Source organism: Pinus tabuliformis, chromosome 9 (assembly GCF_031772625.1).
Source record: "Pinus tabuliformis cultivar Carrire ecotype Pingquan chromosome 9, CPIR1, whole genome shotgun sequence".
Classification (NCBI taxonomy): domain Eukaryota; kingdom Viridiplantae; phylum Streptophyta; class Pinopsida; order Pinales; family Pinaceae; genus Pinus; species Pinus tabuliformis.
In genome coordinates, this window is record NC_142307.1 from 654,102,301 (window position 1) to 654,246,479 (window position 144,179).

General features: G+C 38.0%; 1 protein-coding gene across 1 annotated transcript; it reads right to left on the reverse strand.

Moving 5' to 3' along the window:
- Positions 1-5,621: 5,621 nt before the first annotated feature.
- On the reverse strand, positions 5,622-106,272 carry LOC149150357 (uncharacterized). Its single transcript, XM_089440973.1, has 6 exons — positions 106,049-106,272; positions 105,821-105,928; positions 105,636-105,737; positions 8,548-8,662; positions 7,290-8,150; positions 5,622-7,002 (listed from the first exon to the last, which is right to left on the reverse strand). Exons 1-6 carry the CDS (start codon positions 106,085-106,087, stop codon positions 5,693-5,695), a joined length of 2,535 nt encoding a protein of 844 aa, XP_089297099.1. The 5' UTR covers positions 106,088-106,272; the 3' UTR covers positions 5,622-5,692.
- Between the last annotated feature and the right edge of the window lie 37,907 nt (positions 106,273-144,179).

Sequence of the window (144,179 nt, forward strand, 5' to 3'; positions counted from 1 at the left end):
GCTTTCTTGGTTCCGTGAATTTGAAGTTGGTGTAAGCCTTGGTAGAGAGCCAAAACCTCTGCTCTATTATTTGAAAGATTTCCCAGCCCCCACTCGAAGGTGACTAGGGGGTCTCCTTTGGGAGTATAGATAATTCCCCCTGCTCCCGTAGCTCCCGGATTTGACTTGGAGGCACCATCAAAAAATAGGATATGAGTGTTGCTGTTGCAAAGCCATTCATGAAATTCGTCCTGCTTTAATCTTATTTTCCAATTGTGGCTGAGGGTGTTGATTGATCTACTGAAGGTGATTGCTGATGGGAGGATACTGCACTTGTCTATCAGGGTCCTGATGAAGTCTCTCTCTTCGATACAGAGGCTGGCCATATCGACTTTCTTTATACTTTTGGCAGCAATGGTTTCTATGGCAAGGCTTTTAGCCTTACTACAAAGTTGTCTGGTTAAAGTTCTTTGATCTCTGAAAACCTTACGATTCCTAGCAATCCATATTTTCCATAAGAGAGTATATGGAAGGGCATCCCATACCCTCTTGGCAATGTTATTTTTCTTGTGTTGCCAGGGATAACTTTTCTTCCAGTTGCTTAAGGCTTCACCGATGGAGAGTTGTGGATTCCAGGTGAAGGTGTCAATTGAAGCTATGCCTTTCGAGCAAGAGATGGCAAAGGGACACGAGATGAAAAGGTGTTGCATAGTCTCTTCTGCCTCATGACAGTTAGGGCATTGAGAGGGACCAATAACACCTCTCTTTTGTAGGTTTTCTAAGGTGAGGCTCTTCCCTTTTAAGAGGGTCCACATGAAGAATTTAACTTTAGGGATGGCTTCAACTTTCCAAACTACTTTCCAATACATCCATGGAGAGGTTGGGTGGTCCTTGTTACACAAATAATGGTAGCCTACTTGTATTGAGTCGCTGGATCTCGTAGGATCCCATCAGAGTCCATCAATACCATTTTTTGTTATAGGCACAATGTTGTGGAGATGGATCTGAAAATTGTTGAAGTTCTCTTTGAGATTATCAGGGATGGGAGGGAAGCTCCAGCCCTTTCAGGCCTGGGTAACTATATCCCATTGAGAAATTTGATTTAAGCGATATATTCCTTTGCTTTGAAGAAAGAGGAGAATTGGTTCCATACCTGGACAACTGCTGATTGCTTGGTTTCCCATAATCTTATCGCCTCCAATGCTGATTTTGCTGCCACCTTTGGGGACCTTTGAGACATTTTGTGCCATAAAGGAGATGGATTTTTTGCAGAGTTTCCAAATGCTTGTGCTGCTTCTGACAGGTATTTCACTTGTTAGAAGTTGTTGCCTTGGGCTGTTGAGATATTTGGCCTCAATGACTTTTTTCCACCAAGCTTGCTGATCCTCAAGCAATCTCCAAACTATCTTGCCACCAATAATAATAATTGTTTATTAATTAAATTAAATTTTATTAATGAAATTAAATTAATATATTTTGTTGTATTATTTAATAAACAAGGTATTAATTAGTATTTTTAACAATTGATTCATTTTCCATATATAGACATTTTATATAATTAAATTAGTATGTATACTAGTGCAATGTGTGTGATGCATGTGCATGTAGCTATCATATGCAAGCCTCATAAGCATGCTAATAATCATATTCCATTAGTAACTCAAGATGGGTCATTGCATTAATCCTACACATATAGTGTCTGCTTCTCACAAGCTTACGCTCTCAGATTAATAGATTTAATGTCCATAGTTTAAGCAATTAAATTGCTCAACAAATCTTTTAGTGATGATCCTTCTTTGGTTTAGCTACACTGATTTTGATTAAGCAAATGATAGTGATGATGGAAGGTCTACTTCAACTATGTATATCATTTTCATGCATGTCCTATTTCTTGGTGTAGTGAAAATCAACCTATTATTGTTGTTTCTTCCATTGATGTTGAATACCAAAGTGTTACCTTGGGTACTCGAGAACAAAGTGGCTAAAAATGTTAATAGACAAATTGGACTATCCTCTGAATGATGTTGTTGTAAATTGTAACAAACAAACTTATATTCAATTAGGCCAAAAACAAATACTTTTAGTCACTCTTTTGTTGTCAATGTCTCTTATTCGTAACATCTTACTAAGTCTCATGAATTTGTTCAAACTCAGCAAAATAGTGAAGATGCTAGCAATATTTCCATAAAAAATCCAAGCACATCTTTTACTATTATAATTGGGGAAAGATGCAAAAAGTATTATCAAATTAAAGTATTGTTAAGGGAAAAAACATATTATGATCATTCACGAAACTCAGTAATATATTGGGAATGAGCGATATTGACATAAGAAAAAAGTGACTAAGACTTAAACTACCTAATTCAAATCTTGGTCTAGATTGATATTTAGCTCCATAAGAAGCAATGTTGATAAGAAGTTTTATTTAGAGCTTAATCTACACCGTGGTTCTATATTAATGTATATAATTTATTGTTTATAATGCTATTAATCACCTCAAGTGGAATTTCAATGTGGACTTTCAATGTGGTCCCACTGTAAGCTTGATACTTTAAACAAAAACAAGGGAATGTTGCTGATAAATATTAAGTTTTCAAATCAAATTATCGTGTTCTTTTCTTAATATCAGTACAAGTGTAGCTGCACCTTTTGCATATGTTGGGTTTATTGTTTGTGCCTCTGATATAGTTAGTGATTTATCTTTCTTCCTTCTTTAGTGATTTTATTATTGACAGTTTTCCAGAAAAAGATCATGGCGAGTGCCTTCAACCTCTCCCTACTTTTGACATTTGTGTCAAATTTTAGGACAGGTGAGCTGCGCAAAGTATTTCTTCTACATCATTATTGGCTGAGTCAGTTGCCTTGAACCTCTCCCATTACTTTTGACATTTGTGTCAAATTTTAGGACAGTTGAGCTGCGCAATGTATTTCTTCTACATCATTATTGACTGAGTTTTCCACAAAAGGATCATGGCAATTGCCTTGAACCTCTCCCATTACTTTTGACATTTGTGTCAAATTTCAGGACAGGTGAGCTGTGCAAAGTATTTCTTCTCCATCTTTTTTGCATTGTACCATCAACTTACATTTTGGGTGTTAATATAAATTAGAATTGAAACAAATAACCCTTCCAATCATAAAATTTTAGAAACAACCACCATGTAGAATTCAACTTACACAGAAAGAAGATCGTATGCAACTAATAGGAATTGTTAGCCCAAGAGATTAGCTCAACCAGTTGTCACCAAAGTTATTAGACACTTTAGTATTTTCATTTGAAAGGTGCTCAATGCAAATCCTCAATGAGTGAGTTGTATTAGTCTACACCGATATGTTTACTAGGGATGCCATCTCTGAATATAGGGAACAATCTCTTAGGGTTTCCCATGAGGTTTTCTTTGGAAAAAAATGGGCATTGCTATAAGAAAAAAATGGACATCGCCATAAGCATGCATATCCTTATTATAATAGAACTCAACCTACTACATATGAGTATGGAAAATTAACCTTTTACATATGAATTGAAGAGGTAAAGGCACTCTTGGGCAAGGTATCATTAGCTTCTTCGTGTTTCTAATAGCCAATATTATTTTGCAACCCAAGGCGTGCACTGCTAATTGAAAAAATTGACTTATATTCTATTTCCCAAGAAAATGCAGATAACATAATAAAATGGGTAGATATCCCACAAATGCATATTGCAAAATTTTGAATGGACCATCAAAATATATACCAACAAATTTTTTTAATAGCTGTCAGATAATTCTTAATAAAATAATGTCTATCCCTGACTTTCAAAAGAGTTAATTTAAATCTCTAGCCATGAAAGTTGAATGAACAACAAAAACCATTGAAATTCAAAGCATTTTCCATGACACAAATGTAAATGGACCTGAAATCGTCAAGGGTTGAAACCTTTAAAAAGTGAGGGTTTTATATGTGCTCAGCTGTTTATCTTTGTTCCATAATCATAATTTTTATCAGAAGAATTTCCATTTATTTGCCCATGAAATGGCTGCAGTTTGCCCTGCAATAAAGATGGATGGATGTAGAATACCATAAACACACGTGCCTGTGAGCTGGACCCAACTCTCTACATTCATGAAGGAAGCAGATAATATTAGTTGCAGTAAAAGCCAAATAAAATCGATAAACTGAAAAAGTAACAGCGGTAAAACAGCAAGAAAAAACGCTGTCATAAACTTTTGAGCTCCAAACACACAATCAAAGGTGGCTTCAATGCGTGCATTGTCTCCCAGAATGCATGAACAGACTCCAAATGTCCTGCCTGGGTGCCAAGGCCATGCGCTGAGTTCTCATGGCAGCACAGGAGGGAAGGATTATATATCATCCAACAAACTAATCCAAGCCCTTCGATTATGTAAGTTAATAGGGAGAATCAAGTGTCTGGACTAGGCCATGAAAGTTTGCCAACTAGGCATGCAATGTAGCCTGGATTAGGCCCGTAACCTTTTTCAAGTAATAGCAAAGGCAATTACTTGGCTTAGTTAAACATGAGTTTTATAATAATTCAACCATGCGTCTTTTATCATTGACAATTGTACTGATAAAAATAAATATTATCACACCCTTGCAGATCAATAGCTGGAACCATTTATCAACCATATCAAATGTATGCTAGATAACCATAGAGCATGTAAACTTTCAGAATCATCATTTGAATAGTATCCAAACAAAACAAGATTTTTTCCCATAATGATAGGGATCACATATTAGAAGCATCATAGCATGTATCCATTTAGAGTTGAGACTGCAACGAATACAAACGTATCAAGATGAAAAAAGACCATGGATCCTAAACCATATTCAGAAATAAAAAACATGACCTCCTTTTTTTATTTCAAATGCATGCTCATCAGATGCCTAGTGTAAGAAGGCTCAACATTTTTATGGACCAAGTGAACTGAAACAGAAAATCCTCATCCAATGTTATGGCGCTTTGTAATGCTAAGTACTTAACAACCTTACCTTTAATCTGCAGAATGATGCTTTTTGTAATAGATTCCTAAGGGAAAGGAAACATATGCATTCCAGAGTGATCTGAACTTAGCATTACATCTAGATTCTTTCTAAATCCAAATCTCATGTTCGCAAAAGGCAAGCATACAGTAATCAGAGGCAATTATGCAATCTTTGAGCATTGATTCCAAATTCTCCTCAAGTATTGAACATCATCTGTGTGAAAATCTGAAGGAAGATGGACATGGTTTCTTGAAATAAATCTATGACTAACCCATAAAGCATGTACCAATTGTCCAAGACAAATGCAGATGCATAAAATGAAAAATGACCTTATTATGGTCACGAGCCAAAATACAGTGTTATTAAGTGCTCTAGGTGAATTATTTATGCTTAGCAGTCCCTTCAGAAATGACCAGAAAAAAATCTCAATCATGTAGAATTTGCTGGGATATTGCAACTCAAACAGAATTTAAAACTTACCTAGCCTGTCCTACACACAATCCACTAAAAGAGTAAAATCTGAAAAAGAAAAATGAAAGGAGAGTATCCAATTTTTTATCTCGCCTATGACAAAGACCTCAAGTACAAATATAAAGCTTGTTAGAGGCACTGTGATTCATTGATCAGTTTCATGGAAAATGACATTTTCACAAGTTCAAATGTTGAATCAGTTTTATGCAAAAACAATGTATAAACCCCATGGGCCCATGGTACTTTCATCTTATTTTCATCACATCCAGCCACTCTTATCAAGTGTACAAGGTGGTACATCCCATTTACGTCTCTTTTTACAAGGTGAAGAATACTCTTTATATATCTTTGGACAGGTCTCCAATACAACAACTTCATCTCTAACTTGTGCACAGTCATGATCAGTTCCAAGCTTTGCTTCTTGGGAAAAGTTATTCACATGAAGCAATGGATGTTTGTTATCAGCCTCCATCAAACCCCTCACTTTCTCGGTCTCATTCCTTTGATTATATGTGTACCTATTTTCATATGATCTACTTTCATTATTCTCTGGTTTTCTCTCATAACCTTGCCTCCGTTGGTATTCAGAAAATCTTTCTTTTGTATAAGTATCAGTGGTCTGTTCAACAGGGTTTTGGGCTTTCTCGACCCTACTTTTTATTCTGTGTTCCCTTTTCTGATATTTATCCTTTAAAATGTCAGCTGATGTCTCTTCATGGCAGGCAGAATGCTTGTCCATAGGCTGCTGTGAGTGTTTTCTATCCACTCTGTCATTCCTGTGGCTTGATCTATATCTTTCACGGTCTGATCTGTATCTTTCATGATCTGATCTATATCTTCCATGACCTGATCTGTATCTGTCTTGGTCTGATCTATATCTTTCCCGGTCTGATCTTTCCCAGTCTGATCTATGCCTTTTCCGGTCTGATCTTTCCCTGTCTGATATACGTCTTTCTTGGTCTGATCCTTTCCGGTGTGATCTATGCCTTGCATGGTCTGATCTTTCCCGGTCTAATCCGTGCCTTTCTTGATCTGATCTTTCCTGGCCTGATCTATGCCTTTGTTGGTTTGATCTTTCCCGGTCTGATCTACGCCCTTCTTTGTCAGATCTTTCCTGGTCTTTTCTATATCTTTCCTGATCTGATCTATATCTTTCATGTGGACAAACTGTTTCCTCTGAAAGGTTCTCATATTGTTGAATCAATCTGCCTTCTGGTCTTCTTATGTCTTTCTCATTTTCTGTTTGCATAGAATCATACTCTGTTGAGGTTTTCTCTTGTAATCCCACTTGAATTGAAGACTTAATATTTGTATCATGCTCAGTCTTTCTTCCTGAACCATATCTTTCTGAGAAATCATTTCCTCTGACTGCCATCTCAGAATGGTCACAAAACACTTCATTAGCATGTGTTGAGATAGTCGGTTCACGTGGAGAAAGTTCCTCATCTGATGACAGCCATCCATAGCATGGTTTCCTCCCCAGTGACACAGCTAACCTTCCTTCAGAAAAACTGTTTTTGTTGGAGAAAAAAAGGTGCATTTCTTGCCTTTGAATTTCACTGACTGGAACTGACATATTTTGAAAAGAATTAGCATCGATTCCTGAAAATCAATTTGCAGTCTGTTCATGTACAAACTGAGCCAGTTCTTGCATAACATTTATTTTCAAAGAAGAATTGGCGGCCGAGAAGGAAAAAAAAACACCTTTCCTATGGCAATGTTCTTAAAAGACAATTTGTACATGTTAGACATATTTCTTAATCAATTCCAACATTTTATTTAATCATCACACAAAGCAGAAGCAAAATTGCACTCATGGAAAACTGGTTTAATTTCAAATCCTTTGAATCTCTTACCAGATGTGGCTGGAATTTCGCCTGGTTCTAAATCTTCGGTTAATGTATGTGAATAGGAAGTGGCACTCGCCAGCAAAATAGGACTGAGAAAGCTTCTCTGCCTATTTTCATCACCATCACTCTCTTTCTTAGATTGCTTATCTGTTGTTTCTTTCTGAATTTTCTTTACCTCTAACACAGAAGAGGTATTGAGGACTAAGTTTTTGCAAATGTTGTTTATCTCTTGTAAATCTGTTTGTTTGCCAACCAACATTAAATCATTGGCTTCATCTTCTCCTACTCTTTCCCAGCTATTATGCTTTTCAATTTTGCAGCCCAAAGGATCTTGCAAGGATCTAGTATTTGAATTTTCAACATCTATGGCTTTTTGACCTACCACCTCAGCCTTCACAGAAACTGAACTGTCATCCAAAGGATCCAGCATTGCAGGCAAAACATCCCTATCAACTTCTCCATCTCTGTCTGAGGAACAGCGAAGAACTTCATCTACTTCAGCAGAAGATGTGCCAAGATCATTTTCAAAGGTGAAAATGTTCCTTCTCTCTTGTAAATCTGCTTGTTTTCCAACCAACATTAAATCATCGGCTTCATCTTCTCTTACTCTTTCCCAGCTATTATGTTTTTTAATCTTGCAGCCCAAAGAACCTTGCAAGAATCCAGTATCTGGATTGCCGACATCTATGGCTTTTTGACCTACCTCTGCCTTCACAGAATCTGAACTATCATCCAAAGGATCCAACATTGCAGGCAAAACATCCCTATCAACTTCCCCATCTCTGTCTGAGGAACTTTGAGGAACTTCATCTACTTCAGCAGAAGATGTGCCATGATCATCTTCAAAAGTGAAAGTTCCATCACCATCTGCAAAGACATTACATCAAAGTTTGGTGAGAAGCTCAATCATTTCAATACATGGATGTATCCTGCATAGTTTAAGACCAAATTCATTATGTGATCTGAAAATAAGTTTTGGCTCAAGTATATCCAAAGTTGTAAGTTATGGCTTTGTTCCTAAAACCAAACATTTATTTTTTAAATATAGACTCATATTTTCCAAGTCTCTTGGCAATCAAAAACTTTAAAATAGCTGCAAACTAGTTTCTAAAATGCCCTTTTTATTCTTAAACGGGAAACTGATGTCAGATTATGGTGAATGCTGGAAAATCTTCAGAAACTACTGACATATTGCAGACAGCAGCTTCTTCGTTCTATGTTCTTTATCCTCTACCCATTTTTTGAACCTCAAATTAACTCTTACCTTCATAGAATTCTATATCTGTCCCTGGCTCGTGATCATTCTCACAAAAGTTCGCATCGAAGGAGTGAATTTGAGCTTGTTCGGTACTATTTTCTTTGTCATCCAGATCATCTCTCTAAAGACAAAGCATTTAAACAAATTAGAACAACTATCTAAACACCAAATCTATTCTAATAGCTATAATAAACACAGAATGTAACAGAACAACTATGTATGGTTATGTAATGGGTAGTCTAGAAGAAGAGAGTTATAGAAGTCTATGAACTTGGAAGTATGTAGCAAACAAATTGCTTATGCAAATAATGTCATTAACTACCCTTATGAATAGGTGGGTAATAATGCTCTCCATTCTGCATAATTGGGCAAGATGGCCCAGTCTGAATGAAATCAATTTTATCTCTCCTTTTCATAGTTGGTGGACAGATGGATGGATGAGAGAAACCTTGAAACATGAAAGTAGAACAGATCTGATACCCTTCTTTGATATTAATAGGTGCCACGCCTAAGTTAATCAGGTAAGATTCATACTTCTCGCATAAAAAAATCTCAATTTAGTAATACAAAGCACAACTTGCAATTAGGTATAGGATGCACCCATACACACTATAAACTGATATATATTCTACAACGTTTTACTTTGTTATGACTTAAAGCGAGAGCTGTTCATTGAACTAAAAACAACTGGCTGTGAGTGCCTGGGAGCTACATGAAAATTTAGATATGGATCTGCTAAATATATGGAGCCATGCTTACTAGTGACTTCGGAACTTGGTTGTTGCAAAGGCAAGTTCATTGATGGGGATTTGAATCATTAGGATGAGACTAGGTAACATTTTCCAAGAACATTCATCATAAAATAAGTAGGTGAGAATGTGAATCCATTGAAGAATAGCCAACTGGTGTCAAGTAAAAAAATAGTAAACTTCGTTTAGATCACTCATTTACCAACATTTACATACCACAATAAATATTTTAGAAGCCTTACAAGTTACAACTGATCACTAAGAAAACAAAGCTCAGCAGGGATATATATCAATACTATACATATTATACAATTTCAAAAGCACATGGATAAAGCTATTCAGTTGCTAAAAATGTTTTCTTTTCAAAGAAAAAAAACCGTAAATTTTATTATGTGAAGAGGGAATCAAAATTACATTCTGTAAAAACATTGTGTGTGTATGCAATCCTGTGTTGTAACATGTCTGACACAAAGCAAACATCTGACAAGGAAATGAGTAGGGAAAGAAACCCTAAGATCAACAAATCCTCAGGCCATGAAGCGTAGAGAAACAAAATATTCAAGGCACGCAAGCCTGACAAGAAGTCGCCCTGGCACGTAGGCCACAAAAAAATATAAGAAAACACAAAAAATAAATTCTAGGCCCTCCGAGATCCCAAATAGGGAGCAAAAAAGAAAACTCTACAGCCCATCGACACAATGTGACTGCAAAAATATAAAAGTTGGGCCCGAGATCCACTTCGAGAGGCCACAAAATAGGGCAACACTCATACGCCAGCCACTGGAAGTTGGGCCACAAAACCCAGGAAGAGGCCACAGGAAAGGCCTTGCAAAGAAAAAGACGAAGGCCACTGGAAGAAAGATAGACAGAAATGAGGCAGCAGCATGGTACATCCATGAAAACCATGCCGAAGCAACTGGCTGCACTGGAGGAGAGTAGAAGACCGCCAAATCCAAAACTGTCATAACAAAACCATACCAATAGATGACGCCCAAAAAGTTTGGCATGAAAAGGCACGCAATGTAGGAATGAGCAGACATCCGCCCAAAAAGTCCACCCCCTCAACTTTCCATAGTGGTGGGCGACGCATCAGAGAGGACACCAGGTGGCAATCCTCGGCATTTGTAGACAACATCCGGCAACGAGAGTGACACCATGAACCAGAAAATCCCTGCAAGGAAAAAATTCTGCAGCAGCATAGGACAAAGGAAGGAAGGGCGCACGAAGCAGGGTCAGAGCAACTAGGGCTAGTCGCCCCGGCCCCCAACCCCAATTATGTTTCACTGGGAAATTTGTGCCAAGGTAGTACCATTTTCCAATAGTGACAAGTTAACGGGTTCTTGTGAGTCTGTTAAAAGTCAATCAAATCATTGTTGATCCAAAAAAGTCAAGAAGAATTGCAAACATATTGGTCAACATAATTCAATTCAATATGCATGGATTTCTATGAAAGCACTTCAAATCTCCTGTTTTATCAGGAAGCACAGATTGAATGAAAATAATTTAATCTCTTCCATCAGATCATTGGCATCACTCATAATGATTGTTAAATATCACAAAGACACCAAGTGGCAATCCTCGGCATCTGTAGACAACATCCAGCGACGAGAGTGACACCATGAACCAGAAAATCCCTGCAAGGAAAAAACTCTGCAGCGGCATAGGGACAAAGGAAGGAATGGGGCACGAAGCAGGGTCAGAACAACTAGGGCTAGTCACCCCGACCCCGCTCCCTTGCTAAAAATGATACTTTTGCATAGGCTCAAATTATGTTTTACTGGCAAATCTGTGCCAAGGTAGTAACATTTTCCAATAGTGACGAGTTAACGGGTTCTTGTGAGTCTGTTAAGAGTCAATCAAATCATTGTTGATCCAAAAAAAGTTGAGAAGAATTGCAAACATATTGGTCAACATAATTCAATTCAATATGCATGTATTTCTATGAAAGCACTTCAAATCTCCTGATTTTATCAGGAAGCACAGATAGAATGAAAATAATTTAATCTCTGCCATCTGATCATTGGTATCACTCAGAATGATTGTTAAATAACACAACATATCAATCTCATCACTCTATGAGTCTATAGTCTATGTCCAACATAATTCACAATAAATCTCTGTGGCATGGGGATGTTCCCCTAGGGATGGGTAGGAGACAAAAAGGCATGCCCCCATCTTCTGTGTGGTCAAACTAGAATTGGACATAACCAGGGACACATAAGAAGTCCTCAAAGGTTTGCAACGATGTCCCTTCCCAAATTTAAACTCATGACGAGTCATAAAGGGATGTCCACCATGGATTGTGGGACCTCACTCTCGGGGCAGCCATATATCCCCTAAAAGACAAAAGAAGAGCAAATAAGAAACAAAAAATTTGAAGGATTCTAACTTCGAAATCCTAACAACCCCCAAGAAACCTTATGAAACTATATTTTGCTATGCATATATTTAAGGAAATCTTATATTTTATTAATCATTATCTAAAATGGGATACTTCTTGTGTTACTAGATCCACAGGGTCTTGACCCCCCATCTGTGGATTCGCATTTTGAATACTGCTACAAATTGTTGAAAATTTAGCGAGTGAAGGTCCACTGGATTGTGCCTTAGCTACTAAAGACCACGAATTTGTCTTTCTCTAGCATGAGTGTGAGTTCATGAGATAGACTTCAGTCACAGTGGGTTGATTTCCAATTTACTGGAATGGTCATTGAGATTGCATGCAAAGTGTTGGAGCTTCAGTTACGTGGAGTCTTCTTCATTTTGACCATAGGACGAGGTGGCAGTTACAAGTTCAGTTAACGAGTTGAGACTTTAATCTTGATTGAACGGAGAACGAGTTAAGACTCCAGTGTTGATTGGAGAAAGAACGAGTAGAACTCTCAATTAACTCGCAATCACAACTCCGACTTCTAAATTGAAGTGGGCCTTCTTTCATGCTTGAATTCTATCTATAAAGAGGAGGATGAAGGCACAAGATCTATCATTCTTGTGTGTGTGTGTGTAGAATTGACAAGCTTGTGGGCTAGAAAATAGGGTCTTGACCCCCCATCTGTGGATTCACATTTTGAATACTGCTACAAATTGTTGAAAATTTAGCGAGTGAAGGTCCACTGGATTGTGCCTTAGCCACTAAAGACCACGAATTTGTCTTTCTCTAGCATGAGTGTGAGTTCATGAGATAGACTTCAGTCACAGTGGGTTGATTTCCAATTTACTGGAATGGTCATTGAGATTGCATGCAAAGTGTTGGAGCTTCAGTTACGTGGAGTCTTCTTCATTTTGACCATAGGACGAGGTGGCAGTTACAAGTTCAGTTAACGCGTTGAGACTTTAATCTTGATTGAACGGAGAACGAGTTAAGACTCCAGTGTTGATTGGAGAAAGAACGAGTAGAACTCTCAATTAACTCGCAATCACAACTCCAACTTCTAAATTGAAGTGGGCCTTCTTTCATGCTTGAATTCTATCTATAAAGAGGAGGATGAAGGCACAAGATCTATCATTCTTGTGTGTGTGTGCGTAGAATTGACAAGCTTGTGGGCTAGAAAATAGGTCACAAGTGCACAAGGAAATAAGAGATATGCACAAGGAAATAGGAGCCCAATTGTGAGCTAGGAAATAGAAGGAAGTGTGCAAGGAAATAGGAGCAAGGATCATGGATTCTCAAGGCAAGTCAAGGCTATTTAGCAGGAGAAAAATTGTGTTCTAAAAGACAGATTGTTGGCTGCAAAATGCAGCCTGAATTGCAATAGATCCAATTGCTCATGAACAATCAATAAAATACCACAACAAAGAGAGTGGGTTTTCCCTTTTGGGTTTCATGGGTAAATCAAGCGTGTCAATTTGTGTGCATGTGTGTTTATCTCTAGTGTTTTTCCACTGCTGATAAATTGTTAAGAAACTTTGTATCTTAGTGAAAGTAAATTTGGTTTAAGTTTTCAGTTTCCTTGTTTTCAATAATTCATCTAAGTAGTTGCAGAGTTTCAAAAAAAATAAAATTAACATGGTATCAAAGCAAAGTTCAGCATAAAGACTAGAACCAAATTGTTCAGTAAGTGAAGAGCACAATGTAAGTAGGAGGCTTGTGCTAGAGTTTTGAAGAGCATGTTCTTGGATAGTAGTATGTCGTTCCAAGGACTAAGGCCAGATCACTGTTTAGTGGGAGCCTCTAACTTCTTCTCATGGAAGGAGCAAATCTTAGAGTTGTTGGAAGATAATGGGGTACTAGAATTTGTGGCAAATTAAATAGTTCCACCTCAATATGCCCAACAATTGGTCCAACATAACAAGAATGAAACCAAGGCCAGGAATATCATTTTTGAGGGGGTCAAAGACCATATTGTCCTTCATCTCCATGGGAAGAAGACAACATACAAAATGTGGAAAGTCATCTTGGATCTGTATTAGGATTTCAATGATGCCAGGAAGCTTGCATTGAAGGACAAGCTAAGAAATATCATGATGAGCAAAGGTGAGCCCATCATTATGTACATTTCCAAGTTCACTCAAGTTCGGGATGAGCTAGCTGGAGTGGGTGATACTATAGCAAACAGTGACCTTGTGAGTCTTACACTTATGGGACGTCATAATTCTTGGGAGAATTTCCAGGATGCAGAGAGTGGCTGAGAGAATATTTCCAGTTGGGAAACGTTGTGGTTAGACTGTGTTCAAGAAGAAATTTGAAGAGGAACAAGAGCTGGAAGATCAAAAAGGCAGAGGACAAGGAGAACTTTGCCCTAATATGCAAAGGCAGCAAAGCCAAGGGCAAGAAGGGCCAAGGAAAGGCAGAGTCCAGTCAGAAGGGCAAGACGAAGAAGAAAGATCTGAGCAAGATCAAAAGCTTCCATTGCCACCAATTCGGGCGTTATGCCACTATGTGTCCTAACAGAGAGAAGGGGTCCAGTAAGGACCATGTGCTTGCATCAGTTGAAGTAGATGCGTTTTCTTCTCAGTTTGAGAAAATTTCTCATTGATAGCTTGTCATGGGGTCTAGTAAGGACCATGTGCTTGCATCAGCTGAAGTAGATGTGTTTTCTTCTCAGTTTGAGAAATATTTCTCATTGATAGCTTGCATGACAAGCTTAGTAGGAAACGTGTGGTACATTGATTCTGGAGCATCCTTCCACATGACCGGGATCAAGCAGTGTTTCAGCTAGCTGAAGGAGAAGGACAAGTAGTTTCACATTAAGCTAGGAGATGATGGCAAGTACATGACTAGGGGAGTAGGTGTCGTCAGTTTTGAGAGGGAGTTTGGTAGCTCTCATCATCTCAGGGATGTCCTCTATGTTCCGAGCCTTAAGAAGAATCTTGTTTTAGTGGCTACCCTAGAGGACACGGGTTATGATGTTATCTTCAATAGAGGTAAGGCTTACCTCAAGCACTTGGCTTCTAGTTCAGTGAAGCAGATTGGAGTGAGGATGAAGAATCTCTACAAGTTGTAGGTTGAGACATGTGTAGCCCTGAGTAGCAAGGCAAGAAGCACGCACAATAGAGACGTCGGGAACTTTGGCACAAACGCATGGGACATCTGCATCATGGGGCACTAAATATCCTTTAGCAGATAGCCACAAGACTACAACAATGCACATTTGACCAGTAGGATGTGTGCAAGGGGTACACACTTAGTAAGTATGCCAAGTCATATTTTCAGTCAAGATAGCAAAGCCAAAGGGATTATGGAGTTCGTACATTTAGATGTATGTGGGCCCTTCTCTTCTCCATCACTCATGAGACACAAGTACTATGTCACTTTAATAGATGACTTTTCTTAGAAGACATGGATCTTCTTTATGAAGAAGAAGGAGGAGGTCTTCTCCAAGTTCATGGAGTTTAAGGCCTTGGTAGAAAACCAAATCGAGAAGAAGATCAATGCATTGAGAAGTGATAATGGTGGGGAATATGTCTCCAATGCTTTGAGGGACGTGTGTGCCAAGGAGGACATGAGGAGAGAGATTACAACACCCCATAACCCTTAGCATGATGGGGTGAGAGGAAGAATCATAGCATAGTTGGAGCGGTCAAGGCCATGTTGCATGACCAGGGGCTGCCCATGTTCTTGTGGGTAGAGGCATGCGACACTGTAGCATTTATGCAGAATAGGAGTCCACACAAAGTGCTTGGACGAGTTACACCAAGGGAGGCTTTCACAGGCAAAAACCCTGATGTTTCTCACTTTCACATCTTTGGCACCAAAGTTTAGTGTTCAAAGAGAGCAAGAAGAAGTTGGAGCCCACAACTGAAAAGGGGATTTTTGTGGGCTACAATGAGACATCTTAGGCGCACAGGGTGTATATACCAATGTTGCACGAAGCGGGGATGTTTTTTGGAAGCGGGGACACGGAAGCGTCATTTTCCAAAAATCTAGGAAGCGAAGCGTCTACTCTATATATATATATTTTGTATTTTTTTGCATTTATACTCAAAACAAACATCCCAAATACCAAATTAGTTGGAGAAGACACGAAAACATGCATATTTTTGCATAAATCAAGATAGATATGGCATCCATGATTCCATTGTAGTTACTAGTATGTACATCAACCATCTATATTCTAGCGATTACAAACATACATCAAATTTTTAAGCATATTATAAAACATAAAACATAGATCATATTATGATTTATCTAGCAAGTGAGCAACTGTCAACATTTTTCATGTCCAAAATTCAAATAATAATGTTTACAAAATATGTCACTTGGTCACCGCCAAGACAAAAAAGGTTCAAAATTCAAATTCACAAGCCTATATGTCTAATGAGTAATCTATGACAAAAGTATTAAATTGTGAATATATCTTCTCCTTTCTTCTCCTCTCCTTTCCTCTCTTCTCTTCTCCTCTCCTCTCTTCTCTTCTCCAACTCTCATAAACTCAAAGTGAGCAAATGAGGAATGAATGGGGGCTTTATTCCCTTCATTCCTCACCCTAACCTCACCCTAACCCAAGGTGGACCCACCCCCTTTATGCCAAGTCAGCTAAAATTTAAAAAAAAAAATTGCATTTCTTCCCTTCGCGCGGCGCTTTTTCGGAATCGTACGGAACCGTACGAGAAGCGTACACTTCGCCCTCTGAAGCGTCGTACAAAGCACGCTTCGGAGATTTGGAAGCGCACTTTGGAGGAAAGCTTCGGAAATTTCCAGGAAGCGTCCAAAACAGGCGGAACTGCACTTCCGAATTCTGGAGTCGCACTTCCGAGGATGCTTCCTGTACGAATCCGTACGGGACGCGCTTCGGGCCTTAGAACCGAGGGGAGGGGGACGCTTCTTGCAACATTGGTATATACCATCACTCAAGAAGACAGTTATCAGGCAAGATGTGAGGCTTGAGGAGGACAAAGCTCTGAGGGAATCCTTGCAGCGAGAGCAGGTTGGAGTACTTGGGGAGGAGCTACTCGCTCCCAAGCAAGAGCCTCAACCAGTATCACAAATTGATTCTCAGCCAGGTGGCAAGCAAGTCGTACAACAGGATGACAAGGAGTCATTGTAGGATGAGGAGAGACCGGGACGAGTGGAGGCAACCACTTAGTTAGTGACTCCCAACACAGGGAGGAAGAGAGCCAAGTGGGTTGAGAGGTTAATTCAGGAGGCCCAAGAGCGAGTTGAGACTCCTAGTTCTATGTTTAGGCATAGCATGCAACCACATAGGTACACCAGATATATGGCACTGATGACTGAGTAATTGGACACAGGGACTTCTTGTTATAAGGAGGTAACCTTGTTGTCGCACAAAGTGTCTAAGCACCGCGACAACGATCAAAGTAAGGGCTATCACTCTAATCCTTACTCACTACGTTTAGACTTTCTCCTAGACAAGTCAAGGGGGGTAGTCCTTAAGGTGAATGAATGAGAATAACCTGTGGAACACATGCTTTAGGAGACTTAAAGATGGACAACTTGACGAATGTAAATGAGTCCTGGTTAACTGAGATGAATAGATTAAACACTAATACAACCAAGACACAACCACAAGATAGAAATGATTATAGACCAGTGCCTTAATATTCAATTAACCATAAACTAAATGAGAACAAGTTACCCAAAGTGCCATCATAGGGAGGAAGAGAGCCAAGTGGGTTGAGAGGTTAATTCAGGAGGCCCAAGAGCGAGTTGAGACTCCTAGTTCTATGTTTAGGCATAGCAAGCAGCCACATAGGTACACCAGATATATGGCACTGATGACTGAGTAATTGGACACAGGGACTTCTTGTTATAAGGAGGTAGCCTTGTTGTCGCACAAAGTGTCTAAGCACCGCGACAACGATCAGAGTAAGGGCTATCACTCTAATCCTTACTCACTATGTTTAGACTTTCTCCTAGACAAGTCAAGGGGGGTAGTCCCTAAGGTGAATGAATGAGAATAGCTTGTGGAACACAGGCTCTAGGAGACTTAAAGATGGACAACTTGACGAATGTAAATGAGTCCTGGTTAACTGAGATGAATAGATTAAACACTAATACAACCAAGACACAACCACAAGATAGAAATGATTATAGACCAGTGCCTTAATATTCAATTAACCATAAACTAAATGAGAACAAGTTACCCAAAGTAATTTATAATGTGGCGAAGGTGACGATCATGAACGATTAAATGTAAATGCCCAAAACTACAATATATTCTAGCAATTAAATCCCATGAAGAATTATGAAAATTAAATGCTTAGCAATGATTCTAGATTAAAAATGATTTTCTTCAATAACCCAGATCTAGAATTAATCATCTTTCTCCTATAGTCAATATAATTTTCAAGACATTAATTGCACTTGCCAATAGAGAAATCAATACCACAAAAATCAAAATTTTACACTTAACACTAATGACACCAAGGAACTTTAAATTTGAATGTTAATTATCCCTTAGGCAATCAATTTAATGTGGTAAATGAAGAAATTAGATTTTTAATGTGACAAAAGTAAATCAACAGGGCTAATAAATTGAAATTTTAATGGGCCATAGGCCACATTAAAATTTTTAATGTGAAAGCGCAAATCCTCTTTTAATTTAATTCCTTATCCATTCTAAAGTCACAAAAATGAAGTTTTTTTAAACTTTTTATAATTTTAAAATGTTTTTTCTTTTTTATTTTTAAAATTTTAGATTTTTTTAATGTTTTTCTTTATTTATGGAATCAAAATAATGAAAAATCAAAAAATCAAAACACAAAGGCATAAAAAATAAAATAAAAAAGGTAAGCCAATCGAAATAGTCATAAAATAAATTTTAACTAACGCAAATAATACAAATCAAATTTAAAATAAATAAAAAGAATCAAATCAAAACGAAATCAAAAGGAAAAATAAAATAAATCTAATGCAATACAAATTAAAAATTAAATGAAAAACGCACTAACCTAATGCATATACCAATTAAAAAAAAGTCAAATGCTTTGTTTTTTTTGCTGTGCAGTTAGGCTCAACGGCGGAGAAGAGGGACTCACGAAGACAGCGAGGGCTTGTGAGGAGGATATATTGAACGCAAGGAGGAAAGGAGGCTGCGGATTGAGGGAATGAATGATGCAGGCCGAGGAAGGAGAAGACATAGAGAGGGACGCAGGTTTGACAGAGGGATGGATATGGCTGCGAGGGTTTAGGCAGTAGCGAAAAACACAGGTAGTAAAATTCTTGAAATTTTCCAGAGAAGAGAAAAACGCAGCAATAGAAGAAAGAGGCTCAATACGGCAGCAAGCATGAGAAAAATGGTAGCCAAAAACCTAAGAAAATTCCCAGAAATTTTGATTAAAATGTTGAATCCTTTTGCTTCAGATTCCTTTGAAACCCTTATAAATATTTCCATATTTAAAATTTTCAAACCCTTGGACTGCAAAAAAATTTGAACAATATCCCCGCAAAATTATGTTGATAAACCCCCAGAGATCCAGATCTTACCCTCCAGGGCCTAGATTTGAACTTTACACAAATTTCCACTTCAGATCTGTAGCTGCACAACAACAAAAAAACACCCAAATGATATGTACAATGATAAAAAACTAAAACCCAGAAAAACCCAAATTAAAAAACAAAAAAAATTACAGATCTATGCACAAGAATGGTAAATCCATCAGATCTGAGGAGTATGAGTCCAACTTCACTCCCAGATCTAATAATCTAAGGCTCTCAATAGCCAAATCAATCAGTTTCCCACACAAATTTTTTTAAATTTTGAAAGAGGTGCTTAAATAAAAACCCTTCATATATCACCACTAAAATCTTATGATAAGCCCGGAGCTAATATAGTTGGGCTCTTCAGAAAACACGGATCGGGAGTTGGCTGGTCCAACTGAAAACTTCCCCTAATGCCCAAGGATTCTATATCAAGATTTCCCTGCAAAACTCGATCCAGCCATTAAAAATAGAGCAAAAAAATAATAATAAAACTCAGTCAAATAGAGATACCTGCTATTACGTTCAAAATTTAAATTATTATTTAAACCCTAGCGACTGAGCAAGATACCTGTACCCAAATCACTCTTTAGAAGCTATCATCAATGGATTTAAAAAAATTATGCATGAAAACAACACATCTTACAGTATTCCCATGAAGAGTAACACCAACAAAACTTAACCCCAAAGTCTTTCTTTATTATTCATAAAAATATTACACAAGAGCTTCTTGCTAAGCACATGACTCAAAAGTCGGATCAATCGACTGACAAATGACTTCCTATTTAAAAATAAATCCTCCAACGACTAGTTTGAGTAATCCTCGTTAAAGCAATCTCGACTGTTGATGAAGATTAAAATTTCTTTTAATCTCATTCATCAAAATATTTAAATATTTGGGGAAATTCAAAATTTTTCATTAAATGCATTTTAATTAACTCAAAATTAATTTCCCAAAAAATTTGACTTTGACTTAACCCCCCAGGGATCAAAGGTTTAAAATTTGGCAAAATAATTAATTTACCTTAGTCTTGGGATCTTTTAAAATTTAATTTTTAAGGACCGACGAATTTTGCCTTTGGAGAATTTAAATTTACATAGGACCTAGAATTAATTAAATTTATGGGCCAGAAAATTTAATTAATTAATCTACGAGGGTATAAATTATTTTTCCAACTTTCAAAACACTTTACGTCATGATTTTTATATTTTTTACATCATAAGGGAGAAAACCCATTTGTAATAGACCCTCACAGACTACCCATTTCTGTGACACAAATATAATCTAGCAGACCAAGCAATTTGTAATAAAATAACCTAACCAAATAGTTAGGATTATTCCCAAATTACTTTTACATAGACTCGATCTAGAACACTAGGACTCGCTTAAGATCCTAGCAACAAAATCCATTCTAGCTTTGGGGTAAGACTGGAGGAAAACTCTGTCGATTATTAGAGAATGGATCGGTGAGACAAAAAACCTCAAAGAATGGAGATCGTCACTAGAAAAGTAGGTTTACCTAGGTCATTACATACATGACACAAATCTGCTGAGATTATTTACATTATGTACATGCAGAAAGGGTTTACATAACATCTTGGAAGTCAAGTTGATGATGATAGTTGTATGGCACAAACACATCGATGAGGCACTATCCCTTTTGTGAAAAAAGGGTGTACTGCTATGGGTCGTTGACACATATTGGTCAACAAGCCTCTTAGCAGGTTTGGTGGGATGGCATGGTGGAGGAATATTCCTCCATCGTGAAGAACTATGTCTGGGAGATTGTGCCACAACTAAAGGTAAAAGCAGTAGTAGGCTCACACTAGGTGTACAAGGTGAAGCATGGAGCATATGGGAGTGTGGAGAAGTAGAAGGCCAAGTTTGTGGCCAAGGGCTTCTCGTAGGTTGAGGGCATCGACTATGATGATTTGTTTGCTCCAATGGCTTGTTATTCATCCATTAGGAAATTCTGGCACTTGCAGCTCAAATGGGGTGAAAGATCCACCAAATGGACGTGAAAACAACATTCCTTAACAGAGTGGTTGAGGAGGAGATTTATATGGAGCAGTTGAAGGGGTTTGAGACTTTCAACAGAGACACTCATGTTTGTTTGTTGAAGAGAGCTCTATATGGACTCAAGCAGGGTCAGAGAGCATGGTACAATCACATTGATAGCTACCTTTAGGGATTTTGCCTCACTAAAAGTGAGGCAAATGCTAACTTGTACTACATCATGGTTGGAGGGATTCCACTCATTCTAATGCTCTATGTTGACGATCTTATATTAACTGGAGAAGACTACTTAATCCAGGATTGCAACGTATATCTTGCAAGAGAGTTTGAGATAAAGGATACATGGCTTATGCACTATTTCCTCGGGCTGGAGGTATGGCAAAGTGATGGGAAAATCTTCTTGGGGCAAGGAAAGTACCTCAGGAGGTTTCATATGGATGATTGCAGGTTCATGACCATGCCTCTAGTCACAAATTGGAGAAAGGTGGATGCTAGCAAAGCAGAGCAAGTAGATGCTACATTGTATATGCAACACATCAGGTCGTTGATGTACTTAGTCAACATACAACATGATATTTGTTTTGCAGTGAAACAATTGAGCCAATTTATGATGGACCCTACTAGAGTTCACTGGGTTGCTACAAAGCATGTTTTGAGGTGTCTCAGAGGCACAAAAAACTATGGATTATGGTATAGACAGGTTGATGGAGCGAGGCTTGAAGGCTTCACAAATGCATATTGGGCAGGGAGCTCTACAGATCAAAAGAGTACTCCAGTTTGCGTCTTCAACATTAGGTCAGCAGTTGTTTCTTGGTTTAGCAGGAAGTAGAGATCAGTTGCACTCAGTTCAGCAAAGGCAAAGTAAATGGCTGCCAGTTTGGCAACATGTGAAGCTATCTGGATGAGGAAGTTGTTTATGGGACTTTTTAGACAGGGGATGGAGCCCACTATGATACATTGTGACAGTCAGAGTTGCATTAAGCTCTTTGAGAATCTAGTGTTTCATGATCGCTCCAAGCATATCAAGATCAAGTATCATCATCTTAGAGACTGTGTGCAGTAAGGGATAATAAAGCTACCATACATTCCAACAAATAAGCAGGTTGCGGATATCTTGACAAAGGCCATAGTCAAAGGCAAGTTTGTGTTTTCCAGAGATAAGTTGGGAGTTGTAAAAAATCCCTTCCTTGCTAAGGGGGAGTGTTGAAAATGTAGCGAGTGAAGGTCCTTCGGCGTGTACCTTAGCCAGTGAAGACCGCAAATTTGTCTTTCTCTAGCATGAGTGTGAGTTCATGAGATAGACTTTAGCTATGGTGAGTTAATTTCCAGTTTACTAGAATGGTCATTAAGATTGCATGCATAGTGTGTTGATAGGTGGTTGTCATTGATGTCAACCCAAGAAGCACCAAGAGCTACTGCGATCTTCCATGGAAATTTTCACATGGCAATTCATGGAATCTTGTGTCACGATCCTTCTGGATAGATTCTCCTCGACGAGATGTTTCCATTGATATATGGTACGCCTAGTGGTTCCTCTTGGTTTGAGAGAAAATTGAGGTTGAAGTTGAATACCCAATTTTGTGGGCTAAAACCCCAGGGGATAGACACATGACACCTTATTCACCAATAGTTGTCAATATATGACAAGGATTCTCACCGTAATCTCACCACGTATAAGTTGAATAACTTCAAGATCCACAGGTAGTAAACCAATCATTGACTTCACACTTGGGTAGGACCAAATGCACTAAGGCAATCATTGGTTTGATTGCTATTAACATCAAATTTAATGCTTTTATTAAGAATTATTAAGGATATATCACTAACAAGAAATAATTTAAGTCCATAAATATTAATACAAATGTTAGGAGGAATATTAAAGTGATCCACTTACCTTAAAACAAAAGATAATATTTAACATTCTAAATATATTATGCATTACTCCTCGAACGTACATTAAGAAGCCCCTCCTTAACACCTGACAGTCAAACGATAAATATTGTTACTTAAGTATGTGGTGTCTCCTATAATTAAGGAGCCTTATCCAATGTCTAAGTGAGAATCTTATACTATATATATGTCGTGAAACCTCGGCATAGATGAGACGATGAACTGAACATATAATCTCTGCAATTTCGGGACTGCCCTAAAGAAAAAACAATGCAAATCAAAAATTTTGTTAAGGCTCAGTTTGTTACACGCCTATCAAATGTTAGCGGAGTTTTTGGTAAGGTATATCAAATATTAGCGAAGTATTTGGCAAGGAAGTGAGGTCCCATTTTGCTGCAGGTATATCAAAGGTTAGCAAGGTAGCGAGGTTCTGTTTCGTTGCAGCTCTATCAAAGGTCTAATAACCAAAAGATTAGTGAAGATTTGGGCGAGGTAGCAAAGTCTTATTCCAGACCTATATCATAGAAGTTTCAAGCATCACAAATATTGGTCAAGGAGTTACAAGTCTCGATCTAGAAGTTACAGGTCTTGGTCAAGAGTTTCCAAGCAATCATTATTGTCTCAGACTACAGAACCTTGAGCAAAGAAAGGTTTCGGACCTAAAATTACAAATCTGAGATCTCAGTCCAAGGATTACCATCTCCATTCAAGATCAAGTGAAGGATCAAGGTCTCGAAACGCCACTCCAGTCTACCAGAGACAAGCAAGGAAATATCTTGATGATCTGCAATCTCATTTAAGGATCTCAGCCCTTCTGTTCAGCAACAAGCCTTGGTCTTCATTCCTTTAAAAAACATCACAGACCTGAACAATGTTGAATAACCTTTAGCTTGTTGTGAAAGGGACGAAAGGTAGACCTGTAATCAAGCAAAGATAAAGGTTTGTATAATTCAAATTCCATTCCTGTGTTAATAATGTACTTTAATAAATGTTGATTGCATTGTACCATGTATTAGGCTAGTTTTCAGTCTTGCATAACTGCCTTGTCATAACTGTAACTAGAGTTGTGTCCAGCTAGGGTAAGTTTTGTCCTGATTATGTCTAAGTCAATATTCATCTCTTGTAGAGTCTTGTATAAAATATGGTTTTGTGTCAAGGTTGGGTATGTTTAAGTAGAGTCTAGGCTTGTGTTCAAAGTTTGTCAGCTGCTGCAACAAGTCAACAACAAAAAGGGACGAACTCAAAACACAAACACATTTCAGGTTCACATTGTAATCATTTAATTTGTACATTTACTTTTATGTATTTTTTTGTTTTCTGTTTGGGATTGGGTTTCCTTTGGGAAAATTTGCATGCAGGTAAAAAAAGACTGAAGACATCCAAGAAGACATTCAAGAACTTGAAGAGACAAATCATCATCTCTTGAAGGAAGCATTACAATGAGATAATTCTTGAAGGCAGAGCAGTTATCTTGTCACATCGTCAACAACTATCCATGTATTAAGAAGCATTGTCAAAGTCAAGAGTCAAATCAATCTAATTGGGCCATTATCTCTGGTATGAGAGCCCATATTTATAAAAGAGTCAAATTGCCTAAGAGTTGTAAAAGGCATTGTTGGGAAAGTCAGTTTTATTGTCGAAGTTTGTTGGGACAAGGGTTTAGGTCCTAGTGTTATTGATCAGTCAAAGAAAATCATTGGAATATCATTGTAATGTGGATCATTGTCCCTGGTACAAGAGTCCACACTTTTGTATTGAATTTTTGACTTTATAGGGTGGTAGGGTGGTGCTACGCAGGTGGATGAAGTCACCTACAGGTTGGGGCCTGTAAACACTTCAGGGTAGTAGGGTGGTGCTAGGGCGAGTTGAGGCTCATTGGGGTGTTGGGGCATCCATTCAGCCGACTATTGATTAAACCAGAGCATTGGGGCGTCATTCAAGTGGGATCTGGAGAAGAATTATTTTCTAGAGTTCTAGGAAGTCACAGCGTTATTTTCAGTTGGGGTTGAAGGTTAAAGAACTTATTAGAAATGTGTTCGGTGGTTTTTGACCCGAAGGGGGTTTTCCACCTAAAAATCTTGTGCCTACTGTCTCTATTTTCACATTGTTGTTTACTACTCTTACTGAACAATAATAATAATAATAACTAAAGATTAGCTAATGCTCTGAAAAGATTGATAAAGTGCTAATTGCTAAGAAACACTGATTCACCCCACCCCTCTCAGTATTTCCAATAATTAGTATTAGAGCTTGGTTCCTTCAGTAGCAGTTTAACAACTAGAAGGAGATCATGGAGTACACCAATAATAGAGTTCCTCTATTTAATGGAGATAACTACGCACTTTGGAGCGGAAGGATGCAAGTTCATTTACTTGCGCAAGGATATGAAGTTTAGGAAATTGTCGAGCAGGGCTACACAGCGACAAAATAAGAACAAGGTAAAAAGAATATCGTAGATGATGCTAAAGTAAAGGATCTTATTATAAGTGGACTCACTCAATCTATCTATGTTAAGGTATTGGGTTGTAAAATAGCTAAGGAGGTATGGAACAAGCTTCAGAATATATATGCAGGAGACTCGAAGGTCAAGGAAGCAAAACTTCAAATTTATCGAGCTCAATTTGAACAACTAAGGATGAAAGGAGATGAGAACATCGCAGCTTACTTTCAACGTGTAGATGAAATAACAAATGCCTTGGAAGGATTAGGAGAACTAGTTGATAAGTAGGTCGTTGTTCGAAAAGTCTTCAAAACTCTTCCATCAAGATTTAATCCTAAGGTTCTAGTATTAGAAGATAGATAAGATTTAAGCAACTTGAGTATGGACGAACTACATGGGATACTTACAACTTATGAAATGAGGATTGAAGAAGAAGATGGCTCATCTAATATAGAAACTGCATTCACAACATCCAAGAACACTGGGAAGGGAAAACAGGTATCCAAACCTAGATCTAGTTGTTGCAAAGAGGAATAAGAAGAAGTAGTAGGAATTTCAGATGAAGAATTTGTGTACATTACAAGGAAGATGAAAAGAGGAATAGGTAAGTATAAAGGAAAACTTCCATTAGTATGTTTTGACTGTGGTGAGATAGGTCATTTTGCTGCTAAGTGCCCTCATAAGAATAAAACATTTACAAAAGGAAAGAAAGGTCAAAGAAATTTCAACAACCAAGGTAAGAAGAAAGGGTTTAAGAAAAACTTCCTCTCCAAGGAAGATAGTTCCTCATCTGAAGAAGAAAGTGACAGTGATGAAGAAAACAAAGAAAGAGTATTATTTATGGCTAAGCATAACAAGATGGAAGCACCTGACAAAGAAGAGATGAAGAAAAAGAAATGACTGAAATTGAATTTCAAAACGAAGTTGTCAGAGTTATAAAAGAACTCAAAGCAGAAAGGAAAAATGTTAATTCTCTGGAAACCGAATTGAAGGAGGTAAAGAATCTCAACAAAAGGAATGAAGAAGAAATCATCAACCTCAGAGTAAAGTTAGAAGAAGCCAAAATAATTGAAGAATCACTCAGGGATGAGTTAAAAGAAAGAAACGAGGCAAGGGAAGAACTAGAAGCCCAAATAGTATCTCTTCGAAAGGAAGTAAAAAGGAGAAATGTTCTGCAAAATTTTGCTAACAGTTCTAAAATTTTGGATGAGCTCATCAGCAACCAAAGGTCATATAGTGACAAGACTGGTCTAGGCTACAAAGAAATCCTTGAAAAGGGTTCAAACTCTGAAAGGGAAAATGCACATAAAAACTATGCTGAAGGATCTACCAAGCAAGGATGTTTCCCAACCAAAACAAGGTTCAAAATAGACAAGAAGGCTCTTGGAAAACAATTAAACGAAGAAGTTTTCCTCCCAGGTAAAAATCACCTTTTATGGTTTTTGTTATTCATGTAGAAAGTTTGGGCATAAAGCTATAGATTGTCATACTTATGAAAGCAATTTTGGAAGATCTTTTAGGAATATCTATCCCAAAAATCTGCAAGCAAACTTTAGGCAAAATTATAACAATTTGACCGGTTAAGGAATGAAGTAGAATGCTATAAATGCAACAACTCTAGACATTTGGCTATTTATGCCCCCCTCAAGGGAATCACAACATAATCGGAATGAACAAGTCTGTAGGAAGAAAACTAAAAGGTGCGCTCCTGCATTAAAGGCTCAAAGTAAAAAGAATGGTTGGTATGTCGATAGCAGTTGTTCTACACATATCACTGAAGATAGGAATAAATTTATATCTTTAAAGGAAGGAAAAGATGGAACAATATCCTTTGGAAATGATGGATCTTCAAATGTCATAGGAACAGGTACTGTCAAGCTTGGAAGCAAGGATGCTATAGCAAAAGATGTGCTTCTTGTTGAAAATATGAATCACAATTTGCTAAGTGTAGGTCAAATGTGTGATCAAGGACACACAATGTTATTTGACTCAAATAAATGTGAAATAAGAAAAGAAAAATTTGGTCAACTTGTGGCTACTACAAGTAGAGCTCCAAATGACATATGCACCTTGGATGAGGTCATTAAAGGATGTTTCTTGGCAAAAGAAGATGAGAGTTGGCTATGGCATAGACGAATGGGACATATAAACTTTGAAAACCTTGTTAGAATTAGCAAAAAGGAAGTTGTGAGAGAAATGCCATTGATTTCAAAACCAACCAATTGGAATTAATACATACTGATCTATGTGGACCAATGAGGACTAAATAATTGAATGGTGAATTATATTTTATGCTAATGATAGATGATTATACCATGATGACCACTGTTAGTTTCTTGAAGAAAAAGTCTGAGGCATTTGAATGTTTCAAGATCTACAAGGAAATGGTTGAGAATGAAACTGATTTAAAGATTAAATGTTTGAGATCTGATAACGGCAGCGAATTTACCTCCAAAACATTTCAACATTTTTGTGAAGAAAATGGAATAAAAAGGCAGTTCTCAACAACTAGAACACCGCAACAAAATGGAGTTGTTGAAAGGAAGAATAGAACTGTATAAGAAATGGCCAGAACAATGCTAAATGATTCAATATTAGATGACAAATTTTGGGTTCAAGCAATTGATACAGTTGTATTTATTTTGAATAGAAGTTTGCTTAGAAACAATTGTGATATGACTCCATATGAACTTTGGAAAGGAAGACTAGCAAATGTCAAATATTTTAGGGTATTTGGAAGCAAATGCTATATTAAAAGAGAAGATTAGAAAACAGGAAAATTTGATTCTCGAGTAGACGAAGGTATTTTTGTTGGTTATTCACGCAAAAGAAAAGCTTATAAATGTTACAATCAGAGACTTAAACAAATAGTTGAAAGCATCGATGTAACATTTAATGAAGATTGTGGCTCAACGGTTAATGAGGAAAGCTCCTCTTCAAGCAAGTTAAGGATACACGAGTTAGAATCAGAAAAGGTCAAAGAAGAAGTCCCAGAGCAAGCACAATTGAATAAGGAAACAACTACCAACCAAGAAGAGATAAGAGACGAACAACAGGTTGAACAAGAAGCATCCCCAAAGGCCCCCAAAGAATGGTATCAAAAGAATCATCCATCAAATCAGATCATTGGGGATCTCAATGAAGGAATAGGAACTAGAAAAAATCGACAACTTCGTGTACCACAACAAGCCCATCTTGCTCTTTTAGCTACATTTGAGCCAAACAATTTTGAAGAAGCCAGTCAAGATGAACATTGGGTAGCTGCCATGAATGAATTATTGGATCAAATTGAGAAAAATGACACTTGAGAATTGGTCCCAAGACCAAAAGATAAAAATGTCATTCGGACAAAATGGGTTTTCAGGAACAAGTTAAATGAGGATGGACATTTTACAAGAGACAAGGCAAGGTTGGTTTGCAAAGGATATGCATAGGTTGAAGGAATTGATTTTGAAGAAACATTTGCTCCTGTTGCTAGAATGGAAGCTATCAAGATGTTCTTGGCTTATGCATGTTCAAGAAAGATCAAAGTTTATCAAATGGACGTGAAATCAACATTTCTAAATGGAGAATTAGAAGAAGAAGTATATATAGAACAACCTGAGGGATTTTTGCTCACTGACAAGAAAGATTATGTTTGCAAGTTAAAGAAGGCGTTGTATGGTCTCAAACAAGCACCCAAAGCATGGTATGCCTGTCTTGATAGGTATTTGCAAAACAAGGATTCAAGAAGGGAAATGCAGATAGCAATCTTTATGTAAGGATTGAACATGATAATCTGACGATTATCGAAGTATATGTGGATGATATAATCTTTGGGAGTAATGATGACAGGTTAAGTAAAAAGTTGGTGAGTTCAAGATGTCACTAGTTGGTGAGTTGACATACTTTTTGGGACTTCAGATATCTCAACAACACAAGGGCATATTTATCTGTCAAACCAAATATATCAAGGAAATGTTGAAGAGATTTCAAATGGAAAGTTGCAAGCTAGTTCTCAACCCAATGGTGACAGGTTGCAAGTTGAGCATAGATGACTCATCCAAAGATGTGGATCAGAGGATATATAGATCTATGATTGGTAGTCTTCTATATGTAACAACTTCTAGGCCAAATGTGATGTCGGCAATTGGGCAAGTTGCAAGATTCCAAGCAACGCCAAAGGAATCCCATGTCATTGTGGTAAAAAAGATTTTTCGATATCTTAAGGGGACAACAAAATATGGACTATGGTATCCTAAAGGAAATGAGCTAACCATTGAAGCTTATAGCGATGCAGATTAGGCAGGAAGTGTTGATGATCATAAAAGCACTAGTGGAGCGACCTTCTATCTAGGTGGTTGTATTGTTTCATGGTTGAGCAAGAAGCAATCTTCAATCTCACTATCCTCAGCGGAAGCATAATACATAGCAGCAGCAACTTGTACCCAAGTCCTCTGGATGAAACAAACCTTGCACAATCTTCAAGTGGAGTTTGATGAGCCCATTCCAATTTTCTGCGATAACATCAGTGCCATCAGATCTCCAAAAATCATGTGATACATTCAAAAACGAAACACGTTCTGATCAAGTACCATTTTGTTAGAGAACAAGTTGCCAAGAAAAACATCAAGGCTGAATACATTGGGACAAAAGAACAAATCACTGACATCTTTACCAAACCTTTACCATGTGAGGCATTTGAGTATCTTCGCCAAAAGCCTAGGATTCTCCCAAGTTCCCATTAGACTATTTTTTTCTCTAGTCAAGTAGATAGGGGGGAGTTGAGGCAAGTTACAGATCCGCAGGAGAGGCAACTTGTCAGGGGGAGTTACCCTTTGCCATTGATGTCAAAGGGGGAGAGAAAGCGTTAAGAAGGTTCGAAGCATGATGTCAAGAGGAGTTACCCTTTTCCATTGATGCCAAAGGGGGAGAGAAAGTGTTAGGAAGGTTCGAAGCATGATGTCAGGGGAGTTATGATCAAGGGGGAGTACTTGTGTTGCCATCAATGCCAAAGGGGGAGATTGTTGATAGGTGGTTGTCATTGATGTCAACCCAAATAGCACCAGAAGCTACCCTAATCTTCCATGGAAAATTTGACATGGCAATTCATGGAATATTGTGTCAAGATCCTTCTAGATAGATTCTCCTCGACAAGATGTTTCCATTGATATATGGTACGCCTCGTGGTTCCTCTCGGTTTGAGAAGAAATTGAGGTTGAAGTTGAAGACCCAGTTTTGTGGGCTTAACCCCAGGGGGTAGAGACATGACAACTTATTCACCAGTGGTTGTCAATATATGACATGGAGTCTCACAGTAATCTCACCACGTATAAGTTGAATAACTTCAAGATCCAAAGGTAGTAAACCAATCATTGACTTCACACTTGGGTAGGACCAAATGCACTAAGCCAATCATTGGTTTGCTTGCTATTAACATCAATTTAACTCTTTTATTAAGAATTATTAAGGATATGTCACTAATAAGAAATAATTTAAGTCAATAAGTATTAATACAAATGTTAGGAGGAATATTAAAGTTAATGTTACATATTTTAAAATATTTAACATTCTAAATATATTATTCATTACTCCTCCATCGTACATTAAGAAGCCCCTCAACACCCAGCAATAAAATGACAAATATTGTTACTTAAGTATGTGGTGTCTCCTACAATTAAAGAGCCCTATCCAATGTCCAAGTGAGAACCTTATAATATACATATGTTGTGAAACCTTGGCATAGATGAGACAATGAACTGAATGTATAATCTCTGAAATTTCGAGACTACCCTAAAGGAAAATCAACGCAAATCAATTTTTTTCTTAGGGCTCAGTTTGTTATAGGTCTATCAAATGTTAGCGAAGTTTTTGGCGAGGTCTATCAAATATTAGCGAAGTATTTGGCAAGGAAGCGAGGTCCTATTTTGTTGCAGGTATATCAAAGGTTAGCAAGGTAGCGAGGTCATGTTTTGTTGCAGGTCTATCAAAGGTCTAATCACCAAAAGATTAGCGAAGATTTGAGCAAGGTAGCGAAGTCTTAGTCCAGGCCTATATCACAGAAGTTTCAAGCATCACAAATATTGGTCAAGGAGTTACAAGTCTCGATCTAGAAGTTACAGGTTTTGGTCAATAGTTTCCAAGCAATCATTACTGTCTCAGACTACAGAACCTTGAGCAAAGAAAGGTTTCAGACCTGAAATTACAAGTCTGAGATCTTGGTCCAAGGATTATCATCTCCATTCAAGATCAAGTGAAGGATCAAGGTCTCAAAACCCCACTCCAATCTACCAGAGACAAGCAAGGAAATATCTTGATGATTTGCAATCTCGTTTAAGGATCTCAACCCTTCGGTTCAGCAACAAGCCTTGGTCTTCGTTCCTCATTCAAAAACATCACAGGCTTGAACAATGTTGAATAACCCTTAGCTTGTTGTGAAAGGGACGAAAGGCAGACCTGTAATCAAGCAAAGATAAAGGTTTGTATAATTCAAATTCCCTTCCTATGTGTTAATAATGTACTTTAATAACTGTTCACTGCATTGTACCATGTATTAGGCTAGTTTTCAATCTTGCATAACTTCCTTGTCATAATTGTAACTAGAGTTGTGTCTAGCTAGGGTAAGTTTTGTCCTATGTATGTCTAAGTCAATATTCATCTCTTGTATAGTCTTGTATAATATATGATTGTGTCAAGGTTGGATATGTTTAAGTAGAATCTAGGCCTTTGTTCAAAGTTTGTCAGCGATTGCAACAAGTCAACAACAAAAAGGGACAAACTCAAAACACAAACATATTTCAGGTACGCATTGTAATCATTTAATTTGTACATTTACTTTTATGTACTTACATGTGTACTACACGCAAAGGTAAGTTGAAGGGTATTTTTTGTTTTCCGTTTGGGATTGGATTTCGTCTGGGAAAATTTGCACGCAGGTAAAAAAGACTCAAGACATCCAAGAAGACATTCAAGAACTTGAAGAGACAAATCATCATCCCTTGAAGGAAGCATTACAATGAGATAATTCTTGAAGGAAGAACGACTATCTTGTCACATCATCAACAACTATCCATGTATTAAGAACCATTGTCAAAGTCAAGAGTCAAACCAATGTAACTAGGCCATTATCTCTAGTATGAGAGACCATATTTGTAGAAGAGTCAAATTGCCTAAGAGTTGTAGAAGGCATTGTTGGGAAAGTCAGTTTTATTGTCAAAGTTTGTCAGGACAAGGGTTTAGGTCCTAGTGCTATTGATCAGTAAAAAAAAATCATTGGACAATGGAATATCATTGTAACGTGGATCATTGTCCCTAGTACGGGAGTCCACACTTTTGTATTTAATTTTTGTCTTTATAGGGTGATAGGGTGGTGCTAGGCAAGTGAATGAAGTCACCTACAGGTTGGGGCCTGTAAACACTTCAGGGTGGTAGGGTGGTGCTAGGGCAAGTTGAGGCTCGCTAGGGTGTTGGGGCATCCATTCAGTTGACTGTTGATTAAACCAAGGCGTTAGGGTGTCCTTCCAGTGGGAACTGGAGAAGAATGCTTTTCTAGAGTTCTAGGAAGTTGTAGCTTTCTTTTCAGTTGGGGCTGAAGATTAAAGAACTTATTAGAAAAGCATTCGATGGTTTTTGACCCGGAGGGGGTTTTCCACCTAAAAATATTGTGCCTACTATCTCTATTTTTGCATTGTTGTTTACTACTCTTACTGAACAATAATAATAATAACTGAAGATTAACTAATGCTCTGAAAAGATTAATAAAGTGTTAATTGCTAAGAAATATGATTCACCCCCCCCAGTATTTCCAACAATGTTTGCATTTAAATATGTGGTTGGGCATTAAACAATGATATACAAAACAAACCTAAACCGGAGTAGCTACAGTAGAATTCTAAAAATTTCTACAGTTTTTCATATTTGTCATTTGATTATCTACTTATTATATGTTGTTGGTTAATGTGTTTTTGTGTAATTGAATTAACTCCTAGAATAATTTCTTGTTTTGCTATAGCTTAATCAGTGTTAGTTATTTTTTAGAGACTACCCCCGTTCGATTTGGTAGGAGTTAGCCTAGAAAGAGGAGTCAAGATAGAGTGACAGTAAACTCCACTCAATACTCGCCCCCAAGGCCACACCCAATGGATTGAATATTTCTTCCATGTGACCTAAGGTGTGGGTTATGTGTCAATAACACTACCAAAAGTTTGGGATCTACTTCCAGTCTAAACATGACAATCTCTCCACAAAAATAGGGACTTGGATAGCTTCATCACTTGTCTAAGTAGCAAAATAGGAAAATGATAGGTAAGGATGAAATCTCTTCCTAGTGAGAAATATCCTTAGTTCAAGAACTCCCTTATAGTGTAATTACTTATACATGGAGTTACATTTTTCTGTCCTTTTCTATCCTAATATGTTACCTAGTTGTTTTTAAACTCGTATTATACAATGACAAAAATATCATTTTTATGCTATTTGTATAATTTATAAATTATCATAATCAAGCACGAAGGCTTTAGGTCACATGGAATGTGCCATCATGCTACCCAAATTTTTATTGTAATTTTGAGTAACTCCTACAACATAATAAAATTTATAATAATGATCTACAAATCATCATAGATAATCCACTAGTTCAACAAAACAAATCTTACAATGTTGTCGCAAAATAGTGAGGTTTTCCTCCATTTCACAATGATTATGAATCATTAATATATAATGTAAACACTTAATACATTTGTTATGGAAAACTCACTGAGAAAAATAAGAAAACCACCACAGTAATGAAATAAGGACACCAACAACACAATGAACACAAGATGTAGTTTGAGAAACCCAATATGGGAAAACCGAATAAGAAAATAATCATTGTTCCTTGTTGCTTTCTTCTCATTCATATATATATATATATATATATATATATATATGTGAGGTACAAAGAAAGACGGGCTCATCATGCAACTACAATAAACACTATGGCTTCTGAATCATTGCTATAGTATCTTCTTGTTCCTTTATTCTACTTGAATATCCCAATCTTCTTTTCTTAGGGATGGAACAAGAAATCATTACAATAGGAACAAAACCCCTTCCATTCCTTGTGGCTCAATTTTTAGCATGTCCTAGTAACCATCCAACCTTAGGTTTAAGGTCTTGGGATGCCCAAACTCCTAATTAGGGTTAGGGTTTTAAACTCTCTAGAATCTTCTTGTAATTTCACATGTGAGTAGCTACACATGTGTGAATAATAAGAGTTGATGCAGTTTCCACTTGGTACTGCAATAGTCAAAGCATATGCCAACTTTCCAAAGTCATGACTTCCTCATACATACTCAAATCAAGGTGCTCTTTGGACCATTGGAAAGCTCTCAATGTAGAATGATATTGGGGAGCTATGAATTCTATTCATAAAATTTTGACCCCAAAAATGGGGGTTTAAAACCGAAAACAAGCTCCAAAAGTTTCAAGACTAAAATTCACCAAATTAGGATTTGTCACTAAGATGGGCACCATAAGGCCATAGATATGATTTTCCACCACAAAACATACCAAAATAAGCAACAAATTATATAGTGATCCATTTCAGATCATATCTCCTCATTTGCGAGGCTTTTGGTCTTTTGGTCCCTAAAAGCTTTTACTAAATGAGATGAGGAAAAAGATCCTCAACTTTCCATTTGGAGTACCACTAAACAATTCTTAGAAGTGGTCCTTTTAACCCAACTTGCTAGAGTTCCTACTGTTGAAGGAAATGTAACTAGGTTCGGTCTTCATAAATGTACCTTTGATATTTGCACTTATTCAAGAAAAGAAATATTATTTTTATAATATATGTCAATGAGTTTCTTGCTCATTGAAATAGGTCTAGCACTAGTTAAAGTGTTATAGGTGAGTCAAATAGTCAAAAGTAAATGTTGAAGGCCTTAAGGGCATGTTACACCTTGTATGTGTATGTATTATGGTCAAGAGAATACCTGCAAGCAAAGTCACAAGCATCCTCCAAGCAACAACATCCTAAAAAGAAGAAATCTGAACCATAAAAGTCAAGTCGGCCTCAAGTCCGCCTAAAAGGAGCAGACAACTATAAATTAGGGTCATTACACAACTCAAATAGAATGCATGCATAGCTCTGAAATTAGCGCAGAAAACGAGGAAGAAAAAGGGTGATCAAGTGGCAAGAAAGGGAGCCTCTAGTGCAACGTACAAGGAGTCGTCTAGGCCGAAGTTGAGAGGACTATTTTCTAGGGTAGAAAACAGTCACATGTCCGAGAAATAGAGCCTCTTCTCACGTCCATTGCAGCACTATCATCACGGTCACATGACATCATTGGTTAGGCAATCTAAGCAGGCCTATAAGGCCCCTCACTCAAGCGTAGAAGGAGCCCTCTCAAGCAAAGAAGGAAGAGGTCTAAATCACAAAGAAAACAGTCATACGTGTGAAGGTAAAGAGGTTGTCCCTGTTGTCATAACAACCCTTCCATTACAGTCATACAAGTTCATTGATTGGTGAAGACAAGAAAGGAATCATCATAGGAATCTCATCAAAGGTATCTCCTCTAGAGCAAGTGCAACAAGGTTTACTAACAAGTTGAAAGAAGAACGAAGTTTTAGATGGAGGAGGACGAAATGTCTGGGAACAAAGTGCCGGAAGTAGGAAGCCTATGTGTCGGGGAACAAAGTGCAGAAAGGAGAAAGGGCTTGACTTGTGCTTGGAGGATATTCTAGTCAAGGGTCTAGGGTTTGGCATTGATCAATAGAATCTTCAATAAGAGAAATTCACTAAAGGGTTTTCCTCTCAAGAGAAGAGAGGTTTTGGCACTGGCAGAGAGCCAACATCTTGTGTTCTTGTTTTATGTCTTGGTAGCAGTTTGATGAAGTACACACATATGTACTAATAAGAAGAAGAAGAAGAAGAATCTAAAAAGGAAAAGTAAAAATATTCTACAAATTGTTATCAAGTAACGAAGAATCACACTACACTACTTTGCCCTAGATTCTTCAACATGGTATCAGAGCTAAGGTGACACATCAAGGACAGACATCTACAAGGTTGAAGCATCAAGCCTAAAAGTCTCAATCACTTCAAGGACAAAAAGGTCTACAATCCATCATTCATCAAGGAAGTCTACATAGCAAGAAGAAGAGCCTTACATAAAGGCACCTACAAAGAAGAGCGGATTGAAGTAGGACCTACATCAAGCTACAAGTCATCAAGGAAATCTCATCATCAAGCAAGTCCACGTGGAGAAGGCAACTTGAAGAACATCAAGATCTGAGGAAGGCAAGCCATCAAGTCTTCAAGGAGGAAGCAAATCCATTACATCTCAAAATCTATCAAGTAAGTATATGTCCCCTTCTGAATATACATCAATGTCTTTTTGCAAGAAAAGTAATAAATTGGTAGGTACCAATAACTTTCTTGCATGGAAGAAGAGGACTGATCTATTTCTCAAGGAGAATGAATGCCTAGAACATGTCAAAGGGAATATCACTATCCCTACTAAGGAACAAACTCAAGCCTTAGCTAAGTACAATAAGGATGAGACAAGATCTCAAAGGATTCTAATAGAATCAATCAAAGACTCTCTCATTCCTTATGTCTCCAAATTTGAAACATCAAAAGAAACTTATGATAAGTTGTTGAGTTATTCTCGGTATCCACAACCGGAGAAGTAATATCTCTGAGGAAAGAATTATATAAGATGAAGATAACAAAGGAAGGAATAGCTCCCCACTTCATGAAAATTTCTAAAATGAGAGATCAACTTCAAGAGCTTGGGGAAGTCATGTTTGACAGAGAGATGACAACTGTAGTACTCAATGCTCTACCTAAGGATTGGGGCAACTTCACATCAAGCATATATGCCAAGAAGGAAGCAACCACTCTCAATGAAATGTGGTTTCTATGCAGGACATAGAAAACCAGACTTAAGGCAGAGGAAGATGTGGGATCAAAGGAGCAAGCATTTGCTACCATGGCCAAGAGAAAGGGGAAATTTGGCAAACTTGGTCCACAAAGAACAAACAACAAAGACATGTCCAAAATCCAATGTTTTGGATGCCAAGAATATGCACACTACAAAAGGAATTGTCCTAAGCTTAAGAAGGACAACAACAACAAAAGAAAGAGGGAAGAAGCTCACATAACTCAAGAAGTGAAAGAAGAAGGAAAGAAGCAAAAGAAGGAAGATCCTCAAGATCTCTAATATGACTAAGTCAAACTATTTACTTCAAGTCTTCTTTCAAATTTTTGAATAGTATAGGAGCATGTAGGAATAGAATAAAATTGCATGGCTAGAAACATCCTCTAGAATCTAGAAGCATGATGTACATAGAGTTCTAGATACTCATGAAGATGTAGCATTTATAATGAGAATAAAAATGCATGGGTAGAAATATCTTCTAGAATATAGGAGCATGGCAGATATAGCTCAAGATATTCATGTAGAAGAAGCATACCTAGTATAGGACCTCATCCACGATGAAAGAAAAATTGATCATGATTAAGAATCTTAGAAGACCTCCATCATCAAAAGAAAAAGAAACATTTGCAAGATAAGGGTCTTTAAAGTCCTATGATGGAATCTTCAAAAGAAGGTTCATGAACCAAAGCAAATGTCTCATTGGAAATCCCATTCATGGGATTCAAGAAAAGGATGATATGCAGGCAAGCTAAGATGAAGCAAGAAGGGCCACACCAAGGACAACCAAATGAAGCTAAGATGATCAAAGGAGAATCAAGATGAGGTATGTATACATCAAAGTTTAGTCATGTTATCATTTGTATATTATTGAGTCATGGGAATAGTTCTATAACATGATCAAGTATGAAAGAATCTCTTTCAACAAGAACATGCTTGAAGGTATGCACTACAATGCAATGAAGGTCAACAAAAGAATATGCTCACATAAGGAGTATAAGATTGTTGACTAAGAAGCAAGAAGAAATGTTGACTAGTTCAGGAAGCAAGCAATGAAGGAATGCTCTCACAAGAAGCATAAGACGGTTGACCTATCTATCTAAGAAGAAGCAAATGAAGAAAGAGATCAAGCATGTGAAGAACCCCATGATCACCGAGAATCGCTATCTGACAAGATACTTTGAAGATATCTCTCGAAAGAAGGCAGGACAACTCTAACAAAGGAAGGAAGGACCCTTGACACCTATGAAGGCCTCAGAGGTATAAAAGATGCAGATAACTGATTCTACTCTACAAAGATGTCGTGATGAAGAAGCCATCCAGCGAAAGAAAAAGCAATGTTGAAGCAATATCAGGATGAAGTCATGATGGGCTACTAGGTCGAAGCATGTAAACAAGCAATTACAAGGAAGCATCTGATCTGGATTTAAATAGGAACACAATAAAATACATAGATAATCATAAAGACAGATATGCAGCGGAAAGAATATTTCATTTCATTACTGTAAAATACTGAAATATGCTTACAAACAGAAATGGAAATAAACCAGCTAGGGCGATGATAGCTTATCTCTGAGAAGAGATGTGGTGGCTACATGCTTTCAACTATGTTACAATGAGGCTCGAAGGCCTATTTATTGTTGAGAAACAATGGAAAACCCTTCACATTGCAAAACCTAACCCTAGAAGATGAAACGCCAAATTGTGGGGCCCGTTTTTGGGTAAGTTGGTACATCAACTTCCCAGGGTCGCGAATTGGTCGTATTATCTCCGTTTGACGCGCATGATAGCCCGTTGGAAAGATCTCTCTGAGGACTACGACGGAAAAAACGATTTTTTGATAAAAAAATCGCTCGCGGTAGATTTCCCAAAAAAACGTCATTTAGGGCCTCAAAACGGCTCCGGAAGTTTAGGACCCGAAAAACTGCTAAAAATAGTAAATTGTGCTACAATTTAGGAAACTGAAAAGACTGAAAGAGACAGTTGTGGGGGTCCAAATGGGATAGGTGGGTGGCCACCAACATCCACTTGGATCAGCATCCATGAGAAGAGTATTCCGAAGCATGGACAAGACGACAAAGAAGTAGCCAAGATCACAAGAAAACTTGATGAATGACAAGAAAGCCACTTTCCACGAAGGAAACAATGACATGACAAACCAGGAAGGAAAGTGATCAATGGATGGTGCCCTACCTAGAAGAAGTTCGAACAAAGACTTCATGACATCAAAGAAAGGAAGGAGATCAAGCAGCTGAAGGACCCACGAAGAAGAAGTTGCCGATGAATGAAAGAGTCCCTAGTTAAGATGGAGCTCTGACAGCTCCCTCATCAAGAGCGAGTTTTAGATCACCCCTGATTACAAAGGAGTGACAATTGTGTTTCTCCATTTCATGGGTCATGCACTAGACCAGGACTAACAGTCGTAAGTCTAGATGAAGGCCATGAATGGAAATGTAGACACAACATTCTTGTCTTCACTTGAGAAGAAAGAATGGGAGGATTAGGTAATCATCTGGCATCCAATACTCTTTAAGGATGTGTAGGGCATCTAAGACAAGAGTAGGCAAGAGGATCGATATTCTTTGACGGTTGGGAACCCAAGATAAGAATAGTCCTAGAAGGTCATACTCAGTGAACACCCGGGTGGGTATGTATCTTGAGAGACAATGATGAAGGTGTTTATAAATCATTGGTCTCGCTAGCATTGTAACTCATGATCTCATGAAGAGATGGAGTTGTTAGTCAAGGCCTTGCACTATGACAATGTTGATGGGTATGATGATATAATAGATGGATTGCAAATCCGGTTTCTCTTATGTGAATTCTTCAAAGATTGAGAATAGCCAAACACCTTGTAATGTTGTATGAATACCTCCCTAGTTAAGAGGGAGTGTTGAAGGAAATGTAATTAGGTTCGGTCTTCATAAATGTACCTTTGATATTTGTACTTATTCAAGAAAGGAAATATTATTTTTATAATATATGTCAATGAGTTTCTTGCTCATTGAAATAGGTCTAGCACTAGTAAAAGTGCTACAAGTGAGTCAAATAGTCAAAAGGAAATGTTGAAGGCCTTAAGGGCATGTTACACCTTGTATGTGTATGTATTATGGTCAAGAGAATACCTCTAAGAAAAGTCACAAGCATCCTCCAAGCAACGACATCCTAAAAAGAAGAAATTTGAAGCATAAAAGTCAAGTCAGCCTCAAATCGACCTAAAAGAAGGAGCGTACACCTATATATTAGGGTCATTACACCACTCAAATAGAACGCATGCATAGCTCTGAAATTAGCACAGAAAATGAGGAAGAAAAAGGGTGATCAAGTGACAAGAAAGGGAGACTCTAGTGCAACGTACAAGGAGGAGTCTAGGATGAAGTTGAGAGTACTATTTTCTAGGGTAGAAAACAATCACATGTCCGAGAAATAGAGCCTCTTCCCGCAGTCATTGCAGCACTATCATCACAGTCACATAACATCAATGGTTAGGCAATCTAACCAAGCCTATAAGGGCCCCTCACTCAAGCGTAGAAGGAGCCCTCTCAAGCGAAGAAGGAAGAGGTCTAAATCACAAAGAAAACAGTGACACGTGCGAAGGTAAAGAGGTTGTTCCTGTTGTCATACCCTTCCATTACAATCATACAAGTTCATTGATTGGTGGAGACAAGAAAGCAATCATCATAGGAAAAGGATCTCATCAAAGGTATCTCCTCTAGAGCAAGTGCAACAAGGTTTATTAACAAGTTGAAAGAAGAACGAAATGCCGGGGAACAAAGTGTCGGAAGAAGGAAGCCTATGTGTCGGGGAACAAAGTGCCAGAAGAAGGAAGGGCTTGACTTGTGCTTGGAGGATATTCTAGTCAAGGGTCTAGGGTTTGGCATTGATCAATAAAAGCTTCACTAAGAGAAATTCGCTAAAGGGTTTTCCTCTTAAGAGAAGAAAGGGTTTTGGCCCTGGCAGAGAGCCAACATCTTGTGTTCTTGTTTTATGTTTTGGTAGCAGTTTGATGAAGTCCACACATATGCACTAATAAGAAGAAGAAGAAGAATAAGCTAATAAGGAAAATTAAAAATACTCCACAAATTGTTATCAAGTAACGAAGAATCACACTACACTACTTTGCCCTAGATTCTTCAAAATTACTACCCTAGTCTAGTTGTTAAGAATATCTTTTGCAAAACCATATCTTTTGCTAACTTTTTGGTAGGTACAACTTGCCCTTCATTTCCTCATCAAACATGGATAGCTCATAGAGTTTTGAATTCTCCACATGCACTACTAAGTAAATACTAAATACACATGTACGCAAATTCATCAAGTCTATAGGTATTATCACTAGATGTTCCAACACCTCGAAAAGACCATATTGTAGAGCCTTCATCCTCTTACCAAGTCCCTATAATGTCGCTTAATTCAAGTGCAACAAGACTCAATCTCTTGCATTGAATGTATTCTCAATTATGTGTTGGCCATCCTTGGCCCTATACTTTTCATACTTTTCTCGAGTGTCTCCCATACTTGCCAAACAAATTTGCCTAATCTTGTTAATGAATCATTCAACCTTCAATACTTCTCTAATGATGTCTTCCATACCTCCCCTTGTCCATGTATAGCATTTAGAGTTGATGGATCTATGCTTACGAATATTACAAAGGTTGATTATCAATACACCTTGCACCAAAGCATGGAGCTCCTTGTCATAAGTGGGGTAGTTTTGAATAGTGCCATGAAGCAATTCATAAATGATAGCAAATAGACTTATCTCTTTGCATCAAGATTGCTCCCACAATATATCTACTTGCATCGATCTCCACTTCAAGAGGATTCTATAAATTGGGCAATGGAAGAATTGGTGCTTCACTAATATTTCATTTCAATAGTTCAAAAGCTTTATGTTGATTCTTTCTCAAAACAATCTCCACTACTTCACTCTTGGTGATGTCATTCTTGTCGATGACTTCAATTCTTGGACAAGAAACCTCCAAGTTGCCCTTCATGGTGTAGCAGAAGACACACTTTGCCTCCAGGAGGTGGAACCAAAATCTATGGCCCTGCATGGGAGTTTGTAGGACAATGACGAGCCCCTCACAAGTTATTGTAGACATCTCTTACAACAAGGTGAATCCCATTGCTTATTGATCTTGAACAAGTTTCCTTGCTTTGTGGGTTCTCGGGACTTTACTTGCTTCCCCCATAGTGGAGGACCCAATGTTGTTGACTATGCCCTAGCCAACCAACAACTTCTGGCACACATCCATCAACTCTCAATCTCTCGTCTCCCCCTAGTAGACATTGCCCTCCTTACCATCTCCATCTCTACCTCCTCTCCCTCTCTCTTTATCCCCTAGTCCACCCCGACAACCCCCCATACTACCTTCCATTTTGATAGAGATTAAGACAACTCCTACACCACCTACCTGACGAAGCTACTCCCCTCAATTTCCCACTTCAAGTCATTGAGTACAACTGTTAGCTCTGCTATACAACGAGGATTTTTTATGGTCAGAGACAGGCTTGGTCTGCTCAGTTGTGCTCAAAAGGATCCAAGTATGCCCCAAAAGTCTTCAAAATCCTCTTAAGGATCATTCAAAATCAAAATCGTCACAAGAGGAGAGCCCTTGGAAGAGCGTAAATACACTATCGGGAGGCAGAAACATTCTAAAACCATGAAAAAACCCACAGGCGCAGGCTTAAGCAATGGTTGCACATCAGTCGTTAGATCTGGCCGATCAACGGCTCAGATCTAATCGGAAAATCGCAATCGGCGAAGGCGAATCGGCGGTATCGGCACGGACAGAAGGGGCATTGCGATTGCGATCAGCGATGCGATCTGGACCGTTGATCGCGCGCGTGGATCGACGGCCCACATCGAATCGCTATATCGCTATCGGCAAAAAACCAAAGGAGGACTTACGGAGGGGCACAGGGCACTGCCGATTAGCAATCACCAATGATCGGATCGGCGGAGGTAAATCGGCAAAGACCATGGGGTGCAGCCTTTACATGTATATGTGCGCGATGCGACGAAACTCGGACCCGATGGGTTTCTGGAATGAAATTGTTTAAATATTTGAAGTCCAGAGGGAGGCATTTTTCATGTATTTCCCGTGTTTTTCAAGTATTTCAAGGAACAAAGGGACCAAGCCGAGTGCGACATGCAACAGCGACCTGAAGGACGGACCCGATAAAGGAATTAATCATGTTTATGGACTTTTTGAAGTCCGAAAAGGACAAAGAGGAGTGGGAATTCTCAGAATTGTTGTGCTTTCCGTTCATAATAGAAAGAAATCACTATCCATGTTTTAAAGGGATTTCATAGGCCCGAAGAACCATTCCACCACAGAGCAGAGGTCGAATTAATGACTAAGCAGTCTTGGATCCATAACACACGCAGCTAGCCCGCGACAGAAGTGATCCAGGTGCATTTCCTCCTCAACAACCGCATTCAACAGACAGTATGGCCAAGAAGGAAAAGGACATGCCTCGAGCAGATCACAAGCATTTATCAGTTATGGAGCTCGTTTCATATTACACTCCACCTGTTCAGGAAGGACAACAGAGCATCCGAGAAGATCAAATTCATCCACTACAGCAAGCAATTGCACTCAGACTCCATCAGAGAGTTAAAGCGGTTGGTGGTCCATTATGACCCCTCCACGCTAAGAACAACAGACCATTTTTTGTAATCAAACTCTATACATACCCAAAAAACACAAGATAATGGGGTTGATGAATGTTATTCTGATGTAAACTTCAACTTCTGGAGACTATAACTACTGTGAAACCTGCAACTTCTGGTCTTCATTTTCAGCTAATACAAGCTTCTTTCGCTGTTAATTGCTCACTTTCCACTTCTTCTTCTTTGTTCCAGGCTGTGCCTTTTATACATTTTTCATTTGCTCTTGATGTTTAGCATTAGAGAGGTTGTCATCCCACCTCTGTGTTAGAATCTAGTATGTATTATTGAATGTGTATGCAAGTTTCTATTGTTTTAATGCCAGAGAGCTATCATCTTGTCTGTGCATCAGGAAATAGATTTGCAGACCTTTTAACTAGTTGCAGCTGGCCATCACAGGGTCCTGTGCATCTGCTGGTGTAATCAGTATTCTCCATCATCACATTTTCCTTAAACTGTGAGTGATTGGTGGTCTAAAGCCTTGTAGTCTGGGGGTGTTCACCCATGTCTAGGGTTAAGCATAGTAGAAGTGGTTATCTGGCTTGAATATGCATCATTCCTTTCATTCATCCACCATTTATCCAACATTTTTGTTGAGTTTGTAATGTTCCCGAGCATCTCTGATATACAACCTAGGAGAGTTTCTTGGGGTGATAACATTAATTGGCGTCGTTGCCGGGGAGAGGAGAATTGAAGCTCAGCTTCCCTGGGAGAATGACACAGTTCCAAGCTTTGATGATAGACAAGGTTTGGACACATTTTCTGGTTGTAATCATCTATCTGGCGACTCCACTGGAGGAAGACCAACCTTTGGTGACTCCACATTGAAGTTCTGGCTCAGTTTGTGAGACATACGCGAAGAAATCCTCAGAAATCACCAGCTGAATCAGTACCTGACCCTGAGAGGACTGTCAAATCGAAGAAAGCATCACAGAAAGGGGCATCAGGATCAGGTAAGCCTAAGAAATCTCATTGATCTCTAAAAGATAAAGTTGTAGCTGAAGGTATTCAGTTTGAAGATTTAGAGCCCAGCACTGTTAATAAGGAAATTCCTTCAGAGGTTAATTCAGCCCCTTGTGCAGTTAGTTCCCCTTTGAATCTCAGTCCAAAGAAAGCTTCCAATTCAGCCCAAAACATCCCTTTGTCTCTGTCATCCATCACATTACTTCCTACCGTTCAATCTGCCAATATTCTTCCATATATCCCAATCATCGCAGGACAGCAAGCACCCACGTAGATAGAAAGAATTGTTGTTGCTAGATATGGACCTTTAGTCTTGCCTGTTCCTTTAAATCCTATGCCTGTGGGAGAATATCAAAAATATATGCCTAAGTTCACTAGCACAGAGGGACTAACAGCAGAAGAACACCTAGAAGCTTTTTACAGTTATGCTGATAATTTAGATATAAGTGAAAATGATGTGTGGATGAGAGTTTTTGTTCAAAGCCTTGATGGAGAGGTCGGGAAATGGTTCAGAGAATTACCCCAGAGATCTATAACAGATATTGAAGCCCTAGATGATGCATTTTTGAAGCACTGGGGAGATAAAAAGGACTTGTTGTATTATCACACAGAGTTTGGTAACTTGAAGAGGGAAAATGGGGAATCATTGCCTGATTTTAATAAAAGATTCAATCGTATGTATAGTAAGATACCAGCTGAGGTAAAGCCTACCCCCACCTCTGCCAAAATCACTTATGCCAATGATTTTGACTCTGATTTCTGCCTGTTGTTGAGAGAAAGGAGATGTGCTACGCTGGCAGACATGCAGGATGCAGCCCTAGAAGTAGAGTCTAATATCATGGCTGCAGAGAAGCTAAAAAGTCAAGCTGACAGAAGGAGGCAAAGAGGTCAGGCTTCTACTTCCTCTGCTTCATCTTCAGAGCCTAAATTATATCAAATGACTAAGATGATAGAGTCATTGGCTGCTGAAATTTCCAAGTTGAAGGTTGAGCAAAATTCAAGAAAAACAAGGCAGCAGAACACATTTGCTCCAAGAAATCCAAATCCATTTAGAAGAGCAAATGAACAGTTACAAATTATTCCGAGTGTTAAAGAATCAAAAAAAGAACAGAAAGTTAAAGCTCATTTCCAAAATGTAGTCATGGAGTAGGAACAATTTGAAGAAGACAAGGATGAAATTCACTATATGGAAGAAAATGGCAGTGCTGTATTTTTGACTTTGGCTGCTTATGAAGAATCTTTGCTGCAAGAACAAGACAGTCAAGAATGGGACAGAGAAGCTGTTCTACAAACCGAACAGCAGCAGAGATATAACCTGAGGTCGAATGCAAAAAATGTCAAAGAAAATCATGCCCAAAGAGCTGTTGTCCAAACAGAATCACAGAACATCAGACAGAGAAGACCAGCAGTTGATCCAGTCATTCTCAAAGCTCCAGTTCAAGAGGTAAAAGGTTCTGACAAGTTGTCTTCTTCTTTCAGTTTTGAGTCAGAAGTTTAGAAATTGAAGATATATGTGCCTCTGCTAGAGTTGGTGAAGAGTGAAGTATTTAGAAAGCCTATCCTTGAAGCCCTTGAGCTAGAAACCACACAAACCTCCATTGACTCTGTCAATTTGCAAGATGACAAGCCTGCCATTGTGCTTAGCCCCATGATTGAACCTGCTGATAATAATTCCCCATCTTTTTATGTCTCCTTGACCATTCATGACAAAATCTTCCACAATTGCCTGCTAGACATAGGGGCCAACCACAATTTAATGCCTAAAGCTGTCATGGAAAAGTTAGGCCTTGATATCACCAGACCTTATCATGATTTATTCTCTTTTGATTCAAGAAAAGTGAAATGTCTTAGATTGATCAAAGATCTGGCCATTACCTTAACTCAGCTGCCCATGAAGAGTATGATGATGGATATTGTGGTAGCAGATGTCCCTCCCAAGTTTGGTATGCTGTTGTCTAGAGGATGGATTAAGAGGCTAGGTGGGACTTTATAGAATGACCTATCTTATGCCACTATCCCAGTTTTTGGAGGAGAAAGCAGGAGATTGTACAGAAAAGCACAGTTTGCATACATTATCAGTGATGAGAAGAATCCTACTAATCATCCCATATATGCAGTGGATACCGATTTTGGAGCATGTATTCTCCAAATAGAAGAATCTCAGAAGGCCTCAATGCAGATTAGGAAACCAACAAATCAGGCCGAAGAAGAGCAAGGAAGTCAGGTTTGGGAGATGTTTTTTGATGGAGCGTGTTCCAGGGAGACTGCAAGAGCAGGGGTGGTGCTAGTATCTCCAGAGAAAGAAAGCACACAGCTGTCTTTTAAGCTGGCTTTTCAAGTCACAAACAACATAGCAGAATATGAAGCTCTGCTATTGGGCCTTAATGTAGCAAAAGACAGAGGAATCAGGAATATAAAAGTGTTTGGAGATGCTGATTTGATCATTCAGCAAGTAAATAAAACATTTCAAGCAAAGCACCCAAGGCTAAAAGCATACAGAGATGAGGTATGGAGACTCAAAGATTTCTTTGAAAATTTATGTATTTCATATATTCCTAGAGCCCAAAATCAGCTTGCTGATTCCCTTGCTGTGTCTGCTAGTCTATTTATTCCTCCCATGCCTCCCAGACTAGTTTATGAAGTCCAAATGAAGTACAGACCATCCTTGCCTGATAATGTCCAGCATTGGAAAGTTTTTAATGATGATGATGAGCTAAATAGGTTTCTGCAAGTCATTGATGAGTTTTCTAAAATGCAAATTGACCAAGAGAATGATGCCTTGGAAGAAAAACCCCAATCCCAGCTTAGAAATAAAATTGGTAAAGAAAGCATTGTCCAGCTTCCTAGTAATCATATTCCTAAGGGTCTAATTCCTCTTGAGAGACTGTTTGACCACAACGATGTGCCTTACAAGGCTGCCCAAAAAGAAGACCAATCTGCAGTCTGTAAGCATGATATAGGAAGTCCAGGTCAGCCTAGATATGTAAATTTGTCCACTCATTTGTCAGCTGATCAAAGTGCCGAATACTGCAATTTAATGAGGCAATTTGCTGATGTGTTTGCATGGGAGTATAGTGATCTGAAAACGTACGATAAGAACATAATTCAGCATAAAATCCCTCTGGAGAAAGACACCATTCCTTTCAAACAGAAGCTGAGACCAATAAATCCCATGCTTCTTCCTCTAATTGAAAAAGAAATTAAAAAATTGTTGGCTACTAAAATCATAGTCCCTCTCAGATACTCAAAATGGGTAGCCAATCTAGTGGTGGTGAGGAAGAAGAGTGGAGAAATCAGACTGTGTGTTGATTTCAGAAATTTAAACAAATGCTCAAAGAAAGATAATTATCCCTTACCGAAGATGGAGCATTTTCTGTAAAAAATCTCAGGAGCCCAAGTAATGTCTTTCCTGGACAGATTTTCAGGTTTCAATCAGATTGCTGTGCACCCAAAAGATCAAGAGAAGACTGCATTTACCACTCCTTGGGGCACTTTTATGTATGCCAAAATGCCTTTTGGATTGATGAACGCTGGAGCTACCTTTCAAAGAGCTATGGATATAGCATTTGTAGGAGAGAAGGATAAATTTGTCCTTATCTACCTTGATGATATAATGGTATACTCCAACAGCCATCAAAATCATTTGCAGCGTTTGAAAAAAGTGTTTCTGAAGTGCAGAAGGTTTAGAATTTCAGTCAATCCCAAAAAATCACAATTTGCTTTAGAAGAAGGCAAGCTGTTAGGTCATGTTGTGTCTACTGCAGGTGTCCGAATTGATCCAGAAAGAGTAAAAGCAATACAAACTTTGTCTGTCCCTAGATCAAAGAAGGATATCCAATCCTTTCTGGGCAAAATTAATTTTGTGAGGAGGTTTATACCAAATTTTGCAGAATTGGTGAAGCATGTAACCTCTATGTTGAAGAAAGGGACAGAGGTTAGATGGACTGATGCAGCAAGAAAATCATTCGAGTCTATTAAAGAAGCCATTATGGAAGCTCCCACCTTAATAAGCCCAGATTACAGCAAGGAGTTCCATGTATTCTCATTTGCCTCTGAAGATACCATTGCAGCAGTTTTATTGCACGCAAATGAAGAAGGTTCAGAACATCCAGTAGCATTTTTCAGCAAAAACTTGAGGGATGCTGAACTAAGGTATGATATTATTGAAAAACAAGCATATGCTCTTATCAAATCCTTGAAGGCTTTCAGAGTTTATATCTTGCATTCCAAGATAATTGCATATGTACCCTCTGTTGCAATAAAAGATGTCTTAACACAACTTGATGCTGATGGAAGAAGGGCTAAATGGATTGCAAAGTTGATTGAATTTAAACTGGTCAGAGGTCAGGGTCTTACCAAGTTATTGGCTGAAGAAAATTGCAGATCTTTAGATATTGATTTCCTGTGCACAATTGCAGAAAATGGTCAGGTAGAAGAAGAGGAAGCAGTTGAACCAGACAGAAAGCAGTCAGTGGCCGAGAATCTAGCTTCTTGTGATTGGTATTCGGCAATAGTGAATTTCTTGCTGAAGCTAGAGATCCCTTCAGGGTTTACTCAAAGTCAAGCTAGGACTATAAAGCTTAGGGCAGCAAAATATTGCATTAATGAAAATCTGCTCTACTAGAGGGATCCATCTGGAGTGCTTTTGAGGTGTCTGGACAAAGAACAATCAATAGAGGTCATGCAGCAGTTTCATTCCAGCATGTGTGGAGGGCACCATTATTGGAAGACTACAGCCCATAAAATTCTCAGAGCTGGATATTTCTGGCCCTCCTTATTTTCTGATGTATTTTTATTTGTTAAATCTTGTGACAGGTGCCAAAGATTTGAAGGAAAACAACAGTTGAAGTCCCTGCCCCTAAAACCAATTCATGCAAAAGGTCCTTTTCAGCAGTGGGGCTTGGATTTTATTGGAGAAATCAATCCACATTCCAGTGGCTAGCACAGATGGATATTAGTGGCCACTGATTATTTCACTAAGTGGATTGAGCCAATTCCTACCAGAAAGGCTAATCATAATGTGGTCATGAAGTTTTTGACAGAGAATATCTTTAGCAGATTTGGTTGTCCACATAAATTAGTCACAGACAATGCAGCAGCCTTCAAGGCAAAGGAATTGGTGGAAATGTGTGATTCAATGGGTATTAAACTTGTTCATTCCACCTCATACTATCCTCAAGGTAATGGTCTAGCAGAATCCTCTAATAAAAGACTGATAAGGATAATTAAGAAGCTGTTAAAGGACAACAAAAAGAATTGGGATTCAAAGCTCAAGTATGCACTGTGGGCTGACAGAGTGACCATTAAGAAATCCACAGGCAATTCTCCTTTCAAGCTGGTGTATGGTGCTGACGCTGTATTTCCCATTCAGCTAACTCTCCCTGTGGCAAAATTCCTTCAAGAAGAGCGGAATGAGGGAGAAGAAATGGCAAAGAGGATCACTGATTTAGCAGAGGTGCATCAGATTAGAGAACAACTGGTTGAAAAGGCTGCAACATATCAGAGAAAGACCAAGGAAGCCTTTGACAAGAAGGCAAAAACAGATAATTTTCAGGTTGGAGACTTGGTTTTGAAGTGGGATGCATTGAAGGAAAAGAAAGGCAATCATGGGAAGTTTGATGCTTTCTGGACGAGCCCTTTCAATATTTCGCAGATTCAATGTAACAACACCCTCATACTGAAAAGTATGAGAGGAGAAGCAGTTTTTGATGGCCCGGTTAATGGGTGATTTCTGAAAAATTATGTTGTTTAAGGTCTTTTGGCCTTAAAGGCTATAAATATTTTGTTTTTATCAATTTTGTGCAGGCAAAGTAGACTCCATGCCCAATGGAACACTAGGAATTTTGGCTAATTTGTTTTCAGCCGAAAAGGCATTAATCTGCAGGTTCTTGAGACCTCACAAGGAGGATCTCATCCCCAGAAGGAGCCAGTGTTAGCTCTGCTATACAACGAGGATTTTTTATGGTCAGAGACAGGCTTGGTCTGCTCGGTTGTGCTCAAAAGGATCCAAGTATGCCCCAAAAGTCTTCAAAATCCTCTTAAGGATCATTCAAAGTCAAAATCATCGCAAGAGGAGAGCCCTTGGAAGAGCGTAAATACACTATCGGGAGGCAAAAAGACTCTAAAACCATGAAAAAACCCACAGGCGCAAACTTAAGCAATGGTTGCACAGCAGCCGTTAGATCTGGCCGATCAACGACCCAGATCTAATCGGCAAATCGCAATCGACAGAGGCGAATCGGTGGTATCGGCACGGACAAAAGGGGCATTGCAATTGCGATCAGCGATGCAATGTGGACCGTTGATCGCGCGCACGGATCGACAACCCACATCGTATCGCTATATCGCTATCGGCAAAAAACCAAAGGAGGACTTACAGAGGGGCACAGGGCACTGCCGATCAGCGATCGCCGATGATCGGATCGGTGGATCGCATCAGCGGAGGTAAATCGGTGAAGACCATGGGGCGCAGCCTTTACATGTATATGTGCGCGATGCGACGAAACCCGGACCCGATGGGTTTCTGGAATGAAATTGTTTAAATATTTGAAGTCCGGAGGGAGGCCTTTTTCATGTATTTCCCGTGTTTTTCAAGTATTTCAAGGAACAAAGGGAACAAAGGGACCAGGCCGAGTGCGACATGCGACAGCGACCTGAAGGGCGGACCCGATAAAGGAATTAATCATGTTTATGGACTTTTTGAAGTCCGAAAAGGACAGAGAGGAGCGGGAATTCTCAGAATTGTTGTGCTTTCCGTTCATAACAAAAAGCAATCACTATCCACGTTTTAAAGGGATTTCATAGGCCCGAAGAGCCATTCCACCACAGAGCAGAGGTCGAATTAATGACTAAGCAGTCTTGGAGCCATAACACGCGCAGCTAGCCCGCAACAGAAGTGATCCAGGTGCATTTCCTCCTCAACAACCGCATTCAACAGACAGTATGGCCGAGAAGGAAAAGGACATGCCTCGAGCAAATCACAAGCATTTATCAGTTATGGAGCTCATTTCATATTACACTCCACCTATTTAGGAAGGACAACAGAGCATCCGAGAAGATCAAATTCATCCACTACAGCAAGCAATCGCACTCAGACTCCATCAGAGAGTTAAAGCGGTTGGTGGTCCATTATGACCCCTCCACGCTGAGAACAGCAGAACATTTTTTGTAATCAAACTCTATACATACCCAAAAAACACAAGGTAATGGGGTTGATGAATGTTATTCTGATGTAAGCTTCAACTTCTGGAGACTGTAACTACTGTGACACCTGCAGCTTCTGGTCTTCATTTTCAACTAATACAAGCTTCTTTTGTTGTTAATTGCTCACTTTCCACTTCTTCTTCTTTGTTCCAGGTTGTGCCTGTTATACATTTTTCATTTGCTCTTGATGTTTAGCATTAGAGAGGTTGTCATCCCACCTCTGTGTTAGAATCTAGTATGTATTATTGAATGTGTATGCAGGTTTCTATTGTTTTAATGCCAGAGAGCTGTCATCCTGTCTATGCATTAGGAAATAATTTGCAGACCTTTTAACTAGCTGCAGTTGGCCATCACAGGGTCCTACGCATCTGCTGGTGTGATCAGTATTCTCCATCATCACATTTTCCTCAAACTGTGAGTGATTGGTGGTCTAAAGCCTTGTAGTCTGGGGGTGTTCACCCATGTCTAGGGTTAAGCATAGTAGAAGTGGTTATCTGGCTTGAATATGCATCATTCCTTTCATTCATCCACCATTTATCCAACATTTTTGTTGAGTTTGTAATGTTCCCGAGCATCTCTGATATACAACCTAGGAGAGTTTCTTGGGGTGATAACAACAACCACATCCAAATATGAGATATTGTGGAGGCAACTCTAGATTCCTACTCACACTCTACTCATCAATATGCCCATAAACCTCCCCTATATCTTGTCCCATGAATCATTGGTTTAACATGAATGTAAATCCCTTCATAAGTAGCTTTGTCTCACCCTAATGCATAACCCATCTTCCTTCCCTCACCTTTGCAAAACCTACTGTGAACTCTTTGCTATAAATAAATGGAACTTTCTCTCTGAAAGGAGATAGGAATTTTGTGAGACCCTTTGCCACTACCAAAAAGCCTTTCAGCATACTCTTTTTCCTACACACCACGCCATCCTTCCTAATCTTGACCCACAAGCCCTATTCTCCCACACAACCTCCCCTTATGTCATCCCCTTCCCCGCACCCCATCGTGCCACCTTTTCTATGAGGGACATCAAGAGAGTAGTGAGGGTTATGAGTACCAACAATGTTGTAGATGAGGGAGGGATTGAAGCTTAATTCATTAAACATGGCATCCATTCTCTTGAGTCTTATATTACTGATTTATTTAACCATGAGGTGTGTTCAAGCTTTCCCCTTTACAGGCCAAGACACATTATTCATCTAATCCACAAATCTGGGAGTAGTTCTAATCCGCACAACTATCAAACCATCATGGGGGGTCATACATTCTCTAAGCTTTATGCCACAATCTTCGTCTTCTTAGAGCTCGAGGAAAAGTAGGTTTCCAACCAAACTAGCAGATAAATGATCACATTTTCACTCTTTAAGACATTATTGAGGAAGCTCATCATCACTCTTTGAAGGTCTATAGTTTCTTAGTAGACTTTCAGAAAGCATTTGACACAATTTCGAGGGAGGGGTTGTTCCAAAGGCTTCCTAACATTGGCATATGCAAAACCCTCCTGGCAACCATTATGGGATAGTACAAGTCAATTTTGGGATGACTCAAGATGGCAAACGACATCTCCAATTTCATATAGAGTACCATCAGGGTAAAATAGGGATGCCTTCTTTCTCCGACCCTCTTCAGGATCTATATTGATGAGTTGGAGTCTTTCCTACATAAGCATATCTAGGAAGATGTTGATTTCACTGCTCCTTTCTGTCAATGACTTGGTCTTGTTGGCCTCCAACCTTGAGGGCTTGCAAAGACATATCAGCACATTGTCTAGCTTTTGTGACCTTCAATAGTTGATGGTCAACTTGGGTAAAACCAAGGTTTTGGTCGTCAATACATCGAAGATCTCTATTACAAACTTACATTTCTATTATCATGGTGTTGAGATTGAGATCACTACAACATACACCTACCAAGGGGTACAGTTCACAAGACCTTGTTTTGGTATGCCACAATCCCTCCAACCTTGACTCAGTCAAGGATATGGTTCCCTAGCCCTCAATGAGACATAGTGTTTCCAGAGTCAATTTCAAGACATCATCTAAACTTCACCTCATGGAGGCAATTATTAGACCCACAGTTCTTTATGGTTCCAAACTCTAGGGGCCAAGCCTATGTTGCACGAAATTTTTAGGAACCTGGCGTTTCGAGTCGTACCCGTACCCTAAACTCGGAAACTCAGCCAAAACTCGATCGAAACTCGACCATCATGTAATCATCTATGAGAGATAATATAGACTTGATTTTCCTTCTAAATTGTCATCTATGGGTCTTATGCCCTTTTTTCTTGCATGATAATGTGTTATTCACTCATATATATATCTATCTATATATATATATATATATGACATTTCGACCGACGATTCCATTTTTGGGAAGTGACGTTTCTAAACGTACCCATTTCGGAAACTCCAAAACATTTCGACGCTTCGTGAAACTTAGGGCCAAGCTTGTTGCAAATGGATTGGGCTAGCTTGGAGAGAGCACATAACCTGTTTCTCATATGCATCATCCATTGTATGCGAAAAGTTCCACAACCCATTATTCAAGCAGAGTTCGATGTCCACCCATTTCACCTCAAGGCCATTTTTCGTTTGGTTTCTTTCCTTCATAGTGTCAGATCTTTTAGAGGCTCTGCCATTGAGAGAGAGAGATACCCCTATCTTGCTCTTTTCTCCTTAGAGGATCTCGCCTCAAATCCACCCTCATGAAGATGTGATAAAAATTGGTTCTCAAAGGCATCTCTTCTTCTCCAGACGCTATCTCCCTAGAACACCTTCCCCCATTCAAATCCTCCCTTGATGCATTGATCCATCTCTTATCGACTATGATATCAGACCATCAGAGAGGATATTTACAGATTGTATATTCAGGGTACTTGGACCTCACCTCTGATGAGCCTAGGCTTGAAGATGTCCTTCTTCCTAGAGATCATCTTCAAGTTGCAGAATGGCATCATATAGTCTGCCCCCCTTACACACTCAACTCCTTCGCTGTAAAGATATGAAACTTTCTCTCCTAGAGGAGACAGGAACTTTGTGAGTCTCTCTCCCACTACCCAAAAGCCTTCTGACATACTCTTTTTCCTAGGCACCACACCATCCCCCCTGATCTTGGCCCCTAGTTCCTATTCTCCCACACAACCTTCCTTTATGACATCCCCTCCCCTGCCCCCCCTCATGCCACCTTTTTTATGAGAGGGACATCAAGAGAGCAGTCAAAGCTATGAGTACCAAGAAAGTTGTAGATGGGGAAGGGCTTCAAGTTGAATTCCTTAAACATGGCATCCAATCTCTTGAGTCCTATATTTCCCATTTATTTAATCGTGTGGTGTGTTCAGGCTTTTCCCCTCCTAAATGAGACACAATATTCATCCAATCCACAAATCTAGGAGTAGTTCTGATCCAAGATTCCAAACAACTACCAAACTATCATGGTGGGTCATACATTCTCCAAGCTTCATGCCACAGTCGTCATCTTCTGAGAGCTCGAGGACAAGCGGGTTTCCAACGAAACTACAAAATGATTAATCACATTTTCACCCTCTAAGCTATTATTGAGGAGGCTCGTCATCGCTCTTTGAAGGCCTATAGTTGCTTTGTAGACTTTTTCAGGTAGCATTTGACACGATTCTGAGGGAGGAATTCTTCCAAAGGCTTCGTGGCATTGGCATATCCAAAACCCTCCTAGTAGCCATTATGAGACTGTACAAGTCAGTATTGGGATGGCTCATCCACTCAAGATAGCAAATAACTTCTCCAATTTCATCTAGAGTAACATCAGGTTAAAATAAGGATGCCCTCTTCGGGATCTATATTGATGAGTTGGATTCTTTCCTACACAAGCATATCTAGGAAGGGGATGGTTGTCTTCTACACCAGGTGTTGATTCACTCCTCCTTATTGTTGATGATTTGGTCTTGTTGACTTCCAACCCTAAGGGCTTGCAGAGACATATCAATACATTGTCTAGACTCTAGCTTTTGTGACCTTTGACAGTTGACAGTCAACTTAAGTAAAACTAAGGTTTTGGTCTTTAATGCATCAAAGAGATCTCTTGCAAACTTACATTTCTATTATCGGAGTGTCAAGATTATGATCATCACAACTTACAACTACTTGGGAGTTACAATTCACGAGGCCTCATTTTGGTATGTGATAAGTCCTCCATCCTTGGCTCAGTAAATGTCTAAGGAAATGGTTCCCTCGCCCTCAATGAGAGACATCGTTTCCAAAGTCAATTTTCAAACATATCATCCAAACTTCACCTCATGGAGGTGATTATTAGAACCATAGTTCTTTCTAGTTCCAAAGTCTAGAACCTGAGCTTGTTGCAAACGGATTGGACCAGCTTAGAGAATATACATACCTTGTTTCTCATATGCATCATCCATTGTAAGCGCACAGTTCCACAAACCATTATTCAAGCAAAGTTCTGTGTTCACCCATTTAACCTCGAGGCCATTTTCCATTTGATTTCTTTCCTTCCTAGAGTCAGATTTTTCAGAGACTCTACCATCGAGAGAGAGACATGTACCCTTATCTTGCTCTTTGCTCCTCAAAGGATCTTGCCTCAAATCCTCCCTCCTCTAGATGCATTCGAGGTTGGTTCTCAAAGATATCTCATCTTCTCTAATCGCTAACTATCCATCTCTTGTCGACTTGACAAATGAATCAAACCATTAGAGAGGATATTTACAGATTGTACATTAAGGGTACTTAGAATTCACCTCCAATGAGCCTAGGCTCGAAGATGTCCTTCATCTTAGAGCACTTTTTGAAGATGGAAGATGGCATCATAGTCTGCCCCCCTTACACACACAGACATTAGATGCACTCACTTAGGATTCCATTGGGACAATTCCAAATTGGTTCTCACAGACTCCAGATTGAGCCAGACCACCATATACCACAGTGGGATAGAATCTACCAAATGTGCCACCTACAAGAGCCAGAGGCAAAGAAACACCTCATTTTTAGGTGCCCACTATACTAGGACATCGGAGGATGTTATCACTTCCTATATCGGGATTAGAGAGCCTCCCTCTCTACCTTCATTAGGTACCAAGACCAACAATGCTTAGCCCTATTTATCAAGGATATATTCAAACACAAATCTTAGTTCCTACACACCATGCCCTCCTTTGGGACCACCAGGACGATCACCTCATACTTTCAAATGGATCTATCAGATCAGAACCACAAGTGATATGTCAAAGTTCAGGGTGCACAAAACAATAGAAGGGTGAGATCTCAAGTCTCTTCTCAGCCTCCCCCTTTGGGAGATCAATGGATACCATTGAGACTAATTTAGTGATGTCGAACTATACTTTAGTTCATAGGTCCTCAAAGCACTAAAAGGACTAGTTCCAGATAGTTCAAGAGCAGAGCACCCCCGCCTGTCTGATCACGTCCCAATTCCATAAGATCGACGAAATACCTATTCAAAATTTCTTGCTTTTGACCTTGGATACTAGGATCATACAATTGGACCCACCGCTGGTTCTAGGGGGCTTTGACAGTGAGCCAGTACCTAATTTGTCTCCCTTGCCATTGGCCATCAGACTTAGGAGTGTCCTTGACATCTTTAACATTGTTGCCAAATATTCCTATCCCACGCATTTTTTCTCAGCAAACTATTCATTATTTTGTATCATTCCATGGTCTTCTATATGCGTGTTGCAACAACACTACAATTTGTTTATTTCTTTCTTATGTTCTTTTCAACATTTTATGCAAGTTGCACTTGCACTCCCACATTGGATTCACACTTATTGTACTCTTCCTTAATCCCATCAATCTTCTTTTGTGTTCATTTGTTGGACAATAATAAAATTATCTTATCTTAGCTTTATCTTCTTTTGTGTTCATTTGTTGGAAAATAATAAAATTATCTTATCTTAGCTTTATCTTCTTTTGTGGTCATTTCGTTGGACAATAATAAAATCAGTTTATTTTATCTTTATTTCCACTGGAAACTCTTGACACAATCTTTATGGCATGGATTGGTAGGATTTGTACATTTGATGATGACCTCCATCTTCATTGAGTCAATCTTGAGCTCCCCTCCATCAATCACACACCCAAGTACACTAGGGATTGCCTAGACAACTTGCATTTCATAATGTTTATCAACAACCAATGCTTTCTCAAAGTCTCTAATTGCTAAACGAGATGTGAGATATGCTCTTCCCAAACAGAGCTAAAGATTAAAATGTCATCCAAGTACATTGTTCCCACTAAATTTAGAGAGGGGCATAATACATTATTAAATAACCGCATAAATATGCCTAGTGCATTACATAAACCAAAAGGCATTACCAACCATTCATATAGACCCTACCTCATCTTAAAGGCAATCTTCCAAGTATCTTCCTATATGAATTGCACTTGGTGGTATCATGATTTGAGATCTAGTTGGGTGAAGTACTTGGTATGTTGCAGTTAGTTCAAAGGTCATCAATCATAGGCAAAGAGTATTTATTCTGGAGGATGATTATATTACACTCCTTAGTGAATACACATTTACTAATTCCCATCCTTCTTGGGCACTACTATAATAGATAACCCACAAGGTGTGGTGCTTGGCTATATGAATCCCTTCTCCAACTGTCATTGCCATTGCTTCTTCACTTCATCTACTTCCAGTATAGGCAATCTGTACAATCCTACGTTTGGAAATGGACAATCAAACAACAATTGTATCTCATGTTACTTCCCTCTTAGGTGGTAGCTCTTTAGACTCTTAGAGCACTTATTTGTATACATGAAAAAGCTTCTCCAACTAGTGTTTTTGTCTTTAATAGATCCCTCTAGACATGTCTTTACTTCTACCGATTAATCTCCTTGTTGATTTTATTTCAACAAGAGCAATACAAACTTCCTACTTGAGCTAATCAATTTATTGGTTTTGGGTGTAACTTACCACGAAGATCTTATATTTATGTTTGTACACATTTATGATGAAGGACTTGCCATTCTTGACGAAGTGATATTAGTTTGCTCTCCTCATGAATATTCCATTCCTCATATAAATTTAGAGTCTTCCAAACACTATACCACACATCAAATGATGTGTGGCAACACATCTACCTCCACTTCATCAATGTAGGTTGCATTAGTGGTAGATCTAATCTTGCACTTCTTAGTAACTCTAAGTTTTACATCTTTATTTACCCACCCTATTGGGTATGGGCAAGGATTGTCATCAATTTACAATTTAAGCTTATTCACTAGATCCTATGCTATGAGGTTGGCCTCTGAACTAGAGTCAAATAAAGCATCCACCTTTCTTCTTGACTTTGATTATGGCATGGAAAGATTAGTTATCTCCTCTTTCGTGTGATGGAGGCTACCCATATTCACCTCCCTCTAGATCATAGCATAGGCAATTTCATTCTCTACAATTGAGTTGCTCTTTACCTAGTTACTTGAATCTAATACTAGAGTGTTCTTCTTTGAATTTTTTTTTAGTGTTTCTTTGGATTCATCTCAGGTAATTTCCAACACTTTGATTCAAAATGAGTCAATGTTACAACAGTTATAATGGTTGCTTGGATCTTTGCATTGGCATTGGCAACAATCTTCTTACCCTTTTCTTTCCACTTCTTCCTGAAGTTCCCTATTGGTATGTCTTCTTAGAACCAATACACTATCCTTTTTTCTTGTCCATCTCCAGACATTATGTTTACACATACGCCTCATCAATGGTCTTAAGTTTAAAGAACATCACTTGCCTCCTTAAATGACTACGTAGACCACCCAAATACTTGAGGACCACATATGGGTTCTTTGATGATATATTCCATACTTTCTCAACTCAATAGTGTAATATTGCACATTTAGACTGTGTTTCTACTAGTAGTAGTACCAACTATTCCACTAGTTTTCTTCGAACCCAATAGGGTAAAACTAGAACTTGACAAGAGTTTTAAACACCTAACACTTGGTTACTTGTGGACGAACCTCCAATCTAAGAGTCTTCGTATAGCTTTCATACCAAGTTTGGGCATAACCCCTAGTTTCACCAAGGCAAATGATATCTCTTGCTCTTCTCCTATGTCATGCACAATGCATACTAAAGTAAATTTCCAATCACTTCAACCATTGATTCAATTTCATAGGCAATCGCACCTTGATAGGGCTTGATTTCCACTTTTCTTCCACTTTGCAGTAATGTTGAAAAGATATGATGTTGGAACTTGGCCTCGCTTTCTCTAGCCACTCTAGTTCTAGCACATTCTTCTTCTTGGCCTCCACCTTGCAATTCTTTGGATTCTAACACTTATTTGTTCAATATGACCATCAAGGTTACAATGGTTATAGTGGTTTCTTGGATTGTAGTGGCAGTAGTGTTCTTACCCTTTCCTTTCCACTTCTTCTTTCCCTACTAGGAAGCACCTTATTGATCTGTTTTCTTCAAACCACTTGACTATCACTTCCACTTGTCCATCTTCAAGCACAATGCTTGTACACAAGCCATATCAACAATCTTAGATCTAAAGAGAATCACTTACCTTTTTAAATAATTGTGAATACACCAAAATGATGACTACATCAAGGATTCTTTCAAGATATTCCCAACAAAATGGTTTATTTTCTACAAATGGTAGTGTGCTCTTGCACACTCTTCCCTTGTTTCTACTGAATATAGTGCCAACACATCCTCTTCATACCCACTACAACAAAAATGGGGGCTTTATGAGAGTTTTAAACAACTCCCACTTAGTTATTGGTGGATCACTCTAGTCTAAGTGTCTTTATATAGCTTTCCCGCCAAGTTTGGCCATGACCTTCTAGCTTTAGTTGGGAAAATGATATCTTGTATTTTACTTCGATGTTATACACATTGAAGTAGACTTCTAACCATTACCATTGATTCAACTTTACAATGTCAATCTCACCTTGGTAGGGTTTAATGTCCACTTTTGCTTCCAATTTGAACAAAGGTTGGAAAGATGTGATGTTGGAACTTGGCCTATCTTCATTGAATTCCTCCTTCAGCGCTTAAGGATGTCTCTTTCTCCTGCTCCTCCTTAGAAGCTTCTTCATCTTCGAGTTTCGTGTTAGAGCTAGAGTTCAAGTTAGAGCCATCAAGCTCCTTGAAAGGTTTGAACTTGCTCTCTAAAATTGATATTAATATCATGATATTGAAAGAGATGTCAAAGAATTGCACTTCCAATCTCCTTTGAGTCATCCTTTGGCATGCTACAATACTCATCCACCATGGCTAGGGTTTGATACTACTTTCCATATGTTGATTTCTAGATCCTACAATATTCCATGAAACCCTAAAGAAAATTGCTCTGATAACAATATGATCCATAAACTATCATGGATATGTCATTGGAAAGTTCATCCCAACAAATCTTAAATGCCACTAGAAACACAATGTGAGATAATACTCCAATGTGCAATGGTTAGTTATGATTCATATGTAACATTAAACATATACTGTATCAGTTATGGAAAGCTAACTGAAAAAAATAAGGAGGCAACTACAGTGCTAATTTGCTAAAAGGAGCACCCCAACAACACAATGAACCCAAGGATGTACAATGGGAACCCCAATGTGGGACCACCCAACAAGGCAATGAGGACAATGCCTTTCTTTTCTCTTCTCAAATATATAATGCAAGATAAAAAGAGACTTGGACTTGTGATGGAGCCAAAATAAATATTTTAACCTATGAATGGCTGCTTCAAAGTCTTCTTCTTCCTCTGTTCTACTTAAACACCCCACTCCTTCACACTACTCAGCTAGGAAACAACAAATTACTACAATAGGAATAGACCACTTCCTTTCCTTGCAGCTTGATTTTTAACATATCATGATAATCTTCTAGGGTTAGGATTAGGGTGATGGATTTTGTTTTAGGCATAACTTCATCATACAGAATCTGAATGAGGTGCTCTTTGAACTCAACAAGTAGAACAACATCAAGGGGATTTAAAAATTGTTTGCAAAGTTTTAACCTCAAAAACAGTCATTTAGAAACTGAAATAGGATTCAAAAGTTTTGGAATTCTAAATCTCTAAATCAGGACCTGCCCCTAAGATAGCTCCACCAAGACCATGGATCTAATTTTCAATCCAGAAAGCACCATAATGGATGACAAATTATATAGTGATTTTGTATCAATTCACAGTAAAAAGTTAAAACAGATATAGCCAACAATCAAAGCTTTTCAACCTCTTTTTAGCAATGTTATTGATACAAGACTCAATCATTTGGAATTGTGTAATTAGTTCAGTTCCCTCTTTAGTGAAAATATGAGATTGGCATACATTTGGAAGAATGTCATGTCAGTCATTTTAACGGCAAATTAAAACATCTAGGTTTCTCGTAAAAACATCCAAGTTTTTCTTAATGCATCAAGAATCTCTTCTTGTTGCTGAAGTATATAATTCCAATCAAAAGTTTTCTTGTCTGGGGCATACTCAATTTTGAATAAGTAATAATAAATAAGGTTTTCAGGAAAATCCTCATTTATTATTCAATGGATTTTATGCCATCTACATCAATAACAATACCATTAGTAGGCATGTTAACAAGTTCCTTACAAAGAAAGTCATCATTATCATTTTGCAAACCATCGAAATATCATCAACAAGCAAAAAAACGAGAATGCATTATCAGCACGTGCTAGAAGTACCATGGTTATACTTAGGGCTGTCCATAGGATGAAAACCAAGAAGTGCATCATCTAAGTTATTCCACAAACATTCAATAGAAGCTGTAAAGAATATGAAAGGATCAAGATCAGAATTCATAAACAGCAAAAGAGTTGTTTTTCAGTAACAGTGAAATGCATACATGCCTAAAATTTTTGATATATGAGCAATAGGGTGGCATTCAAAAGTAAATTTTTCATTCAGATAAAAAATAAGAAATTACTATGCATAAAGGTATTCGAATTGTCCTGTGGACAGTCACCCCCTTCAGACAGCTCCCACCTGAACATGTGTCTGCAAAGGTTAATTTCGACAGGGCAACCAAAGAAAACAGCAGGAAAGCAGGAGCTTGGGGAGTCTTTGTGAGAATTAATTGGGAAAGTTTCAGGAAATCCTCACAAAGCTTTTAGGATGTGGAACCAACAATCTCGCAGAGTTGGAAATATTTATGGTGAGAGTTAAGTTATGGTAAAAGTTGGGACACCAAAAGGTAATATTCAAACTTCAAAAGGGGATTCTAAGCTAATAGTTGACTTCCTAAATAATAAGAATAATAATAATAAACCTCATGGCATCTTGAAGAACCCTTCAATTGGTTGCTAGCAGAGGCAAGCAAAAACTGTGGAAATTTTTCAGCATGTGAGGGAACTGATCAGATCGCAGACTTGCCCGTTAACTTGGCAATACAGAATGGGTCTAAGACCCAGTTGAACAGATACCTATTTGAAGGAGACTGGACATAGTATAATACTTCATTTCCACAGTAAACATCCCAAAGGAAAATCTAAGGTATATACAAGTTCAATTATGTCTTCCCCTCCCCACGATGGACGGTTGGAGACTGCAAGAAAGTATAATCATGAGAAGCAGTAGATTATTAATTGACAAATGATGAGGGTGCATAGTATTCCCTCAATCCGGAGTGAATACCTTAATAGTTTCCAAGGCTTGCAAAGGTATCGAAGGACTGTCATATCCCCATTTTTATTTTCCTCTATAGTACAGCCAGGGTGGATTTCCAGGGCACATGATGACCAGGTCACGGGAGCAAGATTATGTCATCAAGGGTCTTGGAGAGTTTTGAGGAGTTCTTATGGGATTCAATGGCATTCGCTTGGCATGTTCATCATCATGAGTAGTTCCGCACAACTTGTTTCTAGTTCCGTGGCTTTCTAATATTTCTCGTAAAAAGGAGTTATTATTGGGCATAACTTAATTAATTACACTCAAGGTTGCATTCTGAGAGGAATATTTGACAAAACACCCTAGTGTAATAGCACATTGGAACCAGAACGAAAAGATCTACAAGATGGGATGCTAAGAAGTGATTTCCAGTGGCCAGAGAGAGTATGGTGGGCAATTTACCATTTTCCCAGCTTAAAAATGGGTTTAATTAGTCATTTAATTAAAAGGGAAAATGTTAATTAAGGGTTAAGGGCCAAAAGTGACTTAAATAAATTTAAAAGTCACTTAAGACAAAGTCAATGAGGAGCTTCTAGAATAATAATAAAATAATAAAATAAAATACTTCTAGAAGTTTGGAGATCTATCTACAAAGTCTTTAAAAGGAGGAGGAGATCACTTTGGATATCTTGGAGTTGAGTATTCTTCTTGTGGAGAGGTTTTCAGAACCAAAAGTTCTCAGCTTCATTTATAGCCCTAGGACGGAAGCCCTTGGGTGATTCAGCGAGGGTGGGCGGAACCCATCTCTCTCCTTGGTGAGTTCATCTAGAATTCACAAGTTGCGGCTTACTGATTTCTAGTTTCTATTTTGGGAGGCTCAGTTTCAGCATTGGAGCAGATTATTTTGGAGGTCAGATTATCTATCTCAGCTATTTCAATTGTATCAACATGTATACCCTATCCAATTAATATAATAAAGCTAAGTTTATTTCCATTTATTGGTTGTAGTGTTTTGTTTGCTGCATTTTACTGACAAATTTCTATTAATGATTCAAATTTTTATATAAAGCATTTTGTTGAGATAAATTCTGAAAATTCACCAATTTTTTAATTTTGGACATTACAACAATATCAGAGTTGTGCATCTTGCCATCCTGGAGGCTTTCAATTTTAATTGCAAATAGTTCTAGGGTTTTATCTTGAAGATGCCAAATTCTGTTTGTCAAAGCCAGATTTGTCTATTTTTCTAGGCCAAAGTTATTTTGTTTGGCCAAAATTATTTTTCTGGGCCGAATTTATCTTTCTGGACCAAGATTATTTTGCTAGGCTGAATTTATATTGCTGGGCCAAAATTATTTTGTTGTGCCGAATTTCTCTTGATGGGCTGAAATTATTATGTTGAGTTGAATTTATCTTGTTGTGCCAAATTTCTCTTGCCAGGCTGAATTTTTCTTATTGGGTCGAATTATTTTGCAGCAGTTGAATTTATTGGTGAAGAGATTCTTCCTCAGTATTATTAATAAATTTGGCTAGGTTTCCTGTTGTGGCATTTTTCAATGGAAAATTGTGATTCACCCACTGTCTGATTTTTGCTGGAATTTATTAAAATTTCAGCAAAATTACTTCTCAATATTTTCTGAAGAAATTTTATTTGTTGAGACTGTATTACTGTTCCATTTATCATAATTATTTTCCAGAGCCAAATTTGTCTATTGGGGCCGAGTTTATTTGTTGGGCTCAATTTATTTGTTGGAGCCAGATTTATCTATTGGGGCCGAGTTTGTTTGTTGGGCTCAATTTATCTGCCAGAGCCCAGTTTATTTGACAAAGCTAGATTTATCTATTGGGGTCGAGTTTATTTGTTGGGCTGAGTTTATTTGCCAGAGCCCAGTTTATTTTCTGGAGCTGAATTCATTTCTGAAACCCAAATTTATCTACTGGATCGAGATTATTTAATGGGGTTGAGTTCTCCTTGAAGGTCGAGTTACTTCTTGAAACAGGTGTTATCATTTCTTAAGGCCAAATCAGACTACTATATTGCTGGAGTTGTGCCAGATTCCTTAAACTCATTTGAGCATTGTAATTCTCTCAAGCATTTGCCTCTCATATTTATTTATGTTACAAGTGTTTCCACTTTATTTGCAAAGTGTTTGACAAAAGTACTGCTTGCTAATTGTTTGTTAAAATTTCTCAAAAAAAGTTTTTAATATTTGTTGAGTTAGTAAGAGAGTATGGTGAGTCTACATAAGATGTTCATATTATAATTGGCCCTTTATGTAGTTGTTGAGTGTGACTTGTGAGGGATGAGTATGTCTTGATGTGAGAGGTCTATGTATTGAGTCAGTTGGCCATGTAATCAAAAGTTTATTGTTGTCTCGTTGAGTGGATAAGGTATGCTAGCTTGATGTCCTTGTCATCATTGAACTAAAACATGGATAAGACCTTAATCAATTCCCTTAATAAATTAGCAGCAATAATCAATAGATCCTTTTCCAAGGGGATATGTCCTATGCTCATTGCTATAGCAAGAGCAGCCACAAAAAGAACATGATATGGGATCCAAAATCTATCCATTTGGAATATATTTGAGTTTCTTGGGGGTTACAGTAAAATCCCTTCTCAAGTTTGAAGAACTTGCTTCACTCCTCTCCAAGGTGGATCAGTCAGATGGGAAGAGCTTGATTTGGGCTCTAAAACCAGCCATGCTTGTCTTAGTACAACACAAGTATTTGGAGCACCATTGTGAAGGGGACAAACTTCATGTTGCCTCCTGTCTCAGTAGTATCGTGATGCTGATTGCACCTATACCCCCTTACAATGATGACATTATGAGGAGAGTTTTCAGGTTGATAGTGGAGACTTTTTGGAACTTGGATAATAGCGAGGGCCTCACTTTTTGGAAGAAGCTTGAGATTCTAGAAACCATGGCCATGGTTAGAACATATGACATCATCTTTGACTTAGAGTGTGATCACTTAATTCTCCAAATGTTCCAATGCTTCAAAATTAGAAAATATCATCCTGACACGGTCAAAATGTCAAATTTTCCTTAAATTGCAGTTGCTGGAATTAATTCTTCTAATTGATAAATTATGCAGTTTATTTTGTTCGGCAAAATAACGAATTAATCACACTGCAATTCTTCACAAATAAAAATGTTGCGGAAATAAATTGGAAACAGAGAAAATGCTATAGCACAGTTATTTTTGGACAATTGTCCCCGGAAAAACCCAATGCGGGAAAACCAATGCAACAAATGAGGGTTTTATATTATGCAACAGAGAAATTCTTGGTACAATCTGGATGCCCAAAACTAACAATCCTCAGCAAGAAAATCTGGCAAAATTATTGAGGGAATTTCTCCCTCCTCCACGAGTAATCCCTGCACAATTCCTCTCAGAAAACTACTCATCCAGAAACCCTTGCACAAGCCTCTGCGAAGATGTTGCGTAGCCTTTAACTCACACTCCTGGAATCTGCCTCTGAGTCGGATGTCTTGCCTACTACTATTGTTGGAAGTGATCCTCTGGCCCTCTAGAAAATTTTCTTACCCTTTGGAAGTTGAATCGACCCCCTGCTCAGCCAAATCGATCTGCCACTTTGAAGCTGCCTGCGCAGCCTCTAGTGGAATAACTCCACCTACTGCTGCTCCCTATCCAGAAAAATAAATCTTCCTCCGAACTCACTGTCTCTGTCCCTCACTGACTTTGCTTCCCTTCTAGCTCGAACTTCTCTTCCTTCCTCAACTCCTACTACTGGATAGCTCGATCTATCAAGGAAAATTAATCTTAAGTGTGTCTTTCTCCAACCCCCTCGACCTCCTATTATAAGCTCTCATTGCCTCACAAATGGCCATGATTAAATCTTCATCAATGGCTAAAATCATTTCTGAGTTGATCCATGAGAGTTTCTAGAGAAATCTCACCTTTCTCAATTAATTCCTGTTAATTAATCACTTTTCCTAAGTTAGACTTAGGAAAAATTTAACAAGTGACTAATTAACTTAATTGAGCCATATCTAGGTGTTTTCTCCTAAATTGTTTTCTGGGTTCTGGAGCTCTTATGTTTCTAAGCCTCTCTGACCAAAGTCAAGACTAGAACACTTTTTTGATGCTACAAAATTAACACAAAACACACAAGCAACCCATTTTATCTTTATGTATGGGAGATCGTGAGGACATTTGGAGAGAGTTGCAGTCCAATTTGTTGGCTATTTGGAGAAGGAACAGATAGTCTCACCTGTTGCTTATGAACTAGCCAAAAGGTTGGTTGACCAGCACATTGGGTTGTTCAAAAGACAGTTGACCAAGGAGGAGTTGCTCAGGTTCGGTGGACCATGCAGCAAGGATGAGATAATGAGGAAGGAATTTCCTTCATCTGCAAGCAACCTTGGGGACCTGACCACTCATGCATGAGTGACACAGAGGAAATGGCAGAGGTAGATCAGGAGGAGGTTCCTTTTGACTTTCAGGATGAGGATTCTTCTTTTAAAGTTGAGTCCATGGGTTCTTACGAGGATACCTCTGAGGAGCATGAGCAGTCATGGGGAGTTGACGACAGCAACTCAAAGATGCAGCCATGTTTGGTAGAGGAGATTGATGAGCAGCAGATTGTTCCCATGTGGGAAGGAGTCTGAGGAGGAGACCAAGGAGGTGAGCTACCAGTCATGATTCAGCATGAGCAACACATAGTGTAGCACAATGTGCGTGATGGGCCATTTTTGGAGAGTCAGCTAGCGGCTCGTGTTGAGCCCATGGAGGAGGATGAGCAGCCACCCTTGGGGCCAGCCATTGATGTTGAGCAGATAGATGCATAGACAACTAGTACAGTTGTAGTACTTTCAAACACTTGTCAACAAGAGGTGTTGGAGTCTGACAAGATAGTTTTGCAAGAGGTTAGTAAACTGGACTTACGTGGTTCCTTGTCAGATGAGGGAGATGGTGATGCATCCATCTTGGGGTCTTGTTACCCACCTCCTGTGGGCACTATCCATATGGGGGAAATTTTTCTCCTAAATGGTGCTCAGCCGGCAGCTAGCAACCCCTTGCAACCACCAGATAACCTGATGTGCCACTATCTTCGTTGCCTAAGCCAACCATATGCTCCCTCGCCCATCTGTTCTAATCGTATGTTTGAAGGTGGGCCTTCCAACCTTGAAGGTATAGATTTTCATTGTGTAGTTGGGTATTTTTTTTACTTATCATGGACACTTTCGGGCATGGATTAGTGGGGAGATTCGGCAGAAAGAGTGAGTTTGGTTTGTACTCTTGTCTCCTTTGTCCAATTTTATGGTTAACCTTGTATCCTAGTCCCGTGGGAACTCCTTTATTGGCTACTAGCTTTGGGGGTGGCACTACATGGGAAACACTGATTTTGGTTGTGTGGTCCCGCTTCCCGACACCATAGACATCACTCCCTTTCGTTCATTATAACCCCTTTCACCACGTTTCCAATCGAGGTCCATATTTGGCCCACAAGGAGTTAGCTTCGTAGCACCCCTTTGTCCACACTTTGGGTCAAGCTTAGAACAATGCCCCGAAGGTTGATGTAGCTAAAAAAAAAAGGAAAAATCATAATTTGGCCATTCTCAATAGGAAATGTACCAAAAAATGCAAAAAATTGTCGGGACATACAAATTTAGCACATGGGCAAAAACCAAACATGAGCTCTACCCCTATCATTATGGCCACCACCCAGGTTCCTAGGACCCCTTATATTAGCCCCCCTTACATCATTAAGGAACCCATGATTGTCCCAACCCCTGGTGGGCAATGAATTGCCCCACCTAAATGGGGTATTCACTGCTATATCTTATGCATCATGCTCTCACATCCCCTGGAGCCCCAAGTGGTTATAAAAAGAAAAGTCAATAAAAGGCAAAAGGCATATGAAAAAGGGTGGAAAAGCAAAGGTCGGGGTAACTCATGTACCACGATTGCTTCCTCCTACATTCATACACCCAAGTGTGGGCTTCCCCTATCATAGTTACCCTTGTACCATGGCATGTGGCTTGGAGCCTTCCCCTGATGCCCCACTTTGTTCCATCATTAAATCATATGCCACCTGCCATTTGATGGATGTACCATGGACTGTCAGACTAGGAGGTAACTCCTCAAAACAAAACTTATCATATTCATTCACGTTGTTCATTATTATATACAAGAGGGAGAGATTGTTCGATTCATCTCTCGATGACTCTCTATCTTCTCTATTATTTATTTACATTAATTACAGCTGTACACCCAATCCCTCTGATTAGGTGTCAACATTCCCCCCCTTAATCTGAAGGGATGTTGGTGAGTCCAAGCATCGTTCTGAATCTTTCAAGCTTTTCTCTTCCAAGTGCTTTGGTGAAGATGTCTGCAATTTGCTCATTAGTGGAACAATGGCGGAGATGGATTGTTTTGGCCTCAACATGATGTCGAATCAAATGATATTTAGTATTGATGTGCTTTGTTCGATCATGGAACTTTGGGTCCTTAGCCAACTTTATTACAGAGGTATTGTCAATCATGAGTGGAGTTGATTGTACTTGTTTTACCTACAAATCTTCAAGAATTTTCCTGAGCCACACAATTTCTTTTGTTGCCTCAGCGGTTGCCACATATTCTGCCTCTGTTGTGGAATCGGCTAGAACTGATTGTTTGCGTGATCTCCAGGAGACAGCTCCTGATCCAAGACTCATAGCATAACCTGAAGTAGATACCCCAGTTTCTTTGTCTCCATCGAAGTCTGAATCAGAGTATCCAATCAAGCTGAAGTCGCCCACCTATGTATACTTGATTCCAAGGTCTTGAGTTCCCTTCAAGTACTTTAGAACTCTTTTTGCAGCAGACCAATGTCCCTCACAAGGCTTTTGCATAAATCTGGAGAGGATTCCAACAGCAAACGAAATGTCTGGTCTGGTAGTAGTTAGGTAGTTGAAACTTCCTACAAGCTGTCTATACTTTGTTGCATCCTCAAATTCTTTTCCTTCAATGGATGTGAGTTTTAAGTTTTGTTCCATTAGAGTGGTCAGAGAATTGCATTCAGTCATGCCAAACCTATTCACCAGATCTCCAATGTACTTCTTTTGAGAAATGAATATGGACTTCGGATGTTGAGTTACTTCAATACCAAGATAGTAATGAACATAGCCCAAATCAGTCATTTCAAAACCTTTCTTCAATTCCTTCTTTATGGATGCAATGTAGCTTTCATTGTTCCCTGTCATCAAAAGATCATCTACATATACCACAAGATATACCACTGTTTTGCCAATTTTCTTGACAAACAAAGTTGCATCATCAAGATCATAATGTTTGAAATTGAGTTTCAGAAGATGCTCAGTGAATTTTTCATATCAGGCTCGTGGTGCTTGTTTGAGGCCATACATGGATTTCACAAGTTTGCATACTTTATGTTCATGTCCTTTCACAGCAAATACTTCAGGTTGGGACATAAAAACATTTTCTTTTAGATCTCCATTCAAGAAAGCAGTTTTTACATCCATTTGATGGACTTTTCAACCGTTTTGAGCTGCTAGGGCAAAGAGTCTCCGGATGGTAGCCCATTTTGTTGTGGGGGCAAAAGTCTCCTCATAATCGACCCCTTCCTTCTGTGCAAAACCTTTTGCCACAAGCCTGGCTTTGTGCTTGTCAAGTGAGCCATCAGCTTTATACTTGCTCTTGTAGACCCACTTGCAGCCAATTGGTTTGGTTCCCAATGGAGAATCAACCAGCTTCCAAGTGCCATTCTTTATTAAGGCATCATACTCATTTTGCATTGCTTCTCTCCATTCATCATAAGAAGCAGCTTCTTTGAAAGAAGTTGGTTCAAAATCTGTAAACAAATTGAATTCACAATCATAAGAAACATCCATATCAACAGGTGAATCAGAGTCATCTACATTACCTCCATTTTTTCGTTTGAATTTCTAGTCCCTATTCTTCCAACCTCATCAGGATGAACACTTTCAAGTGCCTTTGTCAGCCACTTTGGGGGACCTTTCTCAGATGGTCCAGGCTACTCCGTTGATTGAGTTGGGACTGAATCAAGATTGAGTCTCCCAATTCTATCAATCACATCACTCAAAGTATCATCCGTTGTTGGAGTTTCATGCAGGGGAGAGAGTGCTTCAAAAGAAGATTCCACAGGTTGATCTATTATAGGAATCCCCCCTTCAAGATGTGGAATCTGATTATCAAATTCTTGAAATGATTTTGCATTTGTGAATCTATCCAAGCGATCAAGTTGCCTTTCAACAACATTGTCAGTTTTGGATGATTCAAGAAAGATTACATCTCTAGATACAACAAACTTTTTGTTGACTTCATCATAGAGACAGTATGCTTTGGAGGTGTTTGAATACCCGGGAAGATACACTTACGACTTCTTGGACCAAGTTTGTTTCTATGTACCTTTGGTATCAAGGCATAACATGTGGAACCAAAGACCCGAGATGCTTTACCGAAGGAATGTGCCCATACCACATTTCATAAGGAGTCTTGTTTCCGATAGCATTAGATGGACATCTATTCTTTATATATACAGCACATAGAACTGCATCAACGCAAAACATTATTTTTACATTTTTGAAAAACAACATGGAGCGTACCATATTTAAGATTGTCCTATTCATTCTTTCAGCGACACCGTTTTGTTGGGGATTATAAGGCACAGTTGTTTGATGTTTGATCCCATGTTGGCGAAGATAGTTTTCAAATTCATTTGAAGTGTATTATTTTCCATTATCAATGCGAATAGAGCCAATATGAGATTGTGCATCATTTTCAATCCATGTATGGAAGTTCTTGAATGTTTGAAAAGCATCAGATTTGTTCTTCAATAAATAAACCCAACACATTCTGGTGTAGTCATCAATAAATGTCATCATATATTTATTTCCCTAAGTAACTGCATTCGTTATAAAGGGGCCACGTGTCTGAATCCTGCGAATCGGACACGATTCACTGGGGATTCGAATCCCAGAAGGGGACACGTCGTGTCCTAACGGGATTCGTACGAATCCCGTTAGGACACAACGTGTCCCGATTTTGGGATTCGAATCCCCTAAATTAAAACCCGCGCGCATAAAAAAGGTGTTGCTCCTAGTGTTTTTTTACCATATTTCTCTTTCAGTTTTGCATATTTTGAGCTGTGGGCAAGGAGCTAAGGGTTTGGAGCAAGGAGCTAAGGGTGTGGAGCGTTCGGCAAGGAGATTCAAGCACCAAGTACATGCATTTCATCTCTATTTTTTTAAATTTCTATTACAACAGTTTGTATATGATTTTTTTTACAAATTTGTGCATGTTTTGTTTATTTTTTTATAGTATCCATGGCTCAATCAAAGGCAGCAGTTAGGGAGCAAAGGAAGGGGAAGAATGTCTCAATTGGAGATGCCCCTCCTCCCCCAATATCATCAGAGTTTGCTGCAAGTAATGTTGAGGGAAGAGGAGGACCTAAAGACAACATTGAGAAATATCCCTTGTGGAAATATGTCACAAGAGAGGATGGGACAAGCACCAAAGGGAAGGGAGGAGGCAATGTGCAATGGAAATGCAACTTTGTCACATTTCTTTCAAAAGCACATATTACCGTGTGAAAGGCCATTTGTTGGCTTTACCAGGTTGTGGAATTGGAGCTTGTAAAGTTGTTCCTTTACAAAAGAGAAAAGAAATGGAAAAAAGGAGTCCACCGTTGGTATGGAAAATGTGGCTGCAAAATCAAGAAAAACCAAGATTGAAGACCCCCTTCCATTTTTTAGGAACGGCACCATCAAATTTCCATTTGAGAGTTCTATTGGGGGACAAGCAGCGAAAAGAAGAGCAATTACACTTGGTCCAATGGACAAGATTTTTCAAAAAGAGAAACGATAAGAGATTGATCTCACCATTGCCTTCTTTTTCTATCAAAACTTCATACCATTTAATGTTGCACACTCACCTATATTTATTGAGATGTGTCGAGTTCTAACTCACGGGTCTCCATCATGGTATGTGTCTCCTGGTTCAGAGAAGCTTAGAACCACATTGTTGACGAAGGCAAAAAAAGAGGTGCACAAAATGCTTGACCGTATTGTAGCATAATGGCCAACATCTGGGGCTAGCATTGTTTCTGATGGATGGACAGATCTAGCACAACACCCAATCATCAACTTCATGGTGTCTTCCTTGAATGGTCCAGTTTTCTTGAAAGCAGTGGATACACTTGGAGAATAAAATGATGCATAATTTATTGGTGAGTTATTTATTGAAGTTATTGAAGATGTAGGTGTTGATTCTTGTGTGCAAATCATTACAGATAATGCACCTGTTTGCAAGGCTGCTGGCATGATTGTGGAAGCTAAATATCCACAAGTGTTTTGGACACCTTGCATTGTCCATTCATTGAACTTAGCACTGAAATCCATTGCTTCTGATGTGCTTTGGATTGGTAACATTATTGAGGATGCACAAGATATCCGTAACTTTGTGCAAAATCATACAAATGCCCTCACTATCTACAAGGAGTACACCAATCTATCATTGTTGAAGTTACTGATACACGGTTTGCCTCTTCATTCATGATGTTGAAGAGGTTGAGGGAGGTCAAGACCGCTCTTGGGGCCATGGTTATTTCTAAGTTTTGGTCTTTTTGGAGAAAGACAGATCAAGTATCCTCTAAAAGAGTGAAGGACACATTGCTAGATGATGCTTGGTGGGAGAGGGTAGATCTAATTATTCAGATCATGGACCCTATCATTTCTTTGCTTCGATTTGCAGATACAGACAAACCCATCCTAGGAGAGGTTTATGAGGGATGGGATTCCATGATTGAGTTTATGAGGAGCATTATTCTACAGAGTGAGTGCCCTAAGTATGAGACATCACTAGAGGCCTTCTGTGGTATTATATAGGATATTCTTGTCAGCAGATGGGACAAGAATTGTACACCTTTACATTGTTTGGCTCACTCATTGAACCCAAAATACTACAGCCATGAGTGGCTAAATGGTGGACCTTCCCGCAGATTCCCTCCTCACATGGATGATGAAATCTCACAGGGGAGGAAAGATGCATTCAGGCGGGTTTTTCAGGATAGAGCATTGCTTGATTAGGTGGAGGATGCCTTTCCAGAGTTTTCCACTGGCACTGGTTGATTTGCAAGATATGATGTGATTAGAGACAGGGGGGCTAAGAAGCCCTATTCTTGGTGGGCAAATCATGGGGCAACAAGCCCTCCTCTTCAGCAGTTAGCCATGAGGCTCCTCTCTCAGGGGACTTCATCCTCTTGTTGCGAGAGGAATTGGAGCACATATGGGAATTTGTATAGTGTGAAGAAGAGCAGCTTGAGCAGTCCAGGGCAGAGACAATGGTGTATGTGCACACCAACCTTCGTCTTATTTACAGGCAGAGGGAAGAGTGGTTGAGGGGAAAGACAAAGATCTGGGATGTCTTTCCTGATGATATGGGTCTGGACAGCAGTGTTGAGTTGGCATTGGCCAACATGGATCTCAATGATCCAGTGCTAGAGCCTATTAGATTTGATGACGGTGATATTTTAGAGGGGTCATCCTCCACAACAGCAAATGCATAGGCGATTATGGATACAGGGGAGGAGGAGGATGCAGAGGAGAGCAGTGGTGACCATGATGATGACCATTGATGCTGATTCTGATGATGAATATGAGGATTGATGACTCATGAGTCATGGGCTACCTATTGCCTTGAGGCTTGTATACCTGTAGTTGTTTTATATTTTCTATTTCTATTTGCCATTGTCATTGCACCAACACTACCTATGTAACGCATTTTGATGTTGATTCTGATGATGAATATGAGGATTGATGACTCATGAGTCATGGGCTACCTATTGCCTTGAAGCTTGTATACCTGTAGTTGTTTTATACTTTCTATTTCTATTTGCCATTGGCATTGCACCAGCACTACCTATGTAACACATTTTGATTTGATGACTTAACGAGAAAACTACAGCTGTCAATGTCTTTATCTTATTATCTTGTAGTTGTAAGTTGTCTTTCATTTATGAATCATGATTTATGTGACCACTGACATGTATTTGAATTTTGTATGTACTATGCATGCTATAGATGAAGATCTATGTTTGAAATCAATGAATTTGTATCATTAATTAGAATTTGTGTAAGAAATATCTAATTTTTAATATATATATATATATATATATATTTAATAAAATAATATGTAACAAATCCTATGTGTCCTGTTTCGAGGGGTCAACATGTCCGAATCCGACACTCGAATCCCCGTGTCAAGGGACTTAGTTATTTCCATTTGCAGAAGGAACAAGTATTGGACCACATAAATCTGAATGAATGAGTTCAAGTTTTCTATGTGCTCTGGAGTGTGAATCATGAAAGGACTGTTTGCTATGCTTTCCTAGAATGCAAGCATCACATTGCTTAAGCTTCCTAGGAATTGTAGGCAAACCAAAAACACCATTTTTCTTCAACAAGCGGAGGCTGTCATAGTTCAAATGTCCAAATCTAGCATGCCATAATAAACTTGATGGAAGTGTACCTTCTTCATAATGAGAATTGTATGAGAAATGTTGTGCACGAGCAGAGGTAAGAAGCCTTTCTTCTTCTATCCCCCTCATGACAAGTGAGTGGTCAAATGCTTTTCTCACCTCAAGCTTGCCATCAAACATATGAATGGAGTGACCTTGTTGGCGGATGTGAACCAAGGACAACAAGTTTCTCTTCAGCTGTGGGAGATATAGAACATGATGTAGAAGAAAGTCTGGAAGACCAGGCAATTTAAGCCTGATTGTGCCAAGCCCTGATGGCTTGAGTTTTGATTGGTTTGCAAAGTATACTACTCCATCAACATTGTCAGTAAATTCTTCAAAAAAATCTTTTCTATGAGTCATGTGGCAAGTTGCTCCTGAATCAAGCAACCAATCATTTTTCCAAGAAGCAAGTGAAGCATTAAATAAGTCTTCATTTACTCCAATATTACATTGTGCCACAACATAATGAGCGGATTCAGGTGCTTTACCTTTGTCTGTGTCATTAGTTTTACCTTTGGGTTGGTTTCTTTGCTGCTCAATTTTGTCCCAAGGTAACTTGCATGTGGAGGCATCATGTGATCCATTTCTTTTGCAACGTATGCAGTGCAAATCTGACTTTTCTCCTTGAGAGTGTCTGCCCCCCCTGCCTCTGAAATATCTTCCTCTTCCTCTTCGACCACCTCTTCCTCTGGAAGAATCTTGGGCAAGATTCTTTTCTTTATGAGCAAGGCACATAGCCTCTTTAGAAGATTCAGGGGCTGTCTTCTTTCCAAAAGCTTTCTCTCTTTCAACAAATTTTTTCACAAGGGAGTCAAAGGTAATATCTTTGAGATTTGCATTTGCTTGCAATGACTCAAGATAATTGGAGTAAGTAGGATAAAGTGCCTTGAGAAAAGCGATCAAAGGAATATCCAATTCAGCCTTAGTGGCTTTGATATCATGCATTACAGATTTTACTTCGGATGCAAGAGCAAGAGGATCATTATTTTGTAATTCAAGGGTGAAGAGTTTAATCATGAGTTGAACAACTTCAAGTGCAGAGTGTGAGTCATAGAGTTCTTTCAGCTTTTGCAAGGCTTCGAATGCATTTGAAAATGGCGAAATGTGTCTACTCACCTCTTCACTTACAGATGTTGCAATCAATGCATAGGCTTTGTTGTTCTTATTTTCCCAAATTGTGAGCTCCTTGTCTGAGGTAGGTTGTTCTGGTGCTTCGTCTCCTTGTCCAACACACACTCCTTTCCATAGCTCATTAAAAATGAGAGTGTGTTGGATTTTCCACGACCATTCAGGATAATTCTCCTTTCCATTGAGAACTACTCTCACAATAGATATAATTGAATGCATATCGTTATATCCACAGCATTATACCAACAGTGTTCAACTTAACAACATTCAACGTTCACCCGAATATCAGAGTTTGACTGTAGCTGTAGTTCTTTTGTTGCTTTGTATGGCGGAGATGAGCGAAGGAAATGAACGGAGGAGATGAACAAAGGATGGCCATCAATGGTAAGCGATCAACAGTTATCGCAAGCAAAACAAGTCGGGGCGATAACCACGGCTAAAGGCGGATTTCGGGTTACAAGCGGCATTTCGGGCGGATAAAAACGGTAAGTGGTATTGAGAAGGGAGCGCCCAATTCCACTAAGCGATGGACACGTAGCGACTAGGGGAGAGAGAAAAACCGCTCGTATCGGGCAGGTAACTCTCGTGCAACTAATGCACCCAGAATCACTATAAACCGTCGGATCTTGGGATTTGAGATCTACGATGGAGAATGAGCTCGATAAAGTGAAACCTCGGGAACTGTGTCCGAGCGGGTTATGTCATCACCATTGGCAGTTTATATGAAAAAGGATATGCAGTGAATAAGAAAATGTATGCGGAGCTTCAAATACGAAAGGGTTAATGAAGGGTATGATTGCATCGCAAACATGTAGTGGTATTGATCAGGGCAAAGAGACTAGCGATATGCAATTAAAAGCGGACCCGACGATATTTATATATGCAGGGTCATGACATTTAAGATCCGGACCAAGGGAGGAAATCCAAGTTACTACAACGCCTTCGGCTTCAATGCGCCATTCGACGCAACAACAATGAATGAGATTTCGCAGGGTTTTGACAGAGATGTCAGCCTACAGAAGATGCAAAACAAAGGCAAAACAGAAAAGGAGTTACAAATTAAAAAGGAAGCCAAAAAATGGCGCCTGCCCTGATACCATGTCAAACCAAGAGGTAACTCCTCAAAACAAAACTTATCATATTCATTTAGGTTGTTCATTATTATATATAAGAGGGAGAGACTGTTCGGTTCATCTCCCGATGACTCTCTATCTTCTCTATCATTTATTTACATTAATTACAGTTGTACACCCAATCCCTCTGATTAGGTGTCACCATGGACATGTCACTCCCCTTAGAGGTTGAAACCACCTAATAGGGTCCTTGGTTAACCTTCTTCTTGAACTTGGAGACACTTGTATGTTCTAAAGCCCACTATGGAAGGGCATGCCACTATGAAGTGTCCACTTGGTTCCATGATTTGTAAGCTCATTTACTCAATTGCACTAATGTTTGGTTGTACTGGAAGGTGAGGGGACACATTGGATCTTATACAGGATTGCAGGTGGGTCTTCATCTTGGGTTTGGTCTCCCTATACGGGGTCCAAGCCCTCTAGAGGGTCATATTGGCATTTGTAGGGTGAGCATTGAGAGCCATGGGCCTCCACCATAGCAAAGAGCAGATTGCCACATCATGGGATCCTTCAATTCCACTCATTGCTTGCTCATGTTCCATTTATTTGACGATGATGATGCACCTAGACCACCTTGCCCAGTCGACTACACTCTTGCACCACACACTTGGCAATTGATCCAGGGCCCAAATGAGGATTGTTGAAATAAGTAACTAGATTCAATCTTCATAAATATGAAATGTACTCTTGATTCTTGTATATTGTAAAAAGACATAAAAATATTATTATTATTTTGTAGCATGGGTTTCATGCTCAAGATTATTTTATTTATGGGTCAAGCACGCATTGAGTGCTTCTAGGGTTTGTCATAGAGTCAAGAAGTCAATTGAGTCATTGTCATATATGAAAGACCTCATTGAGCACTTTGTAAGAATTTATGTAAGTCAAAGTCATATATAAAGACCCTCCAAGATCAAGTCGGCCAATAGTCTACAAGTCATCTTACAAAGAGACAAGTCGGCCTAGCATAAGGGTTGTTAACTTGTTCAAGCCTCATAGTAGCCTATATATAAGAGTGCCATCGACCTCATTTGGAGAAGAAAACACACACTCAAGTTCGATCACAAGAAGACAAGAAAATAAGTCGAAATCCAAGTGAAGAGAAGGAGAATTAAAGGAAGAAGGAAGCGAAGTTTTTAGAGGACTGTTTTGGGCTACCATCTCTAACATGTGTGAAATTAGGGCATCGATTTTGTTGCAGCAAGAACATAAATTGCAATCACCTTAAGGAACCGAATTTTAGGGCTCAAAAGAATCAGTTTGAAGGTCGGTTTGGTAAGGAAAAAGGAGATCCTCCAACGAATAAGAAAAGAGACTTATTCTACTATATTTCCCTCACACGTGCACGCTAGGGTTTCTGCAGTAACGGTCGAAATTGAAATCCAGGAAGTGTAGGTCCGAATTTGTGAAGTTGAAGTAGTTTTGGAGCAATTTGACTTAACGAAGAACAAGTTCATCAAAGGAGAGGTTGACTTGGTTTGGGAGGGATCTTTATCAAGGGTCTTATGTCTTGAAATTTATCATTTGAAGATTCTATAAGAAGAAAAGAATTCTTGTGGGTTTTCCTCTCAAGAGGAGAGGTTTTGGACCTAGCTAGCAGCCTACATTTTTTGTCCTCTTGTTTCATTGATCTTCATTGTTTAATAGTTGTTTGATGATAAGAACATAATAATAATCGAGTAAAAGAAGAAGCTAACTACAAGTACATCAAGTTAAGTAAAAAAAACATCACAAGCAGTTATCAAAGTAAGAGAAATCACCTAATAAACCTCCCCTCGATTTCTCAACATGGTATCAAAGCTAAGGTGACAACAACAACAAGAAGAGGCAGCTTGAAGATCATACAATTGAAGAAAGATACATAAGGACCGAACTCAAGGAGATCATCAAGGAGAAATAAGAAGCATCAAGGAGGACCATTCATCTCATCACAAGGATCACATAATCTATAAAGGAACACCACCTTGAAGAAAAAGAAGACTTAAAGGACCTTACCTCCACTCAAAGCAAGTAGGACTCTACATTTGAAGCACCTTGGGAAGCCTCCACATTCTACATTATCATCCGAAGGAAGGAAGAAGAAGCATTGCCATCTTCATCAAAGAAATCAAGGTAATCTCCCTCTCATTGAAAGGATCACATCTCAAGCATACTTGAAGAAAGAAGGTCATCAAGGAAGCAATCATCATCAATAAGGCATCCTCAATTGTCAAGAAGGCATAAAGTTGAAGATATCATCATCAAAGGAGCATTTTCACTTGACAAGTAAGTATTCTATATTTTATGTCTCAATCTACAACGACTTCTTTTTGCAAGGAGAATAACAAATTTGTTGGGTTATCGAATTACCTTGCATGGAAGAAGGGAATAGAGTTGATCCTCATAGAAAATGAAGTTAGTGAATATGTCACAGGATCAATCTCCAAACCTCCTCAAGAGCAATCTCAAGCTCTATCAAAATATATGAAAGGAGAGACAAGGGCTCAAAGGATCATCATTGAGTCAATCAAGGATTCTCTCACCCCTTATGTAGCAAAGTTGAAAATAGGGAAAGGGATCTATGAAAAGCTTGTAGAATTGTTCTTTGTAAGCACTGCAAGAGAAATTATATCATTGAGAATCGAACTATACAAAATGAAGGTATCAAAGGAAGAAGGGGTAGCCTCATACATTATGAAGGTATCTCAAATAAGAGATCAACTACAAGAACTTGGAGAAATAATGTCTACTTGGTGAATTGGGCAACTATGTATCAAGTATCTATGGAAAGAAGGAAACTACCCCATTCAATGATCTATTGTCATTTATGCAAAATTGAGGAAACTAGTTTAAAGGAAAAGAATGATGTTGGATTAAGCGAACAAACTCAAGCATTTGCAGCTATGGCAAAGAAGAAAGGGAAACCTCAAAAAGGATTTCAAAAGAAGATCGACATGTTAAAGATCCAATGTTATGTATGTAATGAATATGGGCATTTCAAAAGAAATTGTCCTAAACTCGAAGGACAACAAGAAGAGAAAGGAAAGAAATGAAGCCCATATCACCGAAGAAATTGAAGAACCAGAAAATAAGAAGTCAAAGAAGGAAGAAGTGATAGACCTCCATTATTAGAAGGTCTCCCACACAATTAATTTACTTTCAAGCATATACAAGTTAGTTGTCATGATAAAATGTGTCACACATGATAGGAAGCATTATAGCAAAGATGGAGATGACATCATCATAGATGCATGGAAAGATAGCCGAAATAGAAGTCTATATGGTTGGAGCAATCATATTACATGATAGAAGGAAAGTAGCTCATCGCATCTTCATTGGAAGCATAAAAGGATAAACCGAAGTAAGCAGTTTATGGTTAGAAAGATAGAAAGATAAGAGGTTGTCACACATCATCATAATTAGAAAAGAAGCATTTGCAGGATGAGGATCATCAAGATCCTCCATTGGAATCTTTGTTAAAAGATTCACCTCTACTTGGAAGAAGCAAGTGTCACATTCCACCTAGAGTGGAATCCGCAGTTAAGAAGGATAATGATATGATGACGAAGATGTGCAGCATTCAAGTTGATTGAAGTAATTTCATCTTCAAACAAGGAAAGGAAGTTGCTAGAAGGAAGTCTAGATGACCACATGAAGGACGAGGTATGTATATATTTGATAATAAATTCATGTCATCATATGGTTGCAGATAGAATGGTTGCATGCTCTATCTCACGAGCATGACTGAAGAAAAAGGGACTCTTCCTTGTAAAAGATATGAATACAATGTATCTTGAACTCTCCTACATATTGACAAGATGAAATCAACATGACATGATCTCATGAAGAATATGAGGTGGTTGGAAACTATGGTTCCTATGATGAAAGAACTATGTATAGAAGATCCTGCGGAAGCAATATGTGAAAAGGATGAAAGAAGAGTTTGTTAAAGATGTATCTATATTCACGTAAGATAAAATAAGTAATCAACATTTGATGACTACGAGGATTAGCTATGACATCTCCTTCGAGAAATGAAGACCCCGATAAAGGTAGAAGAAGAACCTTGGTAATGAATGTCTTGGAGATGGATTCATACATGTGCAGGATGTTGATGCTGCAAGAAGTTGATGTCATATTGAAAGGCCATCATAAAGAGGCAACCTTGATTTAAGATTCATTTGATTGTTGAGAATGCATCTAGTTGAGTTGAAACAGAGCTATCGAAAGAGGGTTGTAGAAAGTCACCTACAACTAGTACTCATGAGACTGGATAGAAGATCCTAATGGAAGCATGACTTGGAAGAGGTAGTTGTATGAAGGATAGCCAGATGTGGACTGAAGATCACATCCCAATGAAGAAAAGGGTGACATGACTATAGGCTCGGCACTATGTTTCGTTGAAGGGAAGTGATGAAGATGGTCAATGCCCTACGAAGAAGTTCTCGAAGAAGAAGGCTCCATGATGAAGAAGTTGAAGTTCTTAACATGATGTCGAAGGAAGGAGCTCTACAAGCAACTGATAGTACGATGATCTCCACTGAAGAGCAAATAGTTGTTGTTAATAACAAGTCCCTACTTAAGAGGGAGCTTGGGCAAGTCCCTAGGCAAGAGGGAGCTTGGGTATATTCCTTCTATAGGAATGAGTAGATCCTCCCTAGTTGAAAGGGAGAGATAGACACATCATTCTTGTCTCCTTCATGAAGAAAGAATGGAGGATTGGGAAAGCATCTGGTTTCTGATACTCTTTGAGGATGAGGTAGGGCATCCAATAGGTAAGAGTAGTCGAAGAGGAAATTCCTTGAGGATGTGTTAATCCAAGAAAAGAATGGTCCTTGAAGAACATACCTTATGAACATCCAGATGGGGCATGTACCTTAAGAGATAATGATGATGGTGTTTATAAGTCTTTGTCTCGCCAACATTGTGCTCTAATCTTGTGGATAGATACAGTTGTTAGTCAAGGCCTTGCTATGTGACAATGTTGGTTGATATGATGAGATGCAATGAGATAGGTTGAAATAATAGCTTATGAGATGGCTTACCAATCCGACTCTTCTTATGAGAATTCTTCAGTATGAGAATGTCCAAGTACCTTGTATGTATTATGAATACCTCCCTAGTTAAGAGGGAGCGTTGAAATAGGTAACTAGGTTCGGTCTTCATAAATATGAAATGTACTCTTGATTCTTGTATATTGTAAAACGAAATAAAATTATTATTATTATTTTGTAGCATGGGTTTCATGCTCAAGATTATTTTATTTATAAGTCAAGCACCCATTGAGTGCTTCTAGGGTTAGTCATAGAGTCAAGAAGTCAATTTGAGTCATTGTCATGTATGAAAGACCCCATTGGGCACTTTGTAAGAATTTATGTAAGTCAAAGTCATGTCTAAAGACCCTCCAAGATCAAGTCGGCCAAAAGTCTACAAGTCGGCCTAGCATAAGGGTCGATCGAGCCTCATAGTGGCCTTATATATAAGAGTGCCATCGACCTCATTTGGAGAAGAACACACACACTCAAGTTCGATCACAAGAAGACAAGAAAAGAAGCCGAAATCCTAGCAAAGAGAAGGAGAACTAAAGGAAGAAGGAAGCAAAGTTTTTAGAGGGTTGTTTTGGGCTACCATCTCTCACATGTGCGAAATTAGGGCATCGATTTTGTAGCAGCAAGAACATAAATTGCAATCACCTTAAGGAACTGAATTTTAGGGCTCAAAAGAATCAATTTAAAGGTCAAGTTGCTAAGGAGAAAGGAGATACTCCAACGAAGAAGAAAAGAGACTTATTCTACCATATTTTCCTCACACATGCAAACTAGGGTTTCTGCAATAAGGGTTGACATTACAAATTTCTTCTACAATCTGCAGAATAGAAAATCACAAGATAGAAACACATGCAACCATCAAAACACAAGGAACCCAATGATTTTACAAGGGAACCCAACTAGGAATAACCACTCCACTACTTTTCATTAATTAGATAAGAATGAGAAACTATTACAACGTCAACTTCAAGCTTTGAAGCACACCCTACACTGTAAAACTGTTGTCCTGTTGAATGACTATCTTTGGCCAACACTTAGTCTATTCAAGACCCCCAACTTCCTCCTATTTCCTTGCACAATCCTAGAGATATTGAGCTCCTAAAGAATAGGGGAATTCCTTATTTCCTTGCACAAATCCCAAAGAATTGATCACCTACTTAATTGCCAAGCCTGTACACTCAACTAGTAAACAATTGATGATTACAATGTGTCCTTTCTTCCACTCCAACTAGGCAATTTGAATTCCATGTATGCCTGGGCTATTTTTTGTTGATTGACTAGTTAACTAAAGCATCGGTGAGTTAACAAGTCATAACTACTCAACTGACCTTCAACTGACTCAACTAATGACTAGAGCTCAGTTAACTGAGTTCAACTGAAAATAACTGAACTAGATTGCTAAATTTTAGCAATCACTACATGCACAACTCTACTCCAAGCCTACAAACTCGAATTTGTTGATCTAACTAAGTGACAAGGCCATGTCACTCAAGCTAACTGCAATCCAAGTCATCCTGTTGATGTGGAAAATCGAATTACTCAATTTGACTAAGGCACAAGTCAAATTGAGTCTTTCTTGCTATAATTTCTAACACTAGAGAGGTTTATTTTTGTATTATGGAGCTATTTTGGTGGGTTTGTCACCAAATAATGTTATTTTTGCGCATTATTTTATTAGGTGAGGCATCATTAGGCCTAATTAGGCAATTCGAACCCCTTGAGGAGGACATATATTGATGTGATGATCATTTCATTTGATCATCACTGGGATTTGGATCATTATCTCTTCTTGAGAATTTCGCTATAGCTATTGGAGGATGAATTGGATATCTTTGACGCATTTTGATGTTTGGGAATCTTGTCTTGGTCTTGGAGCTTTGATTTTTGTCTATCTTGATGATTGGATAATTTAGCTATACTTGTAAGTGCCTTCATGATCTATCTCTTTATTTATGCAACATGTTTAATATATGAAATTTTCGCTCATGAAGTTGGAGTTGTTGCCCTAATGAAAATGCGAATTTGTTGAATCTTGACTTTGTGAGGATTTTTCATATGTTTCATGCATGGTATAGTGAATGAATGTCCTAACGGTATATGATCTTCATAATTGCCTTGATAAGTCATCAATTGCAGCGTCAAAGAAGAATAAATTTTCCTAGCAATCTAATTGTTGCCTTTAGGGCTATGTGAAATTGTTGAGGAACTCCTTGATTGGATAAAAGAGACTCTAAACATCAAAATATCATGGACTCCATTCTCCTAATAGGCTAGGCACTAGTCTAGTCCTTGGTGATCACCAAAATGAAAATATTTTTCACCTCCATTTCTCCTTTTCTAAGCCCTCACCCTAGTGTCTCCTAGGACATCACAAGAAATCAACCTCCAAAATTAATGAAATTTGGTCTAGAATTGCATTTGTGTGTCCTTGAGAGGTGCTCCAATTTTGACGCCATTCCGACATTTGAATCTCAAGTTTTGCCAAGCCCTAGTTCAAGAACCATTATCCCTAGGTCTCATTTGGTTAGTGGCTTCATCAAGGATCATTGCATTGAAAATTAAAGTCAAATCTTATCTCTTTGATCCTTTTCTTCTCCCTCACTTGGTGAAGACCCTTTTTTGAAGTTTCACGCCAAACCCTTGACCTCATTTGGGTCCAATAGGGTTTCTTTGTGGTCCCGCAACTTTGTCACTCCAATTTCACAAGGATTACTTAGAAAACCCTATTCTCGTAGGATTCTTAGGTCGAGGGTACTTTATAATATATATCAAGAAATACTTCACAACCCTAGGTCTAGGTCTCCCTGTAGCCCTTCTTAGAGATCCATTCATCTTGCTTTTTGAGCAAGTAAATCTCATCAATACAGTCTCTCCTTTGAACAAGCTATTGAAATCACTACCTCCACACCATTGATACATTATTCTTAGTGATTTCCCTAATATCGGGACTCCTCTCATCAGTGAAAGTCCATAAAGAGTAGGGAGATTTAGCTAAGGTGACAGTGGGTTATTGCTCCATTGTTGCCACTTGACCAAGTAGTTGCTCTATAGGAACCCCTCCTAATACCCCTGCTAGATTGAGCAGTGACATTTTTGGCATCGTTTTCGGGGGGGGCTTGTTGGGGAATCCAGGAGTTGGCAGTTAATTAATTTCCTTTATTATGACATTAACTTGTGATGTTTTCTTTATTAGTATTAGATCTCTTAATCATATTTTCTTATCATCAAGATTAATGTCAAGTAACAAATAGAAGAGAATGCAAGATATAAGCACGCTGTCAGGCAAAACCCCCCTCGAGGGGAAAACCCAGTGAAAATTCTTCCTTCAGCAGATTCAAGATGAGACGACCATGACCCTTACAAACTAGACTCGAGACTACCTCTATCAAGTCATCCTTCTTTCACTGGGTTTTCATCCATGTCATTGAATTCTTGTCACTGAGTTTTCATCGAATACTTGCCACTGAGTTCACACTAAGACATCAACGCTTCTTAATGTGAAGATATCGAATCCTTCACACTCTTCACTGTAATTATATTGGAACAGAGATTACGCCGAGATCTTCATTCTTGTAGTACCGAGCCCTTATCATAGTTGTTATACCCTTAACCTTATACCGAAACATTATCACTGTATTTATACCCTTAACGTTGACCCTTCTCACGACTGTGGTATCTAGACAATGTCACTCCCTTACTGTGATATCTGACCTTCATCTCAGAGGTAATCCAAGCTTTCCCACTATGTAATAGCACTAAAAACAACTCCCTGTAATCCACAATAATCATCTGACCTTCTATGACAGCACCGAGATCATCCGAGCACCTGTAGTGACACCGAAAATATCCTCTGAAAAATGTGAGCTACTGAGTTGATGAAATGCGAAAATCACATCTTGGTATATATAGTGGTCCGTCCATCATAAATGAGCTGACAAGACTTTTGAGGGGTTGTGCCTTCACATGTTGAGGTCGACTTGAGTTCTATTTAAATGAAGTCGACTTGATGATGATCTTATTTGATGACGTCTTTGAAGGGGACTTGACGAAGGAGTCTTTTGACCAATAAACAATTGACTTTGATAATAACCTAAAGCCTACAATGGAGGCTTGACCTATACATTTGACCCAAGCATGAAACCCATGCTTTAACAAGTCAATTAAATCAATAATAAAAAATATTTTCTTTATTCTTTTGACAAGTACATTACCAAATGACTCAAATACATTGAATGAAGACCAAACCTAGTTACATTTTCCAACACTCCCTCTTAACTAGGGAGGTATTCATATTTACATATAATCAAGGAGGTACATGGAAGATCTCAAAACACATCATCTACGAAGAAGTTTAGGCACCGTAATGCCATGGACTAGATTCCTGACCAAGGCAATCTATCCATTGGTCTCTCAACAATTTAGGCACCACAATGCCACGGACTAGATTCTTGACCAGGGCAATCTATCTGGGTGGGACTAAGATGGACTCAAGCTTTCAGCCTCTCTACGTACCATTGGGCTTACTTGCTAACCATCAACCCAAAGATCCAGGTGCGTGTCAGAGCTCAATGACCAATGCCACCTTTCCAAATTTGGGACCTAGACATCAACACAAAGTGTCGGCCAGATGTCCTCCCAGGCAATGCTTCACTCACAAAGCCTCTCCTTGATCCAGCAGATCAAGGACAACAAATCTCTCCTGATCAATTGATCGGTAACTAGCATGCTCTCAAAAGCTTCGAGAGATTTACCTGTACAAAAACAACCCCAGTCAATAATATACTTTCTCATGTACATAATCAAATACAAACCTCCAAGGTCTTCCAAACAACTTGATGTTGCTTCTCAACTTTTCATATTAGGACTATCAACCGAATCTTTGACAGAACATTCCTTAATCATATACTTTCCTTTCCTACTTTATATGCAACAACATATTCTTCAATCAGATCTTGCTTTCCTTCTTTTAGCAGCACCTCAAAATGCATTCTCCAATTTCCTTCTCTCACTCATGGCCTTCACTAAAACTTATGATTGTTAGTCCTGGTCTAGTGCATGACACATGAAGTAGAGAACCATATTTGTCACTCCCTCTTAATCAGAGAGGATCTAATCATTCTTGTACAAGGAATATTCTCAATCATCCTCTTATCCTAGGGAGATTCCTTTCATTCAAGCTCCCTCTTAACCTAGGGAGATTTCATCCAAACTCCCTCTTAATTTAGGGAGTTCTACTTTTTCTTTACGACATCGGAGAATCTTTCATGGCTTCCATCCTTCTTATCAGAGTCATTCATATATCATGCTTATCACATCAACTTTAATTACGATCATCTTCACCAACTTGAAGATGATGTACCTGCACAACTTAAATAGCAAGTACAACCAAAATTATAGAAGCATGAAGTTAGCCATATCAAAAACTTATAATAGCAGAAGCATTTAAACTTTACAAACATAATCAACAAGATACTATACTTCAATACTTCAACTTCTTGCCCAAGTTTAGTTACAAACCATAAATCAATTTCATAGCTCATCAGGATATCAAACTCATTATATCTAGGGTTTCAATATTCTTTCAACGACAAGTTCCTTCATATAGCAAACCCTAGAAACAATTCAAACAAGTAATGTGTCTAACAACTATCAAAATTCATATGTTAGACTCCTCACTAGGATTTCATACATATCCTAGATTTCATGCAATAAACTCAACAATAAAAAACGATCACAGCTCAATTAACATCATGACTAGCATCTACTAGGGTTTGATGTAAACCCTATATTTGCATCTACAAATTCTCAGCAGTCACTATATAGATTCATAGATTCCAGATGGTCATATCACACATACTAGAGAAATTAGCTACTACTAGGGTTTAGCTGCAAAACCCTAGATTTTCAAATCATCATCCTAGAATATCAAACTCAGACAAGGGCTTATGACCAACAATAATTAGGTCAACACACATATCTAGGAATCAATCATAAGCATAACATATGTTAGACAACACATTAGACATATACCGACCTAGACCAAGCTAGGGTTTCAACCATATGGACACATACCTAGGGTTTCATTCCTAGGATTCTAAATACATAACAAGGGGTTTGCTTATAGGCCCAACCAAACCATAAAGATCTACAGTTTCATAGCAAAGCAAACCCTACGATATCAAAACTTCAAAGGTTCAGGATTTTAGTCAATCATCATTCAACTCTAACAAGTTAGGGTTTTCATGATCACACCAAGACCCCAAACATGACATCATCAAACATAATAGCAATTTCTTTAGACTCCATCAATAACCCTAAGTAGGTTAGGGTTTCATTCATTTTCAACATACCCTTAGGTTAGGGTTTTCCAAAGAACCTATCTAGGGTTCTATAAAATAATTGAAGAATATAAGGAGGGTAGATTTATCAAAAGATGAATCAGCCTGAACAAGAATCTTTATGATTCAAGATAGTTAGACATAACGATGTCAGTAATGTAATGCAACCTTCAAAAATAAGAAGATCATATTTTTAAGAGAATCTTGTAAGGAGTATTGTTTGAGACATACTTGGAGATGTTCCTAGGCAAACCTAGTAAGGATTCCTTGAAGTGTTCTTTTTTTGTATTAAGCCATCATCTTTTATACCTGTAGTACATACTTACAAGCACAATATGTGATACCAAGGACATAATTTAATTTCTCAAGTTAGATTTTCTACATAATCATGGAGGATGGAATCCTATGATAAGTTGTTCATTCTTTCAATCAGCAGTGGGACCTTTTATTTGACATCCTAGATTATTTGTAAACTCTAGAAAACAAGTATTAAGGTTCTAATCTAGGGAGTACTATCTTTATCCTAGTCTAGTTATAAGCAAGAATCATTTATTGTTAAATCTAAAAACTTGACATCCTAGATTATTTGTAAACTCTAGAAAACAAGTATTAAGGTTCTAATCTAGGGAGTACTATCTTTATCCTAGTCTAGTTATAAGCAAGAATCATTTAATGTTAAATCTAAAAACTCATGAACATATGTACCTTGTGATTGCGTACCTCTTAATTTGATAACTTATTAGACTTGTTGCCGTAACAATACTTACTTGGTTCCTTGTGCTAGAACTTGATAGATTTTCATAGGCAGTTGTACCAAGTTCCATTCCTTCAACGAGTGGAAGACAAAATATTTTTCAATGCTTTGACCTTATCATTGTAACACCACTAAGACCTTATTAAGAGCATTGAACTGATGTCGATGCGGTGGCACTAAACTGAAATGGCACCCAAAATATGATACTGAAGTAGGACCAAGTCACTATGACATATCACCGAAATTGTGGTTACTGTGGAGGCAGTGAAATGTGGTAATACCGAATCTAAAGAAGCACCAAACTGTGGTTAGTATCTCAGCGTATCCCTGTAATGCCACCAAAAATCATTTGAGCTTATCTCTAAAATGTATAACGAAGTTATATCTTTATTGCACCTTCACAGAAATGTCCTTACTGTGCCTTCAAGAAGTGTTGAGATTGAGCCTTTTCCGAAAATGTTGGGACTATGCCATTACCGAAAATGCTACGAACCCAATCTAGAAAATATCTGAACTTGATATATCACCGAGGCTCTATTCCTTAGATTACCGAATCTTTTCTTTGGGTGTTAATGAAACAGTGATTGTATTTACAAAATTGACCCGAGATTTACTGTGGAGTGAGGTATACCCTCCTTCTTAAGTTGGCTTGATCTTCAATACAGAACCTTCCTCAAAGATTGTATAAGTGGTCTTCAAACTGCCTTTGTCCATGACCATAGCTCTGTTACCATGTTGGGAAATCCAAGGAGTTGCCAGTTAATTAATTTCTCTTATTATGACATTAACTTGTGATGTTTTCTTTATTAGTATTAGATCTCTTAATTATCTTTTCTTATCATGAAGATTAACGCCAAGTAACAAATAGAAGAGAACACAAGATATAGGCACGCTGTCAGGGAAAAACCCCCCTTGAGGGGAAAACCCAGTCAAAATTCTTCCTTCAGTAGATTCAAGATGAGACGACCATGACCCTTACAAACTAGACTCGAGACTACCTCCATCAAGTCATCCTTCTTTCACTGGGTTTGCATCAATGTCACTGAGTTTTCATCGAATACTTGCCACTGAGTTCACACTGAGACATCAACACTTCTTACTGTGAAGACATCGAATCCTTCTCACTCTTCACTGTAATTACATTGGAATAGAGATTGCACTGAGATCTTCACTGTTGTAGTACCGAGCCCATATCATAGTTGTTATACCCTTAACCTTAGACCAAATCATTATCACTGTAGTTATACCCTTAACGTTGACCCTTCTCACTGTTGTGGTACTGAAACAATGTTACTCCCTTACTGTGATATCCGACCTTCATCTTAGAGGTAATCTGAACTTTCTCACTATGTAATAGCACTGAAAACAGTTCCCTATAATCTGCAATAAATCTTAGAGATCCGACCTTCTGCGACAGCACCGAGATCATTCGAGCTCCTGTAGTGACACCAAAAATATCCTCTGAAAATGGCAAGCTTCTGAGTTGATGAAATGTGAAAATCACAGCTTGGTATATATAGTGGTTTGTCCATCATAAATGATGCCGACATGACTTTTGAGGGGTTGTGCCTTCACATGTTGAGGTCGACTTGAGTTTTATTTAAATGAAGCCGACTTGATGATGATCTTATTTGATGTCGTCTTTGAAGGGGACTTGATGGAGACAATAACCTACAATGGAGGCTTGACCTATACATTTGACCCAAGCATGAAACCCATGCTTTGACAAGTCAATTAAATCAATAATAAAAATTATTTTCTTTATTCTTTGGATAAGTACATTACAAGATGACTCAAATACATTAAATGAAGACCAAACCTAGTTACATTTTCCAACAGGGGGGGAGCATGTCTACCACCCTTGTGAATCATTGAGGAATTGATTCATTAACGACAATTCAAATATTCCTCTGACGACTCCATTCATTGTCCAATCCCCTAGTTTGCTTAAAAGTGACAATATTCCTCCTTTACCTAGGTTTGCTGCAAGAAGGGGAGAACAAACTCCCTCGCCTGTTAGAACTAACCTTCTCCCTGAATTTGAAGAGGTCGGTGATTCTACTCCCAAGATGGCAACAACTTCTAACACCAACCAAAATTAAAACCAACCCAAAATCCCATGAAGTAAAAGGCATTTGGCTAGTGTTTTTGGACCTCTAAAGTTGAGTGGCAATCCTGAGCCTTCACTTGAAAAATATAATGATTGGTTACCCAAATTTAGGGGTGATGCCACCAAAAGTGCTTATGATCATGTTGATGACTTATATTGGATGATCTATCCTAGGTTAATAGAAGATGATGACAGTATCATGATGTTGTTTGCCTTGTCTTTTGAATGGCAGGTTAGGGAGTGGTATCTTAGTCTCCCTGATGGTAGCATAAATGATGCTGACCAATTTGAGGAAATTTTCATGAGAAGATGGTCATCTAATGCCCAAGGGTCTTTCAACATTGAAAAGTTTTACCACATAAGTAGGGGAAGGGAGGACATTAAAGAATTTATCCAAAAGTTTGACAAGGTAGTTAGAGACATCCCCAATAACTTTAGGCCTCCTGATGCAAATATACTTGACAAATTCATCAAAGTCGTGGGTGGTCATTTAACATATGAATTGAAAAATAAAAAACCGCAGAGCCTCGCTGAGGCCAAAGAAATAGTTATGGAAGTTGAACAAAACCTGAGAATTTCGAAAATGGATGTGGATGAGCATCCTAAAGCTAAGGTTGAGGTCAATAAAAGTAAGTCCAAAGACCAAACTAAGGAAACCCTTTTAGTTCTCCTTAAGAAGGTTGATAAGCTATCTGAGGAAATGAACTCAAGGGACAGACTTTACATGAATAAGTTCACCACCTTACAAAAGGCCCAAAAATCAAGCTTCATTCCCAAAAACAAGCCTTTTCCTAAGAAGACAAATGATGAAGGGAAGCAAAGCTCGTCTCAAGTTCCTAACACATTAGCCCCAACTAATATTGTGGAGCAAGAACCATCTTCTGAAAGTGAACAAAGTGATGAAGAAGAAAGTGAAGATGAAGAGAGTGATGAGCAAGCTAATATTGTAGATTCCCACACCTTCAACATTATGCTAGGTGGCTCATACGCTCATCCTTCGATTAATGAATCAACCATTAAAGAAGAAAAGGATGAGCCAATCCTTACTGTTAATGATAGTGGGAGATCTAAAGGGATTCAATATTCACGAAAGGATGATAAAGACCCTTCCACAGCCTCAAAGGAACCTAACAAGAAAGAGTCTCCTCCTAAGCAGTCCCTTCCTAAAGAACCTCCGCTTAAAGAGCCTCCTAAGAAGAATCCCCCTAAGAAAGATAGTTCTAAGAAGAATCCTCATAAGGGAGGGCCCAAAAACAAGTCCAAGGGTAAGAAGGTCGAACTTGATGTTGATCTAGGTACTGCTATAAGAAAGATGACCATACAAGTTCCTTTAAAAGAGATTGTGAAACTCCCATGACAATGATGGCAAGCCACAAAAGCCTTTGGGTTTGAAGAGGAAGATACACCAATAACAGTACAAAACATTCACCTCTCGAATTCAAACCCAGAAAATGAATCATTCTTGCTCACCTTAGCTATTAATGACCTCCTATTGCATAATCGTATGTTGGATTCAGGGGCTTCCGCAAATATCATGCCATTAAAAGTCATGAAGCAACTAAATCTTAGCATTGCCCGAAAGTATAAGGCAATTTGTGGTTTCAACTCCCAACCTATCAAAGTGGAAGGCCTCATAAAAGATCTGAAGGTTTCCTTAGCCATGAACCTCAATATATCATTACTCATGGATGTAGTGGTCAAAGATATTCTCGATGTATGGGGAATATTATTAGCTAGGAAATGGGCTGCTATTATGGGTGGTCTACTCCAAATGGATTTATCTTATGTCACCATTCCGCAGTTTGATGGAACTCCCTTCACCCTTTATAGAGAACCTATGTATCCTACTCATGTGGTAAAACCAGGGCCAATCCCTTATTACAAAATCCTTGAGTGCAACCATCTCTTATTCTCCCTTTTCAAGAGGTTCATATCCTTAAAAGCACCAATCACAAGCAAAACAAGAGATGGAAGCCTAAAAAGGAGTACAAGGTTGGGGATGTGGTGTTGGTTGATAAAGACCCTATTCCTGTCAAGATTCATGGGAAGGTCGGTGAGGATTACTATTATATTGCTAAACTTGACAGCGAACTTTGGCCACAACCGATCAAACTAAGTCATATCACCCCTTTTCTTGATACTTGACCTTGTATTATATGCATGTTAGGGTAGGCTGCATCGCATGTTGATTTTTTGCATTAGAACTAACATCATATGATATTATCATGCTAAATTAGTTGCATTTAGATTAAATTGCATTTAGAATAAAATTTTATTTCTTGTTGATTTTTATGGCCTAATATAAGCATGGGCGATCATAAGACACCGCAAAAACATGTTGCCCCATGTGCTTGGTCTTTGATATGTGCAGGTAACAGGTCTGCAGTCCCAAGAGATTGTTGGTGTTCTCATGACCTCCCCGTTCAAGTACGTTTGTGCACTCTTCTGAGAGATCATGTCCCAGTTGGAGCCAAATGTTACCTACCATCTATGGGTGATATCCATGGGGGGGGGGGGGATTTTTCTCCTAGATGGTCCTCAGCCAACAACCCCTTGCAGCCACCAGATAGCTTGATGTGCCACCATCTCCACTACCTGAGCCAGCCATATGCTCCCTCACCCATCTGTTATGATCATATGTTTGAAGGTGGGCCTTCCAACCCCGAAGGTATGGCTTTTCATTGTGTAGTTGGGTATTTTTGTTTACTTATCATGGACACTTTTGGGCATGGATTAGTGAGGGGATTCGACGGAAAGAGTGGGTTTGGTTTGTACTCGTCTCCTCTGTCCAATTTGATGGTTAACCTTTATCTTAGTCCCGTGAGATCTCATTTATTGGCTACTAGCTTTAGAAGTTGCATTACATGGGAAACCCTGATTTTGGTTGTGTGGTCCTACTCAATGTTGCACGAAGCGCCCCCCCCCCGGTTCCAAGCCCCGAAGCGCGTCCCGTACGGAAGTGCCTAGGAAGCTTGGCCGGAAGCGCGCTTCCGAATTTCTGAATTTTTTGCCGCTTCCTGGAAATTCGGAAGCACCGAAGCGCGCTTCGTACGACGCTTCGGGTGTCGGACGCGTGGCACTTCGGAGGAGGAAGCGTACACTTCCGGAAAAGCGTTCAGAAAATCGTTGTTCTTTTTCAATTTTTTTTTTAATTTTAGGTGAGTTTGCTTGTTGGGGGTGGGTCCACCTTCGGTTAGGATGACGAATGAAGGCAAAAAAATATATGAACATAGCAGATGCTCCCTCATGGTAATGTTAAATTCTTAAAGTAAAAGTGACATTCTCCTTTATTTTTCATTTTCATCCTTTTACTTAAATTTTTAACATTACCATGAAATGACTTGGGATGTTTGAGAGTGGTTCCAACCTCATTGGACTTCATATGGAGAAAATAGAATTTCATATCCAATTCAAAATTCAGCAAACTTAACAGTTTTCAGGAATTCGGGATCAATGGGATTGTGGCATTTCATTAGATTATATCAAGTATGAAGGTATGCGATTAGCATTTAATCCAGAGCACCAAGCCCTATATGTACCCTAGTGTTGGTGGTGTTAATTGTTGAACTCCTTTGTCACGCGGCACGCCCTTAGCAAAAAATTACCTTTCAATCAAGTCAAAATCATCGATCAAGCATGTTAAGCTTTTGCTACCATATTTTAAGTCTTGAATTAGGTAGTTTGATCAAAATTGGGCAATGTTGACTAATATCCCTAGACAATCGAGGTAGAGGCAAAGGCTAGACAAGAGGAGAAGAATCTAGATTCTAGATGCTTGATGCATCTAAATGGTTGATGCTTGAATAATTAATCATTAATGTACAATGGATGTTATATCTATCTTGATTTATGCAAAAATATGCATGTTTTCATGTATTATACAACTAATTTGGTATTTTGGATGTTTGTTTTGAGTATAAATGCAAAAAAATATAAATATATATATATATATAGCAGACGCTTCACTTCCTAGATTTTTGGAAAATGACGCTTCCGCATCCCCGCTTCCAAAAAACGTCCCCGCTTTGTGCAACATTGGTCCTACTTCCCGACACCATACATCACTCCCTTCCATTCATTATAACCCTTTCACCATGTTACCCATCTAGGTCCACATTTGTCCATTGGGTCCACAAGGAGTTAGCTTCCCCCCTCCCCTTGTCCACACTTTGGGTCAGGCTTGGTGTAGCTGAAAAAATAAAAAATAAAAAAAAAAAGAGGAAAAAGCATAATTTGGCCACTCTCAACAGAAAATGTACCACAAAATGCAAAAGATGGTCGAGACATGCAAATTTAGCACGTGGGCAAAAGCCAAATATGAGCTCTACCCCTATCATTATGGCCATCACCGTGGTTCTTAGGCCCCTTATATTAGCCCCCCTTATATCATTAAGGAACCCATGATTGTCCCAACCCTTGGTGGGCGATGAACTACCCCACCTAAACGGGGTATTCACTATTATATCTTATGCACCATGCTCTCATCTCCCCTGAAGCCTCGAGCAGAGTTATAAAAAGAAAAATCAATGAAAGGCAAAAGGCATACGTAGAAGGGTGGAAAAACAAAGGTTGGGGTAACTCATGTAACATGACTGCTCTCTCCTCCATTTATACACACAAGCGTGGGCTTCCCCTATCATAGCTACCCTTGCATCATGGCATGTGGCTTGGAGCCTTCCCTTGATGCCCCACTATGTTCCATCATTATATCACATGCCACCTACCATTTCATGGATGTAACATGGACATGTCACTCCCCTTAGAGGCTGAAACCACCTAATAGGGCCCTTGGTTAACCTTCTTCTTGAACTGGAGACACTTGTATATTCTAAAGCCCACTATGGAAGGGCATGCCACTATGAAGTGTCCACTTGGTTCCATGATTTGTAAGCTCATTACTCAATTGCACTAATGTTTGGTTGTACTGGAAGGTGAGGGGACACATTGGATCTTACATATGATTGCAGGTGGGTTTTCATCTTGGGTTTGGTCTCCCTATACGAGGTCCAAGCCCTCCATAGGATCATATTAGCATTTGTAGGGTGAGCATTGAAAGCCATGGGCCTCCACCATAGCAAAGAGTAGATTGCCACATCATGGGATCCTTCAATTCCACTCATTGCTTGCTCATGTTCCATTTATTTGACGATGATGATGCACCTAGACCACCTTGCTCACTCAGCTACACTCTTGCACCACACACTGGGCAATTGATTCAGGGCCCAGATAGTCTCACCATGGGAGACAAACGGAGGGCTTGCATCATTTTTCCAACCCTTACAGATGGGATACAAGCTTGTTCAATCCATTTGGAGACCCATGAGGATGTTTTGTGCCCCCATAGCCACTTGGAAGCACCACAGGTCATTTGCTTTGATATTAAGGGGGCCACCCCCTTTATCACTATGTTTGGAGCCTATCCATTTATTTGGAACATATTGGACTCCACTAGGCCTCTTCAGTGGCCCTTCCACCTATTGTATCTATCGTTTTGCCCTCTAGAGGCTTATTTTTGTATTATGGAGCTATCTTGATGGGCTTGCCACCAAGTAATGTTATTTTTGCACATTATTTATTAGGTGGGGCATCATTACGCCTAATTAGGCAAATTGAACCCCTTGAGGAGGATATATATTGATGTGATGATCATTTCATTTGGTCATCACTAGGATTTGGATCATTATCTCTTCTTGAGAATTTCATTATAGCTATTGGAGGACGAATTGGATATCTTCGATGCATTTTGATGTTTGGAAATCTTGCCTTGGTCTTGGAGGTTCGATTTTTGTCTCTCTTGATGATTGGATAATTTCACCATGCTTGTAAGTGCCTTTTTTCATGATCTATCTCTTTATTTATGCAACATGTTTAATATATGAAATTTTCGCTCATGAAGCTGGAGTTGTTGCCCTAATGAAAATGTGAATTTGTTGAATCTTGACTTTGTGAAGGTTTTTCAAATGTTTCATGCATGGTATATTGAATGAATGAACTAAGGGTATATGATCTTCATAATTGCCTTGATAAGTCATCAATTACAACATCAAAGATGTATAAATTTTCCTAGTAATCTAATTGTTGCCCTTAGGGCTATGCAAAATTGTTGGGGAACTCCTTGATTGGGTAAAAGAGACTCTAAACATCAAAATCTCATTGACTCCATTCTCCCAATAGGCTAGGCATTGGTCCAGTCTTTGGTGATCACCAAAATGAAAAACTTTTTCGCCTCATTTTCTCCTTTTCTAAGCCCTAACCCTAGTGTCTCCTAGGGCATCACACGAAATCAATTGTAGCCATCCAAAATTGATGAAATTTGGTCTAGAACTGCGTTAGTGTGTCCTTGAGAGGTCCTCCAATTTTGAAGCCATTCTGACGGTTGAATCTCAAGTTTTTCCAAGCCCTAGTTCAAGAACCATTCTCCCTAGGTCTCATTTGGTTAGTGGCTTCATCAAGGATCATTGCATTGAAAATTCAAGTCAAATCTTATCTCTTTGATCCTTTTCTTCTCCCTCACTTGGTCAAGGCCCTTTGTTTGAAGTTTCACCCCGAAACCTTAACCTCGTTTGGGTCCACTAGGGTTTCTTTGTGGTCCCGCAACCTTGTCACTCCAATTTCAAAAGGATTACTTAGAAAAACCCATTCTCTTAGAATTCTTAGGTCTAGGGTACTTTATATCAATAAATATTCAGCAACCCTAGGTCTAGGTCTCCCTCTAGCCCTTCTTGGAGAGCCATTCATCTTGCTTCTTGAGCAAGTAAATCTCATCAATTGAGTCTCTCCTTTGAACAGGTTATTGAAATCACTACCTCCACACCATTAATACAGTATTCTTAGTAATTTCTCTAATATCGAGACTCCTCCCATCGATGAATGTCCATAAAGAGCAGGAAGATTTCGCTAAGGTGACAGTGGGCTATTGCTCCATTGTTGCCAATTGACTTAGTAGTTGCTCTATAGGAATCCCTCTTAGGACCCCTGCTAGATTGAGTGGTAACATGTCTACCAATTGATGAGGTGCAAATGGATGCAAGGCAAACCAGCAAAGCTGCAACATTTTCAGGCAACAACCCTCTCCAAGAGTACATAGACAGGGCTTGCAACACAGTTTGCCCACTTATGTCCATTATAGGGAGAGAGGCGGGGTTTTCTAAATGGTTCTTTTTTATTGACCAGGCAGAACTGCATGAGTTGGGCATGAGGTTACATAGTGAACTTGTTCCATATACAGGTACCCATGCATCTGATCCTTCCCACAGGATGGATTGGCGAGAGGTCATGAGTTGGTATCCTATGTATGGGGCATCATTCTTAGTCATGGGCTTAGTACAACAAGGGCCCTTAGGTGTGAGGGATACTACATGTTTCAATTCCCAGTGGGATGTGGACCACCAATTCATCAGCTTTCCAATAGCACTAGCTCAGGATTAGCAGAGTGGGGTTGACCTAAGCCTATGCCAGAGGTTGGATTGGAGAGAGGTGATGAGTCAGTATTCTATTGATGAAGCATCTGTATGGCGGATGGCCAGAGACAGAGCACAGTTAGAGCCATGGGGTATGGACGAGGTTGATTGGCTATGGTCGCTTTAGGATCTGGGTGGATCCATTGATGGTGAATTGAGTCAATGACTTGTTTGAGATCCAAGTATTGAGGGACCCATTCATGTTTGGTTAGTGTGGAGGCATGGCGTAGCACAGTGGTTCATATGGGATCCTAGTATTAGTTTGTAGATGCCTCTCCAGTGGACAGAAACGGATTGCTTAAGGGCAAGATATTTTGGGGCGGGAGCATTTATCATGTCCCCATTTTTATTTTCCTCTATAGTACAGCCAAAGTGGATTTCCAAGGCACAGGATGACCAGGTCACGGGAGCACGATTATGTCATCAGGGGTCCCAAGGGAGTTTTGAGGAGTTTTTATGGGATTCGACGACATTCGCTTGGCTCCCTGATAATTCCCGTAAAATAGGGTTATTATTGGGCATAGCCGAATTAATTACACTCAAGGTGGCATTCCGAGAGGAATATTTGACAAAACACCTTAGTGTAATAGTTCGTTGAAACCAGAACGGGAAGATCTACAGGAGGGATGCTGAGAAGTGATTTCTAGTGATCGAAGAGAGTATGGTGGGCGATTTACCATTTTCCCAGCTTAAAAATGGCTTTAATTAGTCATTTAATTAAAAAGGGAAAATATTAATTAAGGGAAAAGAGCCAAAAGTGATTTAAATAAATTAAAAAGTCACTTAAGACAAAGTCAATAAGGAGCTTCTAGAATAATAATAAAATAAAATACTTCTAGAAGTTTGGGGATCTATCTATGGAATCTTTAAAAGGAGGAGGAGAACATTTAGGATATCTTGGAGTTGAGTATTCTTCTTGTGGAGAAGTTTGGACTTTGGAGAACCGAGACTTCCTAGCTTCAGATGTAGCCCCAGTACGGAAACCCCCAAGTGATTCAGCGAGAATGGGCGAGAACCCATCTCTCTCCTTGGTCAATTCATCCAGAATTCATAGGTTGCAGCTTATTGATTTCCAGTTTCTATTTTGAGAGGCCCAAGTTCAGCATTGGAGCAGATTATTTTGGAGGCCATATTATCTATCTCAGTTATTTCAGTGGTATCAACATGTATACCCTATCCAATTAATATAATAAAGCTGATTTTATATCCATTTATCAGTTGTCGTGTTTTGTTTGCTGCATTTTACTAGCAATTTTCTATTAATGGTTGAAATTTTTATATAAAGCATTTTGTTGAGATGTATTCTGAGAGTGCACCAAATTTTTAAGTTTGGGACATCACAAGGACGTTGAAATTATTATCCATTTCATGCTTGTCCAGATCATGGATGTGCTGGTCCAATCAAGTCTGTCTTGTTAAGCAAGGCACGAGATCCACTGTGACTTGAAGAAACTCTTGTAGATTTTAAAGAGGCTCAAGGGGAAGGAATCAAGCAAAAGGAGCTTTCTGATAACCAATTGCAGGGAGTAAAACCTAGAAAATGGCAGAGGAAGGTGAAGCATTAACAAAATCAGCGAGGGAGCACAAAAGAAGTACTTCTTTAGGATCAACCCTGGAAGAGTTGAGGCAGCTGGGATTTTCCAGAGAGTCCAGTGAGATAAACGTCCAGGAAAAATGGTTCTACCTGCATATCTGGAAGGCGAATCATGCCTTTGTCCAGGAAAAAGATGGTATGCAACTGAGGAAATGTCAGAAGTCTAGGCCCTGTTAAAACATTAATGTTGTGCCAGCTACTTTCAACAGGAAGTACACCAATCACTTGCAGGGTGGGGTGTAGGAGAAAAGAAAAAAAGAGAGACTACTGGGTGGGGAGTCTAACTGGAGGGCAAGGAGGAAAGAACAAAAAGTGACTGGAGGCAATAGCAGAGGAAAATCAGAACATCAGAGAGCAGTTGAAAAAGCTCAAGGTGGCAGACTTGAAGCGTCTTAAGGAGATCAAGCAAAATACGAATCTAATTGAGGTGGTTGCACAAAGTCTGGAAGTTGCATATGATTTGGCATGAGTTCGTTGACAAGCCCATCTACATTTAAAAGGCGGAGATGCTTCGCCTGTGGCAATTGCTACTTAATTCAGTTTAATTGAGTCTCAATTATTCACTTGCATGGACAGATAGTTTATTTCACTTAAACTGTTATCTGCATCCAGAATAGACATGGAATTTAAATTGTATACAAGACAAGGATTTGCAGTAGCATGCAGGTGGTGTCCTCGGGTCATACATTGTCCACAAAGGATGTTTTTAGGTAAGAAAACTATGAAGTTAGTGGATTAGCCCAAAAGAAAATTCAAAATTGTGATAGTAAAAATATCCTCAATGACATCTTCCTCCAAAACCAATGACTAGTCAGCCATCATAACGATAGTACAAGTTTTAATTAATCCAATAAATCCCAAAAGGATTTTTTGTATTCAAATCATAATACTAATCCCTGTACCATGTCAAAAAGTGTCTTCGTTATTTGTCTATCATAAAGAATGACAATAATTTCCAGATTGCTAGGATCCAAAAAAAATTATCACGAATTCCTTACCTAGAATAATATCGGTGCACTAAGAAAAATAACGAGCATTTTCAGCCCAGTATTGAAGAGACTGTAACATTTGTCTTATTCGTCTGTCTCCACCGTATTTTGGTGTAAGATACTATTTCAAAAAAAAAAATGTGTATAGAAATAACACTATAATAACGAAATCACATCAACCATTAGAAGAAGAGCAATCTAAAGCATTTTTTGTTAGCAGACATATACCAAGGATTTTATATATATATATATATATATATATATCCATTTTAACTTGGAATCTTTTTAAGTATCAAGAGATTGCATCTTTGGATACCTTCTAGTGTTTAATAGATCCAAAGTTAAGATGGACTTACACTGGTGTTATTGCATGTACAACTACAAAACTAAGCATCGACAGAATAATATTTTATGGTGGCTCATGTGCATATAAAACACAGACTTGCCTAGCATTATGGGGATTTTTTTGCATAGCTTGGACCAAGATTAAAATGACTATGCACAAAGTTTAGTATTTAGAATAAAGAAGAATCGGTGCTTCATCTTTTGGGTCTTCCAATAACCCTTTTTGATAATACAAACTAAATTCAATAAAAAGTTAAAGCTGAAAGTGAAACAGTCATTAATTGACGCGATATAGCTGTATGCAGTTTTAACTTTTTACTGATTCAGTAGTACAGAATCTGAAACCTAAACAATAATAAAGTATACCCAAATTTGTAATTTCAAATTATCTATGCATCTCACCTTTTACAGCAGCAGTTTTTTCATTGAAACCAATAGCTTTATGCAGATTAAATACTGAAGGTGAAGGTGCAGCATTTCAAGTTTTAATTTTTTGAGATGAAAACTTACTTTAAGGTTGAGAATCCAGATATTGATATTTGATAAAAATGAGTATTTTCATATTGAATGATCTTTCTATAGAGAAAATACTGACTATCATATAAATATCTTCAGGTATATTTGCAAGTGAGATGGCTTATGTTCATGTCACTTATAGATAATTTGAGCTATAATCTGAAGCTGAATCCAAAAAGACAGATGATCCTCAGTCTGAATGACAGGTGGCTGCAACACTCTTTTCTGTAAGCCATATATAATTTCTTCCAAGGGAAACTCTTACATATGGAAGATAAATTTTGTGATTCATTAGTAAGAGGCTTAAACTGATTTCTAAGTGGTAAAGATAAAATACTAAGTATTATCGATACATAAAGGTGGAAGACTCTTACCTCACTTAGGCAATGGTATGGTTTAGTTGTTCAAACTTCATTTAGACGTTGATTTCCTTTTCTTACATTTGGAAAAGCAATTGTCTAGCTATCTTAAATAATGACTTCCACAGTCCCCCACCTACACGATTTTACATCAAGGGGATAGTCCAGCTTTCTGTGCCAAGTTGTCCACCCAGAAAAGTACTAGAATATGTTTAGGAAAATGTGGACTTGTTAAAATTCAGGGTTAGGCTAATATAATGGAACACTTCTTTCCTATGTTGCGAAGAGCGTGTTCCATTTGCAAGCCTGTAACCCTCTTAAGTAATTCGAATCTTTATGGAAATGTGATTAATATAAGATGCGTTTTCTTCTTAAAAAAGGAAACAAGTTTCTCAGGCTAGAAAATTTGGAGGAAAACCCCCTGGTGGTCAAAGAGAGAAAATCCAAGACAGAGAAAGAGTAGTGGTAACACACACAAGTGCCTAAAAATTAAGTATTTATTCTATACATGTAACTTAGAACCTACCACATCAGTTCAGAAGTAGAAGTACAAAAAAGACCTAGTTCAAGTCTTTGTATCTATATAATATTCAAGATTAGTCTAGAAGACCTCTGTAGATAAACATTGATTATAGCAAATAGGTAGGCATGGGTATTATATGGGGGCTGACCTACCAATTGAATTCTACAAAGTAACATGGGAGACACCCTGCATGATCACTGGAAGATGCACATTAAAGTGTTCAGAAAAAGCACGGAGAATAAATCAGGTTTATCCCTGACATGTCAGGGTAGCAACAAACATAAGAAAAAGGTGCAGAGATGAATTCTAGTTCTCAAAACTCCAAACAAGATGATTGAAAAGTATATATCTATAAAGACAGCTCCTGTATTGCCAAGATGGTCAAAACAAGATGATTGAAAAGTATATATCTATAAAGATAGCTCCTGTATTGCCAAGATGGTCAGGCTAGGGAAAACTAGTTTTCCCAACGATTGACTATTGATATCTCCCAAAGGGCATGTTTCTAAGGATTGATATATCCCAAACAGCATGTTTATAAGGATTGATATATCCCAAACATCATATTTCTAGCTCAGGAGGCCTAGTGTAGAGTGTAAATTCCCAAGTTACGAGGCATTCTGCCTCAAGGTGGATTTTCATGAAACTTACATTAGAATTGAGTCGCACTCATTCGACATATAGCTGGATGTTGGCAACAGATTCCAAAAGATTATAAGGTTATTATTTGTCAATGCTCTAATAAGAATTGCGATAAGCAAACGAACCTCCCTCTATTGCTGTAGAACTTTTGAAGATTTGTTAGGCAAGGTTGCCCAATTTCTCCCTGTCCTTATGCTATTGCTACAAATGCTATTAGCTACTACTTGGACGCTGTTGGAATAGCAGGGAATGTGCATGGAATGTCTTGCCTAAGAACCAAGCTCTTAATAGCCACTTAGCAAACAACTCCAATTGCATGTGAAAGGAAGAAATGTCTACTTACAGAGAAAAAGGTAAAACTAACCTTGTCAGAGTCATGGCTATCTCCTTCCAAAATCCTTTCGATCACGACTTTGTATGAATCTTCTTGTACAGCTTTCCAACCGAGCTCCTCACTACCATATACCTGCTCATCGCATGCAAACACAAATTCATTAATCTTCTAAAGCAAACCCACATCCCAAAAAACCCAAAGTTCAAAGAAATTACTTTGAGAAGCTGTTCAATGGCACTGATGATGAGCTCCCTGTCAAAGCCCAAAGGGAGCACAACCTTCAATGCCTCCTCTAAACGTCTTTCCCTCTCTTGTTCTTTAGCCTGCATTGTAATTTCCATGGTAATACTAAAATTAAACCATATAAAACGCTCCCCAAAAAACATAAATGTACTCCCTTACAATTCATGCATTCATAATCATTTTGATATGAACAGACTCACCTGCTTGACCTGCCTCTGATGCCTAGTAAGTACAGGCATGGTTTCGGTTCCTGTTTCTCCCCTGCAACAAGAATACTCTTGCTCCCGTACACCCTGTGTGTGTATATATATATATATATTATCATTCTTCGGTACCTGCGGAAATTGAGGAGGAGCCTTTAACTCAAACCACACGCCATGCTTCTGGCTCGTTTCACATTGAAATCTCACACGCTCGAAACCATTCTCGGCAGAACAAAGGTGGCAAAGTAGTAGATGATCCTTTGAAAACATTATCATCTTCTCAGCTTTGACTGTGAGTAAGTTACTGTGCCTTGAAAATAGGCTATATCGCCATTATGACAATTAAGGTTTTACCGCGAGTTTTCCTCTATAACCGGAGTAGACAGCTGTAAATATGTATAAATATATAATTATTTATCAATATTTTATATTTATTAATTTTTTAAAATTAATATTATAAAAATATTTTACAATAATTTTAAATATTTTAATATAAATAATATTTTATTGTATAATAATATTTTCATATGATTATATATAATGGAATGTTAATTAAATTTGATTATATATAATTGAATGGTAATTAAATTTATTTTCGATAATGCTGAAAAATGTTGTTAAAATTTAATTTTCAAACTTGCATAGAATATTTTATTATAATAATTTAATTTTTGTTATTTAATAATTTTCAATACTTTACCATTAGAGGATCAAATACGTAATTATAGAAAAAAGTTGTATTTAAAATATTAATTTAAATATATAATTATTTATTAATAATTTAAATATAATATATTTTCCTTTAAATTCTCGATAAACTAAATTTTGAAATAATAATTTAATTAAATATTTATAAAAACTAATTATTAATCATATTAGTTTTTAATTGTATGATTAATAATTAGTTTTTATAAATATTTAATTAAATTATTATTTTTTTTTTATTTTGAAATATATATATAAATATAGAGAATATTGATTATGAATATTTTAATAATGATTTTGTTATATATATATATATATATAATTTTAAAATAGATATATAGTTGTTAGTTAGATTTGAAGTTAAATTAAATCATTTGTAATTTAAAAAAATTATAAAATATATATATACTATATTTATTTCTCATAATTGGTTATTCATTAATATTCGGTGTAGTAAATTAGTGAAAAAAATATTAATTATTAGCTTTTTTTATAAATTAATTATTAGCTTTTTTATTTTATCAATTTTCTAAAAAAATTTTCTATTTCAAAGAGGTAACCCAATCCACAGAACTAGTTACATCCCTCAGACTCAACTCTAATTTCCCTCTTGTTACATCTCCTAGCACTCAATTCTATCTCTAAAACTTTCCTTCATCTTGCATTGAAACCTAATGCATCATTAACACTTGATTTGAAAGCTAATTAAAACTAACTCTAAATTAAATATATAATTATCCTATTTGTAATTAGGATCACTTACCACTGAAAATAACTCACTAAATTAAATATATAGTTATCTATATAAAGTAAATAATACTATTCATGAGATATACATTATGGGTTAAAAAGTTTCCATATGTAATTATATTATTAAATTATAATGCATAGTGGGTGATATATTAATTTAAATAAATGATGTTTTAATAATAATAATTTGATAATGGTATAAATTAAAAGCAAGGAAATGATTCTTTTCGCCACTGTTTTTTAGTTAATTTTATTAAAATTTGACAGATTTAAAAACTTGAGTTTAAATTGTTTAATGTGCATAATTCCAGTGCCCTAAGGTTTTTGAGGGCGTTGAATACATTTTTTTCAGAGGGCAGGGCCCCGCTGAAGAAGCTGTATATATCATCATATATTTACAAATTGTACAAATCATCACCGGCCAAAGCCCCAAATACGCTGCAGGGCAACTCACATGATTCGAAACCGGTCGGGGGGCGTGCAAACCGACCACCCTGACCGTCACAACATGCACTCGCGTGCAAAAGAAAATTGTTGAATACATTTAAGCATTCAAAATTGTATTTTAAACAACAACAAAATCTTGAAATTGCATTCCCCGATTTTGGTGAATTCCGGTAAAAAAGGCTATTTCCTCTATAAGTTAGAATACACCTAAATTAAATATTAACAAATAATAAAATATTCATAGTTTATAATCATAACAATTATTTTTCTAAAATTTTAATTAGGTGTTAGCAAACATCAAAACATGAATTATCTGTGTTAGAATAGTGAGTTTGAAGATACAAATAATCTGAAGCCCATGGGGGCATCTCAATTGATAATGACCATGTTATGAAGTATGATGTAAATCAAGAGATTAGATGTTCCAATCCCTCTTGAGTCATGCCAAAGCCAACATATTAAAAATAAATAAATAAATACAATTAATCCAAAGAAATAAGAATTTAACTTGCCTCCCTGGTTGCTTTTGCAAAGGGATATGATTTCTTATTATTAAAGTGTGTTCTTTTGAGATTGCATTCTAAGTTTTTTGGTTATATCAATAATTATAATATTTTTATTTTAAAAATGATTATTATCTATAAAAATATTAAAAAGCATTATAGTTATATATTAATTAAAAAAATTAAAGATATAACCAAGGAGGAATGAGTGGGACTTTAATGAATAGAGATGGAACAATGAACTTTGATTTTCCATGGGGACTAGGACATACAACTAATAATCAAGTTTAATGTTTCACTTTGTTCATGGGTCATGATTGACTAGCTCTAGGCAACTTACAAAATTATAGGATTTAAGAGATTTTGATATTATAATCGAAGCTATGTAGGATCACAAATCAATCACCCATCCAATAATGGACCAAAATTATGTTAAGTGTTCATCATGAACTTGCGAATTTTGAAGAGGTGAAGTTTTTTCATATGCTCATAAAACATAATGAATGTGTAAATACTTTGGCAAAAGAAGCATCTTTCATCTCTAAAAGATATTTAATCGCTTTTTTGGGGAACCTTGAGTTCCAAGTTCCTTAACCTACCTTTGCCATGGAATTCTCTTCCAAAAATTGGTTTTCATCCTTATTTTCTCCCCTCATTCGAATTATTAACTACCCATGGCTTCTTTAAGACATCTATCACTTCACATTGTGATCTCCTTCCACAATGTTGTATGACATGTACTTACCCCCATATGATATCCCCTTTTCCCTATATTTATGTTAGTAGGAAGAAAAAGAGATGAAAATAAAAATATAATAGGCAAACAAATAAACACAAACTCATGAGACAAAACTTACATGGTTTGCTTAATTTGTTGGATTAATGAGTTTGAAGATACAATTAATTTAAAGCTCATGGGGAGCAGCGCAATTGGCGATGGTCATATTATGAAGTATAGTGTAAACCAAGAGATTCAATGTTCAACTCACTCGTGGGTCAAGCCATAAAAAATAAAAAATAAAATAAAATAATGCAATTAATCCAAATAAATAAGATTTTAACTTGCTTTCATGATTAATGCAATTAGTTGCCTTTGCATAGGGAGATGATTTATTATTATTAAACTATGTTCGTTTAAGATTATGACCAAGTTGTTTTGGTTATATCAATAATTATAATATTTTTATTTTAAAAATGATTATTATTTATAAAATATTAAAGATCATTATAGTTATGTATTAATTAAAAATTTCCAAAGATATAACGAGGGGAGGATCGAGTGGGACTTTGATAAATCAAGATGGAAGAAAAAAATTTGATTTTTCATGGGGACTAGGACATACAATTAATAATCAAGTTGATTATTTCACTTTGTTCATGGGATCATGATTGACTAGCTCTAGGAAAATTACAAAATTACTGGATCTAGGAGATTATGAGATTATAATCAAAGATATGTAGGATCACAAATCAATCACCCATACAATAATGGACCAAAAATATGTTAAGATTCATCATGAACTTGAGAATTTTGAAGAGGTGAAGTTTTTTCATATACTCGGAAAACGTAATGAATGTGTAAATACTTTGGCAAAAGAAGCATCCTTCATCTCTAAAGGATATTTTATCACTTTTATGGGGAACCTTGAGTTCCAAGTTCCTTAACCTTCCTTTGTTATGGAATTCTCTTCCAAAAATCGATTTTCATCATTATTTTCTCGCCCTCATTCAAATTATTAACTACCCATGGCTTCTTTAAGACATTTATCATTTCACATTGTGATCTCCTTCCATGATACGATGTGACCTGTACTTACCCCCATACGATATCCCCTTTTCCATTTATTTATGTTGTTAGAAAGAAAATGAGATATAAATGAAAATATAATAGGCACACAAATTCTTGAGACAAAATTTACATGGCTCACACAATATGGGTTGCATCTAGAGAGAAATGCCTAAGCCTTTTATTATGCTACTCTTTGGCTTTTTACAATCTCCTCCTCTTTTTTACCATGTCCTCACAATCTCCAAAAGGCATATTACACCAGCCTTTAAACAAACTTCATAACATGAAAATACCAGAGGTTAGCAAAACATCGAGCCCACAAAACACCAATGGTAAATTAATTCTATGACCAAGTCAACTTTACCCTAACTACCTTAACAATCCCCCACTTAAACTTGACTTTGGGAGATTAACTTGGTATGAATATCTTTGTTGAAGTCCATATTAAAAAGTTACCATCCACTAAAATACATGGGTAACCAACCACTATATATGTTATTTTTTTAAGACACTTTTTCTTGTACATGGTTCATCAACCATCTCACATCCCAAGATCTCACTTTCTCCACCTCAAGCTAGCATACTAGTACACCTACCAATCTCGTACTTATTCAAGTGGTCTACTCCACAACTTAATCATACATAACTATATGTACTACTGCATTACAACATGTATGCCTAAATAATAGGTCTTACAACAAACTAACCTCAAGCTTGCATAAAAGTACACCTACCACTCTCATACATATTCAAGGGGTTTGTTCCATAACTTGATCCTCCATCCTCTTTATGCATGAGAGGGATGACATCATGTGCTATTGTACTACAAGTAGTATGCCTAAATAATGGTCTTACAACAACCTTAGAGAATACATCCTACCTATGACTAGGATTTACAACATGGACCAAACACTCTAGGGTGTTCATGCACTATTATGGCTTTGTATAACATGTGGGCTCCTTCACTAGGCCTCGACACCATCAACTCCATCTGTGTTATCTCACCTGTGTAATTAGATGACCTTTCTCTCCTCATATCTCTAACTTGTGTTGATCATTTGCATTCTCGTTGTTAATCAACATCCTCTTCTTGGATTTTCTCGTTACTTTTATAGAAATTGCTTTTCATATATCCATACATGATCTACATAGGATTTCATCCACACTGTGTGCTCGTGCTCACAATCATTTGATCCACTGTCAAGCTCTAATACCATTTGTTATAAAAAAGGGAGAGAATGATTAAATATAATAGGCACACAAATAAACAAAAATCCTGAAGAATTCATTAGAGACAAATTGTGTGTGGTTCACCTAATATGGGTTACATCCACGAAGAAATGGTTAGGCCTTTTATTATGTCATCAGCAAACTCTTCAACATTTTTACAGTCTCCTCCTCATTTTACCATGCCCTCACAATGAAAAAAAGGCATCTTACAATGGATTCATCATGACTTTAAATAGACTACATAACATGAGAATACCATGGGAAAACCATGGGATACTGAAACCTCAAGCCCATAAACTGCCAATGATAAATTGACTTTATGACCAGGACAAGTTTACCCTAATCACCCTAACAATTTCCCAATCTTTCAACATGATTACTCCTGGTGTGATAATATCTTATATGTATGTAGTGAGCAAGGTTCTTCAGATTTATTGCATGTGAATCCCTCCAAGTTTTCCCATGATTTCATTTGCTTTTCTTTGATGGTGCCTTGGATTTTTCTCATGGTTGATGGTTGGATTGAACGGTCTTAGCCTCACTCTCCACATACAATTCCACTATCCAGGTATACTCAAGACATATCTCTTTGTAATTCTTGCTTTTTTTACTCTCTCATTATAGACAGTTTGGTCCTCTATGTTATGGGATTCTTCTTTTCCTGGTTACCCTTGCAGCGAGGACTGAGAGTTGATATCTTCACACCTCTCATTTCTCTGTTGACATCCTAGTTCCTCTCTTTCCATTTCATCATTGTGTAGTGTAGAGCTTCCCCCTCCCCAAATTTGAGGTCAGGAGGAATAGGGCAAAACTAGAGTAGTTTCAACATCTTATAGGAACCTAGAAGCAAGCTCATTACTAGGAAATGATCCTTGTTTTCAACACTTTTTCAACCTATGGGGTAGAAATATCAACCTTAAAGAATGAAAACAATGTGTTGAACACACAATTGAAGATTTGGCCCCTTATCTTTCATATCAAAAGTAGTCTTCCACAGGCTTTATTTTTTTTTGTAAGCATGGGTAGTACCTTCCTTTTCTATTTATAATAGCCAATAAACCAAATGCAACGTTTTGGTGGCCTCAACTTGCCCAAAATGGAAACCAAGTTTGTTGGCCACCTGAGTTTGCTATAAGTCGTCCAATAACAAAATTTAACCAATATTTCCATCCAAGCTATATGCACTATGTAGTTAAAAACACTTAACAAACTAAGAACTAACATATAAAAGTTTGAAAAAAGAGCTATCTAAAAAAAACAGAAAAAACATTGAAGGATTATTCCTTCCAGTCATTAGTGATCAAATCAGCGTTAGCAGGAGCTGCCATGGAATCCTTGGGTGCTTGGGTCATCTGAGTCAGCCTCTGTTGGATCTCATCCAGCTTGTTGTCCTGCATTATCATGATCACCTGCAAATTCTTCATTTCCTTTTTGAGGTTTGGCATTCCTTGGGCAATTTCTGCCACTTCTCCTGCCACCTGCTCAAGAGCCTTCGCAAGAAGCCGTTTTAACACCTAGTACACATGAAGCGCTTGCCTATAAAGCGTCATGCGTCCTCTGATGTTGCCAGGGTCATGGATGATATCTACCCATTCCTCTATCTCAGGATCTGACTGCTCTTCCATCACATTCTCCTCCATTTCTTAGATAAGCTGGCAGATGTCTTCATCCGTCCCCTCTCGGTAGGCTCTAGCTGCTTCCTGGACTGCGGTCATCATGGATCTCCTCCCCCACCGCTGACTAACAAGCGTCGTGGTTGGCTGGTCAGCTCTGTTCTGCTGGCTTGGTCGCCCTTTGCCTCCACGCCCCCTGCCTCTACCCAGGCATGCCATTTTCCCCTTTATTGTCGCCCGAATTTGCGTTTTCCGGTCGAAGCTCCCAACGTTTGCACTGCACCTTGCTCCTCTTCCTCTCGACGCAGATTAAGTTTCCTTCTCCACTTCGCCACCCTCAAGTAATTCATCCCACCTGTCCCTCTTTCCATCCCACTACTGCCACCAATTCTACACTTCTCTCTCCTCCCACTCCATCCACTCCATTTTCTCAAGACTCGCGCTAACATGCAGTACGGCACCATGGCGTTTTGGACGATGTTGCGAGCAATAGGTTGTCTCTCTGAGCTGCCGCTCCCACGAGTTGTCCTTCTGCCCTTACCTTCCTTCCTTCTCACCCCGATCGGGGGGTCTTCCAAAGGCTTTATTATTCATCTTGAAGAGGGTGCATTCAATCAAGGGTACTTGAATCACGAGTAGGATCAACTATTCATCAAGCGACTGAAAGGAGAACAACCCCAAGTGAATCAAGACTTAAATATGTAACAATCATGTCCTCATATATGATTTGTAAGACAACTCTTCTTCAAGGTTTTTACATAAGGATCTAAATCAATGGTTTTTTAGAATGATCAATACCTTCTAGACTTTTTTTGTATGAGACAAAATGTTATAATAAATCTTTGTGTGAAAAATTATGAATTTTTATTTTTGATTCCATGATGATAAGTGGTGAGACCACTCAAAATGTAAGACATCACTAAACTCACAGACAACATATATCCAAAAACTTATATCAACATTTTTGTAATTATTTATCACATTAATATATAGTTTTTTATAAATATAAAACTTAACCTTTCTAGTTATATATAAATTATTTAATTAAATATCATATAAATATATTGTGTAATATATTATTTTTTTATTTAAATAAAATTGTATTATTAAAATTATTAATAAAACTTGACATATATTTCTTAAAATTATATTAATAAAACAATATTTAAAATGACAAATATAATGATATAACTAAATATACCTATATAGTATTTATTATACTTATATTATTATACGTGCAATATGGTATAACATATTCAATTTTGTTTTTGATTGGGTATTAGTTTGTTTTGACTAAAAAATTATGACTTTTATGCATAGTTTAACATTAGGAATTCATTTTTTGTTATTTTTATTATTATTTAAAATTATTTGTTTGTAAGATGATTGGTTGGAGTCTGATTATAAGTTGTTTAGTAACTTCCATTTCTATTAGTTACTAATTTTTTGTTTTTAATTTGATTTCATTTTTATTTTATTTTTTTATTTTTCTATTATTTATATTTTCATGGATTATTATTTTTTCACAATATTTTCAATTTAAAATGTCTTATTATAATATTAAAAATATATTTTAATAAATTTAATTATAAACATATATATATTAATAAAAATAAAATACACACATAGATATGTGTATTAATATAAGCAATATTAGTTAATCATATTTCTTAATTTTTGGTGATGGCATTCAACAATACAATATTTTATTGGTTGTTTTATTTTTGTGATGAAATTTTGGTCTTTCTTATTTTTTTGTTTAATTAAGTTATATTTAAGCTAAGCGGCAGGTACTAGCTACTATGTAGCCCTTGTTCATTATTCATTAACATTTTCAATAAAGAAAAGTACATTTATATTCATGTCTCTAATTATAGAATTCTATGTATAAGATTGATTTTCTTGATCGTCTTATATCTATTTTATTTATTAACAAAATAAAATTTCATAAATATCGAGATAAATTTATATCTCATGTTCGTCGATATTAATTTACGTGTTCTTCTGAAGCAAATTCTATATATAAGATTGATTTTCTTGATAAATAGAAAGACAATGTTTTTTTTAAATGAAATTAATAAAATGATATTATCATAATTATATGCCAAGGAGGGTGTTCAGAAGTGGGTGTTACCAGCTTTGATATGATGTCAGTTCACATGAAAGGGGATTGTGGCTCCTACTATATTTGCCGCATTGCATGCACTCTTGTCACTTCATCGATCATGGCATGAAGTTGACACAAGTTTAAACATCATTTGAATATTGTCAGTGGCATAGAGAGGTACATGAGGATTCAAAAGGAGAATTTTATCAAATTAGCGGAGCTGGAGAAAAAAATGACAGTATAGATCATAAGATGGTCATTCTAGCATGGAGATCAACAAACATTTCTTTCTCCTCGGATGAGAGTAGTGACCAACCAATGTGGATTCCTGGAGATTCTTGTAATACCCCATATTAATAAATAATAATAATAATAATAAATAAATAAACAAATAATGAAGAAGAAAAAGATACTAATAATAAAAGTAACAAATAACGACGAAAAGACAATAATATATATATATATATATATAACATGATGACACATGGATTGTGCACATGTAGATCCATTTCCAATCCCCTTGCCATTTTTAGAATAGATGGTTTTATTTAATGGCGCAAAAAGGGAGATAAGAAACATTCATTCATTCATTCGCTCATTCTTTGAGGAAGGGAATGTTGCAAGACAAAGGGCATTTGCATTAATAAGTTGGTTGAGGGCTTGGGGGTGACAACTACAAGAAATATAGGCTACAACTTGTCTAAGGTTGTGTGGAGAGTCGTCCCCAATACTTTGTTGCGGTCCGCAAGATCTGCATAGCATGGCAAATTCATAATCACTAGTAAGGCCTATCTTCATTCCACCTGTATGTTGTTCTTTTCAAATCTTATGGTAATTAATTGAGTAGGTACGTTGAATGATAATAGCATGGTTGATAAATTTAATTTTGTATATTTAAATTTTGGGTCGTTATACATGGTATCAAAGCATGGTTAAAACTCTAGGTACCTTTGGGAATTAAAATTTTAGATCTAATATTATTGTGAAAACTTTTGTGAAACCTTTGGATTGCTTATTATTGTTCCATGTCTCCAATGAAATCTATCATTAAAATTTAATATCTATTAAAAAATATTTAGAGATCTCAAAAATAGATTTAAGGCAAATCTCATAATTTTGTTAAATATAATATAAAAACACTGGAATGCCTAGATCTAGTTTAGATTGACTTCACTTGAGTCATTTCAAAATTTATAAAATTAAAGTTACCTCATCTCCAATCAATCAATAACAATAAGCATTCTACTCAAACTTTTGTACAACCTCTAAACTTAAATTAAGGGTGTAAGTTTCAATTAATAATATTTTCAATTATGTTGCCTCTGTGTGTTATTTATGTTTTCCTTAATTTCATTTCTGATCTAATTTGGATCATTATATTGTTTTTCATCCATCTCGATGCATTTGGAGTGGGAAAAGTGGAGGAATAAGCTCACGGGACCCTTTTTACCGGTGGGACCCAGTTTGGTGAAACATGGTCTGAAACCTTCCGGGAGCATTTTGAGGCATCAGATGATTTTTTTTGGGGGTAAAACTTTGTCGCAAAAGTGCCACACCTTTTCATGCTATTCTACACACATATAGCTTTCCGATGGTGCAAGACTCACGTCAATCAGAGTCTGTATGCAAAAGTTATGCTACTTAGAACTTGACCTTCTTGTTTTCACTCCTATAGTTCAGGAGGATGACGTGTCAGCCCCCATTATTCATGGAAAAGGGATAGCCGCGTGTTTGTGATGTAAAAGACTCTAGAAGAGTCTATTTTGTAACTCTATTTAAGAGTTGATGTAGTCAAACTTGACCACTAGTAGGCTATGGGGTTGTGTTATAACCGGGCCACTAGGAGGAAGAGGCATTCCATTATTTCGAGAGAATTTTGTTCCATAGTTGAGCAAAGATAGCCAGGAGAGATAGGAGGTAGAGAACACACAGAGGATTTGTGCACTATAGCAGCCCATGGGCCACAAATATTACTTCTATGTATCTGCGGTCATTTTTCTAGACAGAGCAAGAGAGCGAAGCGACCTCACCTTCCAACTAAGTTTTCTCCTGAAAGGGTTTCCCAGAGAGCATATCTTGTGTATTATGTGTGTGTGAGCTTATTTTTCCGTTCTCTACTTTTCTGCTTGATTTACTTTTACATGCATGCACTAATTACAGTTAATTTTACAGATCTAGAAATTAAATAAAACTGTAATAGTGTAGAATCTCATATTTTTAATATAATATTATCATATCTATTGTGACGAACTGTCCAATGGAATATCCACGACAGTTTACAGATCATTTGGTATCAAAGTGGGTTTCTTTGGGTATTTTGTGGAGATTGCAGGGATCTAGATCGGCGAGGCCAAAAATCGTAAAACCTTAATCATGGGCGATGAATCTGTAAACGAACCTCGTGATCCTGTAGAGGTGAGGTTTTCGCGGCTCGAAGAACAAGTCGCAGATATAAATCGCAATGTCAACCTCCTCATGGCAGCCCTAAGAAATAAGTTGGGGATATTTGGAGAAGAAGGGGGTTTGAATGCAAAGGACAAATCAGAAGGGGGATCGGGAGATCGGGAAGACGCAGATAACCAACCGAAGAAAGAACCTGGAAAAGATCAACCCAGTTCAAGTGTCGTGAACCAATCCCTATTTAAAGTGGAAGCAAAAGTCGATATCAAGCCATACCATGGCGAGATCGACGCTTTGAAGCTGAACCACTAGTTGCAGCAATTGGAAGTTTATTTCAGTGTCCATTAAATCGAGGAAGGGAAGAAGATCTCATTCATGCAGCTGAAATTGGAGGGCCATGAACTGACTTGGTGGGAGAGACACACAAAAACCTTGAGGTTACAGGGAGAACCTCCAGTGACTAAGTGGGAGTATTTCAAAACCCTCATTAAGTCAGAGTTTTATCCCATTGGGTATGTGGAAGAATAGTGGATCCGATGACATTACTTCAGGCAAAAGCCGGGCCAAAGCGTGCAAGAGTACACCAAAGAATTCTAAAAGATGGCTATAATGTTGGGTATCTCTCCAAAGAACCCATATGTACTTCTTAAGTATTTGGGGGGTCTACACCACCACCTGCATGAGCAATTGATGTTGTTTAAGCCCAAAATGGTGGACGAGGCTTGTGTACAGCCATAATACCTAGAGAACATAGGCCTGAAAAGAACGCAATCAAGTGGATCGAAGCAAAAGGAGCAACAATATGCTTCTAGGGATGGGAAGAAGAAGCAAAAAGGGGGAAAAGATAAAAAGACGACATCCACAACACACTAGTGCAAAGATCCTAGCAACCACTACAACATTGATGGCCATACAGAGGAGAAGTGCTAGAATTTGCATCCAGAGTTAAACCCGAAGAGCAAGAAGAAAGATAATAAGAAGAAGAATATCATGGCCACTGATTTGAGCAACCAAGTTGAAATCAGCTTAGACGTGGATGAGAAGATCGTCTATACATCAATGCAGAAGGAGGTGAATCTAAATAGCCTTCAACAACAGGAAGAGAAAAAAATGACCAAACTCTTCCATGTAAAGATACAGGTCATGAAGATGAAGATTAATGCTCTGTTTGACTCAGGATCGCAGGCAAATCTCATTGCAGCAGATCTAGTCAAGAAGTTGGGGCTGGAAGTTTGTGATCATGCAAACCCATATCCATTGTGATGGGTACATAAGGATGTAGAGCTGAAGGTAACAAAACAGTGTAAAATTAGATTTGCTATCATTGTTGATTTTATTGATGAAGTAGATTTGGATGTGGTTCCCCTTGATGTACGTGGAGTCATGTTTGGGAGTCCATACATGTACATGTGTGATTCAATATTCATGAGGAGAGCTAACCAGCATCAGATCATCAAGGATGGAAAATCATTCATCATCAACGCGCATAAAGGTAAGTCAAAAATTTCACTGGTAAGTGACAACCAAGCCAAGAAATTGATCAGTTCTAGCAAGAAGTATGTTTTATTGTTTTTAAGAGAAAATCATTATGTAGAGGAGTCAATAAGAGGTAAGGCATCATAGAGGGGTTTGCACCACCATCTGCGTAAGCAAGTGATGTTGTTCAAGCCGAAAAAGGTGGATGAGGCTTGTGTACAGCCACAATACCTAAAGAACATAAGCTTGAAAAGAGCGCAATCAAGTGGATTGAAGCAAAAGGAGAAACAAGACGCTTCTGAGGATGGGAAAAGAAGCAAGTATTTGGGGGGTCTGCACCACCATCTGCATGAGAAAGTGATGTTGTTCAAGCCCAAAATGGTGGACGAGGCTTGTGTACAGCCATAGTACCTAGAGAACATAGGCCTGAAAAGAGCGCAATCAAGTAAATCAAAGCAAAAGGAGGAACAAGATGCTTCTAAGGATGGGAAGAAGAAGCACAAAGGGGGAAAAGATAAAAAGACGACATCCACAACAAACTAGTGCAAAGATCCTAGAAACCACTGCAATATTGATGGCCATATAGAGGAGAAGTGCTCGAAGTTGCATCCAGAGTTAAACCCGAAGAACATGAAGAAAGATAATAAGAAGAAGAATCTCATGGCCACTGATTCGAGCAACAAAGTTGAAAGCAGCTTAGATGTGGATGAGAAGATCATCTATACATCAATGCAATATGAGGTGAATCTGAATAACCTTCAGCAACGGGAAGAGAAAAAAATGACCAAACTCTTCCATGTAAAGATACAGGTCACGAAGATGAAGACTGATGCTCTATTTGACTCAGGATTGCAGGCAAATCTCATTGCAGCAGATCTAGTCAAGAAGTTGGAGCTAGAAGTTCGTGATCATCCAAACCCATATCCATTGTGATGGGTACATAAGGATGTAGAGCTGAAGGTAACAAAATAGTGTAAAATTAGATTTATTATTAGCGTTGATTTTATTGATGAAGTAGATTTGGATGTGGTACCCCTTGATGTATGTGGAGTCATGTTTGGGAGTCCATACATGTAAATGCGTGATGCAATATTCATGAGGAGAGCTAACCAGTATCGGATCATCAATAATGGAAAATCATTCATCATCAACACACACAAAGGCAAGTCAAAAATTTCACTGGTAAGTGCCAACCAAGCCAAGAAATTGATCAGTTCCAACAAGAAGTATGTTTTATTGTTTTTAAGAGAAAATCAATGTAGAGGAGTCAATAAGAGGTAAGGCATCCTAGAGGGGTCTACACCACCATCTGTGTGAGCAAGTGATGTTGTTCAAGCCCAAAACGGTGGACGAGGCTTATGTACAACCACAACACCTAGAGAAAATAGGTCTGAAAAGAGCACAATCAAGTGGATCGAAGTAAAAGGAGCAACAAGACGCTTCTAAGGATAGGAAGAAGAAGCAAATATTTGGGGGGTCTGCACCACCATCTGCGTGAGCAAGTGATGTTGTTCAAGCCTAAAATGGTGGACGAGGCTTGTGTACAACCATAATACCTAGAGAACATAGGCCTGAAAGGAGCACAATGAAGTGGATCGAAGCAAAAGGAGCAACAAGACACTTCTAAGGATGGGAAGAAGAAGAAAAAACGGGGTAAAGATAAAAAGGCGGCATCCACAACACACCATCGCAAAGATCCTAGCAACCACTGCAACATTGATGGCCATACAGAGGAGAAGTGCTGGAAGTTGCATCCAGAGTTAAACCCGAAGAACAAGAAGAAATATAATAAGAAGAAGAATCTCATGGCCACTGATTCGAGCAACTAAGTTGAAATCAGTTTAAACGTGGATGAGAAGATCGTTTATACATCAGTGGAGAAGGATGTGAATCTGAATAGCCCTCAGCAATGGGAAGAGAAAAAAATGACCAAACTCTTCCATGTAAAGATATAGGTCACGAAGATGAAGATTGATACTCTGTTTGACTCAGGATCGCAGGCAAATCTCATTGCAACAGATCTAGTCAAGAAGTTGGGGCTGGAAGTTCATGATCATCCAAACCCATATCCATTGTGATGGGTACATAAAGATGTAGAGTTGAAGGTAACAAAACAATGTAAAATTAGATTTGTTATCAGTGTTGATTTTATTGATGAAGTAGATTTGGATGTGGTTCCCCTTGATGCATGTGGAGTCATGTTTGGGAGTCCATACATGTACATGTGTGATGCAATATTCATGAGGAGAGCTAACTAGTATCTGATCATTAAGGATGGAAAATCATTCATCATCAATGCGCACAAAGGCAAGTCAAAAATTTCACAGGTAAGTGCCAACCAAGCCAAGAAATTGATCAGCTCCAACAAGAAGTATGTTTGATTGTTTTTAAGATAAAATCAGTATGTAGAGGAGTCAATAAGAGGCAAGGCATCCTAGAGGGGTCTCCACCACCATCTGCATGAGCAACTGATGTTGTTCAAGCCCAAAATGGTGGATGAGGCTTGTGTGCAGCCATAGTACCTAGAGAACATATGCCTGAAAAGAGCGCAATCAAGTGGATCGAAGCAAAAGGAGAAACAAGACGCTTCTAAGGATGGGAAGAAGAAGCAAGTATTTGGGGGGTCTGCACCACCATATGTGTGAGCAAGTGATGTTGTTCAAGCCCAAAACGGTGGACGAGGCTTGTGTACAACCATAGTACCTAGAGAACATAGGCTTGAAAAGAGCGCAATTAAGTGGATAGAAGCAAAACGAGCAACAAGACGCTTCTAAGGATGGGAAGAAGAAGCAAAAAGGGGGAAAATATAAAAAGATGACATCCACAACACACCAGTGCAAAGATCCTAGCAACCAATGCAACATTGATGGCCATACAGAGGAGAAGTGCTGGAAGTTGCATCCAGAGTTAAACCTGAAGAACAAGAAGAAAGATAATAAGAAGAAGAATCTCATGGCCACTGATTTGAGCAACGAAGTTGATATCAGCTTAGATGTGCATGAGAAGATTGTCTATACATCAGTGCAGAAGGAGGTGAATTTGAATAGCCTTCAGCAACAGGAAGAGAAAAAAATGACCAAACTCTTCCATGTAAAGATACAGGTCATAAAGATGAAGATTGATGCTCTGTTTGACTCAGGATCGCAGGAAAAATCTCATTGCAGCAGATCTAGTCAAGAAGTTGGGGCTGGAAGTTCATGATCATCCAAACCCATATCCACTATGATGGGTACATAAGGATGTAGAGCTTAAGGTAACAAAACAGTGTAAAATTAGATTTGCTATCAGCGTTGATTTTATTGATGAAGTAGATTTGGATGTGGTTCCCCTTGATGTATGTGGAGTCATGTTTGGGAGTCCGTACATGTACATGCATGATGCAATATTCATGAGGAGAGCTAACCAACATCAGATCATCAAGGGTGGAAAATCATTCATCATCAACGCGCACAAAGGCAAGTCAACAATTTCACTGGTAAGTGCCAACCAAGCCAAGAAATTGATCAGTTCCAGCAAGAAGTATATTTCATAGTTTTTAAGAGAAAATCAGTCTGTAGAGGAGTCAATAAGAGGCAAGGCATCCTAGAGGGTTTTGCACCACCATCTGCGTGAGCAAGTGATCTTGTTCAAGCCCAAAACGGTGGACGAGGCTTGTGTACAGCCACGGTACCTAGAGAACATAGGCCTAAAAAGAGCGCAATCAAGTGGATCGAAGTAAAAGGAGCAACAAGACGCTTCTAAGGATGGGAAGAATAAGCAATTATTTGGGGGTCTGCACCACCATCTGCATGAGAAAGTGATGTTTTTCAAGCCCAAAACGGCGGACGAGGCTTGTGTACAGCCACAGTACCTAGAGAATATAGGCCTGAAAAGAGCGCAATCAAGTGGTTCGTAGCAAAAGGAGCAATAAGACGCTTCTAAGGATAGGAAGAAGAAGCAAAAGGGGGGAAAAGATAAAAAGATGGCATCCACAACGCACTAGTGCAAAGATCCTAGCAACTAATGTAACATTGATGGCCATACAGAGGAGAAGTGCTGGAAGTTGCATCCAGAGTTAAACCCGAGGAACAAGAAGAAAGATAATAAGAAGAAGAATCTCATGGCCACTGATACGAGCAACCAAGTTGAAAGAATCTTAGACGTGGATGAGAAGATCGTCTATACATCAGTGCAGAAGGAGGTGAATCTGAATAGCCTTCAGCAATGGGAAGAGAAAAAAATGACCAAACTGTTCCATGTAAAGATACAGGTCACGAAGATGAAGATTAATGCTCTGTTTGACTAAGGATCACAGGAAAATCTCATTGCAACAGATCTAGTCAAGAAGTTGGGGTTCAAAGTTCATGATCATCCAAACCCATATCCACTGTGATGGGTACATAAGGATGTAGAGCTGAAGGTAACAAAACAGTGTAAAATTAGATTTGCTACCAGTGTTGATTTTATTGATGAAGTATATTTGGATGTGGTTCCCCTTGATGTATGTGGAGTCATGTCTCGGAGTCCATACATGTACACGTGTGATGCAATATTCATGAGGAGAGCTAACCAGTATCGGATCATCAAGGATGGAAAATCATTTATCATCAACGCGCACAAAGGCAAGTCAAAAATTTCACTAGTAAGTGCCAACCAAGCCAAGAAATTGATCAATTCTAGCAAGAAGTATGTTTTATTGTTTTTAAGAGAAAATCAGTCTGTAGAGGAGTCAATAAGAGGCAAGGCATCCTAGAGGGGTGTACTAAGAAATAAAAATAGCAATTGGAGGAGTTGTTATATGCATACAAGGACGTGTTCTAAGAGCGTAAAGAGCTACCCCCTAAGAGAGAAGTGGAGCATGAGATCCAACTATTTCCAGACTCCCCATTGCCAAATATTGGGTTGTATAGGCAGTCTGTTATAGAAGCAAGTGAGGTGAAGAAACAGTTGTAGCAGCTACTGGAACAGGGTGTCATTCGATCGAGTACATCACCATGTGAGTCACCCATCATCATTGTGCCAAAGAAGGATGGGACTTGGTGGATGTGTATAGATTACAGGGCATTGAATAAAATCACGCTCAAGAATAGATACCCCCTACCTAGGATAGACGATCTGCTAGATTAGTTGCAACAAGCAAAGTATTTCACCAAGATGGACTTGAAGTCTGGATATCACCAGGTTCGAGGCAATGAAGAAGATACATGGAAGACCGCTTTCAAAGCTAGGCAAGGTTTGTATGAGTTGTTAGTTATGCCATTTGGCCTATGTAATGCACCAGCTACATTTATGAGATTAATGAATGATGTATTGCGCCCTTTTATAGATTCATTTGTTATTATCTATTTGGATGATATACTGGTATATAGTGCTACCTGGGAGGAGAATATTTCACATTTGGTGTAGGTGCTGGAAATATTGAAGAAGCACTAACTGCTAGCAAATCTCAAGAAGTGCGAGTTTGCGCAACAGTCCTTGGTGTATTTGGGATATGTGATTGGTGGAGGAGAATTGAAGATAGATCCTTCCAAGATGGAGGCCATCATGAAATGGTCGATGCCTACTAATGTTACTGAGGTTAGGAGTTTCATTGGAGCAACACAGTACCTGAGGAAATTCATAGCCTTGTTTTCAGCGGTAACAACACCGCTCCATGCCATAACAACAAGTGGCAAGAGTTTTTAGTGGGGAAAAGGGTAGCAGAAGGCTTTCGATGGGTTAAAGAAGAAGATCAGTGAAACACTAGTTCTCGCATTACCAAACTTGCAACGACCCCTTGAAGTGGAGACATATGCGAGTGGGTATGCTATGGGAGTTGTCTTGATGCAAGGAGGAAGGCCTGTTTGCTAGCATTCTGAAATATTTCATGGGGCAGTTCTTAACTACCCTACCTACAATAAGGAGATCTATGCCATGGTTCAAGTTATGCAGAAGTGGAAGCATTATTTGATGGGAAAGGAGACAATAATCCACATGGATCACCAGCTATTATAGTACCTGCAGGCCCAGAATAAGCTACAACAGACCAGGCATTACAAGTAGATGTGGTTTTTATAGCAGTTTCATTTGGTGATCAAGTATAAGAAGGGAAACATAAACAAGTTGGATGATATGCTTTCAAGGCCACCCACATCAAAACTTTGGGGACTCTTATACACATGGAGGCATTTACTGATGATGCATACAAAGAGGCATATTTAGAAGATGAGGACTTCAAGGAGGTGTATCAGCAGTTGCAGAGTCAGAGTCATGTGCATATGGCAACAACATTATTGACTACCATCTCCAGGATGGGTTACTCTACAAGTTGGATAAGCTATGTGTTCCTAAAGGTAAGCGTTTGCAGCTGATTAGAGAGGCTCACACCGCCAAGGTTACAGGGAACTTAGGTGTAAGGAAGATCGTGGCTAACTTGCAAAGGTATGTGTATTGGCCCAAGATGTAAGAACAAGTAGCTAGGTTCATAAGAGGATGCATATTTTGTTGTACCAGTAAGCCTAGCAAGATGAAACAGGGTTTGTATCATCCCTTACCTGCATAGAAAATTTTAGGGGCGAAGGTTCACCCTTTGGCGAAATTAAGGGGTTCTAAATTTTTAGTGGGCGAATATTTTGTATCATAGTACATTTTTACAAATCACCTCAAATAGCCCACCTTATTTTAAGGGAGAGGGTAAAAAAGGTAAATTTAGCCCTTGAAATTAGGAGTTACAACCTTCCATTCGCTCATTTTCAAGAATAGATTTTATTTAAGTGAATCCATTCGCCAATTTTCAAGAATAGGTTTTATTTAAGTGAATCCTATGGGCCAAATGCCCAAATACCATATTTATAAAAGAGGTATGGTAAATTAATAAAAATATAAATAAATGAGAGGTATGGTAAATAAATAAAACATTTTTATATTTACTTCATAAGTCACCTTATATACATGCAAGGGTGTAAACAAATAAAAATATAAGTAAAGTGGAGGTATGGTAAATAAATAAAACGTCTTTTTATACTTACCCAAAAGGTATGGTAAATAAATATAAATATAAATAAACTAGACGCATGGTAAATAAATAAAACCTCTTTTTATATTTAGTCCATAACCCTCATTCTATTTATGAAGGCTCAAGAAAGAGGTTTTATTTAAGTGAATCCTATGGGCCAAATACCATATTTGTAAAAGAGGTATGGTAAATTAATAAAAATATAAATAAACGAGAGGTATGGTAAACAAATAAAACATTTTTTTATATTTCCTCCATAAGTCACTTTATATTTACGAACATTCAAAAAATGTGTTATATTTAGGTGAAACCTATGGGCAAAATACTATGGGACAATACCATGCAAAAAACATTATTAACCCTAATATTAGTATTAATAAAAATAAAAATGGCACATGGTATTGACCCATGGTATTCACCAAAATGGCACATGGTATTGATCCGTGGTATTGACCTGGAATGTAGCCTATTTAAATGGGGGAATTAAACGAGCATAGATCCATCTTTACTCTTGATCTACTAACCCCCGAGAGGTATCAAATATCGTGATATGCAAACTAGCATAGAGTGAAAAAATATTTGATCCAGTCAAGAGTAAAAATGGATGTTGTAATTTAATGTATGTTAAACATTTTAGCTTGGTTAAAATAAAAAATAAAATAAAAATCAACTATTAATTTTATTAATTTTTATAAATTACTAATAGTAATTTCTAAGCTCCAGGTTTATGATAACCCATGGTATTGACCCATGGTAATACCATGGTATTCATGTGAGCATAGACTATTTAAAGGGGAAATTCTATCATCTTAGATCCATCTTAATTCTGGGTCTACCAAGTGCTCAGAGGGATAAATAGATTTCATCCCCCTAAGAGTGGTAGATGTGGAGTTAAGATGGATATAGGTTGGTTTTTATGATAATGAAGATATTAAATAGACTTAGGAAATTATATTGTAAAAACATCTTAAGGTGAATGGTTAAAGCATAGACATTGGACAAGTATATTTGTATACTTCTGTTTTAAACTAAAACAAATCCAGGGCTAAAAGGAATGGATTGATTGCACTAGTCATCCTTCTATAACTTTCCAACATATGCTGGAGTAAACAGATTGTAATTTGGGTAATTTTTCTAATTGCAAACAGGAACATACTTGTGTATTGGCAGGGTGGTTACGAGGTCCCTAGAAGTGATGAATTTGAATTTTTCTTGGTTTTATAGTATTAAGTTTTTTTCTCATGCTTTCTGTGAATGGCACGGGTGAATTTTATCCTACACCCACTAGGTTATCGATATGTAATTTCGGTAATTTTGATTTCAAAAGATATTTTAAAGAAATACAATGATTTCATTTGTGTATTCAATAAACACAAGATTTTATAATTGAGTAAAATATTCGCCATGCCTGGTGAGAGATTCGCCAAAAAATTATATATACATATCATATTATTGATAAAATCGCCTTCCATTTTTCCTATATACCATGGAGATTCGCCCATTTATTATACATGTAAATTTAGGGGGGGTTCTTAAAATTTTCCCTGCTTACCTGTACCTACTCGTCCTTGGGAAAGTATTTCCATGGACTTTGTGGGAGGTTTACCAAAAACCAGGAAGGGACATGACTACATGTTCGAGGTAATTGACAGGTTTAGCAAGATGTGTGTCATGATGCCATGTAAAAGGACTATCAATGGACAAGAAGCAACCAACGTGTTCTTTGGATAGGTCTGGGTACACTTTGGGATACCAATGAGCATCATTTTAGATATGGATACAAGATTTCTTAGTGCATTCTGGACTACATTGTGGGAGAATATGGACACAAAGTTGAAGAGATCTACAACATTCCATTCACAAACAGATGGGCAGACAAAAGTAGTCAACATGACTTTGGTGCAACTTCTGAGGGGTTACAACCAGAAGCAACCGAAGACCTGGGATGAAAATCTGGTATATACACAACATTCTTTTAACAAAGTGATCCACACTTCTACAGGGGAAATTCCCCATTTGAAACTTGTTTTAGATATTTGCCACCTTCACCTTTGGATATTGCATATGGGCAACAAGGAGGAGTGAAGGAAGACATTACAAGAGATGCTTTAAGGGCTGAAAATTTTATAGAGAAGATTAGGCATATCCATCTACAGGTATAGGAAACACTACAAAAGCCGCAGGTGAAGTATAAGGGCAAACGTGATCAACACAGAACAGATAAATCATTCAAGGTGGGAGATAAAGTATGGCTATTGTTGAACAAGGAGAGATTGCAAGGCCCTGGTAAGAAAATCAAGGCTCTAAGGTATGGTCCCTTTGAGATACTAGAAAAGGTGGGTGATAATGCATATTGACTCAGATTACCACCATATATGTGCATTTACTCAGTTGCAAATGTAGAGAATTTGAAACTCTATGAGCCTTCCATGCTAGATCAGGAAGAGGAACATGTCCTACCTTCTGTGGAGGATTTAGCACCAAATACTCAGGAAGAGTTGACAGAAGATACAATTTTGCGAGATCCAGAACTACAAGACAAGGGCAACAATACCTTTGGCATATTTGATTGAAGGAACAACTTCTAGGCAAAGCTAAATGGTACAAGAGAGAGAAGGTGGAGGAAAAATTTCCTCACCTCATTCAGTAAAAGCTTTTGGGGACCAAAAGCCTCCTAAAATGGGGAGGTGTGATCTGAATTGGATCATTATATTGTTTCTCATCCATCTCAATGCATTTGGAGTGGAAAAAGTGGAGGAATCAGCTCACAGGATCGTTTTTACCAGTGGGACCCACTTTGGCGAAATAGTGTCTAAAACCTTCTAGGAGCATTTTGAGGCATCAAACGGCATTTTTTGGGGTTAAAAATTGACCGCTAAAGTGAAACTATTTTTTATGATATTCTACACACAAATATCTTTCCAACGGCGCAAGAATCGCGTTAATCAGAGTCCATATGCAAAAGTTATGCCACTCATAAGTTGACCTTCCTGTTTTCGCACCTATAGTTCGAGAGGATGCTGCATCAGCCCCCATTATTAATGGAAAATGGTCTAGCGACATGTTTGTGATGCAAGAGACTCTAGAAGAGTCTATTTTCTAACTCTATTTAAGAGTTGATGTATTCAAACTTAACCACTAGTAGGCTATGGGGTTGTGTTATAACCGGGCCACTAGGAGGAAGAGGCATTCCATTATTTCGACAGAATTTTGTTCCATAGTTGAGCAAAGATAGCTAGAAGAGATAGGAGGTAGAGCACACAGAGAGGATGTGTGCACTATAGCATCCCACGGGCCACAGACATTACTTCCTTGTATCTACAACCATATTTCCAGACAAAGAAAGAGAGCGAAGCAACCTCACCTTTCAATAGGGTTTTCTCCTGAAAGGGTTTCCCAGAGAGCATATCTTGTGTATTATGTGTGTGTGATCTTATTTTTTCATTCTCTACCTTTTTGTTTGATTTAATTTTACATGCATACACTAATTACAACTAGTTTTACAGATCTAGAAATTAAATAAAATTGTAATGGTGTAGAATCTCATATTTTTAATATATTATTATCAGATTTGTTGTGATGAATTGTCCAGTGGAATACCCACGACAGTTTACGGATCAATATCAAAGCACAGTGATGACAATGAGTGAGATCTGAGCAAACAACCTAAGGTTTGGATAAGAGCAGAAAAAGAATATGGCATATATAGATCTGGATCTTTCAACGGGTAACACAGACCAACGGGCAATGATTCTCAAATTTAAAGGAATGTGATAAGTCCTTAGCTCTTTCCCACAAAACCGCATGAAGAAGGTCCAATTGTACACACCAGTTTTGTCCTTCTCATACTTCGAAACCTATTTTCCTTCATGTCAACCTTCATTACACTGTCCACCTCAATAACAGGTGGTACCATTGCAAAGATATTCTTAACAATAACATTGTTAGAACCGTTATCATTATCATCAATATTTACAATCTTTAGGTTGTTATATCATAACCATGGAGATGGATAGGATGGCTTTCACCCGCAAATATATTCATTCCTTGAAGAGTTACTTGCATTGTCGAGTTATATTTAAGAACTTTCACTATTGTCCCTTTCACAAGGTACTAGAGCTCTCTGCTTATGTTATGTGTAGTAAATCAAATCCATAGAAGGGTTATCGGGGAAATCAATGGAAATACTCCTTTCATGCCAAGATGATGAGCTTGAAGGACCGAAGAAGCCATTGGCAGGGAAAATGATATAGTATTTATACTTGTTTCAAATCTTGACCCATTGGGACCTCCACAAGACTGCCTCAAACATTTGATCAACCCCAAACCTATGGTGTAGAAGAGATTCTCCTCCACACTTTGAGGAATGAATATTGGGTGATCATGCGACATAAAGCTTCTAAGACCACTAGCGAAGCTAGTAGCACTCTTAGTTTTATTATAAAATGGAATATTAGGCATGGTTGGAGTTGATGTGGTAGAGATCCCCTTGTATTCTAGAATGGCCAGGTGGTCACGTTATCGAAGGGGACTCTTTGCCCACTAGAGCCATATAGTATCTACCTGTAGCCTGATTGGCATTAACGAGTACATATGTAGTATGGTCAGGGTTGAACATCATAAAATTTGTCTAAAGAGGTTTTTTATACAAAGCATCCACAATCACAACCATCATTGTATGGCTAGCAATGGAGAAGAATAGGTCAATATTAAGTGCAACATTGATAACATGTAGAAGATTGGTTTCCCCAACCTTCATTGAGATTTTAAAGGTATATGTAACCATCATTTTCCATTAGCGACCAATCATTTGTGAGCTTACTACATTCCGAAATAGTTGAAAAAATTCAGTCTATTGGATGCATTGATGTTACCTAGAAATGTACCTGAAGTATAACATTTATATAGGTTGCATGGTTGTCCATTTATAGTAAATGCATCTGAAATGTCGGGGGCAACTTCTGTTCAAGTTGCTTGATTCACAACATCCATATGATTCTTATTCCACCATTCTGCCTTGAATGCAAGCAGGGTCAAAAATTTCAATCACATTAGAACTTAAATTGAATCAAGCACAATTAATATTTATAACCAAGGAACATAAAACATAGAATAGTTGCAGTATACCTAGAAGAATAGGAATCTCGAGATGAGGCCTGGTAAAGGTAAAGAGATAAGTGGCGCCCAGCCTTGGCAAGATGATCAAGGCACCATAGACAATAGCTTGAAGCCATGAACTGAGGGCATGAAACCAGAGAGTCCCTTTTTGACCAATGATGGTGAATCTATATGTGTAATTTTGTCCTGGGAAAACAGGACATTGTGTTATAAACTTAGGTCCATCAAACCACCATGTGCAGAATTGGTGCACTACATGTCTACAAGCAAATTAAAGTATAAGAACTTTCTCTAATAAAATACATGTTGCCATGTATCTTTTAACATATGAAACCACATATACCTTTAATTTCACATTTCTTGATACTCAGATTCATTGATATCAATACAATATAATCAAGTGAAGGGAGTACCAATGAATCATGGTGTTATATTGCGCCTGGTTGTGCACTTTGACTTTAAGTTTGTCTCTATTTCTAACATGCAGCGTTGGACCTGGGAACTGTCCGTTCACAGTGATGATATTGTGTGTCCCACAAATATTTTTCACAAAAGTAGATCGAAGCTAAGTTATCAATGAACCGATCACAAACAATCAATTTAATCAATGACAAATTGACATTTGGGCTTATCATGTAATAGTCCATTCATATAGTAAGGAACCAATGTAATTTTAAAGGTGAACCTTCAACATTAGGTGAAACGACCTATATATTTCCAGGAACTATCATGGGTAATAATCCAATGATCAAATGATGTCGACTAGTCGACATATCCGTCTGGCTCCTCTATCTAGAGAGAGAGAGAGAGATTCGTTTCATTATTTTCTTGATAATATTGTTATAAGTTTTCTCCATTTATATTCGTTCAAATTCCTCAAATCTTTATTGTTAGAAGAACCTCATTAATTTAGCAATGTGTCTACACACACACACACACATATATAGAGGGAGGGAGAGTCCTTTCATTATTTTCTTGATAATATTGTTATAAGTCTTCTCCATTACTATTAAAAGATTTTATGTTGTGTTTGATCAAGAATATTAAATGTATTTTGTCTTTTATTAGTTATGAATATTTTTCGATACATTTAAGGTTTTTCTTTTAATTGAGAACCTTCTAATTCCACTGCTAACTTACATATACCTTTTCATCTGACAATATTTGTAGGCTCAATTTCCAAATCATATTCTTGGTGTGTGGTAATCCAATTTGCTCTTTTATCTCTTAATTCTTTCTGAACTAACAAATGATGAATGACAAGATATGAAACAATCACTTTTGTGTGCGATTTTAGTAGATATCGTCTAAAAAGTTTCACCGCTTAAAGAAAAAAACAAAATCTTTCTTTTCTACTTTCAGATATCTCAATTAAGCTCCTTGTAGACCATAACTCATAAAATAATATACACTTCATTGCCTTTTGAGTTTTTTTAGTAAGTATACAAAATAAATTTCTGACTAAAATTCAAACACATATGTATTGGAGCTTTTACGATAGATTATTTAATTTAAACAAAATATTCTTTTTCTTTTTAATTTCACTTAAAGAAATATTTTTTCTTGATCATATTTTTAAGTGGTTTTACTATAATTTACATTCTATTACTGCAAATATGAGTTTCTTTGGGTTAAGAGAAATGCCGTACCTTTGACGACAATTAAAAATTTGATTAAGATGATGTAGGTGATATTCTTTGTTCTTTTAGTAAACTAGTATATCATCTAAATACACCATTAGAATTTATTAACTAGTCCATTAAAAGCAATTTACATTTCCCTTTGAGACGTGGCACAAATTTAATTAATCTAGATGACATTTTATCATATGCATATGTTCCTGATTTGGTTCTGAAAATGGATTTCAATTGATCATCATGTCCCACCAACACCTAGTTGTATCCTGAAAAACCATCCATCAATGACAACATTTTAGAAATTGAAACACACTGGAGGATTTGCTCTATGGGTGGAACAAGGTAATTATCTTTGTTAGATATTTTGTTCAGATATCTAAAATGAATTTGAAACCTAATTTTCCCATTCTTCTTCCTAATGGTACCATATTGGATGCACAATAGGAATGCTAAACGAGAAATATTATTTTTTTCCTCCAATAACTCGTTGAGCTCTTTCTAATTTGTTGTTTCATTGTTAGCTGCAGGTTTCACAACTTTTGCTAAATAGATTTTACATCCCTTTTGTGTGGTATTACATATTTAATTATCTTAATGTTTAATATCCTTAAATCATTGTAAGTCCAAGAAACAAATACATTTGTATTTCTTGAACAATCGAATAAATGCATCTCTCTCAATAGGAGTGCATTCAATAACTAAATTAATATTCAACAAGTATTGTTGAGTACCAAGTTTAACTGCCTCATATTGCATCAAAGAACTATTAGTTTTAAACTTTGTTATTGGTTTAAACTTATCTTATAAATTGCAGTATCTCTCCATCCAAACCACAAATCTAGGAAATGCATTTTCTATCTCTGGTTTTGCATCTAGAGATAGTGTGTCAATTTGATCATCATGTTGATTTTTTTCAATGTTCAATCCCCTAAAAGTATCTTCTTATTGTTATAGCTCAAAATGACAACCTTTAGTTATGCCAGGGAAGTAACTCATAATGAAGCATAGAATGCAAGAAAACTACATGGAATCCCTCCAAAAAACTCAATTTTGTCCCTTCAACGCCCCTTTTACAGTAGAAAAGAGAGTTACAACACCCCAGATGGCTAAGTAAGGAGTGTTGAATGCTCCAACATTTCAATAATAGAGCATTGAAGTGACTAGGGTTGCTAGAGAACATGGATAAGGGTTGGAAGGGTAAAAAATGATTAAAAATTGAAGATAAGGATGAAAATACCAACTCTAACTTGGTTAAAAAAGTGTCTATATACATCTGATCACTTTTGAAACTCATAAATGAAAGCAAAGTTCTCCATGGAGCAAAGAAGAGAAGAAGATAGCAAGTACATGTTGTTGGAATGGAAACCTAGTTCTCCTTGAGATAAAACAACATCAAAAAGTGAAGCCTGATTGTGAGTTATGGTGAGAGGAGGAGATAAAGCCAAGGAGTGCGACATTTGTAAGTTTCATTTATCTAATAAGAAATAATACCGCCCCGACACCCCCCCCCCCCCCCCCCCCCCCTCTCCCCCACAAAATTACATGTGTCATTCAAACATTTTGAGCATATGTGTTTGGATTATTTTGGTACTAATGTTAATATGGTTTATAGGTAGAAATATCTAGCATATTTGGCTATCTATTTAATAGGTTACAAGTGTCAGGATATCGGAGCAAGGATATCAATGGCTTAAACCACAGAGAGCATTGGGAATCCACCTTCAAAGCTAAGGTAAATCCATCATATTTTCTCTTTCTTATTCATGCCATCTATGTGTGTCTGTAAATGGGGTTAAGTAGGTCTCTAGTGCATTGTTTGTCATAGGTTTGGGCAAGCCTATGGGTATAAGTACTCTACATCTATAGAGGAAAATCCATAAAAACAAAATTGGTGACTCCACTAAGAAGTCACAACGGGTTTCCTTGTAGTATTTCAATTCTCATTTATTTAATTTCTTTAATTTTTCTTACTTCTAAATATTAATTGGAGTTCTAAGAGAGTCCGATTTGATATCTTTTTTTTGCCTAAAAACTAAAGAATAAGGTCTAAATCCCTTTTTCGGGCTTGAAAAGGTGTTGAAACCCTTTTCAACACCCTACATAACCAATGACAAAATGTTGCAACTCTTTGCTATGTCATTGAAAAAGTGTTGAAGTAATTCCAGGTGAGTCATGGAGAGGTTTCCCTTGAAATTTCTCTAGGTTTCATGCATCATCTTGAGCCTAGGGCTTATGACATCCTCGGATTTGATTATTTAGAACTTAGTCTCAATCAATTCACCTTCAAATTCACTTAATATAGGTGGATTTATAGTCTTTTTTAAGGGTCTTGAATTCTCTTCGGTTTGATTCCCAACAATGACATTGGGGTTGTGAGTACACCTCAATCACCATTGTCTTATAGCTTTCTTTTATATCCACTATAGTGAGTCTTGAAGTTTTTTCATTTATTTCTTTGATGCATGCTTTCTTGTGGATAGGATCTTAGGTTTTGGGTGCATTTTCTTTTATTTTCTTTAGTTTTCTTTTATTGTTTGAGTTTTTAGATTCAAATTATGTTATTGCATGTCATGGATAAAGGAGAGAGTGGTGAGGATTGTATTCATATTTCATTGGAAATATCTAACTCTACTCTAGATAACTTTCATCGAAATTAAATATTACATGTTCATATTTTTATCTATTTCTTTGGAAGCAAGTCAATATCATCATCAAGTTTCATTCCATAATCCTTGACTTAAATAAAAACCACTAGAAGCAATTATTTAATAAAATTTATTAGACATTTTTCATTTTCTTTGTAGCATACCAACATTAGCTTAGGAGTTTAGGGTCTTGGAATAGGTTGGAGAGGGCACTCTCTAAATCCATCAAAACAAACACTAGAATACAGAGTTAGGGAGTGAAAATCCATTTACAATTGGACGTTGCTTGGAAGCCCTTCCAACACAAGGTTCAAGCACTAAGACATGTTGTGATCAGTGGAGTGATATCACCACTTCATATGGTGTAAATGTTGTGGTCTACACACATATATGGGTCACTTTCTAGAGGTTGTGAGCTCAGTACCCTCCCTTTTGTGTATGGACTTGACCCACGATTATTCCCCTAGGTTGGTTAGTTGCAGGTGGTAACCATAGTTTCCATAATATAAGGGACCTTACACAGGTGATGACAAGTGGGGCATACTTGTTGTACTTGGGATATATGTTGGTCAATACCCACTTGAATACCCTGGAGATTTCTTGCACATAATCAAGGGTACTTGCACTGGGAATTGTTATGTTGAGTAGGAGGTCAGTGCAACTATCCCATCCATATCTTCATAGTTGACTTGAGCCCTAATCAACCAATCTCCAATTGAGGGAATATCATTTTAAACCATTGGTTAGTTTACTTTCTCCTTAGATTTTCCAGGTGTGTGCTATTTGGCCAAGTCTAGTTGGCCCTAGGTGTTACCTTTTTTAATTTGAATACATCTTTTGTAGCCACCATGGCTGGGTTTGGTCTATGTCATTCTCGTTGTCTCGAGGGCCTTCCACCTAAGGAGGACAATTTTCTCATCTGTATACATGGGATCATCTCCACTACTGAGATAGACTTACCTACATCAAGGACCACTTTAGTTGGTCTTCAAGGGGTCAAACCCATCATTGAATAAGTGGTTGATGAAATTACACCACCTCACTCTCATCCCCCCATGACTCATATTTTGCCACCCATCTTCCTAGGTGGGAGTGTATATATTAATAAATATTTCCAATCAAATGGTCTTCATAAAAAGTTTATTATGGTTGGTGTTAACTAGATGGAAGAACCTAGTGTGTCCACACCTAGTGTCATTAGAGTCTCCCTCAAGGAAACTCCCATACCCTCTTTGACTACCACAAGTACTATCTCCACCATGTCCACTCAAATTATCTTCTCATATTGACATAATAATCCAAGATCACTTTTTCCTCCATTTGGTACATTTGACATAGGTTCTTTCATATCTTTGACTGTGGTCCCTCTATTAACATGTAACAAAGGATCTAGTTCCACTACTAGTGGTGTATCCATGTCCACTATTAGAGGTTTTACCTTCCATCCACATCTTGGACTATAGGTCCATCCTTTGGTCATGATATCTCTATAGGTAGTTCATTCACACCCAATGTTGGGTTCCCTTTTGGTTAGAATACTAACAATAGGTCCATGCCATAGTTGGGGGCACACATATTTCCATTGGGTTCACATATCCTTGAGGAAGGCAACCTTTATGGGGGTCATATTTTTAATGGAATACTCAATTTCCTTGGAATGTCCAAGGGGCTAGGGGTAACATCCCTAGCAATGCATTCTATCCTTAGGGTCCCAACTACTTTGGTCAATGTTTTGCTCTTATAGGCTTTCCTCTTAGCACACTCTTTGGACCTATAGATAAACAACCTTTCAAGAGTCCCTTTTACACTAGGGGTCCACCTCCTGGGGGAAATAATCCTTATGATACCAAGATGGGCGTTGGAGTTAAACCCTCTAGTAACCTTACTTCATCAACTACCCCTTCCAATTTTGGAAAAAATGTTATGGGAGGATCACCACAACCATATGAGATGCAGGGGGTGCCACCTTCACCCTAACCATTATTCAAATCACCTTTCTTAGCAACCTTTTCATTTCCTGATTGATCAAAGTTAATGAATTATCCCATTAAAAAAAATATTGGATGGCCCATGATCCCCCTTAAGTTGTCCACTGAAATTCCTAAAGCGATGGTAAACCTTGAGAAAACCCTATAGAACATATAACCACTTATCATCTATGGTGCACATCCAACTTGTTCATGGATTATAGTTTCTATCTGTGACCTTTCCAAGAGGAATCTTACTGGCGGTGCCACCAAATGGTACATTAATCTTGAAAATGTCATTTATGATCACGTTGTGACAAATGATGTCAACTGTAGCGTTTTATTTGATGTCAAATGAGGTTTTGAAGTTCAAGCAACAAAGGGTCGAGTAGGGTCTTGGAATAAAACATGGTACTTTCATGGCACACCCACATAGGAACAAAACAATGAAGTTTGAGTAGCTAAGGTTTGAGTAGGGCATTTGGAATGAAAATTGCTTTTTCATGGCATGTATGCACAAACATGAAACAAAATTTGACGATGATTGATGTTGATAATATTAGCAATCCAAATCTATTTCGTGTTCGCACATGCACAGTGGTTAAAGTAGAAGTTTGCATGCGATTGATCTAATGATTGAGGAAGCCTAAATCCAATGATCTAGATCAATATTGTGTTCACAAATGTGGTGGTTAAAGTATAAGTGTGCACCAAATGGATCTAATGATTGAGAAATATTCAATCCAACAATACAAATCTATATTGTGTTCACACATGTGTAATGGTTAAAATAGAGGGGCGCAACCAATGAAACTAATCCATGAATAAATTGTGTTTAGACCTTGATTGGTATGTACTAGATGGGATTATCATATCTTAAGTATACCAGTAACTTGTGTCATGTAGCAGAGAAAATGTGGCATGCCAGGTGACGCCAAGTGGCAGCCTATGTGACATGGAAGATTGTGAAGAGGACACGTGGTACTCATTTTTGGTCAATTTGGATGGTCGATTCGATGATTGGAATATGACATGTGGTAGGTACATGTCAACACTCAAACATGTGATAGGAACTAATTTGTCACAACACGTGACATGGCAGGTGAAGTGTCACATGACATAGCAATGGTGGGTCTTGAACCAAGGTACTAGAGCACTGGGCACTGGGTGGTATATAATAAAAATGTCCATGCTGATATCTTGTACGATCTAGCAAATATGACATGTAAGAAGGACCACATGAAAGATAGTGATTGGTCCACGGTAGATTGATGTGGTAGACCCAAACGTCTCGAGACTCCAACTAGGACCTGGTTAGGAAAAAAAATTCTTGTGTATTTAGTTTTGGCCAAAAAGTTGGAAAAGCAGTGTTATAATCCAAAATTACAAATACCAAAGGCTCAACTCTTATGGGGTCTGTTGAAGCCTCAAAAATCGTTGCTTCAACATGGGGGAAAGCCACCTGGTCTGGACCTTGGTTGGCAATTCCTTTTCCGTTTGGAGTAGTGGCTCCGACTGGGGATGATGGGACCAGTTTCCCAATCTATTTAATGATTGTGCTAATGGGGTGATATGTGATGTTTTGGAGTAATATGTAAGATAGAAGTAATCTAATCTAAACTAATAATCACATGCATTTTATCCTAATTTAAACACTATCTAATTATAACTATGCCCGAGATTAAATTGATGTATGCGATCTACAATAATGTCTGAAAGCAATTAATAATAAATATCATTCAATTGAAATGAGAAATGAATTCATTTTAACAATAATCGTTTCATATAAAAAGTTAGCCAAATCGATTGTGAAAGATATATCGGATAAGGAATTATTCATGTATTTAGCATAAAATATAGATCATCATCATACAAAAGTGCAATAATGGCAATCAAGATTCAGACTTTCATACATAAATAACTTGAAAAGAAATCATTGCTTGATACATAAGTAAAAAGGATTACGAGATAAAAGTACCATTTATAATATGCCCTACTCATGTGCTTCAGCAATATTGATTTACTTTCAGTCCATTCTATTAGTTTCAGTCTTTGCAGCCTTCCTCCAGTGATCAAACATGCTCTTACAAAGTGATTTTAAGGTGTCAAGGTCAAATTTTGTCATTTCAAAGAGTCTTCAAGCAAAATTTGGTCACTAGGCATTAGGTCTAGGGTTTGTTTTCACTCTTTTCAAAGTTGTCCAAATGGCAGTCCATGTCATCATTCAGCTGAGTGTATCATCATTCAGAGGGTTGCCATCATCATGTCAAGTTCCATTGGGTCATTTTACAGCTTATTCATGCTTCAGTTGTGCCTTGGTAAGGTCCATTTCCCTCTCCTAGGGTTTTGAAGGCAATTTCTCTTGAATGGTCAAATCATTAGCAAAATTTGTATCCAGATGTTCATACACCTTCCCTATCCTTCATGTACCTTATTAAACACTTCCCATCACTGAGATCCCCCAAATTCCTCATTTTCGCACAAACCCTAGTTTCTTGCTACAACTTGCCAATTTTCTAGGCTAGACCTGTGTTTTTCCCTTTTGGACTCCTTCCCCTCACTCGATCTCTGAGATTCCACTTTCCCCTGCTTCCTAACATCCCTACCTACTTCCAAAAATTTCCCCAATAATTTAGAAGCCCCTTATCCCCTTCATTTCGCTTCATTTCGACAAAATCCCTTGTTTCATACATCGAGGTAGGTTTTACTCAAATGATGTTTATGAGAAATCAAAGATGAATTTGGAAAAACTGAGAGAGGTTTTTGTCCACAACAGGCCAAGCACGAAAAACCTCCTTCACTTTTTACACAGGTGTCATGGTTTTAGATAAATGTCAAAAATACAATCGCCTCGGGAGAATTGATGCACCTCTGAAGTGACCTTGGGAAAATCAATTTTTCTCCTATCTTGGTTGGCAAAATAACTTTCTTGATGAGTCAAAGGATAACTAGACAAAAATATCTTTCCAATGAGCTATCATGAGCTCAATTTGGAGTTGAGGAAGCCATTCAAAAGTTGACTGCAATAGCACTCTGCCTTGAGGCAGCCTCATTTGGCACATTTTGACCAATCTTGGGATATTTGATTTTTGACAAGGAAAATGAACTCCAAATTGAAAAATTCCAATTGTTTTAGAAAGTAGACTCAAATACCTTTCCAACGAGCTATCCTGCACCCAATTTGGACACCAGGAAGGCCTCCAAAAGCCTCCTACAAAATGGCACTACACATATAAGGAGCGCTACGCATATAGCTTCCCGTGCCTTTGTAAAATAACACTGGCGCTACACATATAAGGAGCGCTACGCATTGGGCCAGAACACAAAATTTTTTGCCACTGATCTTCAAAATTCAAATCCTCTTCGTCTCCTTTGCCTCCTGTAATTTTAAATCATCTTGCTATTACCTTTGGTCAGTGTTTGGAGTTGTTTGAAGATCGGTTGTAAGAGTATGAATGTTGAAAAACACAAACCCTACTTTCTTGCAGTCCACTATTCACACGGCCCTATTTCCCACAGTTCCTCCCACATTTGGTGTTTGAAACAAAAGCACCAAATCCTCATTCTTCATCTCATTTAAGCCAACACAGATTTTGCAACATCATGGAGGCGGACATTGATACATTATATGACCAAGACAGAGATTGCACCACTGAACTGCATACACCAGGAGGACACTGAAGCGCTGTGAAACACCTGATCCATTCCGGATTTTGGCCGAGGCTTCGTTGGCTGGGCATGATACATGATGGAGGGTCTTCGCTCGGAATTTGAGCAAATTCGGAGAAATTTTTGTCATTTTGAAATTTTTTGGTCCCAAAACAGATTTTTCAGCTATACGAGTAGCGCGTCGACGCGCTCACTTTTGATTGGGACACTTGCTCGAGGAAAACTTTATATTTTTGGGTTTTTCATGGTAAGTTATGCATGCTCAATTATTGCCGAAGCATTTCATCAAGTTCTGGATGATCAAAAGGCCCAAAAACACTATGAAAACCACCTTGCTGCCACCTTTTGCAACAGCAGGAAGTACTTCTGGGAGAATGCAATTTTGAGGGGGAAAATGAGCTCCAAATTGGGAAATTCCACTTGGGCTGGATAGCAGACATCCAGGCTTTCCAACCAGCTATTGTGAGCTTGATTTTGATGTCGGGAAGTGCCCCAAAAATAGGCTGAAAGGTGCGCTATGCATAGAGATCAGGGCGCTACACATAAAGGTTTTTGGTCAAATTTTCATCCTCCAGCTCAGGAATTCGGCCAGTTTTCACCAGTTTCACTTCTTGATGTGATTTTTGACCCAGCTTGATGTAATTTGATGTGTATGAGGTAACTTGGCACTTATTTACCTTATTCTAGATGATTCATTCACAAAATAGCAAAAATTTAATGTAATGAATCAGTTTCCTAGCATATAGGGGTTAGTTGTTTGACTACCTAGATTTCAGTTCCTTGTTTAGAATTGGTTGAAACAGCTCCTAGAAGGAGGAGCTCGACCTCTAGAGGTTAGGGAATGGGTTGGCTTGGTCTATATTATGTAAATTTTCAGTCAGTAGCAAGGGTTGGACTCTTGGGAAGATTTTGGCACACTATTGTACATATTTTTCATATTTTGGCTAAGGAAAGATCAGAGGTTTTGCAGCACCTGTTGGGATTCTTGTGGCTTTCAGTTCTTGATGGTGTTATCTCTCAGTTTATTGTAAGTTCATTCATGTTTAATGTATGCCATTCCCTTCTTATGCTTCTAAAACTAAATGAATGAGTAAATGAGGTTGAATCCATTGTTTACAGTGCTTCATCAAGTTCAGGATGATCAAAAGGCCCAAAAACACCATGAAAACCACCTTGCTGCCACCTTTTGTAACAACAGGAAGTACTTTTGGGAGAATGCAATTTTGAGGGGGAAAATGAGCTCCAAATTGGGAAATTCCACTTGGGCTGGATAACAGACATCCAGGGCTTTCCAACCAGCTATTGTGAGCTTGATTTCGATGTCGGGAAGTGCCCCAAAAATAGGCTGAAAGGTGCGCTACGCATAGAGATCAGGGCGCTACGCATAGAGGTTTTTGGTCAAATTTTCATCCTCCAGCTCAGGAATTCGGCCAGTTTTCACCAGTTTCACTTCTTGATGTGATTTTTGACCCAGATTGATGTAATTTGATGTGTATGAGGTAACTTGGCACTTATTTACCTTATTCTAGATGATTCATTCACAAAATAACAAAAATTTAATGTAATGAATCAGTTTCCTAGCATATAGGGGTTAGTTGTTTGACTACCTAGATTTCAGTTCCTTGTTTAGAATTGGTTGAAACAGTTCCTAGAAGGAGGAGCTCGACCCCTAGAGGTTAGGGAATGGGTTGGATTGGTCTATATTATGTAAATTTTCAGTCATAGCAAGGGTTGGACTCTTGGGAAGATTTTGGCACAATATTGTACATATTTTTCATATTTTGGCTAAGGAAAGATCAGAGGTTTTGCAGCACCCGTTGGGATTCTTGTGGCTTTCAGTTCTTGATGGTGTTATCTCTCAGTTTATTGTAAGTTCATTCATGTTTAATGTATGCCATTCCCTTCTTATGCTTCTGAAACTAAATGAATGAGTAAATGAGGTTGAATCCATTGTTTACAGTGCTCTGCCTTTAAATTTGTTTAGTTTTACATGTTTTCGCCAGTTTGGAGAGGATCCATGTTCTCCCTTGCCCTCTTTAGCTCCTTGTCATTCTGATCCATCCATACACCTGATCAAAGGCATCAAGACTACTGCCTACCTCGCCCCAACTCGAATTCTGCAAAGATCTGGCCTTATCCCCGGACCCAAAATTGTTTTTTCCCGATTCTCCAACAAAAACCTCAAATTTTTTTAAATCAAACCTCCCTATCCATTTACTAGCCTAAAATCAATATCCATTATAAGTCATCTTAGCTCCTTTGAAGATCTTTTGCCGAGATTGTCCCGGAGAGAGCCCTCTCCTGTCCTCGTAGGGTTAGCTACGAGGCTGAGCGTGGTTTGATGTGGCTTCGAGTTTTTCCTTCCTCAGCGTGAGGCAAATTTGAACGCTAACATAGTGGCGACCATATTGTGGAAGAAAATGGTTTGCTTGTTGATGTCATTTGTTTTATAAGCTAAAGACGGATCCTGAAGTTATGCCAGGTAGCCTTCGAAATGCTTTTTCTTTGCATTAGCGGAAGTAGATAAATGCTGCTTCAGTCAATCTCCGGTCTAGCTTGTAAACGTGACATCTAACTTGTTAATTGCCCCAGTACATGTATCAATTTCAGATCTGATGGTTGATGGTGGACACCGATCAGACACTTGCAAGGCTGAAATCATTCACCTGGTGACTCTAAATCATTTTCGAGATCAGATCCAAAGACTCCATTGGAGGATGATCTCGACCAGCAAAAACATGAAAGGACAACATGGACAGATCAGGTATTCAAGTTGGAATTTCATCCAAGACATTTTGTTCTTTGTCATAAATTATTTCTTCTCTTTTCCCAAGAATGTCAAGAAGGCTTTGCAAAGTATATTGTATTTGAGAAAAGATCCCAGGCCTGCATTTGATTCTTTCCCTTTGAAGATTGTGAATACCAAAGATTTGAATGCCTTTGAGCTTGATCAGGATCCTTTTTCCAAATTTTGTGATGACCATCTTCAAATTGATGAATCTCAAGAGACCAAGACTGATTCTATACCTGCTGTACATACCCTTACACCTTGTAAAATTCCAGATCGGTATAAACCTCTTGTTTTACCTTCTTTTCTTC

Bases quoted from the DNA above. Each gene is read 5' to 3' on its own strand.
- LOC149150357 (XM_089440973.1), bottom strand. From the start codon at position 106,087: ATGCCTGTACTTACTAGGCATCAGAGGCAGGTCAAGCAG. The intron at 105,738-105,820 runs GTAATTTCTTTG...TGCGATGAGCAG, and splicing joins CCATTGAACAGCTTCTCAAA to GTATATGGTAGTGAGGAGCT. The intron at 8,151-8,547 runs GTAAGAGTTAAT...ATGTCTTTGCAG, and splicing joins AGATATAGAATTCTATGAAG to ATGGTGATGGAACTTTCACT.